Here is a 121,896-nt window from a genome sequence, read left to right as displayed (position 1 = left end):
TTTGATTAATTTCTTGCTATTTTTTGGGCCATGTGTTGTTAAATTAATCACACGAGACCTGTTTCATCCGGCCATGTGTCAAGTGATGCCATCCGTGCATGTTGCATGTGGACAGTCTGCTGCCATCCGGCTGTCCGGCATCTTAGGATTACAACGCCACCGGTTCTGTCCAACCGTGTTATCTTCTGATGCTTCCTTGCACGTTGCATGTTGACGTGAAAGGTGAATTTTGGCGTCACACTCATATGATGAAAGCACTGACAGAGCGACACTATTTGATGAGTTCAGAACGAGAACAGTTTGGTCCACCCATATTTCTCAGCTGTCCAGGGGTGTGTCATGTGGACACCTTTTGGTGTCGGGATCTTATGCCAAAAAGCACTGCAAAAGTAATGGAATCTGATGACTTCCAAATAACAATGGGCTGGGGTTAGCAGTAGGTGCACACTTCCTTCTGCACCTTGATATGGTTGGCAGCAATAAAGAAAAAGAAAGAAAAATGTTCCTGCATGAAAATTCTCTAAACAGGGACTGTGGATTATTCTGAGTAACCACGTCACGAGAGTCATCTAGTTGGAGAGAGGGCAGACATCTCCAAGGCCGATACCTCCAACTAGAGTCCTCAACAGGCCGAAAAAATTACAACTCGAACTGAATCGACCTGTGCGAGTTTAAAGCCAGACCCCGCCCATCCAACATCACGGAAAACACCGAGCCCAAGTCTGACCAAACCCGATCCCTCAAAAAGCTCTAGTTGGCTTCCAAAGATCGGGACACGCCTGCTGTGCTCTCTGCCTCGGCCAGGAGGGACCGAGAGTCCAGCACAGAGTCTGCTGCTGAAACATATCAGTCAACAACATATGTTGATAAAATATGTTTGATTTACAGTTTATATACCTGAGAATGAAAGAAAAATTAAGAGGACTATGCTCTCTTTTCATATTTATTTATATATTAACAACTAGATTTTTTTACAGCCCAAGCGCTCAGGGAAACTATCTTTATAAATGTCATAATAACATATTCAGAATATTGTAACATAATTTTTTTCCCCATTTTCTTTTATTTTTACTAATTTTAAGGTAATTGTCTTGTACTTTTATTTATTTTGTATATTTGTTTTTTAACCATTTAACCATTTCTGGGTCTTCTTTTAGTTGCTCATTGCCCTTTTTTTGCCCATGTTTAAAAAATATCAAAATATCAAGACAATTTTTTTCAGGTTTCAGAGGGTTAATCTGATGTTAAAATATATGTGGAGAGCACACTATGACTTGTTTAGGACTTAAAACTCAAAAGTTCAGGACTTGGGACTCAGGGCAAATTTGGGACTGGACTTGCAAAACAATGACTCGGTCCCACCTGTGCTTTTTTACCTGTCAATTTTTGGATATTCTTTAATTGCTCATTGCCTATTCCTCATGTTTTTTGAAAAAAATCAGGACATTTTTTCAGGTTTCAAAGTATTAAGGTTAAGAATGGATGCTGAGAAACTCTTTAAAATTAAACTTTCAACTATGTGACTGCAGAAAAGCTCCATCTAATTAATCCACGTAACCCATCATGCCATAATAAAATCATTTTTGAGCGTTTTTGTGTTGATTAAATATGATCGCAGCCTCCAGTCGCTTCTGAGTTTCTTCACAGGCCTGTGGGCTGAAGGAGCTCCTGAGTGCAGCGATGGAGGTGATGATGTGTGTGCAGAGCAAACAAATAGTAACCTTGTGTGCACTGTCAGGTATTTATTTAATATGTTAATCTCACATAAGTGGTGGAGCTGCCTTACACTTTCTCTCTCTGTGTCTTGGCTCCACCTCCTCTGGTTATAAAGAGATTTGTCCAACAGGTGAATCCTCTCATAGTGGGTTAGTCCTCAGGACCAAACATGGGGACTAAAGGACTCCATCATACGTTATGGCTCATCTACCTGACGCTGCTGGTTGGCTCACATTCCCAGTCTGGTGAGTTTTAACTTGAAAAATGCTCACAGCTTTAAACTTAATATATTACAATATAAGATGACTGTAACAGGTCATAGAGAGGAAGACTAGACGTATACAGAAGTTCATTTTTGTGTTTCTATATGTATTTTGTATTCATCTTTAAAAATATTATTAGATACTCTGAAGAAACTGTTTTGTATAACGTCCCAACTTTGACTTCTAAACTTTCAGGCAAAGCCTGGAGGCAAAGCCTGAAGCAGCTGATTAAAAGTTGTCAAACATCTGTAACCATTCTCATCCTGACAGGCTCATGTCAGGCAGCCAAATTTTGTTGAACTCACTGAAACCTAAACAACTTGGCTTTATTTCTTTCAGAAGCACGAGAAAGTGATGAGTAACTGAATAAAAAAATGCCCCAAACATTATCAAGACAATAGTAAAAAAAAGAATTGCAAGAAAAATACCTCGAAAATTATAATAATAAAAAAGAAAAGTAAAATAAATAAATAAAAGAAGACGAATGGCCTAAAAAGTGCTTTTCTTTGTGTGTAACATAATTTAAATATCTAAAATAAGAATATTATGAATATAGTTGTCTGAACTTTTTCCTCAGTTTTTTGGATATTTTCTAATATTTACCCCCAGCTAGATAATTTCCTTTCCCCTTTTACCTTTAAAAACCTGAGAAAATAGTTTTTAATTCTTCCTAAAACACAGAAATGTCCTGCAAATCGCAAGAAATGAGTGAAATGTGATAAGAAAAATGAGAAAAAGAGAAAATTAGTTTAATATTATCAAACAATGAGGAAATGTGTAAAGAGAACTACATATATATTTATTATAAGTATACATTTAAAATTATGTGACAGTAATATATTTATGTATTATCTGAGAACTTTTTCAGTTTAAATTTGTTTGTTTTTCTTTTTCTTTTGTTGCAAATTTTCAATGTCTGATTGATTTCAGGCGAGTCTTAATAACCCTTTAATGACCCGCTCAGCTGTCTAGTGGGGCAATTTTGATTCACTATATTTTAATGAAAATTTGTGTTAAATTAGATTAACCTGATTAAGCTATCTCTACTATTCTGTTTAGGTATGTTACGCTGAAAAAAACACTAGATGTTGCTGTGTTTTTCTGTAACATCATTTTAAACTCTTAAATATATAATTTAAGAGTTATTGATGTAGTTCTTCTTTTTCTTCCTGTTTTTTTGGGTAATATTGAATATCCCCCCAGCTAATTCTCAGGTCATTTTCTTGTAATGTAACATGTGTAACATTTGTAACATTTAATGTAACATGACTTGAAATTGCAATGATGTAATGTTAAGTGTGTAACATGATGTTGTGTATGCACATAACTTCAAACAACTCACCATTGACTTGGTTTCTCCTGGGTCAAAGTCCTGTGTTTTTTGACTTGACGCTAAGTACACACATAACTTAAAATATCTCAGTATTGAATTTGGTTTCACTCAGAGCACAAACAGTTGTCTCCTGGGTAAAAGTCCTGTGTTTTTTGAACCAACCCACCACCCCGACTAACTCCCTACAGAAACGTTATTGCTCTTTATACTACGTCAACTGACATCAGCATTTTCTGTCGTCATAACTACTAAGGCGACTAGACGTCACTACTACACTCAACGTAAATATGGGTTTTAATAAGCTGCTGTACAAATGACCTATCTGACATCAACTTTTCACTCTTTGTTCGTCGGCTGATTTCCTCCTTTGCTTCCGTGATAATTACCCTGACACTAGAGGTCACTGCTACACTAAACGTAAATATTAGCTGTAATAAGCTACTGCACAAATGACCTATAGTGTCACTTTTTTGGGAGAAGAGTCTTGAAAATACATTCTTGTGAGAACATTAAATAACCTGTTTTTCTTCTCTTTTTTTGCAGTAAAAATCATTCCTACACTAAAGACACTGAGCCTGAGTTCAGGTAACTTTACCTCAAATAGACTTTAACTCATGTTTTCAATTGTTGTTGTCAGTTAAAATTACATTTTGATATGTTGTTCTAGTTGACGCAAACCACATCGGCCGAGTATGTTCGACTTGGGGAAACTATCACTGGAAGACCTTTGATGGGAATTTCTTCCAGCTGCCCTCCACTTGTAACCATGCCGTGGCCTATCAGTGCGAGAGCACCTACGAAAACTTCAACATCCAGCTGAGGCGTAAAGTGGCCAACGACATCCACACCATCAGCAACATCATCATGATGCTCGATGGTTGTGTGGTGGAGCTGTCGAACAACCTGGACGAGAGGGTGAAGGTCAATGGAGAGACGTAAGTTCAGTTCAGAGCACTCAAATATCCCTGAGACACTTTATCTCATATGTTTCATGTTGAAGAGACTGAGACTGTTTTACATTCAGTGCTGCAGGAAAACTTGATTTTAACTGTTCTTCCCCCTAATACATGTTTTGTAGATTTTTTTCTATGCATTATTTTGGAATGCATTTATTTTGTTCTGTATCTTTATCATGGATCATGTGTAAAATTAGCTGGTAAATTATTATTATTGCATGAGATTCGGTACTAATTCATTTAATTTAAGATATAAGCATACATGCTATTCTTGCCATCACCACTGAAGCGTGGCAGCGCAGCAATATGTACTTTACTGGCTTTGACTCAAAGGTCAGAAAAAACAAACTAAGTTGCACTCAGTCTCAGTCTCTGTTTGTTGCCTTCGTACGAACATGTTGAAAAGACCTGTCAAAAAAATGAACTTCCCCCTAAAACGGTAGTTTGCTTTGGTGGGTTAAATAAACAAGAAAACAGAACATAAAAAAAGAAGAAATCACTAACCAAAAAAAAAACTGTTAATGAAAACAAAGTATGCAGGGAGGTATAAACAGACATCTAAAAGTAAAAAAAAAAAAAAGTTAAAAGTTTAAAAGTTATGAAAAATAATACTCAACATCACAGTCAGTGTCTGTTTATGAAAAGTAAATTATATAAATATCCAATTTATGTATTTTATGATGGTAATAATAATAATAATAATAATAATAATAATGACTATTATTATTATTATTATTATTATTATTATTATTATTATTATTACTATTATTATTATCTTTATTATGTTATGTATTATTATAGTCACTGTTTTGAAAGTCAAAAGTTTCAAGTCTTTGCACTCCAAGTTCCAAGTTAGTCCTGAGGCCCATGTCCTAAACTTTGAGTTTTAAGTCCTGAATAAGTCGTAATATGCTCTTCACTATAACACCATTAATCCTTTGAAACCTGAAAGAATTGTCTTGAATTTTTCAAAAACTTGGGAAAGGCAATGAACAATTAATGAAGATCCCAAGAGTAGCAAAACATTAGTTAAAAAAAAGAAAAGAAAATTACCTGAAAAACAAAAAAGGCAAAAAAACAACAAAAAAACGCACAAGGCAAAGAGTGTTTAAAAACTGATTTAAAAAAGAAATGTAGTAGTTATTAAAAAGTAGTTATTAAAATTAGGAATATATTTCCCCTAGCCTTTTCAATTATTTTTACCTCAGCATTTTCACTTGTTTTTTGAAAAATAATTTTCTAATTCTACTAATTTCTTGCAATTTGTGAAAAATTTCTTACCAAGTTGCCCTTTTTTATGATTTGGAAAGAAATTGAACCAATTTGCCCAGGGTTCAACGGTCTAAATATTTCTTGTGTAGCTGCAAAAGAAAAGTGATGTTGCTAAAATTATGTCACAGTATTTCAATACATTTGTAAGCACTTTTTTTCCCCTTTTCTTTGGGTTTCAAAGAGCTGTCATCCACACAAGGTGAAATTCTTAGGCATTTAAAATTTTAAAACAAAAAAAAGTTCATTCCAACCAAAATTTATCATCGCTCAGACGTCAGCGTCCAACATCTGTCTGACATCATATAACATCTTAAAAATAGACTTTAACTACTGGAGTCTTTCAGTGTTACATTTTAATGCAAAACTCTGCCTCTTCTTATCGGGGGAGAACAGGATCTCTAAATCACTGAGATGTTTAAATATTTAATCTCTTTCAAAGGATTTGGAAATGAACAATGTCTCTGCCTCCCGGTGGCAGCGTCAAAAACAAAAAATGGCAGTAAGCTGTTCGCTGCGGCCTCTTAGCTGCTCAAACAAGTTTGAAGCTGGAAGTTGATTTTCACGCTGTGTGAAAGTGAAGTGCAAACAAAGGCTGTGTGGATGTTAAGAAAGCAAAGTGACACTGTGGAGTTTGGTCAGACATTATCATGAGTAAGAAAGATCCACTGCAAACAAAGTGCACAGAATCTCTCTGCAGCTTTTTGTTGAAACTTAAGATTTAAACTGATCAGTATTGTCAATATTATACGATAATATCAAAGGGTAACATTTTCTACCTGCACCCTTTTTTTTCTCCGGTTTTTGTGTCTAAGGGACTAAAAAGAACATTTTTTAAAACTGGTCCAGAGATTTAAAGGCTCAGATTGTAACGACATTTTGGAGACAATCCCGGCAGAGATAGACACTTAGCTGATGAGTAAGACCCTCTTTGTTTAACCAAAAAAGCTTCAAAATTTGTTTCACCAAACCCACCAGACTCCTATTAAACAAGCAATACTTTTGTCATCATAAAATAGACTTCATTCAAAGACAACAGGAATAAGACAGGACTCAGAAACCATCTCGGTTCGTCTATCCACTGATCCTGGATTCACCAACTCTGGTTTGGTTGAGAATTAACCCTTAATTCACCCTGCTAAGATGTGAAAAGATGATGGCTCAATACACACTAAAATTATTGTTTATTTAAAAGAAGTTTGGTGATGGCGATTTTGGTTATTTCTGGTTAAACATAATGGATCTTACTCTATCACAGAAAAAGGGCTTGATTGCTTTGATATCTTTCAAAAACATGCAGAAAAGTAAAGAGCAACTTAACAAGAAATTTCCAAAAATTAGCAAAAAATTACTAAAAAGTTACAAGAAAATTAACTGAAATTAGCACAAAAAAGAAAAGAAAAAGAAACAAAATGTACTTACTATCTATCTATCTATCTATGTTTAATATATATATATATATATATATATATATTTATATATATATATATATATATTATCTACACTAATTTTATTTTTTTGTTTTGTTTGTTTGGTTATCTAATAATTTCCTGATGATTCTCTACTTCTATCTTTTCTTGTCACATTTACTTTTTTTTTTTTGCAGTTTGCGGGACATTTTATGCCAGGTTACTGGATGCTTTTTCCCTCCATGTTTTGAAGTAAATCAAAAGAACTTGCTTGTGTTTCAGCTGTTTGAGTGCTTGTGAAAACAAGAAAGCAAAAAGGAAACTGCTGTCGCTCCAGGTTTCACAGGGTTAAAGGGGATCGTACACCTCTGCAGTCTTAACCATCTTTTGGTTTTACATCCAGTGAATGAAACCACCATTCAAACCTTGCAGTCATTTCCAGAACATCCTGTGTGGCGACATTCAGTCACCTGGATTTCTCTTTCAAATGAGCCTCATGACTCTCTGTGACGTAATTCGCTGAACACACAGTTTCTGATTAGAATATGATTTCCTGTGCCAGCTTGTGTCTCATTCACACTGACTCTCTGCCGCAGGGTGTCTCTGCCACACTTCGCGTTCGGGGTGTCCATCACGGGGACCACGTCCAGTATCACCGTGGAGGCCAAGCTCGGGATTACGGCCGTGTGGAACCTGGAAGACTCTCTGGATGTATGTAACACCCTCTCATGTGCACACAAACCTTTCCCGTCATGTGTTCAGGTGTACAGTCACCAGGAGTTTAAACACACCGACAAAAACACACATTGTGAGGCTGTTGTAAACAACCCAACAGGATGTGTAACCGCATCAGCCTGTTCCTGCACAAGCTTGTTGCGTATGAGTACACACTTCAGCTGTTTTAATTGCTTAATGGATAAAGGCTAATGCTATCTTATCATTTTATTATCAACAATTCTCATGAAAAGACCAACAATAAACCTCCCTGACAGGTATTGTCTGTGTGCCGCGGTCTGATAGAGCCGATCCGGCGTTACCACACAGCGCCATTGTTCTCCAAAAGCCATTAAAGCCACACACAAGAGTGACGGTGCTGCACTTGGGCGATAAATATGATGTACTTCAGTGCTATCAGCTCCTCAAAATACTCAGTTTCCCACAAACCAGCTGATAAAGGTCTGCAGTAAGATTAGTGGTGAGCAGCAGTGCACAATCTTTCATACAGGAAATGCAGCCCAATGTACTTTACAAGAAACAACACAACATGCACCAGGTGCTTCACATCAAAACACACAGGAGACAAAAAGACATAATAAAAGCTGCATATAAAAATAAAACAACCCACTTGATAATACTAGTAAAGTAGTAAAACATGAGAAGAAGGCAATGAGCAAGAAATTACCTCAAAAGTTAGTAAGAGGTTAGTAAAAAGTACAAGAAAATTGCAGGAAAAAAGTAAAAAATAAATAGGAAATGACCTGTAAAATGTGCTTAAAAAATACAATAATTTGTAACATAATTTAAACATGTAATCATGATCATTAGAAAGTTTACCTAGCTTGTTGCTCTCTTGCTTTAAAAAACTAATCTAAATTTACTAATTTCTTGACACGTGTGAAAGATTTATCACCGAATTTCCCTTTTCTCATGTTTTTGAAAAAAAAAGTTTTTATAAATTAGTAAATAAATCTGTTTTTTACTCATTTTTGGGGCTTCTTGCCTTTATTAGAGATTTGACAGCGTAAGCGTAAAAGCGGGGGAGAAAGAGGGGGTGAGATGCAGCAAAGAGCTGCAGGTCGGAGTCAAACCTGGGCGCCGCTCTTCCAGGCGAGCTTCTGGGCGCCCCACGATTCAAAGGTTTAAATACTTGTGAAAGGCGCCTAAAAACAGGGCAAGAAAAGCAAAGTCGCTCAATGTTACAAAGGATGAAATACAGAGTTTGAGCTGATCTATTTAGGGTGAAGGTATCTTCTCCTCCGGCCGTGTCATGCATGCAAACATTCTCGCTCTTTTTTTTTACTACAAGCACTTAAATTACGAATACATTTGCTTTGTGTCAATAAATTCGATCTCTCTGGAGTTTGCATCAGTGTAGTATTGTAACCATTTTGAACCTGAAACAACATCAGTGCCTCTAGCTTCAGAAAGGTATTTAACCCTTTAAAACCTGAGCAAATTGGTGCAATTTCTTTCAAAAACACGGGATTAATGCAAAACAAAAGAAGAAATGACAAACAAACAGGCAAACAAAAGAAGAAATTATCCTAAAATCAGCAAGGATTTGGTAAAATAAAAATTCAGAAAATTAGAAAAGTGAGAAACCAACAAATGAGTAGAAAAATTACCTGTAAGTGCTTTAAATGATTTTTAAATTGAAATCTAAAACTTTTCATAATTCTAAATAAGTAATTATGATAATAGTTAAAAAATCCCTAGCTTTTTTTTTCCATAGATATTTTCCCGTAACTTTCTTTTTTTTAAATTAATTAAATAATTATCACTTTTAAGAAGTTCTATTTCAGGAAATTTCCTTGATTTTTTTTTAACTTTCATTCTGCTTTTTGTTTGTTTGTCATTTTTTATTGTTTTCATTTTTTTCTCTTTTTCTTTGTTTAAATTATTTATCTGGTAATTGTCTTATGCTTTTTACTAATTTCTTGCATTTTTTTAGGGTAATTTCTCTTTTAGATTCTCCTCGCCTTTGTCCCATGTTTTAAAAGAAATCAGGTTTTTCTCAGGTTTTATAGAGTTAATAAACAGACTCTGTTGTGGATTTGCTTCTTTTTTGTAGTCATTACGCATCTTTTTTGTGGTTTTGTGTTTCCTTGAGGTCATTTTGTGCCACTTTGTGGATGTTTATTTATATTTTTTTAAGGCCAATTTGAGCCTTAATGAAAAACTGTTGATTTACATAAAAAATCTTCCCAAAATAGTTGTCATTAAGTTCAAGTGGACTTCTTTTTTTGGGGCACTTTTGATTGGCTTCATTTTTCAGCTCTTGAGGTTACCGCTTGAGTCAAAGGAAGTTTCTACACGTCACAGTTTGAGAAAACATGAATGTCCTTATAAATGCCACTGGCACTGTGAAAATTAAAATCAGTTGGCCTTACATCGGATGTCATGTAGAGGTGTTTTGAAAAGAGACAAATTGCACTCCAGGAATTATCCAGGCACTGGGAAAAGCTCAAATATTGATTGAGGATTACTGCAGAGCGGCAATGAGTCACTGGGTGAGTTTTTTTTCGGGGATGTCTCCTGAAGCGATGAGCAAACAATATGCATGAGCCAAACCTGAAATTCAAAGTGTACATGTATGGTGTCAGATTTGGGCCATATCATGAGTCACAAAGCATTATTAAAACACGTTCAGGAGGAAACTATATTATTTCACATGTGCAAATATTAAGTGAAACTCACATGATATAAAAACCGATTCAACAAAGCAGCTGTGAGCAAGAAAAAAGACATAAGGAGAGGTGAAGAATGGCGCCATATGTGTAAAGAACCAAGCAGCAGGCGCACAGAGCATCAGGCACGAGAGAGAGTGGCGAGCGCTGGAAGGCATACACGCTGTCACGGGTTAACTCTGGTCTTGAACTTTAGTTCTGCTCACCTGAACTGACCTGAGTTTTAAAAATCTGGTTGAGGAAACCAAGGAGGCACTGGCCGTCTTATGATTGGTCACTTTTAATAAAGTCCCACCCCCACGCCAAGTTGCTGCTAGATAGTGCACCCGTGGATGTGGCTCCACCCCACGGCCCCTCTGTCTTATTCCTGCTTTGCTTCGGGGCCACACTTGCAAAATGAGGCCGGGGCCGATCACAGCAGCCCCATACATGTTTGAAGGATTTTAGGGACATTTCTCTGGCTTTTGGACATTTGTTGGATTTCAGGATTTTTCTAAAACATTAGATTTAGGACTTTAGGTTGTTTCTGGAAATCTGAGTAAGTTTCTTAGCCTTCGAACATTTTAATTTTTAGATGTTTATTGAATTTTGGTACGTTTCAAGGATTTTAAAAGATTTGTGGGATTTTAGGAACTTTGCCAGACTTTGTCAGGTCTTGAAATAATTAGAATTTTGGATTTGAAATCTCACAAAGATAAAATCAATCAATCAGTCAGACTTTATTCGTATAGCACTTTTCATCCAAACAGACTGTAACACAAAATGCTTCACACAGTAAAACCAACCCCAAACCCCCACCCGCCTCCCACCGCCAACCCCAACACACACACACACACACACACACACACACACACACACACACACACACACACACACACACACACACACACACACACACAAAGATTTTAGTTTATTTATTTATTGTAAAAACTAGAAATCCTGATCCACACTCCACACCAGCTTTGAGGAGTTAATGCACCAAAATGTTTGCCAAACGCCAATTAACCTCAGAGAAGAAGAAGACGCAGGAGACATAAAAACAATACGGCGGCCAGTTCAGAGCAATAACAGATGACTTGGACTTGCAGTTAAACAGAAAGATAAAACATGTTTCTGGAAACATTTTAGGCGAGGAAAGGCCAGCGTGACATTGTGAGTGAACAGCAGATTGTATAAGAAATAAAGTACAGGCCTACGCATGCAAAAATAAAGTCTAGCTGATTAAAATTAAGCTCTTTTGTTGAATCTGGTGCAGGACTTATATTGTGTCAGCGTGCTTGTGAGAGTGTTTTATCATGCTCGTGACTTATGACAAAAAATCCATTTAACCGTATCTGCTTTAAGTAAACTAGTGTTATTGCTGACTTAACAAATAACAGGTCATGCATCAGCTGGGAACGCAAAGCTCTCATGCAATAACTGTCCAAACACTGCTAACCCATGCACATACACACACACACACACACACACACACACACACACACACACACACACACACACACACACATTACAGTGAAGCTATTGTGTCGTTTATGATGCCGCTAAATAAAATGTTCTCTTCTTAATGTGACTAATGCACATCTGTCTTTTTAAAATGATGTTACTTTATCATGTATAAATAACCATTGCGTATTCCCTATGTAATGTATCGTTTATCATGGTTTTCCTATTTATTGATTCCTGAGCACCCGTAAGTGATCAATTTAAAAATGTATTTATTGTATATTTTAGATGTTGTTTACACTTTGCATTGAGTTGCATATATCTACTGTTTTATAGTGTTTATTGTATTTTATAGTGTAGTTAATGTGCCTTTATTGCAGCTTTCTTCTCATTTTTGCATGTTTGTATGAATGATTCATGTCATTGCACACTGTCCTTTGATAAATAGGGACTGGGCTGGTGGGCCGTTACTATAACAGTGTGCAAAATATTAGAGTTGATAGTCACTTAAATTAAGTGGAGAAAGAAGTGAATATAAATTGGTATCAGTTATTGGCCAAATGAGTTGTTTATATATTGGATATCAGCGTAAGAAAGAGTGCAGATACGCTGTGTTTTTAGGATAAGGATCACATTAGCAAATGGATTACAATTGCAAATGTCTGTTTTCATTTCATTTTAATATGTTGAAATAGGGATTTTGCCAATAACTTCTGTGTGTTTGTTGTGTGTTCACAGATTGAAATTGATAAACAATACCGGAACCAGACATGTGGACTCTGTGGGAATTTTGACGGCGTCCCAAATGATCTGATGAAAGATGGTAAGATCATTTTCAGTCTTCTCAGACAGACATTCAGCAGCCTCCTTTAATTTTACCAATCACGGTGGATACAGTTTGGATACTTTTACCCTGATTAACAGAATCAATATTTTTATATACAAAAAAAACCTTTTATTAATTGATTTATAAATCACATGCATACACAATCATGCATTTCAGGTCTCTATTTACTCTGTAAAAAACACCTTTTGCAGCGGCTGCAGCTCGAGGCAGTGTGCACTTATCTGTTTCAAGTGTTTGCCAATGCTGCCATCACACCCAAAGAGGCATAAAAATAACAAGCTGATGACACACACATGAATCAGCCTTTTACTTGACTTCTCAAAAGTGGCTGCACCGGTCATAATTCAGCATAAAAAAAACCCAAAACATTTTAACAATTTATTGGGATAGTCTTGATAGAGCGAATGTAAAATTTCAACACCTTTTTAGTTGACATTCAACATTTCAACTGTTTTTGTTTCGTATTTGTTAAACAGATTATCTATAGAATGTAACTGACTTTTTTTAACATAGTCTCAGGATAATTTAGTTGCACTTGAACTGACAGTTTTAGTTTAGATTATGGAAGTTATTGTTATGGTCTTTGGATGTAGTGGACCGCATGTGATGAACTATATTTTGCAGCACTGTCTGTTTTTCTGCTTGTACTGTGCATCTCTGTCTTATTTCAATAGATAGATAGATTTAAATTGACTCCACTGACACACAATTTACACTAAGGAAAATCTACTTATCACATGTATTCCATTTCTTCCAATATAAATCCTACTCACTGGATCTTAAACAGCTTGATCCTGGGCTGAATAATCCCAGTGACTGTTGCTTTGTGTGTACTGTCCTGTAGGGGCAAAGCTGAATGTGGCAGACTATGCTGAAGCCTTCAAGGAGGATGGACCAACAGAGAGCTGCGAGGAGCCTGAGATCAACAAAGAGCAGCTCTGTGGCACCAAGGTAACTCCTCACTTTATATAATACTCTTGAGCATGCAAAGGTCGAAAGAAAAGCACTTAGACAATAACTTTTGATATTAAAGATAAGGCTGGGCTTTAAAATAAAATTGAGATATTTTAAGGCTATATCGTGATACACAATTTCCTAAAGTGTTCTTTAAATTAATGTTACCTACTAAAATACAAAATTATTGAATGAACTGCAGTTACAATAACATTAAATACCTACAGTAAATACTTGCATACAATAAATCTGAATAGCCTACTGTTATAATAACATTTAAAGTACAGTTAAAATGCTTTTAAAGTGATTTTTTTTTAAGTATTGTTATAATTAAATAAACCAAAGCACGGTGCTTTTATTTTGAAAGACCCAGCTGTCTCAGGCTGGAAGTGTTGATTTTGTTGTGGACTTGAAGCTTCTGGTCAACAGTTGGACGTTAGTGTTAGCAGACAGTTAAACAGATACCGCAGAAACTTTAACTGTGAAGATTCATTCACTGTGAGCGGGAAAGAAACTAACAGTTCTCCAGTTCAAATATTAATAATATTTGCAAATTCAGTTTTGCTCCATGGTTGCAAAATGTGACTTAATAGTCACACTCTGCAAAAACCTTGCTCTGTATGTGTGTTTGTGAGAAGCAGAGAGCGGTAAGATAGAGCACCAGAATACTCTATGTTCATGATATAGTTTTTTTTTTTATAAATCGCATGTTAAGTGAAGCTATATAGCAGAGTTTCAGGAGCAGGACCACACCTCTACCGCACCTCAACCGCGCCTCTTCCGGCTAAAATATCCTCCTAACCCGATCTCCCCCTTTCGTTCTCGTTGTTCTGCACGAGCGCGTACCGACACACCACGTAGCGTTTCGCTCTCGGTCGGCTGCGGTTCGCTCACTCACCCCTATTATGGATCCTGTCTCTCTGTCCGCGTCGGATGCCGACCTGCTCGGTCGAAGCCGTGATGATGGCCCTCGTCGTCTCCACCTGGCCGTACAGGCGTCCTCAGGGTCCGACACCGACAACTTCTCTGTCGCATCCGTGCCGGAGACGCCGACTTCGGCAGTGCAACCGGCCGCCGGCCCCTCGGTTGCCTCCATGGCCCATGTTCCACCCGGCTCCTCTCTGCTCACCATCCAGATGTACGGCTCGGCCGATGGTTCCTCTGCATCTCCTGGTCCGCCACCCTCAGCGGAAAGAAGAGGACGCGGTCGCCCCCGTGCAGCCCTGCGCCGCCGCGGTTCTCCTACTCCATCGCCGCGGAGGATGGTGACGGCCTCGTTGTCTCGACTCTGCCGGCTCGGCGGCTCAATGTCGAGCGATGAGCGCTGGAGCGCCGTGTGGAGCGCGGCGTCACCACGCTCCAGCGAGGTCTCCCGATTGCCGGCCGCCTTTGCAGACCGGGGAATAACGTTTCGCAGAACTGACAACAAGCTTTTTGACATCCTGACATCTGAGCGCTGCTCTGTCAATATCGGCGCTCTTCCGGGTGACGTCACCGCGGCGGCTCCCGTCGTGCGCCATGACGTCAGCACCTCTTTTAAAGGGCCGGTTCGTCTTCAACCACTTCCGGTGGCCCGTGTTGAATAGGAAGTGGGGACATGCTGCCTTGGGCGAGTCAAGTCATGTCTAGTCAAGTAAATTTTATTCGTTGAGCCCATTATCACAAAACATGGTTCGCCTCGGTGGGCTGTACAGTTTACGACATCCCTCTGCCCTTAGACCCTCACATCACCCAAGGAAAAACTCCCGAAAAAAAAAAAAAAAGTCGCTTCACCTCGGTCCCACCGGCCGCGGAGGTCAGGTTTGCCTGAGGTGTCTGATGTGTCGTGGCGCCCTCCCACTCCCGCCAGCTCACCTGACCTGGGATTCTTGACGCTGTGTTGCCTGCACCCTTGACTGTTCTCCCTCCTCAATTTGAGCAGCCCGCTCATGTTGGACCGCCTGGCACCGGGATGCCAGCACCACTTCCTGCTCTTCCTGGCCATCCACAGCAGCTCTGTCAACTTGGGGCCCCTGGCACCGGGCTGCCGGTGCCCTCTACTGCTCAACCTCAGCAATTGCAGCATTCGTTTCTTGATGGAATTTCTGGCACCGGGGTATCGGTGCCCTCGGCCGTGTATGCTCGACAGTCGCACCACTTCGCTCTCGCTGGGGCACCCTGCACCGCAATGCCGTTGTCCCCAGTCGTACCGTACACCCACAGCTTCCTGGTCTGTTGGGTTGTCGGCGCCCCCGGCCGTGCAATCCCAGCCACTGCACCAGTTCGCTCTCGCTGGGGCATCTGGCACCGGGTTGTCAGTGCCCCTCACCGTGCCTCCGCACGACCCGCAGCAGCCGGCCTTGGTTGAGACTCCCGCCTACGCCTCCCAACCCGTCTGGGCTGGGGTCGTTGGCACCGGGCTGCCACTGAATTTTCCCTCTCATCCTGTGCACCATGTCGTTCCGTCCACGGTTCTGGTCTCCTTTCCGATTGTTTTCCGTCGCGGCGGCCTTAGCCTACTTTCACCCTGGCCACGGCCGACCCTCCCTTCCGCCCTCCTGGCGCTTTCGTCTCTTGTCCGTTTCTCTCTTCTTAACATCGACGCCTGCAGCGGTTCGCTTTTGCTGGGGAGTCTGGCATTGGGATGCCATTGCCCCCGGCCGTGCACGCTCGGCAACCAAACCACTTAGCTCTCGCTGGGGCATCTGGCAACGGGGTGCCGCTGCCCCCAGTTGTACGTCCAGTGACTTCAACAGTTCGCTCTCGTTGGGGCATCTGGCACCAAGATGTCGGGGGCCCCCAGATGTACGACATCGGCTACTGCACCGGTTCACTCTCCTTGGGGCTTTTGGCACCGGGCTGCCCTCTACTGCTTACCCTCGAAGCCTGCATCCTCATTGTTCCCCAGGGGAGGGCTTCCTTTCCGACCTAAGAGATCTCAAATCGGCTTTTTCCTCTCTCATATAATGCACGCTTTTGGGGATCTGTCGTGCCCGGGAGCCACGGCGAATTCCCACCGAAGCTTCCCCACACCGCACTCAACCATCCATTCCAATAATCCAACATCAATGTTTATACCAAATCTACATTCACGTCAATAAACTGTTAAAATTAATTCCGATTGAGGTGTGGTCCTTGCTAGTGAAACAAGCCGCGATACATCGAGTGTATTCGATATATCGCCCACCCTTGATCAAAGACTTGTATAATGTTTTTTTTCAGGAAACCTGTCAGCAGATCTTCAACAGCGCTCCATTCAGCGCCTGCCAAAACCTTCTGGATGTTGACGCCTTCACTGACATCTGCAGGTCCGATATGTGTCACAGTAAAAACAACACAGACTCCTTCCTCTGCCAAACCATCTCAGAGTTCTCCAGAGAGTGCGTCCACGCCGGGGCCAGACCCAGACAATGGAGGAATGAAACTTTTTGCAGTAAGTGTGCCAGCACCTAAAGAGAGCTCTTCAGCTGCAGTGAATGGGTGTAAAAATGTTTGATTGTCACCATTGCAGCGACACTCAGATGTGTTTGTCTCTACAGGTGTGGCGTGTCCAAACAACATGGTGTTCATGGAGTACAGCAGTCCCTGTGTGGACACCTGCTCCACCCCTCAGGCCAGTGAGACATGTGACAGCCACTTTGTCGACAGCTGCCAGTGCCCCGCCGGTACCCACACATGCTTCACACTATTCATGCAAACAACTTAATCACGTCTAATGCACGGACATAAAACAGTGATGATTGTGATGTCTCCTGTCCTCCTCAGGGACGGTCCTTGATGACATCACTAACAAGGGCTGTCTGACAGTGGATCAGTGTCCGTGTCAGCACAACAACAAAGTCTTCAGGTCGGGGGAATCGTACTCCAGCAGCTGTAGAAACTGGTAAGATCAAAACATCATGTGTCGAATACAAAGAATTATTTTGAGTTGCGTCCTGAAGTTTTTTATGTCCACATGACGTTCACTCAGTTAAGTTTTTGATCACAGAGTAAAATCAATGTTCACAAACAGGGTAATGAGTCCTTAAACCCGGAAATAAGTTAGAATTTAAACACCTGGTGTCCTGCTTTTGTTGTTGTGTAAATTTTATCATTTTATAGATTTCAAAACATCTTGCCAAAGGACTGCAGTTCAGTAATTAGCCAATTAGGCTAACACTAGACAGGTTTCCATTAACCCTCAGATTGCGCAAATTGAAACTATGAATCTAAAATACCTCAAATGGAAACATTCACATGAGGTGGTATTTTAGGCAATATTTTGCAAAACTGCAATGGAAACACTTTTTGGCCTTTTATAGGTCACATGATGCTATGGCTATGTGCTTGTCGGCAGGAAGTGGCTCCTAAAGTTATTGCATCACTTAACTCTTCAAAAGTTGACCCGATCATCCGCATGTTTTGAATCCACAATTCCTCTGTGAAATTGTAGACTTTCACAATTTGAAAATATCGCTCAAGTTTTGCACAAATCTATAATGGAAACCCACCTACTGGAATAATTACAGAAATGTTGATTCATGTGTGTCGTCTGTATAAATAAAATAAATTAATGAAGGTTAAGAGACTTTCATGTTTTGTTCTGCAACATAAAATACATCAGTAAATCCCCCACTGTGAACGCTGAGGCTGTTATGCGTCTAAAAACGTTAAATTATACTACAGACCGCCTTCATGCCGAACACAGCCTTGTTGTTATGGTGACGTTGAATAATGCGACTGTGATGCAGTTTGTTTTAGCCTAGTAGCAGCCATTTACTTCTGGTGATTGCATTTAGTCTTCAAAAATGATAAAAGTGGTGTTCATTTGTGAAGATTATCTTGCTGAAGAGAGCTTATTTTCTGCAATAATCCGAAATCTAATGGAAACGTTTGTGACGAGGGAACCAGGGCGTCAGCCTGCAGAAAACCTCAGCCCCGGAGCACTTTATAGATAAATAAGCAGAAACAAAACAAACAATTGGAAAGAAACAAACAAGCGAACAACAGCACCCTGAGGGCCAGGATCCAGTGAGTCAGTTTGAGGTTGGGGAGTTGGTCGGGTTGTGGCTACAGGTGGGAGGAAGTGATACTCCACGCCCGTTGTTGTATTTCCTGTGCTATAAGCATCTTTATTCTCTGTGTTTCTGCTCCTGTTAACTGATGCCAGTCTGTTTAGGGAGTGAGAAGACAGTCTCACTAATGTTCCTCAGCCACTAGCTTAAAAACTTGGATTGTCTGTTTGCACCCGTGTGGAAGGAGTCACACCGTAGCCATTTGGCTATTTACACTCATTCCTACAAGTGCTTACTGTGATTCGTCATGTTGATGCGTCAAAGTTAGGTGTGGGCTAGTTAAGGGTAAAGAGGTCATGGTTAGGGAAGGCACGAGCCAATCGTGGGATATTCTCCGAGATTAAAGTGGTAAATGTACAAGCACTGCCAGAAAGTCAGGTGACTTTGTATAAAGTGCTTTGACAAACAAAACAAAGCAGAAATGAGATACATGGACAGCGATACAACAATGGGGGCTAATAGCATCTGTCTTTAACATGCTTCAAACATATGTCATATTGCCCCATTGAGTACATTCTCATGGACAGCTGATACTGATCCAGATGTGGTGCTTTGATATTCTTTTTGGGACATGAATTCAAAATAATATGAGGTTCTCAGTTTATCTTTAATCCATCGTAGTCTGCCAGTTTAACCTACCTCCTTCCTGCGTTGACGTGTTCTGCCAGGAAATGATACAAATGATTTTTAATAAACAGATTTTGCACGTTTGAAAGCACTGCAGCATGATCATGGTCAGATCAATTTAGTGACGCAAATTTTACCAACTCAGGTAACAAAAAATACAGTGACACAGTGTTATGCATTACATTTTAGCAAAAAGTAACAAGAACACTGATAACGCTGCTGCTGCGGCTGCTGCAAAAAAGATTCCTGACATATGTGTGTGTGTGTGTGTGTGTGTGTGTGCTGACAGTGTGTGTGTGAGCGGCCAGTGGCAGTGCAAGGAGACGGACTGTCCAGGAATCTGCTCCGTGGAGGGAGGAGCTCACGTCAACACCTTTGACGGAAAAGTCTACACCTTTCACGGAGACTGCTCCTACATCCTGACTAAGGTAGAGCTCATCAGTATCTGCAACACCGCATCAAATGCACCAACACATAATGTAGCATGTTAAATTAGTATCAACTGACACCTGAATTTTTGATTGTCTTTATCCATATTACGTGATATTGATCAGGGAAAACCTAATCAACCCAGCTTCAGGAAACTGAAAAAATGACAATGTTTTAAATTTGGATTGAGGTTATTTTTTATGCTTTTTATTATGCATGTAAGACTGTTCAAGAAAGAATGTTTTTGGTGATTTGGGTTCACAGAGGCTTTAAAGTTTACCCGTGTGTGTGTGTGTGTGTGTGTGTGTGCTGCAGCAAAGTGGGGGCTCCTTATACACGATACTGGTGGACCTGGTGAGGTGCGGTTTGGGCGACAGTCGGACCTGCCTCAGAGCCGTAACTCTGAGTTTATATGGCAACTCTGTGGTAAGTGTGGCACTCTGTTGTCCACGTCCAACTTTAACATCATGTCATATTTTGCATTTATTCCACATTGTTTTGCTTGTGGCGTTCTTTTGTGTTTGATGGCTCACCTGATAATATCAAAGCCGTGCAACACTCACCAACATGGTGCAACATGCTGGTTAAAACTAAATGAGACCTCTTTTAGTATCTGTGGAAAAACTGTCGACCCTTCTCCATTAATTTAACTCTTTGGTGCGAACAGAAGGCTCATGTTATCCACGTAGAAGGACTCTGTCCCCCTGTCTCTGTGCCAATGAATAGGAGAGGTTGTGTGTTATCTCCATGTAGAAAAAAATCACATACACCATTAGAAGTTCGGTCAGAATATTCTGTGCTTCCTGGCAACCATTTTTTTCCATAGTTGAGGACATCACAGCTGCCAGCAGAACTGTGTGACCCATTTTTTGGAATTGCTTGATTTCATTTTTTTTAATCAAGTTATTTTGATTTAACTGTTGTTTTTTTTTTTTTTTGGCTGTAAAAGTATTGATTATCCAGTGATTGGAAAAGGGGAGGTTGGGTAGGAGCTATTTTCAGATGTGCAATATTGAAACTGCATTTGTTTTCGTTTTTTTGTGATGAATTTAAAAATAAGAAAAGACCTTGTTAAAAACAACAACAACAACAAAAAACAACTAAATAAGAGAATTATTTTCCCTGTGTGATGTAATCTAACAAACGTCTTTCCACAAACTGTCAGGTTGTTAAGATTCAGGCATCCGGGCAGGTCTACGTGAACCAGATTCTTTCTCAGCTTCCTCTGTTCACACGTGAGTTACTTCAAATGATATTACAGAAAAAACAATAAAATGTTTACAGGGTTTTGTATTTGTATAAATGTGATAAATGACACAAACTACATAAAGATCACAATATGAACACGAGGATGGATACAATCTGACATGCACTGAATTTAAGCTCAGTACTTGTACCTCAGTACTTCCTCTGGTATTTTTTCACCGTTTTTTTTCTGCCTCTTGCAGCGGAGCTGGGTGTCTTCAAGCCATCATCTTACTACATCCTCGTGAACATCAAGATGGGCCTTCAAGTGATGGTCCAGCTGGTCCCCATGATGCAGGTCTTTGTCACAGCTCAACCCTCACACAGAGGAACCACTGCTGGTAGGCCTCCACGTCGTAGTTTCAGTGTCTGCAAAACAACGCCAGTATTTATGAGTTGTGAATTAATGAATTAGATCACGCTAAAGGGCAACAACTACTGTATATCCCGTCCTTCTGCTTCCGTTGCATTTTTACAAAGAAACAAACAACCGCCTCCCCCTCTTGAGCAAAAAGTAAAAGCCAAAGCCCTTTTCCTCTTTTTTTTCTCTGGTCATGTAGCACTAATTTCAAAAGTATTTGTGTCTTTATACCCCAGTTTTATGAAAGGACCATAGTTCTAGTAGTGAAATAGTTTTTAAATTTCCAAATTTTCAAATTGGTTTAATTTCTTTCAAAAATATAGGAAGTAATCAATGAGCATTGGAGGAAGAAATAACCCAATAACCTGCAAGAAATTATTTTTTAAATAAAGCACAAGACAATTAACTGAAAAATAGATACATAAAGGAAAAAACCTGGAGTGCTTAAAAATTATAATAATTCTGTAAAACAACTTTATATACAGAATTATGATCATAGATCATAGATCACAGAAATCTGTTTTTTGCCTTGCTGATTTCTTCTTCTCTCAGATATTTTTCCCTAGCTTTCTAAAAAATAATTTACATAACAACAGAACATCTTTTACCAAGTTGCAAATTGCCTTTTTTCACATAAAAAAAAGTCAAACAATTGGGTCACAGTTCAAAAGTTTAATTATTTGTCTGACAGCAGCACAATAAAAGTGATGTTGCACTGGCTTTCAATGGGTTAATGTGTGTCAACTTTCCCAACAGGTTTGTGTGGAAACTTCAACAACATAATGAGTGATGACTTCAAGGTGATAAGTGGACTGGTGGAGGGCACCGCCTCAGCGTTCGCCAACTCATGGAAAATGAGAGCCAACTGCCCCGACATTGCACCGCGCCCGCTCGGACACCCCTGTCGCCAGAGCATCAGCAAAGGTACAGCGAGGCTCTCCTCCAACGTCAGTCATAGTTTATCATATGAATATTGGCGGCATGTCTAAGGTCAAATTACTTTTTTGTATAATCTGCAGCCCAATAATAGGTAATATAGCCGTTAATAGCAGTGTTTATGCCATGGTAAAGGTTGTTGCTAAATCCTAAATAAAAGAGATAAGCTGCAATTAAGAAACTGATATTGTAAGCATGTATTTTGTAGGAAAATGTCCCTGAAATATCCTGATAACACCCCAACTTTGAATTGATGATTTATGATTTGGATCTAAATTCAAAATTTATTTTGTAACCTATAAATCATCATTTTAAGGCGATGTTTTGTAATCAGCATGAGGGATTTCCTCTCCTGATCATCAACAGCATCATCTACTGGGCAGAATCTGCTACAGTCGGGGAGACCAGTCAATTATTGATGACTGAATTCACATGAATAAAAACTAAAAGAAAACAAAACAGTCAAATATGTCCACAGCTTCATGCATCATGTTTAACGTAAAAAACATGAATTCGTTGGTCCAAAGTAGATGTAAGAATCTATGTTGGATGTGACATCTAAATAAAACAGATTTTGATTGGCTGATAGTATTTCTGAGTTACAGGTATAGTTATAGTTACAGTTACTTTTAGAGTTATAATAATAGTTATTTTTACGGTTATAGTTATCATTACAGTTACAGCTATAGTTATTGATAAGGTTATGGTTATAGTTAATGTTACAGTTATCGTTATAGTTGTAATTTCTGATGTGGATGGTCATTAACCATGCCATTTTAAGGGTCATATGATGTTTGTAAATCATTTCCTTTCTGTTTCTGTGTCTCAGAGAGTTACGCTCAGTTCTGGTGCTCCAAAATATCGGATCCTGCTGGAGAGTTTGCCTCCTGCCACTATCTCATCAGTCCTGACGCATACAGAGATGTACGTCTGCACACACAAAGCTGCAGTGGCAAGTAAACTGATCTACTGTACCCTTGTAAACGTGTCCACGCCTGCTGTTTCTCCTCACAGAACTGCATGTATGACAGCTGCAACTGCGAGAAAAGTGAGAACTGCATGTGTGCTTCGATGTCCTCATACGTCTTTGCCTGCTCAGCGGCAGGAGTCCACATCACCGGCTGGAGGGACAATATCTGTAGTGAGTAAAACAACAGTTTTGCTTCAGTGTGGTTAGACCAAATCACAATGTTCATCTCAAATATTTTAGGGGTAGAAAACCTTTGTGACACAAACATACATCAAAGCAATGCTGAGAAAATGCTGCCTCAATTGGTTATTTTTAGCCACTTAGAAAAAGGTCCACATAAAAAAATAATATCAGTTTAAATGTATGTTATACGCAGACAGAGTTTCAACTGATCCCTAAGAAGTCTTAAAAGGCATTGAGACAAAAGTCTAAAAAATGCTCAGACATGGGAAGTTAGACTTCTGTTAGAGGTTTTTTGGCATGTCCACCTTGTAGGTGGCTCCAGGGTAGACACAGAATATGCTGCAGGGATTATATATTTCATCTGTCCTGGGAGGGCTTCATGAGCCCCCAGGAGGAGCTGGAAAGTATTCCTGGGAAGGGGGATGTCAGGAGTACTTTGCTCCGCCTGATGGCTCCGCGACCCGGCTCTGCAAAAGGGGATGAACATGGATGGATAAAATTGATTGTCTAGCCAAAAGTGATAGTTGTTGGTAGCGTGATGCCACAGGAATTCAGTCTATAGAGAAAAGCTGTGTTTGTAACTGACAGCCGGTAGCATCAACAAATCAAGAGCTGCATATTTGATAAGGTTAAAGGACCAGGCATCATTTTCTTTCTATTGCAACAACAAACAGTTCTCCTTCATGAATAATCTGGATTGTTGGGCTCATTACTCAAATCTTCTCCCCCTCATCAGCCAAATTCAGCAAATCATGTCCAGCTGGAACAGTGTACGGCTACGACATGACCACCTGCGGTCGCACCTGCCGCTCCCTCAGCCAGCCCGACTACTCCTGCCAGACCAAATTCACCCAGGTGGACGGCTGCGGCTGCGCAGAGGGAACCTACATGAACGAGGAAGGGAAGTGCGTGTCCCGTGGAAGCTGTCCCTGCTACGATAAAGACACCATTATACCAGCTGGACAGGCTGCCGTGAAAGACGGCGTCACATGGTAAATACAGAGCATAATGACAGCAGGAGATGGGCATTATTGGGTCAGGAAATATGAAAAAAAATGTCTCCTGTGTTCACAGTTTCTGTAGGCAAGGAGCTCTCAGCTGCGCAGGATCGAACCTGGGTAGGTTTCCACTTATGATCAAATCTTTATGATTCTAAAAACAAAGTGTTCTGAAAGCTATTGTACTTTATTTCATTTGCACATCAAATGATCTATCAAAGCAAAAGTGTTTTCATTGCAGACTTTTCTAATTACCTGAAATACCACCTCATGAGTGTTAAAACTTTTTTGTTATAAACTTTTTTTTTTTAAATTGATGTGTTTCCATTAGGCATATTTTGTATTTGCAATTTCAGTTTGTGCAATTTGAGGATTAATGTAAACCTGCCTAGTTATGGTGGCGTCATGGACAAAGCACCAGATGGAGATGATGACACCTGTAAGCCAGCAGTGCAAGATCAAGACATCAGATGTGCAAAACAAAACAAAACATATAATGTTGCTTGCAAGTAAAGTTTATGAATCAAGTCAATGAATTGTGTGGTGATATGTAGCCTAACGTATAACTAAAGTGGGCTGGTCTGAGCTGTGAAACTCCCGGGCTGAAAGTCAAACTCCGGCCCTGATTTAGAGGCGAAAAAAAAAAAATCAAGAATCATGCACATGACAATCTGGAATCGACTCTGTCATCAATTCATCCCTCAGGAAAAATATGCCCCTCCCCCATGGTTTACTTTGACTGCGCCAATGCCGACCCTGGGAGCACTGGGACCGAGTGTCAGAAGAGCTGCAGCACTCTGGACATGGCTTGTGTAAGTACAGCACACACACACTCACAGAGCTCAAACACACATGCACAGGCCCTGTTTGGCTCTCACCGCCTTTTCTCCCTCCACAGGTCAGCACGGACTGCATGTCAGGCTGCATGTGCCCCGAAGGCCTGGTGTCAGATGGAGCGGGAGGCTGCGTGAAAGCCGACAACTGTCCGTGCATGCACAATGGAAAGGCCTATCAGGCTGGACAGACTCTGACTGTGAACTGCAACACCTGGTTTGTACACTGCTTTACATTTACACCAGTATAGTACATACCGGGGTACATACAGGGGTTCTTTTTGGGGAGTTTTTCCTTGGGTGATGTGAGGGTCTAAGGGCAGAGGGATGTCATACACTGTAAAGCCCTCTGAGGCAAACCATGTTTTGTGATAATGGGCTATATAAATAAAACTGACTTGACTTGACTTGACCTGCACGAAAATACACACACTAAACCTACGTCTCACAGAGGTTGCTACACAATGATTTCAGATTTCATTTTCATTAGTTCATTTCCTTCATTCATATTTGGTTTATTTGCTCACTTCAGTATGTGGCCTATACATGCCAGTTTAAAGATGGCCTTTTATGAAAACCCAAATATCTACATAAGAAAGAAAAGACACTAGTCAGGACATATGCAGTATATTGTTTCCATAATGACATAAACAAATAACACAACCATTATTTATGAAAAAAAAGTTTGGTGATGCCAAAAATCCAGAGCACATAAGAAATAGAGATTATAGGTCTTAAATTGGTTTACAAGATTAAAAGTTTGTGTCTGGTGTGTGTCTCTTCAGCTACTGCAGTAAAAGGAAGTTCACATGTACCGAAAATGTGTGTGATGGAGTTTGTGGGATCTATGGCGACGGTCACTACACCACCTTTGATGACAAGAGGTTTGACTTCAATGGAGAGTGCGAGTACACACTCCTGCAGGTAAAGAGAAGCTTATTGCCCCAAACCACTTTACACAGCTGAAAACCAATGAATATGTATATGGTTATTTAATAGTGTTGGGGATGGATGACAGTGCTTTTTTTAAAGCCTGATAATCAATAACGTTTGAGGTAATCGATACTGCTATAGATTACCATGGGTCCAATATCATAACTTTATATTACAAGTCACTTCATTTAAATCCAATCACTGCTCTGCACACATCGATTGTCCAATTAAGTTTTTGAATACAACTGAATTGCAAGCTAACAGCTATTAAACCAAGCGAAGAAGAAATCTGGTGGTCAGACATTTTGGCGCACAATGTTTCAATTCTACATATTGCATTATAATAATGCAAAGCTACTGCCCTTTGTTGGTTTCATCACCAACCAGCAAAACTAATCTAGAGAGGTATTTACTGAATGTAAATACTTTGAATGCAGAAAATGCCGACAAGTGACGGATAATGCGGTTGGATTATAATTGCATGCTGTGTCTGCGCTTCACTCAGGACAAATGTGGCGGCATCAGTGGAGACGGCAGCTTTAGGATCGTCACTGAGAACGTTCCCTGTGGATCCACAGGAACCACCTGCTCCAAGAGCATCAAGATCTTCATGGGGGTAAACACAACAAACACACACTGTGCACTGAAGCACTAGACCAGAATATCAAACTAATATTAGTGTTAGGTCCGAGCACGTCAGCAGCCCTCCACAGTCATAATCACGAGTGGGAAATTGGTAAATTTTGATGATACCAATTTGAATATCAATTTGTGTCTGTTTCTTTCAATACTATTCAATACTATTTTTTCAGTCTTAAATATAAAACAGGTAGCAGGTAAAAACCAGAGATAATAGAAATGATTTGTTGATTTCCTATCCCACCTCCTTTGCAAAACTGGCTAAATTTCTTTCAATTACAAGTAAAGGAGGCAATGAGTAACTTAACAAGAAATTAGCCAAAATTATTTAGGAAAAATGTCTTTAAAAATGGTAAAAATGTAGATGTAACTAACTGTAAATGTATATTTTATATAATTAGTTTCCTGAACATTTTTTTTAATGTTCTTCCTCTCGATTTTCTTTTCTTATATAATAATTTTCGTATTTTTTTTAATTTGCAAGGATATTTCTTGCCAAAATTCTTGCCGCATTTAAAGCCGTGTTTTAAAAAGCGGTAAAATAAATTTGCTCAGCTTTCAAAGGTTTAAATGCATGTGAAAATGTGCATGCATGTGTCTCAGAGTAGCACAGGAAAACTGGTGTCCATCCACATTTCAGTGATTAACTAGAGCAGTAAAAAAATGCGTGTGTGTTTGATTTTGATGCCCACAGGATAGTGAGTACCAGCTGAAAGAAGACGCCTTCCAGATTGTGAAAGGCAGCGGCCAGGTGTTACCTGCTCAGCTAAAAAAAATGGGGATTTACCAGGTGGTGACACTCATGCAGGGGCTTGTGCTCATGTGGGACCAGAGGACGAGTCTTTTCATTAAACTCAGCCCAAAGTTCCAGGTAAACAGTCAAGTATACTTATATTTTGTTGCACAATAATATATATATATTAACTGATATTAGTTCTGTTCTGGTAGTAAATTCTGTCACTGGCTTTGTTCCTCTCAGGGTAAAGTCTGTGGTCTGTGTGGAAACTACGACGGCAACATTAGGAATGACTTCACCACACGCTCTGGGGAGACAGTGGCTGAAGTTACAGACTTTGGTAACAGCTGGAAGCTCTCTTCCACCTGCCCAAATGCCCAACTGATCACTGATCCCTGTTCCTCCAACCGCTACAGAGCAGCCTGGTCCCAGAAACAGTGCAGCATCATCACCAGTGCCACCTTCCAGAGCTGTCATTCACAGGTAAGTACTAGGGCACGATTGATATGGATTTTTTGAGGGCCAGTGCCGATACTGATAGTGATAGGAGTTAAAAACTGTTGTAACCGAAATATCGGCCAATTACATGTTCAAGTTTTAAAACAAGAAAAGAGAAAAGAAAAACTTGCCTCTGTAACCAGAGGTTCTTTTTAATGAAAATGTTTTTTTTTATTGTTTTTTGCACACAGTATATTTCTAGTGGTGTTTGTGGCACCAAATCTGTTTTGTTATTTTTTTTCCTAACCAAAAGCAAGTGGTTTTTGATTCTTACCACACATTCATCACAGTGTTGTTGAGAAATGAAAAGTTTCAACATATTTGAATTTGCATTTTTTTCTGGCGACTGGGTTGTTTGAACTGCACGGGAAATATGTTATATTTTTATTGCCGCTTTATATACAAAGCTCTACGATATGAACAATTGTCCCATTTTTATATACAACCTAATACAACCATCCAAGCTTTGTATACAACCTATTACAATATAAGCAATATAAACTGTGTGTATTGTGTGTTCAAGGTTGACCCTGGTCCTTACTACGATTCTTGCGTGAGAGACTCTTGTGCCTGTGACACCGGTGGGGACTGCGAGTGTCTCTGTACTGCTGTGGCCGCCTACGCAAAGGCTTGTAATGAAGCCGGGGCCTGCATTAGATGGAGAACTCCAAAGCTGTGTCGTAAGTTTTGGCACCGTCACACCAGGAACATCGAAGCTACAGGATTTAGGGATTTGTCGGGCATTGAAGCCAAAAGATTCAAATATGTCTGTCATGTTAACACACTGACATTTGTAACATTATTTTGTCACTTGCAGCTATTTTCTGTGACTATTATAACGCCCCTGATGGCTGTGAGTGGCACTACAAGCCATGTGGAGCTGACTGCATGAAGACATGTAGGAATCCATCAGGAAACTGCTCAAACCTCATCACTGCCCTGGAAGGTACATTGAAAAGATCTTTCGGCATGACTAGCAGAATCTGTGTGTTAAGGTCAGGCTTAACTGGTGGTCCTTTCATTTTTTTGGCTGTTTTTAGTTTTTGATGGACATATTTTTGTGATTCAAACCAATGGCTAAGGGCTTATAGGCTTTATTTTCTTAAATTTTAATTTCTTTTTATTTGTTTTGCGTCTTCAAAGTACTCATTTCCAGGTCGTCAAACATGACCCGCTTTGGTCAGTGGTTCGGTCTGACTACCAACCCAAAGTGTCGGTATTTGACAACCTGGGAATGAAACTCAGCAATCAACGCTCTTTCTTCAGAGTTACATACTTTTATTAATCTGTCTTAAAGCTCTTTTGGCCACTGACCAAAACAAATAAATGATAAATAATAATAAACAAAAAATAGTAGAAGATGGATCAGCAAAGAGAAAAAATCTCATTCAAACTTGCTTTGCTGTTGCTGTGCTGCAATAATGATATTAAAACCCAGTATCCCCATTCCTCAACCGCAGATCTGCACATTTAAAGCCTGAGGTCGTATCTGAAAATGTTCTTACTTAGCAAAAGAAATTCTAGGAAAATTCTAGCAGACTTTTTCCTGAGTGAGGAGGTGTGGTCGGCCCTGTTGGTAGGTGTCATGCATTCTTTTGACAGATGTGATTGGTTGTCACAGACACAGCCTTTTGTTAGCCTGCAAGATGTTGACACCCAGTGGTGAATGAAATGAACTGCATCACAATATGAGACTGTGAAGCTGAAAGTAATGAATAAACTGTTGAAATAACTAGCTAAAAGTAAATGGCAAATGGGTCAAATAGCATTAGTTAAGGATTGATAAGTGTTGAAATAGTTTGCTTAAAGTAACTGGTGAATTGTTGAAATAGCATTAGTTAGCTAAAAGTAATGAATAAACTTTTTTAGCTAAAATGAACTGACATAGTTAAAATGGCATTAGCTAGCAAATGGTAAAAAAAGAGATTAGCATTAGTTAGCTAAAAGCAATGACTAAAACAGCTAAAAGTAATCAAATTGTTGAAATAGCATTAAAAAAGCTAAAAGTAATGAATAAACAGTAAAATATTTCACTAAAAGTAACTGACGAATGGTTCAAATAGTATTATTTAGCTTGAAGTAATGATTTTGAGTTTGATAATAGTGACAGATCAACAGTGGAGGCATCGGACAACTTTTACACAGTTGTGATTTTTCTAAAATGCTTGTTACAACAATCACATTACATATTCATTTACATCCATGTCTTTCTCTGAGGCAGCTGTGGCTCAGAGAGTAGAGGAATGGGTGAAGGAGAGGCAAACTGTACGCTCTTTGGATAAAAGTGTTATTTATTTGTTTACTTGTGTTTCTACTGAGGTTAATCTCACTGTTATAATGGCGTTGCAGGCTGCTATCCACAGTGTCCGCCATCTGAGCCCTACTTTAATGAAGACATCATGAAGTGCGTCCCCTGGAGCCAATGTGGTTGCTATGACGCCCAAGGCAACCATTACAACCCTGGAGATAAGGTTCCATCCGAAAACTGTTACACTTGGTATGTCTCATGCAGAGGACTCATCTTTACACTAAAGGTTTAGCGAGCCCAGTTGCTAGAAACACCCTCACAGGTTGGACAAACCAGAACGTCACATTTGTAAGTTTTATATCATTGGGAGATGGAAGGGATGGTAGATAGTGTGTCACCACTGTTTGAGACAAACAAACAACTAAACCGGTTGTGATTTAGCGCGTTATTACTGTTTTTCAAATGGCTTTTTATGCACAAAAAGTATAGCCAAGTGGTTTGTGCCTTGGCCTAACCATGTTAATGTTAGCATGCTGACACATATCAGCCGCATAACAAATGTATTGCGTCCCTGGTTTTTAGAAATGCACAATGCCAACAGTCTTTGTTTACAGGAGTTGTCCAGCCTGTGGGGATGTTTAGGTACTTTTTTTTCTATTCTGTCTTAAGCCATTGTTTTTTTCTGATTGGCACAAGAATAAAGATTTGACTGCGGTATACACAGCCGTAAAGTTTTACAATATTGTGTCCTGCTTGGGAGCTGGACTCCTCTCTTTTACTAAGCTATTTTTTTCTTATATAATAACCTCAAATGTGTGTATATGCACACATTTTGAGGCAAATGCTCACATATGCACATGTACTGAGGGATTTACTATGTTTGACTTTAAGTACGTTTTGAGTTCATGTGTAAATTGTTTTTTACATGTCACCATGTAATCCCAGGTATGCTCTACTACAGCCACGTCAAAGCAGTATTTCTGTGACGCTTGAAAGATAATGAAAACCAAACATTTTCTGCTTGCAGTTAACATCCTAAGATTTACTTTACATCATGAGATTGAATTGCCGTTGCTCATAACACATAAAATCCCAAACTTTAATGACATGTCTACAATTTCCATTTACTTAAAGCTCCTGTAAAGTCTCTGGAATCGACTGCAGCTACGATGTGAACTGTAAGTACATATTAACAATGACTTTTAATATTTATTTATGTAAATACCAGTACTGTGCAAGTTGCTAAAATTTGACTAATTAGCAAGAGTTACATCTTTCAAAAGTAATTGAATTACTTTTACCATTTGCCGCATATGAAAGTAATTAGGTAATAGAGAAAGTCAATTTTACGTTCTTTTTTAAATGTCTGCTTTATTTTTTAAAAAAGATAAACTGTGCAGGATTTGTCACTTACTAGTTGTAAAAACAAAATTCAAACTTGGGCCCTCTTCTTTGGCACACCGAGACTGAGTAACAATTGAGAGGGATTACTTTTGTGTAAGCCTGTTTATTTTTTTATTTATTTTAATTTAAGAAAAATCCTGAATATTATGCCTTTACAGCACACATAGCCATATTATGTTAGTGTTGCTGTGGAAATTGTGGGGCAAGACAAATGTTAAATTTAATCCATGATTGTACCCATTATCACTATGATAAAAGGTAAGTAGTTAAACCATTAATACACAAACTTTTGATAGGTCTATTTAATATAGCCTCAAGAGGCCTTTAAGTCAAGCAACATAAGACAACTTTTTTAGCAGCATAAAATTAATTACCTGACTCTCAGACATTTGACAGTAATTTCTTGTCAGGATAGGTCTGATGAAATAAAAGTTGTAAATGTTACTTACAAAAAGATAAACACACTCCTTTGTAACCTCAACACTAATTCAAATACTGACCATAGGCTGCAACTTACATTACCTTACTAAACTTGATACTGTTGTACTTGAACTTGTTACTACTGATGCACTGATCAACAAGCATATATATATGTGTGTGTGTGTTTAGAGAGAGAGATAGAGAGAGAGAGAGAGAGAGAGAGACAGAGAAAGTTGACAACAACATACTCTTTATGTGCAGCTTGTAAATGCTACGTTCATGGAAAAACCTATGAATATGGTGAAACAATCTACGACACCACGGATGGGCATGGGAATTGCATCACAGCTGAGTGTGGAACCAACGGAACTATAACGAGAACAATACACCCCTGTGCAACTACCACCACCCCTGGCCCTACAACTACCCCTTTTACATTCAGCACATCTGGACAAACAACTATAGGTAACAAGGGATCCCAGTTTAATTTTACAAATGGTTGTGAAGAAATGCTTGAAAATGCTTATACAAAAGAAAAATATTTTTAAAAGAATTACTTGATGATAAAATCATTGTGAAATTCTAAAAAGATGTACTAATTGTACACTGTGCACACAATGTCTGATTTTTTCAAAAGGTGTTACTACATTACTGCCATCAACAACAATGGGAACCACAACTGGACCCGTAGAAACAACCACATTACATTCAACAACAAGCCCTGAAACAACAGTTGTAACATCAAAACCTTCTGTTGTTACCACAACAACTAAAGTGCCAACAGAAACAACCGTTGGAACCACAGCCAAACCTGGAGAGACTACCACAGCAGAAAAGACAACTACAAAGGCTGAGACAACAGCACCACCAAAAGTCACAACTACCCCAGTTACAGCCTCCACTACAGCTGTTGTTGAAACTACAACCTCTGTGCCAGTTGTCACAACAACAGGCCCTGAAACAACGGTTGTAACATCGAAGCCCTCTGTTGCTACAACAACTAAAGGGCCAACAGAAACAACCGTGGGAACCACAACCAAACCTGCAGAGACAACCGCACCAGAAAAGACAACTATAAAAGTTACAACAACAAAACCACCTAAAGTAGTCACAACAACCCCAGTTACAGCCTCAACTACAGCTGTTGTGGAAACTACAACCTCTGTGCCAGTTGTCACAACAACAGGCCCTGAAACAACAGTTGTAACATCAAAACCTTCTGTTGTTACCACAACAACTAAAGTGCCAACAGAAACAACCGCTGGAACCACAGCCAAACCTGGAGAGACTACCACAGCAGAAAAGACAACTACAAAGGTTGGGACAACAGCACCACCGAAAGTCACAACTACCCCAGTTACAGCCTCCACTACAGCTGTTGTTGAAACTACAACCTCTGTGCCAGTTGTCACAACAACAGGCCCTGAAACAACGGTTGTAACATCGAAGCCCTCTGTTGTTACAACAACAACTAAAGGGCCAACAGAAACAACCGTGGGAACCACAACCAAACCTACAGAGACAACCACACCAGAAAAGACAACTATAAAAGTTACAACAACAAAACCACCTAAAGTAGTCACAACAACCCCAGTTACAGCCTCAACTACAGCTGTTGTGGAAACTACAACCTCTGTGCCAGTTGTCACAACAACAGGCCCTGAAACAACAGTTGTAACATCAAAACCTTCTGTTGTTACCACAACAACTAAAGTGCCAACAGAAACAACCGTTGGAACCACAGCCAAACCTGGAGAGACTACCACAGCAGAAAAGACAACTACAAAGGCTGAGACAACAGCACCACCGAAAGTCACAACTACCCCAGTTACAGCCTCCACTACAGCTGTTGTTGAAACTACAACCTCTGTGCCAGTTGTCACAACAACAGGCCCTGAAACAACGGTTGTAACATCGAAGCCCTCTGTTGCTACAACAACAACTAAAGGGCCAACAGAAACAACCGTGGGAACCACAACCAAACCTGCAGAGACAACCGCACCAGAAAAGACAACTATAAAAGTTACAACAACAAAACCACCTAAAGTAGTCACAACAACCCCAGTTACAGCCTCAACTACAGCTGTTGTGGAAACTACAACCTCTGTGCCAGTTGTCACAACAACAGGCCCTGAAACAACAGTTGTAACATCAAAACCTTCTGTTGTTACCACAACAACTAAAGTGCCAACAGAAACAACCGTTGGAACCACAGCCAAACCTGGAGAGACTACCACAGCAGAAAAGACAACTACAAAGGCTGAGACAACAGCACCACCGAAAGTCACAACTACCCCAGTTACAGCCTCCACTACAGCTGTTGTTGAAACTACAACCTCTGTGCCAGTTGTCACAACAACAGGCCCTGAAACAACGGTTGTAACATCGAAGCCCTCTGTTGCTACAACAACAACTAAAGGGCCAACAGAAACAACCGTGGGAACCACAACCAAACCTGCAGAGACAACCGCACCAGAAAAGACAACTATAAAAGTTACAACAACAAAACCACCTAAAGTAGTCACAACAACCCCAGTTACAGCCTCAACTACAGCTGTTGTGGAAACTACAACCTCTGTGCCAGTTGTCACAACAACAGGCCCTGAAACAACAGTTGTAACATCAAAACCTTCTGTTGTTACCACAACAACTAAAGTGCCAACAGAAACAACCGTTGGAACCACAGCCAAACCTGGAGAGACTACCACAGCAGAAAAGACAACTACAAAGGCTGAGACAACAGCACCACCAAAAGTCACAACTACCCCAGTTACAGCCTCCACTACAGCTGTTGTTGAAACTACAACCTCTGTGCCAGTTGTCACAACAACAGGCCCTGAAACAACGGTTGTAACATCGAAGCCCTCTGTTGCTACAACAACAACTAAAGGGCCAACAGAAACAACCGTGGGAACCACAACCAAACCTGCAGAGACAACCGCACCAGAAAAGACAACTATAAAAGTTACAACAACAAAACCACCTAAAGTAGTCACAACAACCCCAGTTACAGCCTCAACTACAGCTGTTGTGGAAACTACAACCTCTGTGCCAGTTGTCACAACAACAGGCCCTGAAACAACAGTTGTAACATCAAAACCTTCTGTTGTTACCACAACAACTAAAGTGCCAACAGAAACAACCGTTGGAACCACAGCCAAACCTGGAGAGACTACCACAGCAGAAAAGACAACTACAAAGGTTGAGACAACAGCACCACCGAAAGTCACAACTACCCCAGTTACAGCCTCCACTACAGCTGTTGTTGAAACTACAACCTCTGTGCCAGTTGTCACAACAACAGGCCCTGAAACAACGGTTGTAACATCGAAGCCCTCTGTTGCTACAACAACAACTAAAGGGCCAACAGAAACAACCGTGGGAACCACAACCAAACCTGCAGAGACAACCGCACCAGAAAAGACAACTATAAAAGTTACAACAACAAAACCACCTAAAGTAGTCACAACAACCCCAGTTACAGCCTCAACTACAGCTGTTGTGGAAACTACAACCTCTGTGCCAGTTGTCACAACAACAGGCCCTGAAACAACAGTTGTAACATCAAAGCCTTCTGTTGTTACCACAACAACTAAAGTGCCAACAGAAACAACCGCTGGAACCACAGCCAAACCTGGAGAGACTACCACAGCAGAAAAGACAACTACAAAGGCTGAGACAACAGCACCACCGAAAGTCACAACTACCCCAGTTACAGCCTCCACTACAGCTGTTGTTGAAACTACAACCTCTGTGCCAGTTGTCACAACAACAGGCCCTGAAACAACGGTTGTAACATCGAAGCCCTCTGTTGCTACAACAACAACTAAAGGGCCAACAGAAACAACCGTGGGAACCACAACCAAACCTGCAGAGACAACCGCACCAGAAAAGACAACTATAAAAGTTACAACAACAAAACCACCTAAAGTAGTCACAACAACCCCAGTTACAGCCTCAACTACAGCTGTTGTGGAAACTACAACCTCTGTGCCAGTTGTCACAACAACAGGCCCTGAAACAACAGTTGTAACATCAAAACCTTCTGTTGTTACCACAACAACTAAAGTGCCAACAGAAACAACCGTTGGAACCACAGCCAAACCTGGAGAGACTACCACAGCAGAAAAGACAACTACAAAGGTTGAGACAACAGCACCACCGAAAGTCACAACTACCCCAGTTACAGCCTCCACTACAGCTGTTGTTGAAACTACAACCTCTGTGCCAGTTGTCACAACAACAGGCCCTGAAACAACGGTTGTAACATCGAAGCCCTCTGTTGCTACAACAACAACTAAAGGGCCAACAGAAACAACCGTGGGAACCACAACCAAACCTGCAGAGACAACCGCACCAGAAAAGACAACTATAAAAGTTACAACAACAAAACCACCTAAAGTAGTCACAACAACCCCAGTTACAGCCTCAACTACAGCTGTTGTGGAAACTACAACCTCTGTGCCAGTTGTCACAACAACAGGCCCTGAAACAACAGTTGTAACATCAAAGCCTTCTGTTGTTACCACAACAACTAAAGTGCCAACAGAAACAACCGCTGGAACCACAGCCAAACCTGGAGAGACTACCACAGCAGAAAAGACAACTACAAAGGCTGAGACAACAGCACCACCGAAAGTCACAACTACCCCAGTTACAGCCTCCACTACAGCTGTTGTTGAAACTACAACCTCTGTGCCAGTTGTCACAACAACAGGCCCTGAAACAACGGTTGTAACATCGAAGCCCTCTGTTGCTACAACAACAACTAAAGGGCCAACAGAAACAACCGTGGGAACCACAACCAAACCTGCAGAGACAACCGCACCAGAAAAGACAACTATAAAAGTTACAACAACAAAACCACCTAAAGTAGTCACAACAACCCCAGTTACAGCCTCAACTACAGCTGTTGTGGAAACTACAACCTCTGTGCCAGTTGTCACAACAACAGGCCCTGAAACAACAGTTGTAACATCAAAACCTTCTGTTGTTACCACAACAACTAAAGTGCCAACAGAAACAACCGTTGGAACCACAGCCAAACCTGGAGAGACTACCACAGCAGAAAAGACAACTACAAAGGCTGAGACAACAGCACCACCGAAAGTCACAACTACCCCAGTTACAGCCTCCACTACAGCTGTTGTTGAAACTACAACCTCTGTGCCAGTTGTCACAACAACAGGCCCTGAAACAACGGTTGTAACATCGAAGCCCTCTGTTGCTACAACAACAACTAAAGGGCCAACAGAAACAACCGTGGGAACCACAACCAAACCTGCAGAGACAACCGCACCAGAAAAGACAACTATAAAAGTTACAACAACAAAACCACCTAAAGTAGTCACAACAACCCCAGTTACAGCCTCAACTACAGCTGTTGTGGAAACTACAACCTCTGTGCCAGTTGTCACAACAACAGGCCCTGAAACAACAGTTGTAACATCAAAACCTTCTGTTGTTACCACAACAACTAAAGTGCCAACAGAAACAACCGTTGGAACCACAGCCAAACCTGGAGAGACTACCACAGCAGAAAAGACAACTACAAAGGCTGAGACAACAGCACCACCGAAAGTCACAACTACCCCAGTTACAGCCTCCACTACAGCTGTTGTTGAAACTACAACCTCTGTGCCAGTTGTCACAACAACAGGCCCTGAAACAACGGTTGTAACATCGAAGCCCTCTGTTGCTACAACAACAACTAAAGGGCCAACAGAAACAACCGTGGGAACCACAACCAAACCTGCAGAGACAACCGCACCAGAAAAGACAACTATAAAAGTTACAACAACAAAACCACCTAAAGTAGTCACAACAACCCCAGTTACAGCCTCAACTACAGCTGTTGTGGAAACTACAACCTCTGTGCCAGTTGTCACAACAACAGGCCCTGAAACAACAGTTGTAACATCAAAACCTTCTGTTGTTACCACAACAACTAAAGTGCCAACAGAAACAACCGTTGGAACCACAGCCAAACCTGGAGAGACTACCACAGCAGAAAAGACAACTACAAAGGCTGGGACAACAGCACCACCGAAAGTCACAACTACCCCAGTTACAGCCTCCACGACAGCTGTTGTTGAAACTACAACCTCTGTGCCAGTTGTCACAACAACAGGCCCTGAAACAACGGTTGTAACATCGAAGCCCTCTGTTGCTACAACAACAACTAAAGGGCCAACAGAAACAACCGTGGGAACCACAACCAAACCTGCAGAGACAACCGCACCAGAAAAGACAACTATAAAAGTTACAACAACAAAACCACCTAAAGTAGTCACAACAACCCCAGTTACAGCCTCAACTACAGCTGTTGTGGAAACTACAACCTCTGTGCCAGTTGTCACAACAACAGGCCCTGAAACAACAGTTGTAACATCAAAACCTTCTGTTGTTACCACAACAACTAAAGTGCCAACAGAAACAACCGTTGGAACCACAGCCAAACCTGGAGAGACTACCACAGCAGAAAAGACAACTACAAAGGCTGAGACAACAGCACCACCGAAAGTCACAACTACCCCAGTTACAGCCTCCACTACAGCTGTTGTTGAAACTACAACCTCTGTGCCAGTTGTCACAACAACAGGCCCTGAAACAACGGTTGTAACATCGAAGCCCTCTGTTGCTACAACAACAACTAAAGGGCCAACAGAAACAACCGTGGGAACCACAACCAAACCTGCAGAGACAACCGCACCAGAAAAGACAACTATAAAAGTTACAACAACAAAACCACCTAAAGTAGTCACAACAACCCCAGTTACAGCCTCAACTACAGCTGTTGTGGAAACTACAACCTCTGTGCCAGTTGTCACAACAACAGGCCCTGAAACAACAGTTGTAACATCAAAACCTTCTGTTGTTACCACAACAACTAAAGTGCCAACAGAAACAACCGCTGGAACCACAGCCAAACCTGGAGAGACTACCACAGCAGAAAAGACAACTACAAAGGCTGAGACAACAGCACCACCGAAAGTCACAACTACCCCAGTTACAGCCTCCACTACAGCTGTTGTTGAAACTACAACCTCTGTGCCAGTTGTCACAACAACAGGCCCTGAAACAACGGTTGTAACATCGAAGCCCTCTGTTGCTACAACAACAACTAAAGGGCCAACAGAAACAACCGTGGGAACCACAACCAAACCTGCAGAGACAACCGCACCAGAAAAGACAACTATAAAAGTTACAACAACAAAACCACCTAAAGTAGTCACAACAACCCCAGTTACAGCCTCAACTACAGCTGTTGTGGAAACTACAACCTCTGTGCCAGTTGTCACAACAACAGGCCCTGAAACAACAGTTGTAACATCAAAACCTTCTGTTGTTACCACAACAACTAAAGTGCCAACAGAAACAACCGTTGGAACCACAGCCAAACCTGGAGAGACTACCACAGCAGAAAAGACAACTACAAAGGCTGAGACAACAGCACCACCGAAAGTCACAACTACCCCAGTTACAGCCTCCACTACAGCTGTTGTTGAAACTACAACCTCTGTGCCAGTTGTCACAACAACAGGCCCTGAAACAACGGTTGTAACATCGAAGCCCTCTGTTGCTACAACAACAACTAAAGGGCCAACAGAAACAACCGTGGGAACCACAACCAAACCTGCAGAGACAACCGCACCAGAAAAGACAACTATAAAAGTTACAACAACAAAACCACCTAAAGTAGTCACAACAACCCCAGTTACAGCCTCAACTACAGCTGTTGTGGAAACTACAACCTCTGTGCCAGTTGTCACAACAACAGGCCCTGAAACAACAGTTGTAACATCAAAACCTTCTGTTGTTACCACAACAACTAAAGTGCCAACAGAAACAACCGTTGGAACCACAGCCAAACCTGGAGAGACTACCACAGCAGAAAAGACAACTACAAAGGTTGGGACAACAGCACCACCGAAAGTCACAACTACCCCAGTTACAGCCTCCACTACAGCTGTTGTTGAAACTACAACCTCTGTGCCAGTTGTCACAACAACAGGCCCTGAAACAACAGTTGTAACATCAAAACCTTCTGTTGTTACCACAACAACTAAAGTGCCAACAGAAACAACCGTTGGAACCACAACCAAACCTGCAGAGACAACCGCACCAGAAAAGACAACTGCAAAGGTTGGGACAACAGCACCACCGAAAGTCACAACTACCCCAGTTACAGCCTCCACTACAGCTGTTGTTGAAACTACAACCTCTGTGCCAGTTGTCACAACAACAGGCCCTGAAACAACGGTTGTAACATCGAAGCCCTCTGTTGCTACAACAACTAAAGGGCCAGCAGAAACAACCGTGGGAACCACAACCAAACCTGGAGAGACTACCACAGCAGAAAAGACAACTACAAAGGCTGAGACAACAGCACCACCAAAAGTCACAACTACCCCAGTTACAGCCTCCACTACAGCTGTTGTTGAAACTACAACCTCTGTGCCAGTTGTCACAACAACAGGCCCTGAAACAACGGTTGTAACATCGAAGCCCTCTGTTGCTACAACAACAACTAAAGGGCCAACAGAAACAACCGTGGGAACCACAACCAAACCTGTAGAGACAACCGCACCAGAAAAGACAACTATAAAAGTTACAACAACAAAACCACCTAAAGTAGTCACAACAACCCCAGTTACAGCCTCAACTACAGCTGTTGTGGAAACTACAACCTCTGTGCCAGTTGTCACAACAACAGGCCCTGAAACAACAGTTGTAACATCAAAACCTTCTGTTGTTACCACAACAACTAAAGTGCCAACAGAAACAACCGTTGGAACCACAGCCAAACCTGGAGAGACTACCACAGCAGAAAAGACAACTACAAAGGTTGGGACAACAGCACCACCGAAAGTCACAACTACCCCAGTTACAGCCTCCACTACAGCTGTTGTTGAAACTACAACCTCTGTGCCACTTGTCACAACAACAGGCCCTGAAACAACGGTTGTAACATCGAAGCCCTCTGTTGCTACAACAACAACTAAAGGACCAACAGAAACAACTGTGGGAACCACAACCAAACCTACAGAGACAACCGCACCAGAAAAGACAACTATAAAAGTTACAACAACAAAACCACCTAAAGTAGTCACAACAACCCCAGTTACAGCCTCAACTACAGCTGTTGTGGAAACTACAACCTCTGTGCCAGTTGTCACAACAACAGGCCCTGAAACAACAGTTGTAACATCAAAACCTTCTGTTGTTACCACAACAACTAAAGTGCCAACAGAAACAACCGTTGGAACCACAGCCAAACCTGGAGAGACTACCACAGCAGAAAAGACAACTACAAAGGCTGAGACAACAGCACCACCGAAAGTCACAACTACCCCAGTTACAGCCTCCACTACAGCTGTTGTTGAAACTACAACCTCTGTGCCAGTTGTCACAACAACAGGCCCTGAAACAACGGTTGTAACATCGAAGCCCTCTGTTGCTACAACAACAACTAAAGGGCCAACAGAAACAACTGTGGGAACCACAACCAAACCTGCAGAGACAACCGCACCAGAAAAGACAACTATAAAAGTTACAACAACAAAACCACCTAAAGTAGTCACAACAACCCCAGTTACAGCCTCAACTACAGCTGTTGTGGAAACTACAACCTCTGTGCCAGTTGTCACAACAACAGGCCCTGAAACAACAGTTGTAACATCAAAACCTTCTGTTGTTACCACAACAACTAAAGTGCCAACAGAAACAACCGCTGGAACCACAGCCAAACCTGGAGAGACTACCACAGCAGAAAAGACAACTACAAAGGCTGAGACAACAGCACCACCGAAAGTCACAACTACCCCAGTTACAGCCTCCACTACAGCTGTTGTTGAAACTACAACCTCTGTGCCAGTTGTCACAACAACAGGCCCTGAAACAACGGTTGTAACATCGAAGCCCTCTGTTGCTACAACAACAACTAAAGGGCCAACAGAAACAACCGTGGGAACCACAACCAAACCTGCAGAGACAACCGCACCAGAAAAGACAACTATAAAAGTTACAACAACAAAACCACCTAAAGTAGTCACAACAACCCCAGTTACAGCCTCAACTACAGCTGTTGTGGAAACTACAACCTCTGTGCCAGTTGTCACAACAACAGGCCCTGAAACAACAGTTGTAACATCAAAACCTTCTGTTGTTACCACAACAACTAAAGTGCCAACAGAAACAACCGTTGGAACCACAGCCAAACCTGGAGAGACTACCACAGCAGAAAAGACAACTACAAAGGTTGAGACAACAGCACCACCGAAAGTCACAACTACCCCAGTTACAGCCTCCACGACAGCTGTTGTTGAAACTACAACCTCTGTGCCAGTTGTCACAACAACAGGCCCTGAAACAACGGTTGTAACATCGAAGCCCTCTGTTGCTACAACAACAACTAAAGGGCCAACAGAAACAACCGTGGGAACCACAACCAAACCTGCAGAGACAACTGCACCAGAAAAGACAACTATAAAAGTTACAACAACAAAACCACCTAAAGTAGTCACAACAACCCCAGTTACAGCCTCAACTACAGCTGTTGTGGAAACTACAACCTCTGTGCCAGTTGTCACAACAACAGGCCCTGAAACAACAGTTGTAACATCAAAACCTTCTGTTGTTACCACAACAACTAAAGTGCCAACAGAAACAACCGTTGGAACCACAGCCAAACCTGGAGAGACTACCACAGCAGAAAAGACAACTACAAAGGTTGAGACAACAGCACCACCGAAAGTCACAACTACCCCAGTTACAGTCTCAACTACAGCTGCTGTTGAAACTACAACCCCTCTGGAAATTCGCACAGAAACGCCAGTGATTACAACTGTTGTCACAAAAGCTTCTGTTTTAAATACAACTACTGCATCTACAACTGTAACCACTCGAGGATTTGTAACAACTGCCATCAAGCCAATTACACAGACACTTCCATTCAGCACAAATGTTTACACCACCATGCCAACCACTACCACAGTTATTTCCACAACAACGCTGTCTGCCATGACTACAATATGCGTCTGCACCTCCAATGGGACTACATATCATCCTGGTAGGTCATTCTCTCTTTTCCATTAATACATTTATCTTTTTTCTTCTCTCATAGTGTCTCCTCTCAGAAAGAGCAAAAATATGATTATGATGAGATTCGCTGACTCAATTTTGTCATTTTGAAGTTTTTGAAAAACATATTTTTGACATCTCATTAACTATGAATCCGATCAATACTAAATTTTTCCTGGGTCATTACTGGATCAAGCTGATCTAAAGTTAATAACAGCCTGTAAATATATCCTTACTCTTTGAAGATACTGGCCAATAAACTTTAAGCAGGGCATGACTCAGCACATAAATAGATCTAACTTCACATCCGTTGTGATAGTCATCATGAAACTAGCAGATCAGAACCATTGACATTTTGCCTAAAACATCACAATACTATATTTTTAATTCAGTCACTGAAAATATCTCCTCAGAATTTAATCTTATTCCCAAATGCTTTTGAAAGTTACCGTGAGATAGTTTGTTGTAGACACATTAAATTTTCCACCAATTATTGGAAGCAGTATGCAAATAATGCTCCGTACATATTACCCCAATTGGACAGATAGGGGTGCTGTAATCAAAGCCCAAATATATCTAACATAAATACCCCACTGAGGGGTGGGTTTTTAAACTATTTTTCTTGTGGGTTCTTGTGAAAAAACATTAAAAACCAAAGGCTTTAATGTTTATGTATGTCTTTGAGTGCTGTTCCTCCTCCAGTCAAAGCTTTTTAGACACAGCCATACAACCAAGTTTACACATTTTTCTTACATTAGCATGTAGCTATATTTAACAGTGTGCTGGTAGCTGTGGAGTGATAGCGCCATTTCCTCCCATGAAAAATCAACAAATAAAGCTTATAGACACAATTAAACATGTACCAGCAGGAATATGGTCCAGAATTGGTGAGAAATTAACATAATTGGCAATAACGATTACATGTTTCCCTGATGCTAGTATGCCAGTATGCTGATGATGCAATTGGCTGTGAGGAGATCATGTGAGAAGTGATGCGTAAACACAGATGTAGGAGTCAGGAGTTTAGTTAAAATGAGATGTCTATACTAAGTCAAGTGCTTATTGTAAGTATCACAATGGTCAAATTATCATACATTATTGCAATTTTATATGGCAAAATTATCGTACAAATACGATAATTATCGTACATCTGGCCACACAGAGAATTTTCAAAACAGATTTTTCCTGACCCCTTTTTTGGTGTTGTTTTGAGTCTGAACACCCACTGTCTCTCTCTTTCTTCTTTGATACACTTGTTTATGAATCTGTAAGCCAATTATTTGGTGTCCTAAACTTTTATTTTGACTCTGATTTTCACAGGGGACATGGTATACAATGCCACCGATGGCTTAGGTTGGTGTTACACAGCATTTTGCAATGCAAGTTGTAAAATTGAGATGCACAGCAGTCCATGTGGCACAACTCTACCGCCTAGCACAACCGCACATACGACCACTGAGGCGTCGACGACGGTCACAGTTGTTCCCACCACAACTGTTCCTGCCACTCCGTCAACACCGCCATCTACGACCACCATGGACTGCAATGATGTGTCTCCACCAAGAAAGGTGAGATTTAAAATGTGTTTTAAATGTCTTTGTGGCAAGGAACATATCTGTGGGGACTTTTCAGTTAAACTTTATGGGCCTACTTTTGGTGTTGACACATGGCATAGGACACAGCAGGGGTGCAGTGCGATTATTTCCTTGACTGCGCTGGTTTGTATTGTGGTGACTTTCTTTGCGCCTCAATACAAGAAGAGGCATGGTTAGAGGGTGAGGCAATGCCGAACTAGCAGCACACTTAAATCCTGCTGCAAAGAATCAGTATGGTACACATTTCAGAGCAAGGAACCTCTTTAAGTGAATGAGAATTGGCTTTTTTGGCCCCTTTTTGTGTGGTACAGCAAAAAGGGGGGTGAAATTCTGTTGTTATGAAAATGGATTTGCGAATTTGCCTGTCAAGTAATTGAGGGATGATAGTGGCTCAGTGGATAGAGTGGGTGTTTCGTGTACAAAGGCTGTGTCATCGCTGCAGCAACCATGGGTTCGATTTCGGCCTGGGCCTTTGCTGCATCTCATCCCCTCGCTCTCTTCCCCTTTCACACTTGTGCTGTCCTATCAACTAAAGGCAAAAACGCCCCCAAAAATAATATTTTTATTAAAAAAGTAATTTAAAGATTTGGGCAGCAAATCTGGACGGTAAGTATATATGTAAAACAATACGTTTCCAGTGAAGAACGGGATTCCCAAATTGTCAAGTGAAAATAAATGTGATTGTCCACAAAATTCTGGCCTCAAAATGACTAAAAGTGCATTTTGTATACCCCCGAGTCGCAAAAAATCTTATTGATTACATAACTTTTTTACACGCCTGTGGTATGACTTACTGCTTCTCAATACCCGTCCAGAATGGAGAAACCTGGAAGGTTGACAACTGCACAACAGCTACCTGCATCCACGGCAACATCACAGAGACAACTGCTCCCTGCGCCACGCAATCTAAACCTGTCTGTGCTAACGGACGCCAAGCTGTCAAGGTCTATGATGATGACGGGTGCTGCTTCCAATACGAATGTGAATGTAAGTTGAAAATGTAAATTTTTCTTTTTCAGTTTACAATTTTGATTTTGTATGCAGCAGAGGATCTTAGTTTGTAAAATGATGATTGACATCTCTTCTGCAAATTAATAGCAGTTGCACTAAAAGTAGAAAGCACTGAGGGCCAGATTTACTAATAAAATGATTTAGTGTAAAAGTGCTCAGCAGTTTTTATTGAATTTGCAATCAGCTTGTATTCAGCATCAGATTTACTAAGGCAGCAGCCCATTACACCGTTAGCTAAAAAAACAAAGTAGTGGTCTTCATTACAAACATCTACTCTGGCAGCAATTTACCTGCACCTGAGAAAAACATTTTGACTATTACTCATAATTATATTACCCCATGTCTAATTATTTATGAGCAATGAACACTCTCCTGTGATTTCACATTTAATTGAGGGTTGAGTTCAAGTTAAAGTTTGATTAACACAAACCAAAAGTTGTTTGCATGACAGTAATCCGTAACTGAATGTTGTTTTGAAATGTTAAATTGTACCAAAGTTTGATACAGTCACTTGAGGAAAATGTTTGCCCTGTTTTTTTCTGAATTGATGAGATTGTGTTATTAATTGAACAAAAAGTTTTATTTTATTTCTTTTTCAGAATTCTGAGATAAAAAATCATATTCATTCAATTAAAAAGTTTCTTCTTTGAAAAAAGTCAAAAAAACAATCTTGTTGACTTTGAAAAACAGGGCAATTTATTTCCCTCAAATGAATGCATTACTCTTCTGTAAATGTTAGATTGGACCTTCATTAAAATCCACATAGGGATACCTGAAATGCCATGCCATCATCCCTTCATGATTTAATAGCCATTTTTGTCAAAAAGGCCACACAATGAAAAAGAAAAACAACTACAGTGATGTGGCATATCACAAAACAAAAAAATGTTTTCAATAAGGATGTTATCTAGAACATATTCAGAAAAATGTAACTGTAACTGACCCAGATACAAAATTGCTTCAGTAATTTAAGCTCCTAAAAGAACTTTGTGATTCTGTGGTAGATATAAACTGCTAATTAAAAAAGCACGCCTTTCTTGTCAGAGTTAACAATGTTTTCTGCTCGTAGCAGTTGTTGATTAAATATCCATTCGTGGTTCTTTTTCTCCTGCAGGCGTGTGCAGTGTCTGGTCTGGATCCCACTACAAGACATTTGATGGAAGATCATACGATTTCAATGAGAACTGCTCCTACTACCTGGTCAAAGAGATTACAACTAAATATGACCTGACTATAATACTGAATAACCAGGACTGTGACCCTTCAGACGGCACATTCTGCCCCCAGTCTCTCACTGTCAAGTACAAGACCAACACGGTAGTTTTGACACAGATGAAGATTGCAGGAACAGTAACTAACGTGGTAAGTACTACCTGTCTTCAGCAGGTATTTAGTATTACTAAATTAATGTTCTAAGTGGTTTGATGCATGGTACAGTTAGAAATTCTGCTGTGCAGCCTCTGTCAAAAGCACTTTTATCTGTAACCACACGAGAAAAACTAAATATAAAATACTCTACAGATCCCACATAAACCTTTTATTCTTAATCAAATGAACAACTAGATATCTCCACTTTGTGTAAAATATAAGAGAAACACACAGGCATACATTCACAATTTTTTAGGAATGCCCTAAGATCTCAAAATTCTGGAGTAATATTGCACAGGAATTGAGCAAAAAAAAGAAGACACTAAAATAACCAAAGATGCAGGCCTCTTCATACTGAGCTTTTCATCTAAAACACTTTCCCTGAGTCAATATGGATTCAAACTAGTGACAAAGCCTTGTCAGCTGCAGTTGCACCCTAAAATTTGTAACCTCTAACCCTGAGAAAGACTAAGGGGGGCGAGTGAAGGGGGATGATGGTCTATTGGAGAGAACTTTGTCACCTTTCTTAATGTATCTGCCTTTTTTGGTATAGAAAGTGTTTTTTTTCCCTTTATTTACTCTTTATTTATTCTTTTTTTTATTTAATCTTTAATTATTCTCAATTTATTATTTTATTTATTTTGAAAAAACAAAACCAAAAAAAACTGAAATTCTGCTCAGTTCAAATTCTTCTCTAATGGGTCTTTTGTTCCTTTGTCCCACAGGTGTATGTGAATCAGAAACGAATCTATCCCGCCTACCAAAATGCTGCCCTGCGCCTCACCAGCACAGATATGGTGATCACATTGGAGATACATGATATCAAGACAACAGTGATCTATCGGGGCTCCTCATTCAGCATCGACGTTCCTTATTCCCTCTTTGGTGGCAACACTGAGGGACAGTGTGGTGAGTCAGCAGAGCATTTGATCTTTAACCCACTCAGTGATACCTAGTTGGCCAAATCCAGGAGGACACGTGAGAGAGCTTTCTGACGCTGCGCCATGTAGCTGCAAAAAATGTAACTTGTATGAAATTCACCTCGGAGCACCACCTTTCGAAAAGGGAAGATGATAACCAGTCAATAGTTTCAGCTCATCAGCCTCATAAAATGTACTAAACCCTTCGTCTGGAGCTCAGTTTAATAATTACCTCTCAGAGACTGTTCATGCATGTGGCATACATTTTGGCAAGATGTGTGTATTTTTGTTAAATCTCTGAGTTTCCAGCTCAGTTGCTATAATAAGTCAAAGATGATGCTGTACATCCAGACTGTGCGTAAAAATGCACCATTGAAACCCATTAAAACTGCAATTATTGATCCAGAGCCATCAAAGCATAAAAACATGCACTGTATTATTTATGGGTGTACTTCAGGCCTTTTGCCTTGGAATTTGTAATTTTTACTATTTTCCACCTGGTGACATCATTTTTTCTTATATTTAGCTTATGGGGAAAATACATGCTATTTCCACTAGGAGCGCTGTTGCAATTAATGTTACTGCTAATCAAAATCTACTTTGCACATGCATCACGGCAAAAACCTATCACTTAAGGGGTTAAAATTCTGAAAATGAATGAGTATTTGATATTTATGATTAGGACTGATGTTGGTTAGAAAATAACATTTAGGTGTAATATCCTTTAAAGCTTGATTTTTAAAAGTGCATTTTGTGTAATATTTAATTGGGCCCTAAGGGTTAAAATACAAACCATTATTATCCCTTTTCTCTTACCTCTCTTACCTCTTAGAAAAATGTTAAATGTCACAAATGTACTCTTTAATCCCTCATAAGTGCTATCTGAGAACAGCGTTTTTTATGTGGGTGATTCTGGCTTCATCCTCCTGCCTCTTCTTTTCCAGGAACCTGCGACAACTCACAGAACAACGACTGCCGCTCTCCAAACGGCCAGGTGGAAAGCTGCATCGACTCTGCAGGCCAGTGGCACGTCCCAGGTACCCCCTGTGTCACCCCCACAGCCCCATCAATTACTACCACAGTGGCCGGGACCACCACAAAACCAGTATACACAACTACAAAGCCTATTTGCAAACCAGCCATTTGTGATGTCATAACCAGCAGGTGAGGGGAAGCACAGAATATCAAAAAAACTATTTATTCTTTTCAGATCTATGCATCTCTTTAATGTAGCACACACTCGTAAATGCCTTTGTATTTTGCTTATTATGCATCTATCCTGTTAGCTTGAAAATCCAACAATATCTGGAATATCATGTATTGAATGTTAAAAGGGTCTGTGCTACAATCAAAAGAAAACACAGTTTTGGGTCGTTTTCAGCAGAAAAAGACACACAGTCCTCTACCATTATGTAAGCTGTTGTAAATTATGACAAATTTTAGAGGAGAAACTGAACTTTTTAGCCATCTTCTCTTTTTTTTAAATGACAGAACCTGCATTTTCTAATTTTTGTACTGCTTTTTGTGATGGTTGTCAAGAATTTTTCTTTTTACAATGTCCTAAAATGTTGGTGGGTTATGACATTTTTTCTGCAATAAAATTTGCAGTTTTTTTATGTGAAACAGCTCAATTTGATGGCAGAAGGAGACTTAGTAGATCTGCACATGCAGCTCAACCTGTGGATGCCCAGTGTGGCTTGATGTGGGCAAGTGTAACTAAAACAACCCAGTCGCGAGAAAAAATATTTGCAGCGTATGTATCTGTTAGGACTGGAACCAAATATTTGGCTATTCAAGCATTCGTTAATCGGGTTGGTTTTTCGGTTTTCAGTTTAGGCCTTCAGTTTTTTTTTAATTATTTAAAAATATTTTGCAGAGAACAAATGCAATTTCAGTATTTGTGATAGTGCTGCTGCGTCTGTGTACCACAATTTATTTGAAACAGTGAATGGTGGAGACTGTGTTGACAGATAATGAAAATAGTATAAATTAAATCACACCAAAAACAAACTGAAAATGTTGGGTGAAAAAACTCAATTCTGGACCGGCCTGAAAGAGAAACTTCATTAACTCTTTAGAGTATGCTCTGTAGTGTTCAGCATTATGATTCCCATTTTATAATGTTATTTTTATCAGTTCATTACAAATAAGGAAATCATGTGTAAAGTTAGAGAATGAGGAGTTTATAGTTTGGGAACTTCATAATAATTTATACCTTTTATGGGAGTTAATGTTTATTACAGGAATATTTTATCGCTTTCCATTTCATCAGAGATGGCGTTTAATTTTCGGGTTCACTACACACTGTCCGTTCTTGTGTGCTCCCTGCAGTGTTTTTGAGGACTGCCACTCAGTCATACCGCCAGGAACTTATGTGACATCCTGTGTGACTGACAACTGCAACAAGGACAACAAAACCTGCTCCAGCCTGGAGGCCTATGCTGCTGAGTGCGCCAATGCAGGAGTCTGCATCGACTGGAGGAACGCTACCAATGGGCTCTGTGGTAAGATTTACAGGCAGTAGTGTGTATTAAAGCTGTTGCGTGGAGTGCTGGAAAATATGCATGTAAACATGTTTCCATCTTACAGAACGCAAGTGTCCAAGTAACAAAGTATATAAAGCCTGTGGCCCCAATGTGGAGCATACATGCAATGACAGGTAAGCAATATGTCAATGATATATATATATATATATGCTGTAAACCCCAGAGTTAGAGACATATTAGTTTAACACGGTAACAAAAAGGCAGTAGACACAGAATACTGACTAATAGCAATTACAATAATAAGCAGGATCACGGTGGAATTTTTAAGTAAAAAGATAAATTAGAGATTATATAAAACAACAAAACAGTATTTAAGTAAATAAATACAATTAAAAGATGAGTTAAAAGACACATTTAAAAGAAAAAGAATTAAAAGAAGACATTACATAAAGGCAAGTCTATAAAAATGGGTTTTAGGAAGTGATTTAATAGAAGTGAGTGATTCTACCATATATATATATATATATATATATATATATATATATATATATATATATATATATATATATATATATATAGAGAGAGAGAGAGAGATAGAGAGATAGATATATATACAGACATAGATATGTAGTGAAGTCTTCAAACCATTGTTTTACTTACTACTTGTAATTCCACTTCTGTCATCAGATACAACTTGAAGTTCCAGGTAAATAGCAACATTAACAACACTAAGGAGGGTTGCTTCTGTCCTGCCGGCACCATGTTGTTCAACACTGTCTACGACACCTGTGTGACCTCCTGCGGTAAGAAAAAATCGCATAGAAAACTTGATTTGGCTGTGTCATAGAATATTTTTTTTCTCAAAAACAAAAAACTCTACAAACACTTGTTCCTGTTTGAATTTCAGATTGTGTTGGACCTGATGGAAAACCCAAACAGGTGAGAGCTCTGCATGTCACATATATTCATGTACACTAGTAAAGCGTGAGCTGCGTGTGTCTAAACTGGTTCCCATCTCTTAAACAGCCTGGTGACAAGTGGACAAGTGACTGCAACAACTGCATGTGCGACCCTGATACCATGAGCATCCACTGTGAGCCTGTCAAGTGCCCATCAGAACCGATCCCTGACTGCAGCAAACCTGGTCAGCAGCTGGTCAACGAGACCGACGGATGCTGCTCAAAACACCATTGCGGTCAGTTGTAGAGTCACACAACAAGATACAAACAGCTGATGGCAGTAAAATCTGCATCTGATAAAGGTCAACCCACAGGCTCTCAAAAAATCAACGATCAGCAATGGGATTCGTAACTTCCACCACAAGTGTTTTTCCCAAAATGCTGAACTATTTCTTTAAAGGAGCAGTGTGTAGGTTTCAGAATTTAGTGGCTGTGAAGATTGCAGATTCAGCTGAAACATCTCCCCTGTGCCGTCAGGTTTTTATCGGGAGACAAATTATCCTCTGAGGTCTGTTCCTCTCCAAAACAAATGGGCCAGATGATTTAAAACGATTAAAACACTCAATAATTTCAAATTACATACCTGTGTTTCTCCGATGCTTTTTAGCTCGACAGTGATAACTTAAGATCCAGATGTTTGGGAGCCAAATTATCCACTCTTGCTTTCTAAAACAAATAGACCCGGTAAAAAAACAAACAAAAAAAAAAAAAACGTTGTTATAATAAACTTTAAGAAAATACCGTTATGATGTTAAATAAAGGAAATTATAAAGTTCAATAAAGTACTGTTATAGTATACATAGCGCCATTAAATGTGATGATTAATTCTCTGTAAGCTGGAAACAAACTAACAGCTGATCACAAAATGTGACTTAATAGTCACAGTCTGGAGCTCTGCAACAAAACTGCTTTGTGTGTGTGTGTGTGTGTGTGTGTGTGTGTGTGTGTGTGTGTGTGTGTGTGTGTGTGTGTGTCTGTGAGAAGCAGAGAGCCGAAGAACCCAGAGGGAAAAACGAAATGCCGAAGCGAGTCTCATGCCTGTGGCTAAAAAAAAAAAGAGACAATTTGTACTCGATGTTCACGATAATGTCATTTTATACATTGCACGTGGAACGAGCCGCGATACATCGAGTATATTCGATATATATTGTCGCACCCCTAATCAGACACCTTTCTTTCCCGACAGAATGCAATGAAAACCTGTGTCCCGGCGCTCCCACCTGCAAGCTGGGCTTCCAACTTAACACCACTGAACCCGACGACGGCTCCTGCTGCAAAGCCTACGAGTGTGGTATGTACTCTAGTCTGTCACCGCAGCATAATCTGCAGATGTACAACATGTAAGGCACAACTGTAAGAGGTTTGTTATTAAAGAATTTTAGCAGCTGAAAAATATCACAGAGAGAAATTAACATCTGGCATCAGTGTAGTCGTAAATGCCAAAATGTAAAATAAAGCTGCAAATTACTTCACATTGGAAGAGGTTTAACTACAGGGATAAAGGGATCTTTTTTGGAATAAGAGCAAGAAAACGATGTCAGTGTTGACCTAACTTATGTTTTATTTGTTTTTGCAGTTCCTAAAGGTGTATGCGTCTATGACATGAAAGAGTACGAGGTAAGGACACATGACAATGTTACCGGTCTGTCACTAGGCAGGTTTCCATTACAGATTCACGCAAAACTTAAGAGGTATTTGGGAAATTTCGATAAAAACACAATTGTGAGATGACTGCGTTTCTACAACTTCTCCTCTGGTGATAACATTTCAGTAACCATGGCGATGGATTTTCAAAACATTAGCAGGTTTATTTCTTTAGCAGCCACCGCACTAGCCGTCATTATTTCCAATCCAAGGACATGCAAGCGTGTTATGTGAGCAACAAGTGAGCCGCTCCCACGAATGAGGGATTTCTGGGAGCTGATAGTCCACGATTCACAGAGGAACTGACTCTTGCTGATGATCTGCTCAACTTTCTCAGAGTTATGTGATGCAATAACAGCTCCTGTAGCTCCTGCTGCATCATGAGGGAGCCAGTTCCTACTGACAAACACATAGACACAGCATCATGTGACCTAGAAAAGACTAAAAAGTGTTTCCACTGCAGGTTTGCAAAATATGTCTTTTTCGAATCCCCTGAAATACCAACTCATGCAAGCGTAAAAACTTTTCTGCATTAAATGGAAGAGTTTTCCAAATTAACGACTGCTTTCATTAGGCTCATTTAATATTCACAGTTTCAGTTTGCACAGTTTTAACAGAAACCTGCCTATGACATCAGTTTTGCTCCTCTTGGTTTGTCTGTAATACGTTAACGTAAACTTTAACTAAAATGCAATATTGGATCTTTTTTGTTGGTCCGGAACAAATGACCTTGAGTACGATTGTGAAGCGTTCTTACAACACTAAATTCATGTTTCTATTTTATAGCCTGGTGAGAAGATACCAACCTCAGAAAAGACAGAACCACCACTGGAAGAACCATCAGTGACAGAAAAACCAACAACAACAAGAGGGCCATCAGGACCTGGACAACAGGGAACAACAGCAGGACCATCAGGACCTGGACAGCAGGGAACAACAGCAGGACCATCAGGACCTGGGCAACAGGGAACAACAAGAGGACCATCAGGACCTGGACAACAGGGAACAACAGCAGGACCATCAGGACCTGGGCAACAGGGAACAACAAGAGGACCATCAGGACCTGGACAACAGGGAACAACAGCAGGACCATCAGGACCTGGTCAGCAGGGAACAACAGCAGGACCATCAGGACCTGGACAACAGGGAACAACAGCAGGACCATCAGGACCTGGACAACAGGGAACAACAAGAGGACCATCAGGACCTGGACAGCAGGGAACAACAGCAGGACCATCAGGACCTGGACAGCAGGGAACAACAGCAGGACCATCAGGACCTGGACAACAGGGAACAACAAGAGGACCATCAGGACCTGGACAACAGGGAACAACAGTAGGACCATCAGGACCTGGTCAGCAGGGAACAACAGCAGGACCATCAGGACCTGGACAACAGGGAACAACAGCAGGACCATCAGGACCTGGACAACAGGGAACAACAGCAGGACCATCAGGACCTGGTCAACAGGGAACAACAGCAGGACCATCAGGACCTGGTCAGCAGGGAACAACAGCAGGACCATCAGGACCTGGACAACAGGGAACAACAGCAGGACCATCAGGACCTGGTCAGCAGGGAACAACAGCAGGACCATCAGGACCTGGACAACAGGGAACAACAGCAGGACCATCAGGACCTGGTCAGCAGGGAACAACAGCAGGACCATCAGGACCTGGTCAACAGGGAACAACAGCAGGACCATCAGGACCTGGTCAACAGGGAACAACAGCAGGACCATCAGGACCTGGTCAGCAGGGAACAACAGCAGGACCATCAGGACCTGGACAGCAGGGAACAACAGCAGGACCATCAGGACCTGGTCAGCAGGGAACAACAGCAGGACCATCAGGACCTGGACAGCAGGGAACAACAGCAGGACCATCAGGACCTGGACAACAGGGAACAACAGCAGGACCATCAGGACCTGGACAGCAGGGAACAACAGCAGGACCATCAGGACCTGGTCAACAGGGAACAACAGCAGGACCATCAGGACCATCAGGACCTGGTCAGCAGGGAACAACAGCAGGACCATCAGGACCTGGACAACAGGGAACAACAGCAGGACCATCAGGACCATCAGGACCGGGTCAGCAGGGAACAACAGCAGGACCATCAGGACCTGGTCAGCAGGGAACAACAAGAGGACCATCAGGACCTGGTCAGCAGGGAACAACAGCAGGACCATCAGGACCTGGTCAGCAGGGAACAACAGCAGGACCATCAGGACCTGGACAACAGGGAACAACAGCAGGACCATCAGGACCTGGTCAGCAGGGAACAACAGCAGGACCATCAGGACCTGGTCAGCAGGGAACAACAGCAGGACCATCAGGACCATCAGGACCGGGTCAGCAGGGAACAACAGCAGGACCATCAGGACCTGGTCAGCAGGGAACAACAGCAGGACCATCAGGACCTGGTCAACAGGGAACAACAGCAGGACCATCAGGACCTGGTCAGCAGGGAACAACAAGAGGACCATCAGGACCTGGTCAGCAGGGAACAACAGCAGGACCATCAGAGGGCCAAACAACAACGGAACCTACAGGGGAGATGGTTTTCAGACCTGGGCCCTGCCAGGAGTGTTACTGTGGCCCCAAAATGGATCCCATCACCAAGCTCAACATCATTACCTGCACACCTGTTGTCTGTGACAAAACCTGCTCTCCAGTAAGCTCACCAACACACGAGCGCACACACACACACTCACACACACACTCACTGCAGGGGCACTTTCACACTCAGAGTGTGTTTACTTTGGTACAACTTTACCAAAAAACAGATAGGTCAAATTTAAACAATGAGACATGATATTATAATCGTTTAATAACGTCTAATTTCTTGAATCAGCATCAAGAATTAGACGTTCACCGTATCCACCTCATTCCTGAGGGCGCTGCTGTAGAAATGATTGAGTGTTTACCCTGTTTAATTTCAGATATCTTGTCTCTGAAATATTTCAACTGAATATAGGTCAAAAAGGATTCGGAAACTTGTTGCTATCCATTTTTAATTTACAGTGTCTCAACTTTTTTTGGAATTGGGGTTGAAGAATGCTCTATTTATTCAAATGCCATCCCCCAAAATTAACTAAACATGGAGGACACTCCAGTGCACAACCACAAATCACAGTGTTTTTTTTTTCACAAAGCCAAATGATGTTTGTTTTTTTCCTCACTCTCTCCAGGGTTATGAATATCATGAAGATCCAGAAAAATGCTGTGGAAAGTGTGTCCAGAAGAGCTGCATTTTCAACGCACCTGACAACACAACGCAGATCATTGAGGTCAGTGCTGCAGCTGTGTGTGTTTCTTACATTTTTAAAAGCCAAGAATGTGAAAAAATGATGTTATCTGTAACAAGAGAGGTCTTTAAGCAATTCACATTTTTTTTTTAAATTATTATTAATTGCTATTTTTATTAGTATTTGTTCTTCAAAGCTTAAATTTATGCTAATAATGGACTAACTTATAGAATGTAAGTTAAGATAGTCGACGCATGTGCACTTACTCCCACTGTACAAAAACAAAGCCAAAATATCCCGGATAAAGCCGTGCTATCTGGTGCTGGTGATATAATCTGGAGCCGGAGTCTGTGCAGTAGTGATCATAACTTCATGCTTTCACTGATTAGCTCGCAATCATCATATCAAAGTGACAGAAACCAGCTTTGTGAGAAATTTATTTGGCGTGTTCTTTGAGGTTTTAGTTTGGCCCATGTCCCATTTACTAACATGAAGGGGCGGGCTTTATGACCTGTACTGCAGCCAGCCACCAGGGGGAGATCCAGATATTGGATCTTCGCTTTTTGGGAGCTGTCATGTTTCCATCTTTTTATACAGTCTATGGTGTGACTCCAGATTTAAAAAAAGAATATTGTTGCTGTGGCTTCTTATGTTTTGGTTACCTAAAACGTCTCGCTCAGAGTCTGGTTGAACTAAAAGAAAACCTCTAAAGTCAGATATTCAGTTTCCCCAGTAAGTACATTTTGTTTTAATGGTTTTTATCCGGTATTTCGCAAGCACATATTACCATTATCACAGTTTTCCATAGCTGTAAATGCGTTAGAATTAGCATGACCAACTTGTCCAAATATGGTCACTTTTGGTTCCAAAAATCCAACATGCCGACGGCCAAAACGCCAAGTTGGAGACTTAAAAAGGGGAGTCCATAAAACCAGTTGGTGACCTCACGATTTTTAAACGTTTTTTATTTTATTTTATTTTATTCATGTTCAATGTCCCTAAATCTTAAATAAATGCAAAATGATCTGACTAAGAGTCTGCACTTCCTGTTGGTGCAGGTCGGCGGCACTTATGTTCCACCTGATAACAAGTGTGTGAAATACACCTGTGAGGAGATCAACGGACAGTTTGTTACCAAGGAAACCCAGAAAACGTGTCCACCCTACAACCCCGATGACTGCGAGCCTGTGAGTTTATCCACCAATACACACACACACACACACACACACACATACGCACACACACACAAACTGTCTAACTTACAACGTGACATGTCTTTGTCCTCCAGGACACTGAGACAATTGAGGCTGACGGCTGCTGCAAGAGCTGTAAGTTTTTGGTGTCAACATGTTTTAGTTCAGAACTTGTAAATCCAAAACCATGAGCTGATTTTAGGAACAGGAAGTTGAGAAAGCGTTGTGTGTATGTGTCATTGTTGGAGCCTGACAGCTGTTGTGTGTTCCAGGCAAGATAAAGAGCGTCTGTGAGGTCAAGAGTGAGAACACGGTCATCGAGGTGAACGAGTGTAAGACCCTGACGCCGGTCAACATGACGTACTGCGCTGGACACTGTGGAAGCACCTCCATGTGAGTCCATTCAGCACCAAATTAGTCTCACTTGGCCTGCTTCAGTCGACAGATCATGGTCGGGGGGTCGGGGTGGGGTTTCGGGGTGAGGGCCGAATTGGCGAGGGGGAAAACAAGTCATTCCCTCAGCCTAAAAATGCCGGGAAAGTGTTTTTTCAAACTTAAAAGAGACAATCAGAATGTCAACAGGATGTTAGACAAAGTCAAATTATTATGCTAGTCTGACTAAAGCTTTTTTTAAACACGTCCGAATATTCAGCTGAAGTCAAACTAAGTTGAGGCGGACGAACATATACAACTTGAAAAAGTAGTATTTCATATTTATTTGAAATATAAATGTCACACTACAGCCACCTCCCAACTCTGATAAATACAGTACAGTCCCCCAGCTCAGGCACGGAAGCTAAGCGATGTCCTGCCGTGGACGGTCGCATCAAAACGTACTGAAGCCACCTAAAAAAACAATATCAGTTTCATTGTTCATTATCTTTGAACATTTGCTCCTCTTTAGCCTCCACAGCAGCTGATGGAGGCAGCAGTAGAGCAGCGATACTTTTTTGTAAATAATGTTGTAAATATGTTTTAAAAAGCTAAAGAAAAATGTCAAGAAAACAATTATTATTTTATTTTTGTGTTGATGTTATATAATTAAAATCATGTTACAGAATAATTATTACTTTTAAGCATTTTCCTCCTTTTTTTACTTTCTATTTATTCTTTTTTTGTTGCTTATTTTCAGGTAGTTTTCTTTTCTTTTTCACTAATTTCTTGCAAATTTTTGGGAACTTATTTACAGTGTTTCTTTGCTTTCTGCCAAGGTTTTTAAAAGAAATCAAGTAAATTTACTCAGGTTTTACAGGGTTAACATGGATACTGTGCTTCCATACGAATGCACATTTTACCATCTTGCCCTGATTTAAAAGTTGCACCACTTTTTGCTGGATTGAAACTTTAAATTAGCATGAGCACAACAAAACGGGCCACAGGACAAGATATTAATGCAGAGCTCTTTGTTTTTTGTGCAGGTATTCAGCAGCAGCTAACTCGATGATGCACAAGTGTGAGTGTTGCCAGGAGGCCAAAACCAGTAAGAGGCAGGTGGAGCTGACCTGCACCAACGGCTCCAAGGTCCAGCACACCTACACCTTCGTGGAAACATGCAGCTGCACAAAAACAGAGTGTGTGCCAGGAACATCGCGCCGCAGGAGACGTTGATCGGTTACTGACCGCTCTTCACTGGACTGAAAACACACAAACATGAAGCGAGACTTTAACTCTTTATTCTGGTCAGGTTGTATTATTTATGGACCAACATGTGCTGTTTATGGGTGTCACAACATATTAATGTGATGTAAACTTTCTTTATCTAGGGATTTCTAAGAGGAATATTATTAAAATTATATTTGTGCAACACAAACACTGGCATCTATGTTGTTATTTTTTAATCTGGGGAATTATTAATATGAAATTTCTTGGCGCCAACATGTGCCACACTCTGAAGTGGGAGACCAACAACCATTAACCCTAAAATTAACTCTTTAAAACCTGAGCAAGTTGGCTTGATTTCTTAAAAAAAAAACGTGTTGAAGGCAATGAGCAGCTTCAGAAGAAATGATCACCCCCAAAAAAACATACCAAAAAGGTACAAGAAAATCTAAAGAAATGAAAGAAGTTAAGATTTTTAAGAAGTACAAGAAAATTAGCTGGGAAAAAAATAAAAAACAAAACAAAATAAATGTTTTTAAAAACCTGGTAGCAAGCAAATGACGAAATGACTTGGAAAGAAAAAGACTCAAAATGCACTATATATACAATAAACACACTAGTAATAAAAAATGAAAAGGTAATAAAACTAAACAAAGTGTTTGTTATTCAGGAGAGACTTGCTGTTGTTCTAAAAACACGTTCGGTCACTCTCAGTATGATCTTGTTACTGTGAGTTCATGACTTTGTTCCAGTTTTTCTTGTAATGTCTACAAGAAACCACAGGAGGTCACCAGCACGCTCTGATGCTGCTGCGTCTTCGCCAAAAACCTGGTTTGGTTTTCTGTCACTAAAGTTTTCACTAAAGAGAGTCCTGCCTCAAGGAAACTCCAAAAGAATAAAAGGTCAGAGATCAGTGACGGAGTTTTAATACCAGACTTTGGTGTCAGTTCTGTTTGAGTCAAAAGAGCGGGAACAGCAAATTATGTCATAGATAGATAGATAGATAGATAGATAGATGGATAACCACACACAACATAAGAAAAACATCTGTAATTTTTGGGAGTCACTCAGTCATTCAGAAAAAAAAAGTATCTATAAATTTTTTTAGACTCTGCTCCTGGACATGAAAGTTACGTTTTGCATCCCAGTTGCTCAGAATAGTTGCGTTAGACTGTATTACAGGTAATACAAATACTAAAGTTTATTTTTATAGCACTTATCAAAACCAGCATTAGGTACAAAGGGCTTTACACATAGAACCACAATAAAACACACACAGAAAAAAAGTCTTAAAAAATCATTTCAAATCAAACAAAATATAATAATAATAAGAAGATTATTAATAATAATAATAATCCTCAAAAGAAAAATTATAGAAATGTTTTTCTAAAAAAAAAAAAATCTTCAAAAGTGATTTAAAAGAAGACAGTAACAAGCCGCCGTTCTGCAGGCTGACAGTTCAACAAGGTGTATCTAATGAAGTGGACACTGTGACAGCTGGACACTATTAATACGCTGTGGATAATAAGCTCATCAATAATAAAATGTTTGACCCGGACCTGCTTGAGCCTGCTTTGGTAAAGCGGAGTTTATCAGTCACTGTTTGCTTATCGCTGAGCATTCACACAGATTAGTTTCTGCTCTCTAACTCAGCAGCTGCTGCTTTTATGGAGGAAGTTTTGCATCCTGGCTTCAGAGGATAATCAAGTTATTGAAACTGTAAAACTGTGAAGCAGTATTATTTATATGTCGGCTGTAAAGACCTATGGCATTATCATGCCAGCTGGTAAAAAAAAAAAAAAAAAAAAAGTTTGTGATGTTTTTTGTTGTTGTTGTTGTCATAAATAGACCAACAGAAATAATTTAGACATTTTTAAAAAATATTTTTTGAGGGATACACACTTGCATATGTCACCTTAACCCTTTGAAACCTGGACTGACATCAGTTTTCTTGTGGTGCGTTCAGATGCTTTTTACAAGCTATTTGACCCTTTGAAACCTGAGAAAATTGGTATGATTATTTTAAAAACTGTTTAGCGAAATATGTCTCACGAATTGCAAAGAAGTAAAATGTTTGACAAAATTTACCTAGAAATATTTTTTTAAAGGGAGTGGAGAATTATTAAAAAAAATAAAATAAAAAAAATAGGGAAAATGGCCTGACGAGATCTTGAGAAAATGATCCTGTTATCTTCAGAAAAATGAGTGAGAAAAAAAAAGGAATGAATGTATGGCCACTTTGGGCTTCCATATAAAGGCATTATTTGAATTTAAACAATTTTGTACTACATAGGGCCCACCCCCCCATTCAGTTATGTAACAAAAAGGGGAAGAAAAAAAGGACAAAAAAATCCTGCAGGACAAACTATATACAACTGTTTAATAATAATAATACAATAATAATACATTTTATTTATAAAGCGCTTTAAAAGGAACTCAAAGACACTGTACAAGAGTATAAAAACAACATGAACTTAGTTATATATCACACAAATTCACAGCAAACAAATCGACAACATACAAAAATAAAAAATAAATATTTAGCGACACATATACATATATCATATAATACTTTATTTTTACCTGATGACACACGTCACCTGGCGTCACCCTGCATATTTCCCATCGTTCACACTGAACACAAACGTAACACGGTCCCGTCTCCTCCTGGCGTCTGACGTCAGCGGCGCCAGGTGAGAAGGCACACCTTCACCTGTACACAGAGACACGCGCGCACACACAGGGCAGCTGTGACCTGTCGATATGCGGAAGTGAAGTTATTGATGAGATCAGTGTGGAAATGTTTGTCGGTGATTGGTGGACTTTAATGATGGAGGAATGTTAATGAGGCACGAGGGAACATGTACCGGTGTGTACCTGTCGGGAGGACTTCTCTGTGACCGAACTGCAACACCGGACCGACTCCAACATGTTCTTCAAGAAGCCCGAGGTAAACACTGAGCTCTCTGATCAATGATCGATATCTGCTGCTGTTTTCACTCCGACAGGCAGGAGATGAGGAGCTTTCACTGGCAGCAGGGCGAACAGCAGCTCATAAACACTTTACAGGTGTGCTTTATACTCCGCAGCAGGTACAGTCACGCGTTTCTGTGTTTTACAGACTCAACAAAACAATACTGCAATACTACAATACTGTTACTGAACCTACAGCAGAGTGGAACAAGTATTCAGATTATTTGTTGAAGTAAAATCAATAAAAACGACACTGTAGAAAGACTCGGTTACAAGTAGAAGTCCCGCATAAAGAATATTACTGAGGTGAAAGTGAAGTGAAGACAGAAACACGAACTTAATCCTTTCAAACAAATTTGCTTGATTTCTTAAAAAAAAAACCAAAAAAACATGGAGGCAGGCAATAAGCAACCCAAGAGAACAGCACAAAATTAGAGCGATATTAGATTTTTTTTTTAAATACCTGAAAACAAACAAAAACAAAAACAAGTAAGAAAATGACCTGAAAATATGCTAAAACTTAAATCAAATTATAACATATTTTCAGTAACAAATTGAATTTAGATAATTCAATTTAATGTAAATAAATTTTAATTTAAAATTATGAATATAGTTTTCTCAACACTTTCCCTTTTTCTAATAGCAATTTCTCAGGTAATTTTCTCAATAGGACATTCATGACAAGTTGCTCATTGCATTTCTCCCAAAATCAACCCAACTTGCTTAAGTTGCTTAAGGTTTAAATGCACGTGAAAGGTGTCTGAATGCAATTTACAACTTAAGTTAGAAAGATATTTGTAAAAAGTTTAAAAATAAAAATTACCTAAAAGCAAGCAAAAAAAAAAAAAGAAAAAGAAAAATGGGAAAAAACAAACAAGTCTATGACCTGAAAAATTATGCTAAAAATGAAATCTAAGTGTAAGGTATACTTTTTTCCCTATAAGATATTACATTTAAATATAAAAAATAGGAATATATTTTCTCAGCACTTTTCCCTTTTGTGAAAGCAAAATTTTAGGTAATTTTCAAATTTGACTAATTTCTTGCAATTTGTAGGACATTCTGCAAATCTTAATTTAAAACTTGAAAAAATCAACTGAGAGATCAATGGGCAAACTTAAAATAAGTAAATTAACCTTTTGAAGACTGAGAAAATTGGCTTGATTTCTTTAAAAACATGGGAAGGCAGCTATGAGCAATGGAATTAGAAATTAGCCAAGAATTAGCAAGAAATTAGTAAAAAAAAAAAAAAGTGTAAAAATAATTTTATAAACGTAATTATGATATTTGTAAATAATGATTTTTTACTTTTTCCCCTAGCTTTAAAAAAAAACATTTTTAATCTACTAATTTCTTAACAAGTTACTCATTGCCTTTTCCCCTTTTTTTTCCAAAATAAATCAAACGAAATTCCTTTGGGTTCAAAGGCTGAATACTTGTGAGAAGCGTCTGAACGCAGCACATGAAAAGTGACGTCACTCCAGGTTTCAAAGGGTTAAATAAACAGTGCAAATCAGTTAAAATAGAAATAAATCATACAAAACAACAGACAGTAATACCTTAACAGCTAAAAGTTACAGAAAATGATATTAAACATGCTACAGAGTAGATAAAGCAGTTACAATCCAAACAGTTACTGTCATAATCACTTGATCTGCTGATTAATTTCATTGATAAAATGTCATAAAATTGTGAAAAGTAAAAAACACAACCTCTCAAGACCCGAGGTGAGAATTTCAGTCTCGTTTTGTCCAAAATGATTCAGTTTATCGAAGATTAAAAATGACAGATTATCAGCCGGGCCAGTTATTGGGGTTGATAATTGGCACTGTGCCAATTATCTGTATCTATGTTTTATTTTAATGATTGCTGAGAAAATTAATAAGTTAAAAAGTGCAAAGACAGTGTTCGCAAGGGAGGAACTTTTAATTTCTAAAAAAAACATATTTAAAATTTTACTTGCCTTTATTAAAAGCAATTTGCTGGGAACTTGCTGCATATGATGTTGAATTTTTCGGTTGTAATTGAACATTTGCTAAAGGCATTTAAACAAAGTTTTGTGTTGGAGTTTGTTATATTCCAAATTCTAAATATTGACAGAAAAAAAAATCTTGCAAATGCATATGGGTTCCAAATATCAGTTATCGATCCCATCAACTACTAATTATCGGTATCGCTATCGGCTCTGAAAAACCAATGACCCCAACTAAAAACATGGGAAAAGTTAACACTTCAAAAACGAGAAAATGTCTCTTAATATAATTTAAACAATGAATCAGTAGTAATTTTCCTTTGCCTGACTGATTAGTCAACTATTAGCTCTGAAGCAGATGCCAAGTGTGACGACTGAGGGTGAAAATCAGGTTGTGTGTGTGTGTGTGTGTGTGTGTGTGTGTGTGTGTGTGTGTGTGTGTGTGTGTGTGTGTGTGTGTGTGTGTGTGGGCTCAGTGGGTCAGAAGTGAAACCTGTTTATCAGCAGTCGGGGTCACGCCCATGCTGAAGTTCACCACCGTTTCATATATCGACGCGGTATCTGGCTGCTCTCCTGGAACAGAAACTAAATCTTATCGCTGAGTTTGTCTGCGCTGCAGAGGGTGTGAGGGCAGTGAACAGGTGTAAATGGCGTGGAGCAGAGCAAAGCGATGAGCGTGGAAAACGACCGAAGATGACTGACATGAGACACTGAGCGTGTCGGGCAGGTCCGGACCTGCAGGCTGGTCTGGCAGAGACAGAGACAAAGATTCTGCTCCAGCAGCTGCTCATCCTTAAATCTGAGCTGTGAGAACATGTATTTACGAATCACAACCAGCAGGTTATTTGATATTATACAACAAAATGTTTCTCCGCTCATCACACGCAGCTCACCACCACCAGAGTTTATATGGTCCTCAAACTAAGAATACAACAGTCCTCATAAATCCTCCACGCTGAAGTTTATAAAGCTCTGTCTGTTTCTGATTATTTTGGAGGAAGTACTTTGTGCTGCTGTTGAACTGCATTGTTTTACTGATATGTGCTTCTGTTATTTCACCTACAATCATTAACCTTTAGGGTCTGTTTGGCACATTTAATGGGCTTTTCATTCTTTTTTTTATATATATAATTTTGGCTATGTTCATGCTTATGGCATACGCTTTGGCCAGATTGTGTATTTTTGTTAAATCAGTGAATTTGCAGCTCAGCTCCTACAATAAGTCTAAAATACACTGTGGAAACTAAATAGTTACATTCAGACTGTTAAGGTCCAAAAATGCTCCATTGAAACCCATTCAAACTGACATTTTTGATCCCACAGCCATCAAAGCAGAAAAAGACACATTGTATTATTCCTGGGCGTCATTCTGGGCTTTTGACTTGGAATCTGTCATTTTTACTATTTTCCACCTGATGACGTCATTTTTTTAACCATATTTATTTCTACAAGGTGAACTGTCACAATCAATGTCAATGCTAATCACTAACTTATCCCAGAATGTCATCATCAAAACAATCAACCAAAATCTATTTAGCATGTACTTTATTGAAAATAATTCATTTTTTGTGTGTGTGTGTGTGGGGGGGGGGGGTTCCATCTAAAAATGTGGCATCATGGCAAAAACCTGCCATTTAAAGGATTAAAATTCAGAAAATTAATGAATATTTGATATTTATGATTAGGACTGATCTTGGTTAGAAAAATTTATTCAATAAAAGTAGAAAATCCCATTAATGTAGAATACTTTTTATGCTTTTGTGTGCAGAGTGATACGAGTGTGAGTGTTTGACACTGCACAATGATGTATAATAATCCATGTTGCTGCAAATCCTAAACATTTCCCAGGCTGTGATAATAAAAAAATCTACTTAGCATGTAGTATATTGAAAATAATTCTCTTTTTTGTGTTTTTCATCTGAAAACAGATATTTGATATTTATGATTAGGACTGATGCTGGTTAAAAATTAACTCAATAAAAGTATAAAATAATATTAATGTATAATATTTTTTTAAGCTTGATTTTGAAAGTGTGCGTGATATTAAAGCAGCGTCCTGACCGGTTTAATGTTGAAAACACGTCAGGAGCAAAATGAGTCTGGATGTAAATGCATTTATCTGTAATTTGACACTATCAGGTCAGTATGTTACACACCTTATCTTTCTGTGTGTGTGTGTGTGTGTGTGTGTGTGTGTGTGTGTGTTGCAGGAAAGCTTTGAGCTGTGGGACAGACAGAAGGACGGTTACAGCACTGAGCCTTTACTTCCTCCTATGGTGAGAACTCTTTTTTCCTTTGTGCTCATCTGAATTTTCCTACATGAACAAGATAACTGACCTCATCACCAGGAACATGCAAACAAACAGAATTTATCTGCTCTGTATGAAAGGATGCTTTGACTCTGTGCTAAACCTGCGAGCCGTCAGACATGAGCAGACAGTGTTTTTTCTTAAAGGTCCTTCTGTCACTGTGAACGTGTTCAGCTTCTCATTTGCACCTGGAGTCTGTTTGAATGTTTCTGTCAGGTGTTCTCGCTGCTGTAACATGAGCTGAGTTTTTACTTTGCTGATGCTGATCTGGAACGAGGAGCTACATCGACCGTAACAGCACCTGGACTGAAATGCAAAACAGTCTAACGTGATGTGGCTCAGTGTAATGGAGTGGAACCAGAATCAGGTTTATTGCCAAATAGGTTTTCACTTGCAAGGAACGTGTCTTGGTGTTTGGTGCATACAGTAAACATATTAGTTGTGTTTATATGCACACTTTTTCTCCATGTGATGGAATTCAATCTGATTGAAGATTTCGGGTCAGCTGTTTATATGGGATGTCGTCTCAGACAAATGAACTGCATCACAATATGAGACTGTGAAAGCAGTTTTTGTGTGATCACACTGCTGCACTTTGACAGTCTGGATTTGGTGTTTCCATGATGTAAACACCAGTCTCATATTGTGATGCATCATTTCATTTCCACTTGGTGTCCACACCTTGCAGGTTCACAAAAGGATGTGTCTGTGACAACCAATCACATCTGTTTAAAAATGCATCACACATAGCAACAGGGGCAACCAACCACACTTCCTTACTGAGATAAAGGTTTCTGTCTTTTCCTTGCTTAGAGTTGCTCTGAGACTTTTCCTAAATCATTCTTAAGCTAGGACTCCTTGCTAAAAGTTTTAGGAGCTCTTGAAGAGTACTCTCAGATTGTCTTGAGAACAGTGCTGTGGGATCATTATTACGTCATCGTTGTGTCGGGAACCGTTCTGAAGGCTGGAAACTGGCCTGCTGCGGCACAGAGTCCAGCGTCTATCCACAGATCCACGTCTCGGTGAAGCATAAAACATCAGATAATTCCACAGGTGAAGAGAGAAAATTAAAAAATAAATCTGCTGGAGTTGTTTGTTAGTTCATCTCTGGTAAATGAGCTCCAGGTCGACAGCAGAAAACTGAATTTAACAAAACAATGCACTCCAACAGGCCCAGGCAGCATCATCTGCAGCGCGACCCTGATTTATGTCTGTACTGTTTGTTTTTTTTTGGTTGTGAACAAAACTGAGTCTAATACTTCTTTTGAGCTACTTTACAATGTTAACCCTTTGACACCTTGTTTAGAAAACTTGACAAAGACGTTGATGAGCAAGAAATGGCCCAAAAAACAGCCAGAAATTAGTCAAAAGTTACAAGAAATTACCTGAAAATAAGCAAAAAAGAAAAAAGACATGTAAAAAAAAAAACAAGAAAATGACGTCCAGCAGGGGGTTAAAAAGTTTTCCATGACATAATATTAAATGTATAATTATTTTCTCCGGTTTCAGAGGCTAAAATGCTTAGGAAAGGCTTCTTAATGCAGCATTAGACAGCTGATCCAAGCATTAAAGGGTTAATGTGTCTCCTGGTGTGTTTTGTTTTTGAACAGTCCAACCCGAGGACGTATGACTACGTTCTGGTGGCCCACAAGGTGGAAGATGAATCGGATCTGAAGGCTCAGAGACAGAGAGCGTTTATCCAGGAACTGGAAAAGAAAAATATCACCATCACCGTGAGTCTGCTTCCTTCACCGTCTCACATTTCCTCACAGCAGCCGACACGTGATGCGACGTCAGGAGACGATTAAAATGAATCAAAGAAAATCAAGTTATCTTGAATGTGTTGTTTCTGTGTGTTAGAAAATCATCCATGAGGACAAAGTGTTCTTCGGCCTCCGCGCTCCCAGTGAGATTTTTACAGACTACCAGTACCTGCTCAAAGTGTCCGACTCCTGCAACTGGTGTGGAGATGTGAGGGGCTCTGTCACCCAGGCAACCAGGTAACACACACACACACACACACACGCACAGACATACATACATAACTGTGGTTAACTTCCCTCCATCTAACCAGTGTGTAGATGTACAGAGATGATCGGATTCTTACAGCTCGCCTGCACTGAGCCGAGAAATGAGAACTTGTCATGGACTGAGAACACAACGATAAAATTAACAACAATGAAAAAAATAAATAATTATAATGATAATTATGAAAAGAGATAATTAACTAAAATAACAGTCAGAACTAGACATCTAAGCACACTAAGAGGCAGTTACACGCCAGCGGTTTTTGCATTGAAAGTTAAACTTTTGCTGCAGTTTGGTCTTTTTTCGCACGACGATGGCATTTTTGGGGCCCAAAGATGCAAACTCTTGAACACCACCCCACCCACCCACCAACCAAAAAACAACAACAACAACAACAACAACAACAACAACAACAACAACAACAAAAAACATTGCATTTTTTTTTTGCATTTAGTATATTGGAAATTTTTTCCATCACAAAAAACAAAGTGGCATCATGAAAAAAAAACTGGCATTTTAAAGGATTAAAATTCTGAAAATTAATGAATATTAAGTATTTATGATTAGGACTAATGTTAGTTTAAAAAACAAAAACCAATGAAATACTAATAAAGAATATTTTTTATAGCATGATTTTGAAAAGCGCATTTTGTGTGCAGAGATGTATGAGTGTGAGTATTTGACACCACACAAAAAATAAAAATCAGTTTCTGCTAATCAATAATATATCCCAGGCTGTAATAATCAAAAAAAGAAAAAAAAATCTACTTATTATGTAGTTTATTTAGTTGTGGACAGGGATGTGTTTCGACCTACCACTTGTTTTGGGATAACTGAAACGCATGTTGATACCAGGTGTAAATAGCGAAAGTCATGAATACCAAAATAAATAAATAAGTCCAGAACTGAACTTCAAACTAACCATAAAAAAAATAAGTGGGAGGGTCCAGCCGAAAACGAAAACGCCAATTAATCAGCCGAAGTGATAAAACGTTCAGCTTTTAATATAAAGATACACAAACACACAAACTGTCGTTCACATACCACAGTGACGGAGGATGGTGGAACCTGTACAGGTAGTTCCAGGGAACTGCTGTGTCAGTTTTGTAGTGTTAAAGGAGACGACATCAGTTATGCAATTGTGTTTCATGTCATGACTCTGATCATCAGACTCAGACGTTTTGTTCTTCCAGACGGAAATCTTCAGCATCATCGAACAACAGCAGAACTTTATGTTGTATTTAAAAAGCTTCCTTATAAAAATGTGTTTTTTTCCCGAAAGAGACGGCTGTGATTTTTTGATTTGGGGTTTGCGCTTATTTGTAGTCTGAAGCAGAAAGTGTAGTCTGACACAAGAGCTAAGCAGGAAAGTGTGTTTTGCCACATATTTATTCACATTTATGTGTATAGGTACAAGTATATAGCATAAAACTGATGCCGTATATCACAACATTTATAGCTAATTTGCAGTGCCTGTCCCTAGATGGGCCTTTAAAAAAAAAAAACCCTCAATATCAGTTTAAATGTGTGCTAATGCGCAAATTGTGCAAATTGCTGTAAAAATATAACCAAGTTCTAATAATAATCTACATGGGTTTTTTTTTCAATTTACAGTGTTTTACTGTAAATCTTGATGCTTTTTGGAGCTAACATTACACTGTAAACCTGTGATGAATTTAACAGTAATATACTGTTGAAGTATTTCATGGTATTGACACTAGAAAATAACGGCAGGATGCTGGTAACTACATGTAATTCAGCAGATATCTACACTGAAACAAATTTCTGTGAAAATACGGCCAGATTCTAACAGTAATATACATAATGTAATGTGTGTGTATTTGTGTGTGTGTGTGTGTGTGTGTGTGTGTGTGTGTGTGTGTGTGTGTGTGAGTTTCTTCACTTTACCCAAACTTTTTTTATTGTTTCTCCAGGATCCGAATCGTCAATTTCATCCTCCACCAGACCTTCATCGGCACAGGAGGTCAGTGTTTTTATAGCATTTAATATATGTAACTTTGCAGACCTTTAGCAAACACACAACGACGACAACGACAACAACGACAACAACGACGTATCATCCATCCAGAGTTTTCACTGCATCGATCGTGTTGTGATATGGGACGAACAGCAGCCTCACATGAAGTTCTGATTTTTATTTTGTTCTTATTTTATCAGAGAACCTGAAGGAGCTGCTGATGAAGGATGTGTTTGAGACCATGTTCTGCCTCCATGAGGTGAGTCGACCTCTGGCTGATCTCAATATATTTAATTTTTTTTTAATTTAAACAAGCGGGTGGTACAGAGAGCAAAAAGAAAACAGACCTTTTTATTTAATTTTTATTTTTTAACAGAGTTACCCAAACTTACCCCTAACCATAAACCTTTCATAGAGAGCAGGTGGTCAGTTAAAGAAAACAAGAAAATAAACCATCATAAAATATAATAATCAGAATATTGGTAAAGGTGGTGCCTAAAAATAAAAATATGCAGAAATAATGAGAAAAAAGGGTTTTGGGTCGGACTATTAAACACCTAAAGGAAAAGACTACAACCACAGATGCACAGACACACACATCTTAAAATATATTTAGACTACAGGGATCTTACACAGGGGCTACTCAGTATTAATTTCGGCAGCTTAGTTTAGATTTAGTCTTGAGACAAAAATGTTTATGAGCTTTTAGTCACATTTTAGTAATTTTTAATCTTCATAGTTTTAGTTAAGAAAAATTCACGTTAGTCGAGGAAAATTCATGACATTTTCATCCATTTTTAGTCATTACTTTTAGTCAAGGTTTTTTTTTTCTATTTAAACCCCAAAAATGATAATGAAGGTGACATATTTAAAATTGTCAGTTAAATAAAGGAGGATTTACACGCAGCACTCACTGATCATCATTTGAAAAGCTTAAAATCTTTCTGTTAACTCTGGTATCTCTTAAAAACACACTACAGTTCTGATGCCGTTTATGTTTGTTTCCTTTGTGTAACAAAAGCACGCGGTTACGTTTAGGAAACAAACAGCATTTTCACCTGACACCTTCTGGCGGCGTATCAGACTCTCGACTCTCTCGAAAGGTTCCTTTGTGCTTTGATGTCTGAGCTGAAAACTCATCCTCCTGGTGATGAGATCAAGTTTTCGGATCACTTAAATGACAAAACTGCACACTCAACAACACCATGACCATAAGATTGAATAAAGGATGAATTCATCCTGAAATAAATGTGTGCGCTCCGTATATAAAAGATTTGATCAGATGTAAAAAGAAATTTTTTTTTAAAAAATTCACTTGATCTTATAAAAAATTTTAAAAAGTTGTATTTAAAAAAGATTTTACGTTGGAGTTTGTTATATTCCAAAATATCTAAATATTGACAAAAGATTTGCATTGTTATTGTAAATGCATATCGGTTCCAAATTTCGGTTATGGGTCTGATTAACTACTAATAATATCAGTATTCATGTAGTGGAGCCTGAAATACATTTTTACCTACATGTTATTATGTATGACGCATAAACAGCTGATGTCTGTATATTTTATTTTCTCATGATTTTTTTCAGAGAAGGAAGCAAAAGCAGCTGAAGAGGAAGTGGGCTCGATGGTCGGGTCTGTTTAGGGGACAACCAGTCAACGACGTCAAGTCAGTCTCTAAAAAGCTCATTCATCCGTTTTTCTGAAAAGCCGCTGTGACTAAAAGTAGTCCCTGGTGTGTTGATGTACGTGTGTGCGACCTCGTGTCCGCAGGTGTTACTTTGGAGAGAAGGTGGCTCTGTATTACCTGTGGCTCGGCTGGTACACCAAGCTGCTGGTCCCCGCCGCAGCTCTGGGAGTCGTGGTGTTCCTGTACGGACTCGCCTTCTTCAACACAAACCCTCTCATGTGAGTCTCACTGTGGAACTTATATTAATATGTTTGGATATTAACCCTGAGGGCCCGCTTTAATATTACACACACTCACAAAACGATGCTTTTCAAAATCAAGATTTAAAAAAAAATATACATTAATATTATTTTCATCTTTCATTGAGTATTTTTTCAACCAACATCAGTCGCAACCATAAATATAAACTATTCATTGATTTTCTGAATTTTTATCCTTTTAAATAGCAGGTTTTTGTCATGTTGCCACCTTGTTTTTAGGTTAAAAAACTTGAAAAAATTGAACTATTTTCAGTAGACTACATGCCAAGTAGATTTCTCATTTTATTATCAAAGTCTGGGATATATCAATGATAAGCAGCAACATTAATTTTTATACATTATTGTTATCTGTGCAGTGTCAAATACTCACACTCGTATCGCTCTGCACACAAAATGACGCTTTTCAAAATCAGGCTATGTAAATATTATACATTAATACGATTTTCTACTTTCATTGAGTTTATTTCTTGACTAACATTGGTCCCAATCATAAATATAAACTATTCATTCATTTTTAGAATTTTAATCCCTAAATGCCAGATTTTTGTCATGTTGCCATTGTGTTTTTTTATGAAAAAACAGAAAAATGTAATTATTTTCAGTAAACTACATGCCAAGTAGATTTTTTATTATCACAGTCTGGGATATAACAATGATTAGCTGCGACATTAATTAGCAGATGGTTTAGTGTGTCTGCGGTGGCAACATTCAGGAAACGTTTTTCACAGGTTGCTGCTGCTGGCTGCATGCATCGTGGCATAACAGCTCATTAAAAGTGGAGGCTGCTGGTAGTTGATAGACAGTGGAGTTTGTTTTTCTTTTATGCACAGAGCATTTAAATGTCAATTTCACAGCCTTTGATTTTCATTTAATGATTGGATGACAAAGTTGTAATCATGATTAATGTTCGGTTAGATGTAGCTCAAACAATGAAACCTTAAATTCATGAAAGAAACTCTTTTTTTCTCACATGCCTCCACAGTGAACAGAGAATCCAAAAAAATGAACATTCTTGATGAATTAAAGTAAACGAGGAATTTCACAACAGCAAAACATCCGTTTACTGACTCTCACATTACAGGTCACAGAAACAAATCCTCCCACACACAGAAGTGATCAGTGGGGGATTCAGAAGAACCACGAGGAGCCGGCTCTTCTGTTTACTTTGTGCAGCAGCTGACACACAGACATGACTGACTTTATATTTCCATTAACCCTTTAGCCTTTGTCTCTGTGTGTCCTCAGTAAGGAAGTGTGTCAGTCAGACATCATCATGTGTCCTCGCTGTGATAAGAGGTGTACAGTGTGGCAGCTGTCAGACACCTGCACCTACGCCAAGGTGAGCTCAGCTCGAGTCTGTCACTGTGTTCATTTGGTGACCAGTTAAAAGCCAGATTTCAAATCAAACCACTTCTTCTTAACCCCATCCATACTGCGCCCTTCTCCAGACACAGCGCTCACAGTGTGTGATTGCATCTTTTTTGTGTGTGATTTTATATCCTGAATTCATGCAACTAAATACCACCGCTCGATTGCACATTCCTCCACTTCATAACTACTCAAGTTCTTTTTGTGTTTTGATTATGGCGCTCTGTCTTTATATATATATATATATATATATATATATATATACATATATTATTTGGCATTTTCTCAACTTTCCTTTAAGATATCTCTTTGTGACTTCTGTCTGCACACTGCCTTTCAGTCTCATGCCGGCAGGTGTTTACTTATGCTTATTGGCATCAACTGGCACACGCTTTCAATTTATGAGGAGACTGGCATCAATCTGAGAACACAGGTGCGAATAATTCTGACGGTTAAGAAAACACGTTCATGAATCTGTCGCACAGTTTTCTTAAGAACTTATTTACTTAAGAACTTAAGAACTTACTTAAGAACAGTTTAAGAAGGAATTTAAGAAATTACTTAGGATGATATTGGTAAATGAGGCCCACCTTTTGATGATAAAAACTAACCAATAACCAATGAGCTTGCTCAAAGTAGCTCTGTGTCAAGTTATTAGTTTGGCCGAGGTCGCTGAGAAAAGGCCTGCAGTGCAAACAGCTGCTAAAACACTGAATGTTGGAACTGGATTTATCACAAAAGAGCTGACAGAAGAGGAATGCTGTAAATATTTCTCACCAACCGAATAACAAGTGTCAGGAATTTAGACACAAAGACATTAAAAGTTTTATGAAAAGCTGGTTCTGATGTTTATCTGTATGTGGAAACATCGATGATCGTCCGTCTTAACGTGTTTTTATCTGCGCAGGTCAGCCACCTGTTTGACAACGAGGGCACGGTGGCGTTTGCTATGTTCATGGCCATCTGGGGTGAGTGTCTGACTTCATCTAATTTTATTTATTCAAGTGCCTAAATCTCATGTGTAGCGATGTGGAGCCTCTCTTTAACCCTTTGAAACCTGGTCCGACATCAGTTTTCTTGTTTTGCGTTCAGACGCCTTTCACAAGCTATTTGAATAGTTCTAACCTGAGCAAACAGTAAAACATCGTGGGGAAAAAGCAATGACCAGAGATTGCAAAACATTAGTAAAAGGTAACAAGAAGATTAGCAAAAAGTTAGTTTTAAAAAAGTGGGGAAGGAATAATAGAAAATTATCAAAAAAAAAACAAAATAGGGAAAAACGACCAGAAGACTATATTTATAGATATGATATTTTTATATTTAAATGTATGTGGCAGAAAAAATAAAATCTATATTTTCTGCAAATTTGTGTCTGACTTTGGTTTTTGCTTATTTTTTTAACATAAAAAAATAATATATTAACTAATCTTTTGCTTATTTTTGGGCCATGTCTTGATAAGTTGCCATCTTCCCACATTTTTGATGGAAATTAAAACCAATTTGCTCAGTTTTCAAAGGGTTAACTGTTGTCTCTGTGTGTTTTCAGCCACTCTGTTCCTGGAGCTGTGGAAGAGACACAGAGCCCGACACGTCAGTCAGTGGAAGGTCTACGACTGGTGTGAGGAGGAGGTACTGAGGACAAATCTGAGTCTGTGTCCTGTTTGTTGTCCCTAATGGCGTCCCTACAATTTTGGCGCTGTAGTTAGTTTTATTCTTCCACACCGAGGCTGGACGTATTATGTGTTCAAGTTACACCTACGTCTCGTGAACACAATGTCTCATGAAGGCTATGAGGGAGTTTCCTCAAATTTGACACAAACGTCCACTTGGACTTATCAATGAACTGAAGGTAGATTTATTAGAAATTACATTTGTCTTTGATCCTGCTTCATCCTTGTTGAAGTTAAGTTAAGAAGGATAAGTTGATTAAAATCACCAGCAACTATGGCAATTCTGTCCGGTTGCTCGGGCATGTTGCTGCTGATGGCATCATACAATTACTGCTGTGCAGTTCTAAAATTTGTCTCAGTCTTGTGTCCTTTCGGCTCTGAGCGAGGTCTGCCCATCCAGTGCAACAGGTTGATCCAGGATGTAAGGGGTTAACCATGTCTCTGTGAAGATGTTTGCAGAGCCTCAGAACAGGTCACTGTGACCTCGCATCAGTCTCATTCTCGTGAACGGGATTTGGCACAAACGTCAGACTCAGCAATGAACTGATTAGATTTTGATGGCTAAGGGTCAAGGTCACCATGACCTCTTCCGTGTCATTCTCTTGAAAGGGATATCTCAAGAACATTTTGAGTCTCGTTTTTTTAAAATTTGGCACAAACGTCCACTGACACTTAATGATGAACTGATTAGATTGTCCTGGTCAAAGGTTAAAGACGCTGCGGTCTTGTGCCCATCTCATTTTTGTGAACGAAATGTCTCAAGAAGGCTGTGAGGGAGTTTCCTCTAATTTGGCACAAACATCCACTTGGTCTTAAGGATAATGCAAGAATTCATACACTAGCTATGAATTTTTACAAGTTTCTCACAACAAGTTTGGACATTGGATTTCTAACAGGTCAAAGGTCAACTGTGACATCATAAAAAGCACTTTTCTGTCCATTACTCAGCGTCATATCTTCGGAACAGAAGAGGACATTTGGTCAGATACTGAATTGGTGACACTAATCTGTAAACTGTGCTGATTGTACAGATCTTCAGAGCGTAAAGTGTGAAACGTTTTTACAGACATGGATGTAAACTGAAGCGCAACTTGACTAATTCGCGGAGGCGTACAACCGTGAGGCAGTAATTCTAGTTTTTTTGGGTTCAAGCTTCTCTTTGCTCTTCTGTAAACAAAGGCGTGTTTACAGTGACATTAGAGCCCGCAGAAGACGAACATGTTATTACAAGCTGTATGGGAGTCTTTATGTTGGTGATCGCAGTGTAAAGACAAAGTGCAGCGTGCATGTTTCACTACATCTCCAATAAATTATCAGTCATCTGAGCTGGACAATACTAGAAAAAATTAAATCAATTCAAGTTTAATGGATTTAGTGTTTTAGGTCGATAAGCGATAAATTACCACAACATATCTGCAGCTTTGGTTGCATATTTTAGGTTTTGTGTGTTTAAATTCAGTATAGTTCTTTCTGCATTAAGCCTTTGAAACCTGCTCTCAAATGCCTTTACAAGTATTTAAAACTCTGAACCTTTGCAAATTAATTTGATTAAAAAAAACCCACAGGAAAAGGCAAGGAGCAACTTGGAAATAAATGTTCCGCAAATTGTGAGAAATTAGTGGTTATGGAAAATTGTTTTTTTTAAAAGCTAGGGGAAAATGTCTACAGTACTATATCTAAAATTATCATACTTACATATTTGAAATTATTTTACAGAATTATTTAAATTTTTAACCAAGTGTTTTCAGGTCCTTTTCTTTTTTTTGTTTTCTTTTTTTAAACTTTTTTTTTACGTGTTTCTACATTTGTTTACATTTTCAGGTCATTTTCTTGTATTTTTTATTAATTTCGTGCTAATGTTTTAGTCATTTCTTAAGTTGCTTTTTGCTTTCCACCCATTTTAATTTTTTTTTTTAAGTAAACCTAATTGGCCCAGGTTTCAAAGGGTTAATAATTTAGACTGTTTTTATTTATTTGTGATTTGTGTTTTTTACACTCCATTTAGGTCAGATTGAGGGAATTATTCTTACCTTGAAAAAAAAAAAACACAAACTCAGTTGACTCTGCATACAGTGACTTTTCTTCTGCAGCTTTTACCTGCATCTCATAGTCTCCATTTTGGAGTTTGCTGAGTTCTTGCAGTTATGGCTCAGTTGTCTTCACATGTCAGAACTTGTTGAAAACTTGTGTATCTCTAATGACACAGCCACATGAATGCATCCCCTGAAGCTCTGCTGTGTCGTCACTTCCTGAAACATCCGTAATGCTGGCTGATCTGGGTTCAGGGGAGTGGCTTTGGTTTATTTGTCATTTAACTTCCTGCATTCTGGTGATTTTTATGCACCAGTGTGTGTCTTTTCTGCATCAAAAGATGTCTTTAAAGTAGTACAGTGTTTCTGACTTTAATATCAGCCCGTGCTGGATGTGTCAGACGTATGGAAACAGCTGATGTCAGATTATGTTAACTGACTGCTTCAAAGAAGTTCAATTCAAGTTTTGTTTACGATCATACCAAATGAAAACAAATTACTTTTTTGAAGAGAGTCCTGTCTGTGGGTTACAGCTGTTGTTAACCCTTTCAAAACGGACACCCTGTGGATGGACGTTGTATATATATCGATCTAAAAGAAAAAACAATAATAGCAGAGAGCTAAGGCTTCTTTCTCATCCGTCATCATGTTGTACGCTCGTAACGACGTTATTGTGCTGAGGTGCTTGTTGTGCAAAACTGCGCAAAAAAAAACGCTCCATGACACCGGAATAATAAATAATGAATCCATCACAACACTTTTACACTCTGCTCACAAAAATAAGCATAATTCAAAAACTAAAGAGTGTACATAGTTCAAATAAGTTTTTGGAGTGTTAAGAAATGTTTAGTTTATGTTTCTACATTTAAACATTTTTTGGATCAAAGTTATTTTTTATCTTTGTTGTAAAATCTGACTAAAACCAAACCCAATGTTTTAATGATGCAATTTCAATTCTTGCATCAATTATTATGTTTTATGACTAACATGACCTTTTAGCCTAGGGCTGTATTGATTTTAGGGATATGAAGCAATTGAAGATACTCCAAGAAATGTCATTATAATAAGCAATAAGCAAAAACACCAAAGTAGGCGCTGGATTCCAGCACACAAAAGTCTTTGTAATATACCTTTAATGTGTGAGTTCAGTCTCAACCTGTGTGTGTGTGTGTGTGTGTGTGTGTGTGTGTGTGTGTGTGTGTGTGTGTGTGTGTGTGTGTGTGTGTGTGTGTGTGTGTGTGTGTGTTACAGGAGGAACTGATTATGGAGATAGTGAATGATCCAAACTGTAAACCCAAACAGTTCAGACACTCGTACCTACGCAGCACTCTGGTCCTCATTCTGGTAACGCTCATGGTAAGACACTCTCACACACACACACACACACACACACACACACAATAACTGCTTCCTTAATAATTTAAACCTATGCTCTAATTAATTAAACATATACATGCAAACAGCCACATACAAAAAATCTAATTTCTACAATTTTACATTATTATATACAGAAAAAAAGAGGAGATAAACTTGGAAAAAATAGATACTAAGTAACCAAATAAAAAAAAACGGTAATCCCTGTGAACACCTGGGGATTGTCATCCCTTTATTTTGGGAAAATTGTGTGTTTCTTCCTGAAAAGAGGTTTGCACTGATCACTAACTGCTCCAAAAGCTCTCTGTAACATTATATTACTGTTAGTCAAACAATCTTAACTATCGCCTGCTGATTTGGGAACATGGGGGCACTTTATCAGAGAATTAAAATAAACAATAAAAACCACATCAGATTGTAGCTTTACAGAACGGAGAAAGATGTCAGATGAGAGCAGCAGAGGATCAGATAAAAGTTTGCGCTCACTGCAGCAGAGGTTGGATGCAGTAACGTGTTGGTGTGTTTGTGTTCCAGCTGATGCTTATCATCGGTCTGGCTCACGCCCTGGTGGTGTTTCGGGTGGTGGCCGCTCCCCTGATGTCTGAGGGCAGCTGGGAGTTTATCAGAGATCACGCCAACACGGTGGCGGTGATGCTGGGAGCCGTGCTGCACTACGTCACCATTCAGATCATGACGCGGGTACGTACACCTGCATCCCGATCCTCACGAACCTCCACAAAATGTTAGAGGAATAAAAAAGAAAAGAATCACTCATTCTGAGCTCTTTCAAGGTGCTTTGCTGTTTGTGCTTTTGTATTTGTAGCAGTTTGTTATTAACCCTTAGCGACTGTTTGACGCATTCTACGCGCTTTTCATTCTTCATTTCTTTGATCATTTTGGCTGTGTTCATGCATGTAGCATAAATTTTGGCAAGATTGTGTATTTTTGTTTAATCTGGGAATTTGCAGCTCAGCTCCTACAATAAGTCTAAAATACACTGTGGAAACTAAATAGTTACATTCAGACTGTTAAGGTCAAAAATGCTCCATTGAAACCCATTCAAACTGACATTTTTGATCCCACAGCCATCAGAGCAGAAAAACAGGACTTGTGTTATTTCCGGGTGTCATTCTGGGCTTTTGACTTGGAATTTTTACTTGGAGTTTTTTCCCACCTGATGACGTCATTTTTACAATATTTGGCAGAAACCCTGATGTACAGCCCACTTCAAGTGAAACCATAGGCAACGACTGCATGACAAAAAATGCTCTGCATGATTTAACCCTCTGGTATCACTTTCATTTACAACAAGGACAAAAATGTCCACTTCCAAAACCTTTCATAAAAATGCTATATATAAATATGTTTTTCACAAACGTTTTGGCCTAAATCTTTTAATCAACTTCAGTCCGAATCAAAACTATCAAATGATTAAACATTGTTAACCCTTTGAATGCTAGTTTAAATACGCGATGTCAATGTTGTTTTTGATAATAAAAAATAAAAAAAATGAATAATTTTCAATATAATAAATTATCCTTAGATTAGCAATAACATTGATTTTGATGCATTTATAGTTTTTGCACAGAGTCAGATTTATAATTTAGGACCGTTAAAGCAGGAGTGGGCAAGTAAGTTTGGTCTCTGGCCAATTTTTTGTCATGATCTTTCTATTTTATCCTGAATCTCACCTTGAAGATTGTTTAAAGGTACATGTGCTGAATTAGTGGTATGGGTGCTATTAATAGCCTGTCATTGCACGCGACCATCGAGCACGCGCGCGAGACAGTTTGTAAAACTGAGTGAGCGGCTGCGAGAATGCGCGCTCTCCGCCGCGGTGTTGGAATTTCGGAGCATGCGCGCCCTCCGCCGCTGTTTCAGAGTTTCGGAAAGTGTGTCATTCTCATCAATTAACAGCGCTCACATTTAAACAAATGTGTCATATTGCTGCACAATGCAGAATAAAATACAATGTTGTTACTAATCTTTGACATATCCAAGACAGCGTTTTAAAAATGAGCGACTCTGCAGCTCTCTAGACTTTCTCCAAACTGACAGTCAGACCGCTGAGGAATCAGGAAGAAGTTTCCACTGGAAGCTTTTGAAAAGCAGCTGATATGAGAACAAACAGATCTGTCAGCAGATGGCTTACTGCTCTTACAAAGCTGAACCTGCCAACAATAACATAACGATCAAATCTCTCCTGTGTGTGTCTGTCACCTGCAGGTGAACAGATGGGTGTCGCTCAAGCTGTGTGACCTCGGTGAGGACATACCTTTACTCAGCGTGTAGCGAGCAGAAATGTAGAAATGCACCAATATTCAAAGACATTTTGTCAAGTATCTCACATTACATGTATGCGATTCCATATCCTTTCTGTGTGTGTGTGTGTGTGTGTGTGTGTGTGTGTGTGTGTGTGTGTGTGTGTGTGTGTGCTTCAGAGAAGACAAACTCATTCGCTGCCAGAGAGAGAAACTTCACAGTGAAGATGTTCACCTTCCAGTTCTTCACTCTCTTCTCCTCACTCTTCTATGTGGCCTTCTTCCTGGGCAGGTACCCTCTAACTGTCTGTCTGTCTGTGTGTCTGTCTGTCTGTCTGTCTGTGTGTCTGTCTGTGTGTCTGTCTGTCTGTCTGTCTGTCTGTCTGTCTGTGTGTCTGTCTGTCTGTCTGTCTGTGTGTCTGTCTGTCTGTGTGTCTGTCTGTCTGTCTGTCTGTGTGTCTGTCTGTCAGTCTGTCTGTGTGTGTGTGTGTGTGTCTGTCTGTGTGTTTGCTTGTGTGTGTGTGTCTGTGTGTGTGTGTGTGTCTGTCTGTGTGTTTGCTTGTGTGTGTGTGTCTGTGTGTCTGTGTGTCTGTGTGTGTGTGTGTGTGTGTGTGTGTGTATGTGTGTGTATGTGTGTGTTTGTACTGGTATAAACTGGAGGAGCTGTCTGACTATGAACATTTGTATGATGTGTATTAGCCTTCAGTTCAGGTCCGAGCGTTAAAATGCTGATTGTTGATGTTTTCTTGTTGCAGGATAAACGGCCATCCAGGAAACTATGTGCGCATCGCTGGATGGAGACTGGAGGAGGTGAGCAGATACACTTTCTGTCGTTCACACAGCACGTCTCCTCCACGGTACTAACCCTTACATGTGTTGTGTGTTGTGTATTGTGTGTTGTGTGTTGTGTGTTGTGTGTATTGTGTGCTGTAGTGCCATCCCAGCGGCTGTTTGACAGACCTCTTCATCCAGATGGCCGTCATCATGCTTCTCAAACAGACCCTCAACAACATCTTCGAGTTCACTGTGCCGTGAGTGTGTTCGCTGTGTTTTCATTCAACGTCGCCTGGTGACGAATACGTGTCCCTGTCCGACTGAGCTCCCAGACCTCTTCACAAACCAAAATGTTGTGTCTTCCAGCTGGCTGAAGAGCTGCTTGAGTAAAAGCACCGCGAAGAGGCTACAGAGGAAGTGCGGTCACTGTTACAGGAAGACCTGCCGTAACGAAGACGGACAGGTCGAACCGTGTGACATCTGCAAACTTCGGGACTGGCTGAATAATTATCACCTGGCCAACACGGACGCCTTCAGTCTGTTCAATGAGTTCCTGGAGATGGGTACGTCCACAGTCTGACCTGACCCTCACATGATATGTAGGACTTTTATTGTGAAAAGGAAGAATGGGCCTCTGCCAAGATGAACCCTTTGAACCTCAGCAAATCGGATTTCTTTGAAAAATGTAACAAATGCAATAAGCAGCAAAAGAAGAAATGACTTAAAAGTTATTAAAAAAATAGTACCTGAAAATAATTTTAAAAATAAAGAAAAAAAGGGAAAAAACAAAAGACCTGGAAAAGTGCTTATAAATCATGATTATTTTGTAACATCATTTTAAATTAGGATAATAATAAATATAGTTTTTCCCTGGCTTTTTTCTTTTTTTCACACATTTTTCCCATTTTTTAAGAGTACCCTAACTTACCCTACCCCACCTGAAAATGCATAAAATAATCAAATTTCCATGTCTCTAACTTCCTGTCCGTCCCCTCCAGTGGTCCAGTTCAGTTTCACCACCATATTTGTGGCAGCGTTCCCTCTCGCCCCGCTGCTGGCTCTCATCAACAACGTCTTTGAGATCCGCCTGGACGCCATCAAGATGGTCCGCCTGGAGCGGCGGCTGGTTCCCCGGAAGACCAACGACATTGGTGAGCAGCGTGTCTGTTAACCCTTTAAAACCAAAGCAAATTGGCTTGATTTCTTTCAAAAACATGGGAGGAGGGTAAGGTGCAAGGTAACAAGAATGGCCCAAAATTTGTTACAAAAAATTACAAGAAAATTACTCAAAAATAAGCCAAAGTAAATTGAAAACAAAAAAACAATAAAACAATTTTTTAAAATTTTAAAATATATTATTTTATTGTTTTTTTTAACCAAAAATGGAGATTTTCCCGTGCGATCAACAATCCCATCCATCTAATTTTCAGATTATTTCCTTGTCACAGAGTAATTATATATAAAAAAAGGAAAAACAAACGAGAAAATGACCTCAAAAAAGTGCTAAAAAATTAAATCTATTTTAAAAATAGTTTTCTGTGATCATTTTATTGTCACCCTTTACTTTTTTTCTTTTTCTTGCCAATCTGCTCTTAATGTTTTTTCCCACGTTTTTTTGTGTCTGCAGGTATATGGACGAAGGTGTTGGAGGCCATCGGTGTGTTGGCAGTAATCGCTAACGGTCTGGTCATCGGGGTCTCATCAGACTTTATTCCACGCCTCGTCTACCGTTACCGTTACGGCCCGTGTGCTAACGGAACCACAAACTCACAGTCAGTACTGTTTCAGCCTACAGAAACACCTGATAATATGTCATCAGATGCATCCTGTCTCATCATCATCATCATCATCATCATCATCATCATGTTTTATGTTGCTGTCGTTGCAGCTGCATGCAGGGCTACATCAATGACACTCTGTCCACGGCGTTTATGACGCACCCGGCAGTTGTAAATGACTTTCTCAAAGAACAGATGATCACAGAGAGAGGCCTCAACGTCACGCAGTGCAGGTGAGCAGCTCGGTCCAAACATGACAGAAGATAAAGTCACAGATCTGATACACAGGGACAAACTGTGTGTGTGTGTGTGCGCGTGTGCGTGTGTGTGTGTGTGTATGTGTGTGTGTTTACAGCTACAGAGACTACAGGAGCAATGAGGACTACAGTCTGACCTCTCAGTTCTGGTGCGTCTTGGCCGTACGCTTTGCCTTCGTCATCTTGTTTGAGGTTTGTGCTCCAGATTTGGGTTCGACAGTGTTTTCGATTTGACCTGCAGACAGAGGTTCAGTAATTTCTGTGTGTGTGTGTGTGTGTGTGCGTGTGCGTGTGCGTGTGTGTGTGTTTCTGCAGCATGTTGTGGTGGTGTGTAAGTTTATAGCGGCCTGGTTTGTCCCCAACAATCCCATTCGGGTGAAGAACGATCGGCTGCACGACAAACTGGAGCGGCTGAAGGAGGAGCTGCGGTAAGTCAGCAGCAGCAGAGAGCAAAGGGTCAAAGGTGAAACTCTGACAACAGATAATTTTGCTCTGAGACACTGACACAATGATACTCAACGTACTCAACCTCAATAGGGTGCGCGGTGGCTCCAAAACTATTTTCTAATTCACGATAAAAATAAGGTGATTCACAATGTGAGTTGTTTTTGTACTTTTAGTACACATTAGGTGCCAGAGTGAATAAAACAGCATCAAAATAAAGCTAAAAAAGTGCCAGTGGAGGATTCCCCTCACCCCCTGACAGAGGTCCTAGCTCAGACCCTAATGTCCCAAAATCCTTGAAATGTCCTTATATCCTAAAAATGTCTTGAAATACTAAAAACATCCTCATATCCTAGAAAAGTCTTATAACCCAAGCACTGCCTGTAAACCTAGTAACATGCTAAAATCCTCAAAATGTCTTAAAATCCTATAAATGTCCTAAAATTCTTGAAACATCCTAAAATCCTCAAAAATGTCCTAGAATTCTAGGAACTGTTATTTTGCAAAAGTGCCCCGAAGGAAAGAAAATTAAGCATCCCTGCTCTACCATCTCTGCTTTTTTCTACAATGTGTGTTTTTGTTCTTCTTTCAGTGATATGAAACGCAGCAAATCGACAGACGTGTGACGTCTCCAGCAGCAGATCTGCCTCCCGCGTCACAGGAAAGATGCTGTCTTCTTTTTTAAAAAAATGAATATTCACGAGACTGGACTGTGACGGTAACGTTGTGTGAGGTTTGTGTGTCGGGGTGTTATTGGACTTTATTACCCCCCCGCTGACAACAACCGCCACACTACGTGTTTTTTTTATTAATATGTAATTAATAATTTGTAGACTGTGAGTAAGAATGTCTTTTATTTTGTTAAGTTTGTTGCTGTTTCAGAGAGTCGCTGAGTCAACTAAAGGAGCAGTTCAACAGTTTCTGCACAGTTTACATGACGTCAGTAAACTTTAAATTTGTTCAAATAGTCAACACACACTTACACTCTTGAGCACTTAACTGTGTGTTCGTGCACAGTCAGGAAGTACACGAGAAGACAGGAAAATTCAAAATAAGAGCTCGTCTTTGTCTAGCCTAACTGTGCCGACTGACATGTACTGTATGTAATATACCTCAAAAAACCCCACTTCAAAAAAATTACGTCCTTCATCAGCAGTTAAGAGGAAAAAGTCAAACCATCCAAAACATTCACACCATTAAAATAATACCAGTTGCATCTCTTCCTGTGGGCTCGTGTGCTTCTAGATAATTAAATGTCTTAATGGTATTTCTCCTCTCAGCTCCTCCACATGCATTTCTTTTCACTGTCATCTGATTGTAAGAGCACTATTGTAAAGTAGATTTTAGATTTTATTTGTTCCACAACCAAGTCACCAGTTAAAATGTTTTGTTTTTAAACCCTTTAAAGCCTGAGAAAAGTTTGATTTCCTTCATAAACGTGGAGGACAATGAGCAACAAAAACAAGAAATGACCCAAAAATGAGCAATAAGTGAGAAGTTCAAGAAAATTTCCTTAAAATTAAGCAAAACAAAAAAGAAGACAAGGAAAACAAGACTTTAAATATGTTCTTAGAATTTTATTTAGATCAAATCTTTAACATAATTTTAAATGTCCCACTAATTGCAAAAATTACCTAAAATTAGTTTATTTAGAAATTGTCCAAAAAAGGGCAAAATGTCCAGACAACTGTATTAATAATTATAATCATTCTATATTTAAAATTTTGCACAGAAAAAAATATAACACAATATATTATATAAATACCTATTTTTTCAGTACTTTTTCAGGCAATTGTTTTTGTTTTTGTTTTTTACTTTTTCCTGGTAATTTTCTTGTAACTTTTTAAAAACTAATTTCTTGCTAATTTTTGGGCCATGTCTGTTAGTTTGTTTTGTCGATGTTGGTAATGAGTGGGTTAAAGAAGCCTGAGGCAAGTTCAAACTGAAAACTGTTCACTGTTTGCTTCAGTTTCCAGACTGAACGACATGTTTCACTGAGATGTTGTGAAATGGTGAGCATTAGGCTTTGAGGTACGTTTTCTCCCGTTTGATAAGCATGTCAGAGCTGTTAGCCGATCAGCAGTGACGTGAAGATAAACCAAATTCTGTAAGATCTTAACTTATTGTACATACAATTTTTGTTTTTTTATTTCCCACGATGTAGACGTCATTTTTCTGAGGACAATAAAAACCCTTTGAATTAAAATAAAAGGCAGTGCGCCTGTGTGACACAGGGGTGTTTGAACACACCACTGTTTCTATTCAAATAAATGTTTGCTACGTTTTGTAAGTTAATATTCGACAGCTTTTGACTGCAAGGGTGAACATAAAGAAACTTTATCAGATTTAGGGGGATTTGGTGGCGTCTGGCAGAGAGGATCGCCGATTGCAACCAGCTGAAACTTCTTCTCTCCAAACAAACAGATCAGGTGATTCAAACAAGGAAAAACCCTGAAAAAAGCAGCAGGCGGCAGTAAAAGAAGCACAGAAATGCATCAACGAAGACAGAGAAGAAGTGTGTTTTTATGAGAACTTTATGAGGAAGGAAAGAAATTCAGCAAACTTGTAAGACCTCAATGATACACACACATTAATCTGCTGAGTAACACTGAATAAAAAAGACTTCAAACCCACAGGACACCTTTAAGATGAAAGTGATGAATATATTTTCCATTTTGCACAAAAATATCACCCGCGAGATTCAAACAAAAACAAAACGGAGGATTTACAGTTTACAATGACGACAGCAGATTTACCGTCAGGGTTTGTGCTGTCACGAAAACCTGGAAAAGCTACTAAATTTAAAAATAGTAATTTCCAGGCCTGGAAAAGTTTTAGAGAACGCAGTATACCCTGAAAGCTTCAGAGAAGTCGTGGAATTTTGTTTCACAAACCTGTATAATAACACGAGGTGTGAAATTTGAAAATACAACGATCATTTCCGTTTTTACAGTTTGTGGCTGAGATCAGTGGTGTTATTCTGGTGATTTCTGAAAGGAAAAAAAGACAAATATTTTGTTAAAGAAAGCATGCCTTCCTAACCTGTAGGCCCAAAAATACACGTTTAAAAAAATATCCAAGTTCTTCCTTTAAAAATCACCAATTTTGTTTTTAAAGGAAAAAATATATGAAAGTAGAGTCAAATTTTTCCTTTGAAAATCATCAAAAAACATTAAAGGGAAAAGAGAAAAAAATCGCCAAAAATCACCTGTGTTTGGAAGCCATGGATTTACTTATGTTTTTTATTTTTTATAGTATATTTAATGATATATTTTGGAGTTTGATTTTTTAAAATTTGCCTCAAACTCATGGAAATGTATTGGTAAAAATGTGTAGGAACCCTTTAACTTTGAGCTTCAGTCTTTTTCACAGTGAAGTCCACACGTTTGGACAGCAGCGGCGTTCTTTTATTTTGATGTTATTTAACAGAAGAAGAACTCTGCTGCTGTTCGTGTTATTCAGAGGAAACGAAAAGGTGTCAGAGAGCTGCGTCGCGGTCAGTTGTCGTCTTGCTCTGAGCTCCTCCTGTAGTTCTTCCGTTTGGTCTTCCTGAAGGAGGTGAAGGAGGTGTTTGTGTCCTCCATCCTCTCACCTTTGTCCTCCTTCACCTCTGTCTTCTCCTCTGGTTGACCCACAGCTCCCCTCACGTCTTTGTCCTCATCTCTCTTTCTGTCCTTTTCTACACTCTGCTCTCTACTCCTTCCTCCCTCCCTGCCCTCCTCCTGCTCGTCCTCCTCGTCCAGGTGACTGAGGCGCGTCTCCTTCTCTTTGCCTCTGACCGCCGTCAGATGATCGGCAGGTTGCTCCTTCTGCAGCCCGCTCGGTCTGGAGAAGATCATCTTCTGCAGGACGTCACAGGAGGACTCGCTCCGGCTCTCCTGCTGCGTCTCCTTCCTCTGCTGCAGACCGGACAGGAAGTTGAGAGCCGCCCTGCTGTTGCCCTGATCGCTGGTCTCTGCCACGTCCTCCAGACTGTAGTGCGTCCAGCGTTCTGGGTGCACCAGGTAGTCCGGGACGCCTCTCTTCTTCGCTGGTGATGGGCCGTCGGACGGAGGCTGGCTCGTCTTCCTGCTGGGACGTGGAGGCAGAGGACGAGCAAACACTCCATCCATGTCACTCTCCTGGTTCAGAGAGGAGGACGGGGACAGCCGGGGGACACTGTCCAGGCTGTCAAAGATGCTGTGGCTGCGGTTTGAGAAAGCTGAGCTCCCTCCTCTCAGGCTGAACGGACTCTGAGCTCCGCGTCCTGCGGCCGGAGCAGCGACCTCCCCGCCGTCTTCGTCGTCGTCACAGTCCAGCTCCGGGTCAAAGGGGGCGCTGCTGAGTCCTCCTTCAGGCTCCGAGTCATCACTGGCTGACAGCTCGTCCACGTCGTCGCTGTTTAACGCCTCGTCGTGGTCATTTTTCTGATCGCTCATCTTAACGGGACGCAGCAGCTCTAAATCGATGACCTGCTGAGAGACGAAGACGGTAACAACTCCAGCAACAGCTGCAGTGTGAGTACGAACCCCCGAAAACAGACATTTGTTTCTTTTTTTTCCCCACATTCAAAGTCTGTAACACACAACCAGGCTTACACAGGTTTTATACGTCAGCCAGGCTGATAATCTTTTGGCCTTTATTCAGATATGTAATCATGATAATTAGCTTTAAATACCATTTTTTCTAGCTTTTTCAAAAATAATGTTCCTAATTCCATGCAATTTGTGAAATTTGTTACTAAGTTGATTATTGCCTTATTTCATCAGTTTTTGAAAGAAACTGCACCGGTTTGCTTCAGAGGTTTAAATTTTTGTGAAAGGCATCTGAATGCAGCAAAACAGAAGTGATGTTGCCCCAGGTTTTAAAGGGTTAGAGGAAACATCAGACATTTTTAAATGACTGGAATCATTCTTGTTTGGCCATCATTCAGCCAGTTAGAAATTCGGTTATTTAGAGATGGGTACCGCTCAGGCCAGGTAAACTGTGGATGTGCGCTCACCATGTTTGTGCTCCTGCTGTAGCGTTCATGTTGTCTCTGCTGGTCTGCAGACTCACTGGCTCTTCAAGAAACTGAGCAAATGCCCCAAACACTGCCACTCTGCTGCTGATCGATCTGAGATTAAAGGCAAGGGCATGAAATAAAATCAACAGACCAGGAACTGAGGAGACCTGATGACACGTTGTGAAAGACTAGTAAAAGACATGATGAATGTGGAGAACGTAGAGAAGTTCTGTTCAAGTTTTTATGCCTCCGTGAAACCTGAGACAATTTGATTTCTCTCAAAAACATGGTAAACACCTGAGAAACTTAAAAAGAAATTAAGAAATGTCCACACAAATTGCAAAAAAAAAGAAAAGGAAAAGGAAAAGATGTGAAAATTATTTGGGGGTTTATAAGATAGATATGATCAAAACCTAGAGAAAATGTCCAGGAAACTGTATTATTAATTCTCTTAATTATATATAGAATTTTTTTGTGATCATTTTTTTCTTTTATTGACATTGACTGTACAGAATATATCAATGAATGAACAGGTCATTTTAAAAAAGGGTGATAACACAGACATACAATCAATATCCAAAAGACAAAACTGGTGAAATATAAATATTTAAATATATTTTAAATAATTTTATATTTAATTTTTCTATATTTATATTTACATTTTAGCACTTTCTTGGGGTCATTTTCTATCGCTTTTTCCTTGCATATTTTCAGGTAATTTTCTGGTAACTTTTTTATTTTTTTTTACTAATTTCTTGCTGAGTTTTTTTTTTTGTTTTTTTTTTTTTAGGCCATTTCTTGTTAAGTTGCTTGTCGCCCTCTTCCCGTGTTTCTGAGAGAAATCCAGCCAGTTTGCTCAGGTTTCAAAGGGTTAAATGTGGTTTATCTGGCACATTGTTGGAGTTATCGAAACTACAGTCTCACTGAGTCCACTCTTACCGTATGTTGGTGATACTGTGCATCTATACATCTATATAAATATATGTTCATTAATTTATATTTTATGATCCATTCTGTTCACCTGTTCTTGGCATTACAGATTACACTATTTGTTTGGGTTTGTTTTTAAAGATATTTAAATGTTCTTTGTATATTAAATCTGGTGGTAGCTCACGGGACGAGGTTTACAGTAGCAGTGTAATCATACGCGCGGTTTTAGATGCATATTTTATGTAAAATGCGGGTGTAATAATTATGAATGAATTAGTCTGTGAGGCGGACGCGAGTCTTTAGCATGCTAATGCTAACCTGACGGCTGTTAAAACAGCCGAGCGTCGCTTCGGTGAAACTACATTTCTTGAGAGACAAGCTACACCTTTATTTTACATATTTAACCTTTAAATGAATGTAAATGTACTTTAATTCGCCACAGTTTACCTTAATGTTGTTTCCACGACCCGCTAACGTTTCACAAACCAAACACTTTCTTCTTCGACTTCTTTTTTTGTAGCGTCACTGCGTCACGTTTCTCCAAAAGTGCCACTGCCGCCCAGCGGCCATAAGATGTAACTGCAGCAGGGAACTGCACTTAAATCACCGGAGTAACGAAGAAATGATGCTGCATTACAGTACTAAAGTATTTTTTGATGAGTATCTGTACTTTACTTGAGTTTTTGTATGTCTTTAAATTTTCACTTTTACTCCAGTATATCCTGAATAAAATGAAGGCCTATACTTCATCCCCAATACATTTCTCTTAAGCAGACTTATTGTTGTTGTTTACTACAAAATAGAGAAGAAGAAAAGACAGAGAAACTGAATTTTGTTTTTTAAACCCTTTGAGTTTAAAAAAACCCCTTGAGTTGTGGAAACAATAAAGGGAGACCTTGTTTTTCTTCAAGCTTAATGTACTCGCTATTTTTTAGGTGGTGTGCAGCATCAAAATAGAGCTTCTTTATCCAAAAAAAGTGCCAGCAGATGATTCCAAGCACCCCCCGACAGAGGTCCTGGCTAAGACCCCAATGTCAATCTTCTAAAGCAGTGCTACTCAACTTACTCAGTGTTACCTACCCCTCATAGGGTGCCAGGTGGCCTCCCAATCATTTTCTAAATCACAATAAAAATAAAGTGATTCACACCGGGAATTGTTTTTGTATTTTTAGTATACATAAGATGCATGAGTGCATAAAACTGCATCAAAATAGAGCTTGTTGATTAACAAAAAGAGTAGGATCCCTCACAAACCCTATTGTCCAAAAATCCTGAAAATGTCCTGAATTCTTAGAAATATCTAGAAATCCTAGAAACGTCCTAAACTCCTAGAAATGTTTGAAAAACATCCTAAATCTGTAGAAATGTGCTAAAATACTTGAAATGTCCTTAAATCCTACAAACATCCTCATATCCCAGAATCATCCTAAAATCCTAGAAGTGTCCTAAAGTCCAAGAAATGCCTTAAAATCCAAGAAACATGTATGGGGCTGCTGCAACTGTCATTTTGCAAAAATCCCCTTATTAATTTTCTAATTAATTACTTAATAACAATACCAATAACAATAACAACAATAATAATAATAATAATAATAATAATAATAATAATAATAATAATAATAATAATAATAATAATAATAATAATAATAATAATAATAATAATAATAATAAAACACTCCAGTCCACAAGGTGGCGCATGCAATCTATAGATTTTATCACAACCGCCTTCAAAACTCAAAGAAGAAGAAGAAGCAGAAGAAGCTGACGGTTCCCTCTTCTCATTGGCTCACAGGCGTAAAGGGCGGGTCATCCTGTGGTTGTGCCGCTGCTGATTGGCTGCGGCTCTTCAGACCGGGAATATTTTGAAAGTCTCTGGGTGGGCGCAGTTAGTTTGTCAAACTTGTGCAGCGCCTCTGACTGTTAAGCGCATAAAACAGATTTATTTTCCCGAAAACGCATTTATCGGTTCTTTTTAAAACTCTATGGAGCGAGAATCGGCGGAAAACCCGTCCGTTGGGTCGAGTGAAAGCGGGATGTCGGACATCGTGGTGGCTGATTACGGCTCCTTCGTTAACGTCGAGCTGGACAAAAACACCGAGACCTCCGAGGACAGACAGACTGTGTCCGATAACGTTATAAATCAAGGTTCGTGCCAGTATTTTATATTATACAGTGTTAAAAACACTTCAACAGTCGCTAATGTCGGCCTGTTTGTTAGCTTCATTAGCTGTCGAGCTAATATTGTTGCACGTAACTTGGTTGTGGTTCGGTTTTCCGTCCAAACACAACTCATTTACACAATATTCATCTCTGTTAAAGTGGCAAAACAGTCACTTTTTGTACATTTTTGTGTCTTTTCTGTCCCAAACCAGTGAAATCAAACGCTGTTCAGTGACACAGAGCTTAACGTGACTGTTGTTGCCAAGTAACGTCGCTAACTTTTGAGACAACACGTATTTTTCATGTTTTATTTATTTATTTTGATACAAATATTTGATAGGGACTTTTACACAAGAGAAATAATAATTAAAAAATACCAAGAAAACGAAATAATTGTAATAATAATAATAATAATAATAAATGAATAAAAGGTCGTATTTTCATTTTCTGTAGCTGGACTGTATTGACCACTGAATGTACTGTATTTAAAAACTGTCAATGAAAAGTAGAAAAAGTTAAAGTTTTTAACATCTATCTCATGTTATAACACCGAAAGACAAAAAATATGCTCCCCAGTGTTAGATCTGCTCATGAAACATGATAAACATCTGTCTGTTAATGCATCCTGGAAAAGAAATGTTAATGAAAATGACTGATTAACCAGCATTTCAGTGTCACAGGTAAAGATACTACCTCCTTTGTTGTTGTTGTTGTTCTAGTACCACCCTCCCCAGTGCTAGGTTAACCCTTTGACATCTTGTGTGACATCACTGTTTTCAGTCACCTTTTACACGTATTTAACCCTTTGAAACCTGAGCAAATTGGGGTTGGGTTACTGATTGTTTACACTCAATTAACTATTATTTTCTCAAACAACTGATTAGTAGTTTGATTTATGAGATGTTAGAAAACAGCAAAAGCTGATTTCAAAATTTATTTATTTTATTTTATCTGATAGAGTCGATGCAATTTAACGTAGACAGAAACAGACACATTGTTGTGCATTTCACCATGACGCCGAAGATAGAAACTGTCCAGTACTCAGTCACAGAAGTAGTGTCTTTCTCTGATACTGGTTGTACTGGTTTCACCTGTCTGCTGAATGCCTGTGGAAATCTGTTTCACTGCTGAAAAAAATCTGGGCTGTCTCTGCAGAAGAAAGATGCTCGCAGAATCAGTGACTTCTTTTAAATTTTGCAGACTTGCTTTTATGTGATCTCTCCTTAAGTTAGTTATTTATTAATATTGCTGCTCTTGCTCTTTTTATCTGTTCCTTCTCCTTCTGATGTCCTCTTTTTACCATCTTTTCATGTTGTAAATATATTCCCTTGTTCATCTAACTCATATTTATCTTTTTTCTACCTCTTTGTTTAAAATGCACTGACGTGATGTCATCGTCTTATATTATTTCTTATATTATTTTGTTTTTATCATCTTTTACTGAATTTATTCTTATATTTTCTAAAAATGTATTAATTTAGTAATTTAACTGCCCTTTACATCTGCCTGTTTCATCACTTTTGTTCTCTTTATTTGCTTTATTCTTGTTAAACATTGGTATACACATTTTGACTTTTCACTTTTATAGACCTTTCTCTGTTTAGCATGTTTGTTGATGTTTGTTTTATAATTCCCTGAGTTCTCGCTTTTGCTTAGTCTATCAAGCACTTTGTAATTAAATGTTTTTAAAAGGTGCCATATTAATATAATAAAAGACAAAAGAAATATGCAAATACTTTCAAAATTGGTGCCACATAAACAGAGGAAACAGAAAAAAGGGTCATGGACATTCACTTTTGCTTGAAAAGTGATAATAATAACAATAATAATGAAGTTTGTTTATATAGCACTAATGTTATAAAGAGCTGTACACTTAAAAACACAAAAACAGGAAAAAAAAAAATTAAACGGCACAAAAGAAAAATGTAAAATCAACACACAGGAAAAAGAAAAAAATACAATACAGAAGAAAAAATAAAATCAGGGGTAGAAATTAAATTCAAGACAGGGCAATTAAAAAGAGATCATAGAAATGGTTTTCGATAAAATAAGCTTTTAAAAGTGGTTTAAAAGTAGAGGACCTGCTGGTGGGTGACGTAATCTGGGTATAAAAATTAGTCTCTGAGGTGCAGCCAGTTTTACTGTAGTGAAGCATAAAACTCCACTTAGTAAATAATCTGCAGCTCCTAATGCACGTTTTTCTCCAAACAGCTCTGTTTCAGAATGAAGAGGAGGCTGAAGATGAGAGTGATGAAGATGAGAGTGATGATGACGACAGCGGCACGGACCATTTAATCTCTGAGAAGGCGGGGACGCAGCTGCAGCGGTGTGAGCCCCGCGGAGGAGTCAACTCAAGTCTTCCTGACATCTTTCAGACGAGCCACCTGCTCTTCTACGAGAGGTTCAAGGCGTACCAGGACTACGTGCTCGGTAACGACACACAAACCGAAAAAGTTAATAATAAAAGCCTAGTCCAAATTAGACATCCAGTCCCTTTTACGAGCCCGGTGTGGAGACACAGTTTGACTAATAAAAGCCTGTCTCTATTAGAGGCTCCGTCTGGTTGCCATGTTGTTAATTTTTATAGAATTTCATTTGATGTATAAAACCGGGTTGTTGGCGACCTGCTGGAGGTAACGTTAGTAAGCTGCTGAGATCACACTTACTTTGTCCAAAAAGGTATAATAAATAATAAGATTCTATTTCCATCTTTGCTTAGAAACAGTTTTGTGTGAAATGAATTAAAAATCTGTCCCATAAAGACGACTGTCCCAAATTTAATCCTGTTAAGTTCAATGATTTAAGCAAATAACAGCTATTAATTGAATTTTTACGTTATTCAGCCTCAAATACAGTATTTGATAATTGCGAGTCATTGTATTTATTTGTATGTTTATTTGTTGTTTGTGTGTGCAGGAGACTGTAAGCCGTCCGAGGTGAAGGCCTTCACAGCGGACTACCTGGAGAAGGTGGTGGAGCCGTGTGATTGGTTGGCTCTGTGGTCCACTGACGTCTTTGACGTCCTGGTGGAGGTGAGACCAACTTTCAGACGTGTTTCTGTTCAAATTTGTTTGTGTTATCCTATATTGAAATTATGCATCCTGTATCTTGCATTATTTTTCCTCTTGTTTTAATTTTATCCTAACTCTGCCCTCGTTTTGTATGTCAAAGCACTTTGTAACCTCTGTTTTTAAAGGTGTTATATAAATAAATGTATTATCTTTATTATTTGGATCACAGACTGGCCAAAATATTGCTGAGTAAGGCTGATTAATTGGGGAAAATAATTAGATTTAAATAAAACTTGTGAAGATGGTTATAAAAAATAATTTACAACAGCTTGTTAATTTGACACATAAATTTAGAAGCACAGAAAACGTTTGGTTGAACTTCGGTTTGTGACGTTCGTGAGTTTCATGCTGAAGAGCTGCTCGTGATTTCAGGTGTGTGACGTGGACTGGAAGGACCTGAAGGCGTGTGTGAGGCTGGTGCTGCCGCTGCAGTGTGACACCAGAGGATGTGAGCTCAGCGAGGACGCCATGAAGTCTCTGCTGGAGGCCACTCAGCACAAAGTCCCTCTGCAGGAGCTGCTGGTGGTCTACGAGCAGTCCGGGGACTTCGATCAGACCGCCATCGCTCTCGAGCACCTCAGGTGGGAGTCCGGACATGATTCTGGAGTGTGCTTGTTATTTTTAAAGAGTCTGATAACAGGGTTCCCGCAGATCCTAAAACGTCTTAAAAGCCTTTGAATTCATCAATCTAAGAAAAGGCCTAATTGGTGTGAAAATGAACTTAAATTGATTTTTCAAAACTCTTAAAAATGCTCAGACATGAGAAGTCAGATTTTCAGGATCTTTTTTTCTGACGTTGCATTTTAAAATCTCAAAATAATTGTCAGCATTTATTTTTTTGTTAAATAATTTAAAAAATCAATTTTTTTAACTCGTCATGATGGGAATTGAAATAATGAAATCTCACATGCAGACTGAGAAGCACAAAAATCACCCAGAAAACCGTCCACGAATAACAGATATTTCCCACTTCTGTTGGTAAATTAGATTAAATAAATTTCATAGATCGTCTCCCTTTTTCTTTTCAAAAGTCATGTTTTAATGCTACAATAAATATTTCTTTCCTATAAATATTCTTCAGTTTTTGGTTATTAGAAAAACGGTCTTAAACACAATCCCAAGTGGCATTAAAACAGTCTTAAAAAGTCTGAAAAAAGTTCATTTCCCAGCTGTGACGTCCTGTCCTCTTCTGTCCTCCTCTGTCTGCAGGTTTTTCTATAAACACATCTGGAGGCAGTGGGACGAGGAAGATGAAGACGATGACTTTGACTACTTTGTCCGCTGCGTGGAGCCTCGTCTCAGGCTGTGAGTGCGCCGCGTTTATGGATGATCATGAACTGTATTCATTCAGGTGTAGGGATGCGGATTAAAACCTGGTCCTATTGAGGACCCGGTTCTGCCTTTTTTCAAATGCTGAATCAATAACTTTTGAGCAATAATGCAACATAACATCTTGAGTCAAAAATATATTATATTATGTACTTTCTTTATTGTGGAAAAAAATGTTTTTCATGTAATGCTGCTGAAATATTTTTGGTCCGTTACATCAGCAAGGTTTATTCAAGGCTAGAAATCGTTTTGTTCTGTTCAGAAAAAGCGAAACCAGTTCTGTTAAAAACGTATTGTCGCCTCATCTATCCACAAATTAACAGAAAAGTATCGATAGAGGTTTCGATAAAGACTCGGATCGTTAATAGTCTGGATAATTGTATCAATAACGAATGATCCCATCCCTATTCTAGTGTTTCATTCCCATGAATCCCTTTAAAACTGTGTCTCCTCTCAGCTACTACGACATCTTAGAGGACAGAGTCCCAGCGGGCCTGGTGGCAGAGTACCAGTCCTTACTGGAAAACTGCTCCCAGTGCTTCCAGCAGTTCTCGGTTCTGCGCAGCGGCCTCAGCACCGACTCGGACTCGGAGCTGGACAACGTTTCGATGGTGGAGGGCCTGAAGCTCTACGACCAGCTGGAGACGTTCAAACGCAAACTTCACATCATCGAGAACCCCCTGCTGAGGTAAGAGAGGTGTGAGGTTCTTCATCCAGGGTTTCTGCAGATCCTTAAAAAACCTTAAAAAGCACTGAATTCATTAACTAAAAAAACACACTAAAACAGGCCTTTATTGGTGTTAACATGTCTTCAACAAATCTTTCAAAAGTCCTAAAAATGTTCAGACGTGTGAAATGGGATTTTTCTGAATCTTTTTTTCTAACATTGTATTGTAAAATTTTCAAACTGGTAACCTTATTTTTTTATGATTGTTTTTTTTTAAATACATAACATTTGCCAAATTCCTCACGTATGAATGTCACCAACAAAAGTCATGTTTTATGTTAAAATGAATATTTGAAATAATTTATAATATATATTAATTGATGCAGGTTCAGGTCATCTGTCTTTACTTTTTTTTGTTTGTTTTTCAGTTTTGGTTATTATAAAATTGGTCTTGAATTGAATTCTGAGTGGCATTAAAAAGTCTTTAAAAGTCTTATATCCAACTTGTCTTGAGCTGTAGGAGCTCATCGAATGCCTTTCTCCCTCGCCATGACCTCTTCTTTGGCCATCTTATGCAATCTTTCCTCAATATCCTCACCGTGCTCACCTCCAGCTCCTCCTCTGCAGGTACGTGCTGGGCTACAAAGGTAACGCCCGGCAGCAGTGTGCGCAGAGTCGAGGGCTCAGAGAGTCGGGTGTGAAGGTGGTCCACGTGGTCACGGCCTCCTGCAGCACCGTCCAACTGCAGTCCCTCCTCACTGACCGACTGCTGCCTCTGTGTGCTTCCTCTGAGGACACCGAGATTCAGGTCAGTCCTACACACACACACACACACACACACACACACACACACACACACACACTCACACACTCACACACTGATAACTAGAATAGATAGAATATCTTTACTTTATTTTATTTATTTATTTTTTTAAAATTTATTTTATATACATAAAATCTTTCAAATTCCACTTGCATAAACATCACCAAAAAAATCAATGTTTTATGTTACAATAAAAAATTTGTGTTAAATTGTCCCTTAGCAATTGATGTCCATTTGTTTGTTGTAAAATTGGTCTTAAATTTCAGTCCACGTGGCATTAATAAAGTCTTAAAAAGTCTTAAATCTAACTTGCCTAAAGCTTTAGGAACCCTGATAAACACTGGAGGAGCTCTCCTAAGCTGTGTGTCTTATTTTCTCTCTCTCTCTGTGTGTGTGTGTGTGTGTGTGTGTGTGTGTGTGTGTGTGTGTGTGTGTGTGTGTGTGTAGTTTCATAAAGAGCCCGTGTCAGCGGTGGAAGCGTGCCATCAGGGCGACGTGGTCATCGTTCTCCCGGGGATCTACAGTGTCAGCAGCTCCATCTTCCTGCCAGACTCCATCACGATCGAAGGTAAACGGCTCTTATCTTGTTTCGACATCAGATGGATGTGATGTGTTTGGAGGTTGTAGCTGTAAATCAGTCGTTACGTCCACCGGCTCACTGCAGAGTTTTGTCCTTTCTCTTTTATCTTTTGTTACCTCATGATGAATACCGTTTGACACCTTTTGACGTTATACGTCTTTGTGTTGGTGGAAGTTATTGTCTATTATCTTTTCGTATAATCATAATTTGTATAATTTGTATTTATAGACAGTTTTTAGGTGTGGAAGTGAATTGTTTATGGGAATTAATGTATGTTATTTGGTTTGACTCGTATTACCCCTTAAGTGAAGAGTTGACAGATTTTCAGCCTGGTCGATTGTCGGAGCCGATATTTGGCATATTGCTGATTATCTGTATCAGCATTTATTTTAATGATCTCCAAGAAAATTAATTAATTAAAAAGTGCAAAGAAAGTGTCAGCATGGGAGGAACCTTTACTTTGTAAAACCTCAGGGGGCAAATTTTATTTATTCATTTTTATTTTTATTTTTACTTGATTTTATAATGAATGTGAACATTTCAGTTTTGATCAAACATTTGCTAAATGCATTTACATAAAGTTTTGTGTCAGAGTTTATTATATTCCAAATTCAAAATGTCGACAGAAAGATTTTCATTTTTATTGTAATTGCATTTCGGTGCCAAACAGTGGTTATCGGTCTCATCAACTGCTAATAATTGGTAAAACCAAAATAGGTCCACCCCCCCTTTAATGGACAAATAAATTATTTTTTAATAAAGTATTTTCTTTCCCATTAATCTTCTGTTCTCTGCTATATCGTGTAGACACTCTTATTGTACGTCATTGATCCTGTGCCTGCTTGATCTTATTTCTTAATATTGTAGGATTCTTTATTTGCTTTTGTAAATTATTTTGAGGTGAGATTCTCTTATAACCCTCTAGGAGTTTTCTGTATCTCACCTGCACAATCTACTTCTATTTTGTTGATAAGCTGCTGTTTTGTTTTTACTTCACAAATATTTATTTGTGACACCAAAAATATACTACAAATACTATTTAGAGATAAGCTCCAGTGTACTTGGATGTGTTTGTTAAACCTCTGTGACTTTTCTCTGGGTTTAAACCTGAAAAGTGAGCAATGCAGTCTAACAAACACTCATCTTTACCGTAATGACGGTTCACTGACGGCGTTCTTGTGCTGTCCGTGCGCCAGGCTTCGGGCTCCCTGATGAGGTGGTGATTGAGAAGAAAAACAAAGGCGACTCGTTTGTGGAGTCCACAGGAGCTGACGTCAGACTGTCCAACATCAAGTTCATCCAGCACGATGCTATCGAAGGCATTCTGTGTGAGTATGCTGTAAATATATGACTCCAGGTCGCAGGTGGAAGGAGGAATTAAAGAAGACAAATAAAAGTAAGAGTATAGCATGAGTCAGTAAAAACATAGTAAGTAAAAGCAAGATAGAAACAGAAATTTGCCATCTGTAAAAATAAGACTTAAAAGTGCAAAGATCAATGAATAATACTGAATTTTGCTCCTACATAATATAATAATAATAATAATTCACTTTATTTGTATAGCAGTCCAACCTGCTCTACGAGAAAGAAATTAAATGCAGCAAGTGCTTCACATCAAAACACATAAAAGACAAAAAGACATAATAAAACCTGCATGTAAAAATAAAATAAAATCAGAATAGAAAACATAGAATGCATCTTCAAATGGATAAAATCCTCTTGATAATACTAGTAAAAGTAAGATAAAATGGGGATAAAAATTTAGTGTACAAAATACATAACATAAAGTGGAAAATAAGCTAAACCCACTGACATAATTAATAAGATCAGCATGAAAATAGAGTATGTAAAATGCATAAAATCAAGGTAAATAAGACATCTTAAAGATGTGCAGCTACATAAGTGCAAAGCAGCTGAATCAGAGCTGGTTAAAGGCTAAAGTGAAGAGAGACGTTGCTGCTGTTAAGCCGTCTATTAACACGCCGACTCTCTCCTGTTGTGTTTTCCCGTGCGGTTCGTGTCAGGTGTGCGTCAGGGGACTCTGAACATGGAGAACTGCGTTTTGCAGTGTGAGACGACGGGAGTGATCGTCCGAACATCCGCCCATCTCACCATGAACATGTGTGACCTCTACGGCTCCAAGGTGAGCGCCGTATGACGCCGATCACAGGAGGAAACCTCTCTGAGGCTTCACCTCTCAGTCAGCTGTCAGGAGTGTTTGTTGTTGGTTATTTTGGGTCTTTTTATCAGGTTACAGTCTGTTTGCTGCAGGTGCATCTTTGGTAAACATTTATTTATTAACAGTCAGTGCAGCAGATCCAATCAGAGGTGAGTCTTTTGTCTTTGAGAGATAAACGTGTATGTGGTCAGTCATGTTGCTGCATGTTGTCTGCAGGGTGCCGGTGTGGAGATTTACCCCGGCAGTGTTTGCAGTCTGGTTGGTAACGGCATCCATCACTGTAAAGACGGGATCCTCATCAAGGTGAGAAAAGATGAGACAACTACAAACATTCATCGTGTTGAAAACAAATCGTTTTTCACATTCTTACTGAAAAACTCATCAAGAAACCCAGCTGATGTTTTGGTCTGAGTTCGTCTTAAAAAACAGTGTTATTTAGATTATCAACCAACATGCTCAATCTACGGCTGGGTGACATGGTTTTAATTATAAAATCTAAAAAAATACAGTTATAAATAAGTTAAATGAAATACTGTTATGATGAAATTTTAGAAAACATTTTTATAATTAAATAAATCAAAGCGGCACCCATGGTGCTTTTATTTTGAAGGACCTGGCTCATCTCATGCCAGAAGCTTCTGGCCAACACTTTACAAAACCAGAAATATCCCCTTTAATTGGAATCCCCCAGATTATTTGGCAAAAATGACATGAAATGTGAAATTTTGGGTTGTGTGTTCAGGACTTTGCTGATGAGCTGGATGGGATGCCATCAATCACCATGGAGAACAATGTGATCCACAACAATGAAGGCTACGGAGTGATTCTGGTGAAACCCAACAACGGGGAAACACACGAAGTTCCTCAGGACAGAAGTGGAGGTAAGCAAAGCTCTCACAATCAACAAAAGAACAATAAACAGATATACAGACTGTGTACGGTCATGAAAAACCCGCAAAAGCAATGAAATGTGCAAATAGCAATTTTCAGCCTAGGAAATGGTTTTGGAAAACTAAATGCATCTTGAAAAAAAATTAATTTTTACAGTTTCTGGCTGTGAGAAATGGTATCATTTGGCAAAATTTCTTCAAAATATCACCAAAAACTTTTAAAGAGGCCCTTCTAGTCCCAATTTTTGGGATCATATTTGAATTTTCGGGTCTACTAGAATTGGTTTCCATGCTTTAATGTTCAAAAAACACGTGTGTGTCATAGTGTCCTCTGCTGCAGCAGCTCTGTCTGTCTGAGCTTATGTCCCGCCTCCAAAGAAGCCCAATCTCCTCTGATTGGTCAGCTGGCTCTCTCTATGCATATTCTGTTCGTTACATTGTGATGTCACTAAGTTACGGAAGTAAACACTGAAACTCAGATGAGATTTATGAGCACAGCAATGTCATACAAAACAATAAAGGGAAGGGAAAAACCCAAAGAGCATAAATAGGTCCCCTTTAAAGAAAAACAAGTTGCTTTCTTCTAAATTGCCCACAAAAAAATTTCTTCAAAAATCACCAATTAAAAAAAAAAAAAAAAAAATGTTTTCATTAAAAATCGTCAGTAAAATAAATACAGAATACAGCCATTAAAAAGTCCCTCCCCAGTGCTTAAAAAATGATATGACATATCTTCACCTTCATAAATAACAAACCGTAAATTATATTTAAATATTCAGCTCTAATCCTGTACTAAATTCATTATTTTGTAAAATAATATATGTTTAAAAAAACTGTCGTATAATACTTAAAAAGAACCAGTTAGGTGTATCTGTGGTCATTTCAGAGAATGTGTGGTCTTGAAAATCTGACTCAAAGTCCTGGAAAAGTCCTGGAAATGTATTGGTAAAAAATGTGTATGAACCTTGAATATAGAGGAGGAGACGGAGGCAGGTAAGAAGCTCTCCGCAGCACAGAATCAATACTGAACAGACTTTCTGTTCCCAGACGACCCCGCTGGACCGACAGCTGAGGACAAACCGCAGGGAGGAGTTGCGGATCCTGCCGTCACCTCCACAACGTCAATAACGAGCAGCGGCGGCTCAGCTGACGTTCAGCCTGAACCAGCAGAGAACAACAGCAGCACAGACGGCGACGCGGCCTCCACCTCAGGCAGGAAGTGGCAGTTTACTCGTCAGCTGAGCAGAAACAAGGAAACGTCCTGCAGCCGAGCCGTCCAGGACCTGATGGACCACCAGATCTTTGTCTCCATTCAAGGTAACCAGTTCAGACGCAACGGCATGGGCGACTTCGGCACCTTTTTTTACTGATAAACTAAAGACTGGACGTTTAAACACGTCAGCACACTTGGAACTAACACAGCGCTTTAAAGACTTTTTGTGATGATGGCTTCATGTTTTAGATTTTTTTTTTGTCAAAAATATTGCGGACACACAGCCAACAACTGAGGTGTCCTGCAGAGACGACGATCATGTTCCTGCGAGGGAAGAGTGCCATGACCCGTGTGTGTTTCGGAAAGCACTCTGGCTTTGACCGGCTTCTCAGAGTGAATTTACAGTAAATCGATTCCCACGTTTGCTTTTATTGTATTTATTTCTTTGGGCTACTGACGTGAAATGTTTTTAATTTTTTTTTTAAATGCATTATTTGAAATTCACTCGTCACTTTGCAGTTTTGGTGGTTCCACTTTAGATCTAATAAATGTTACCTGTGTCTCATGGTGATTATGTTGTTACCTTTTTCTTAAGCAGTGCACGGCTGATACTGAGCTCACACAAGCATCTGTTGTTTCCTTTGTTCACGAGAAAGAGTTCACGTGGTGCCTGTTTTTAAAGGTTTTGGGTGTATTTAATGGTTGAGGGAAGTCGTTGGGTTGACAGACTGACTGTAGAGGCCCAGTGAAAATAGACTGAAGTTTTATATTTAGGCTGACTGCTGATACAAATGAGTCTTTGGTTTAAATGCTATTTGTGGAAATTTCCTGCAGATTAAAAAGTGTCTGTTGAAACCTTCACATGTGGTGGTGCAGTCTGATGATCTTTCTATAAGCTGTTCCATCCTCACTGTCCTCAGTGCTGTGGATCACATTATGTGCAGTGCTAAGATCAGCAACATCAGTGTTAATCATAAATCTCTTGACCAGTTTCTTTTCTGAGAAAGAGACTCACATACTTCAAGCATCAAGGACCGTTGGATTTTACCTTGAGTAAGCCAAGAGGATTCTTGCTACCGAGCTAGAGCTCTGCTTTGAAGCTAGTTGCTTTGCTGCTAAATAAGGTAAGTGTTCAGTTCATTATTATTAACTGTTTGGATCGTGTTTTTGTTTTTTTTGTGCAGTGTGCATGAAGTGGAATAAATGTTATTGCAGCTGCAATGCGCGTATCTATAAATTAAATTAATTTGTTATTTTGAAACAAGTGAAATTAAAACACTAGAGGAGTGTAGGCTACTGTGAAGAGAGATTTGTGTGTAAGAAAGCTTTGTTTGCAATACGTAAAGCTATAAATTAAGTTAATATGCACAAAAACAACAAATTAGATCTATAAATACAGTCTATTGTCATATAACTCACCTTTTGTTTTTCACTTATAGGCCCTGTGAAGATGTGGGACTGAGGAGTACAGGAGTCCCGCTCCCCAACTTTCATCTTTGCTGACTGGCAATTATTTGGTGTGAAATCAAGGTAAGATATTTAATTTAACAATTACAACAATTTTAAACCAACTGTTAATCAACTCTTTCATGTGTTTTTGTTTAACTCCTCAATTAGGCCAGGAAAATATCTGTAAAAAAAGGTGTCTCAGCATGTATTGGACAACGGTCCTTGTGATTTATGTTCGATTTAAATAGCTCTTTTTTTTATGTGAAGATGTAAATGTCTTTATTTTGCCAGGCACAGGAAAACAAATGTATAGTATTATAATATAAAACATGAAGGAAATGTTGTATGATTTTTGTTATATTACATACATGATAATCAAGTGCTGTATATTCCAAGTGTATGAAAACTTCCAAACTAAAACCATCTTTAACAGGAATACACACTGGGAGAAAAAATTAAACCTATACTGACATAAACAAGTCCTACATCACCAAGATCGTTTATTTAATTAATTTATTAACATTTAATTGGATTTATTCAATTTTTAAGTGAATTCATAATGACTTCAACAGACTAGAGCTTAGCATTCTGCATTTTTTGAAACATGATAGCGAGACAGGTGTTATTCGGATATAGTTTTATGCAAAAGTAAATGTTATGTAAACATCAGATGAATTTAAACCTTGGATACAGCTGTGAAAGGCTAAAATCTGCCAAAAAGTGGATTTAAAAACAAACATCATGTTAATAAATTAACATATTTTGTTGTAATTTGAATTTCTCAATTATTGAGCATGTATGAATGAATTTGCTTTGCTAATTTCCTTTTTACATGACTATTTTCTTGTACCGTAGATGCCGAAGAAGAAGGGTTTCCGAACGCGGCGCACACCAAAGATCATCAAAAGTAAGAGCAATGTTGATGCTAATGCTTGTGGTGTGTTCAGAAAGATTGGCGTCATCTGTAGCTGCTGGTGCTGATGCTGCTGAAGCAGTGTTTGCTGACAGGAATGAATCAGCTGTGGCAGTTATCAAACACAAGACTGTTCCTGTGTGCACTCTGCAAGAAGCTGAGGTTGATGCTGTGCTGCTGCAAGAAGGCAGACTGGTGATGCTAAACCAGATTTATTGAACTAAAATTGAGCAGTACAATGACTGCTTTGTGCTGATAGACTGTGGAAGTTATGGATATGGGCATTAAGAAAATGTCAAATTTACTCCAGTATGCACTGAAGTTGCAGAACAACTATGTAGAGAGTGCAAAGAAGAATTTGAGAAACAGGATGTTGCAGTGCATACTGTTTACGGCTCATTGGGTGCTGTGTGTGACTGTAAAGCTGTGCACTCTGAAAGAAACGGCAACATTTCTCCACATTTAGCTCTAAAACATAATTAAAAAGAGGCGTGACACTTTTTTAATCATATTTAGAGTAATATTTGTGATTTATTCTTTCATGAAAAAAATGTTCAAAGTAATGTCACTGTTAAACAAAAATGTTTCAAATTAAATCTAAATGTTATATATTAAATCTAAATGTTAAATATTAAACCTAAATCTTAAATCTAAGTGTTGAATAATAAATCTAAATGTTGAATATCAAATATGAATGCAAATTCACACTGCAGCTTGGCAGAAGTACCAAAATAAGAGCTCAATGTGTTGATTTTCCGTGTACATGGCGACTGACATAATTTTGTTTTGAAATGAGAAAATCGCGAACGGCTTTTTACTCCGTGGTTCAACTCCGCCTCCCTCCTGGCTCCTGTCCTACACCAAATAATACAGATTTTTCTTACTTCATTAATACTTCAATTACTGCTAACGGTACCATTATGCATTACAAAGCAAAAACCATTCAGCTAATATCTTTCATTCAACTTACACAACCACAAACACACCCCTGCTATCATCAATACCTTTTTGTGGTTTCCTCAATAATATTGATGTCTCACAGAAACAAATACACAAAAACGATATAATATCATCCATGATATACGAATAAGTCCGAATGAGTTGAAGAATCCATTAAACTACTTGCTAAAGTATTTGCTAGTCTAAAAGCTCACAGCTGTCACAGCTTACATGCTTTGTTGTCATCTCACTTGACAGGTTTCTTTTTCCTGCATTACAACAGCATTTATAACTGCAAAAGTAGAGCAACAAATTCACTTTTACGAAGCAGAACTCCAATTTGCACTGCCTACGTACATGTTCATCCTTTAGGGGACAACTGTACAATTTTATGCAATGATATATGACGAACTTATGCTGTTGCTAATGCAGGTTTTGCTTTACCATCCATGTGGCGTAAAAAAGCAAAAGACACTGGTAATGGTACTCCTGGTTCACCAGGATGGGGTTCGATTCCCTGCAGCGTCATGCTAATTGTTATGCCTACATGAAGGCCAAAATTATTTTCCCTTATTGACCAACATTTGTGACCGATGCTATGACATCAAACTTGCTAAATGACAGCAGATTAAAGAGTAAAAAGACTTATTTAAACATTTTGATCTAATAATACCTTCACTTCACCATCACTTCAACCCACCCTCCTGTGCACAATTGTATTTCTGCTCCACTCCATTATGTTCCACTAAAAGTGGTTGCAATGGATTTATCTGTCTCCAACCGTCTTTCAACATGCTATAGTATGATGTGTCTCTATGAGACATAATAAGATGTTTTCAAACATTTTTGGACATGTCAAAATCTGAGATTTTTTGCCATACTAGACTATGGGGATTTTGGACATTTTTTCAGCATGACTTATTATGACTTTTTGCCATTTTTTGGCTCTTTTTTGTTTAAACACGCTATACTATGGCACTTCACTATGAGCTATAATAAGCGGTTTTCAGCCATTTTTTGGACATGTCAAAATTTGAGATTTTTCGCCATGCTATACTAGATGGTTTTTGGCGATTTTTTCGTCATGCTAATTTATCATATTTTGGCCATTTTTGGACTTTTTTCAACACGCTATACTATGGCGCATCTCTATAAGCTATAATAAGCAGTTTTCAGCCATTTTTTGGACATGTCAAAATTTGAGATTTTTTGTCATACTATACTATGCGTTTTTTGGCGATTTTTTCAGCATGCTAAATCATCACATTTAGGCGATTTCTGGACCTTTTGTTCAACATGCTATACTATAGCGCGTCTCTATGAATCATAAGAAGCAGGTTTCAGCCATTTTTTGGACATGTCAGAACTTGAGATTTTTCGACACTATACCATGTGATTTTTGGTGATTTTTTCATCATGCCAAATTATCACTTTTTGGCTGTTGTTGGACCTTTTTTTCAACACGTTATACTATGGCGCATCTCTATGACCTATAATATGCGGTTTTCAGCCATTTTTTGGACATGTCAAAATTTGAGATTTTTCGCCATACTATACTATACGTTTTTTGGCAGTTTTTTAGTCATGCTAAATTATCACTTTTAGGCTGTTTTTGGACCTTTTGTTCAACATGCTATACTATAGTGCGTCTCTATGAGCTATAATAAGTGGTTTTCAGCCATTTTTTGGACATGTCAAAATTTGACATTTTTTGTCATACTATACTAGGCAGGTTTTGGCGTTTTTTTTCAGTAAGCTAATTTATCATATTTTGGCCGTTTTGGGACTTTTTCTTTAACACGATGTACTATGGTACGTCTCTATGAGCTATAATAAGCCGTTTATAGGCATTTTTTGGACATGTCAAAATTTGAGATTTTTCGCCATACTATACTAGGCCGTTTTTGGCAATGTTTTTTTCGGCATGCTAAATCATCACTTTTAGGAGGTTTTTGGACCTTTTTTTTCAACATGCTATACAACGGCGCATCTCTATGAGCTATAATAAAGGGTTTTCAGCCATTTTTTGGACATGTCAAAATTTGAGATTTTTCGCCATGCTATACTAGGCGGATTTGGGCAATTTTTGCCATATGCTAATTTATCATATTTTGGCCATTTTTGGACGTTTTTTTTCAACAAGCTATACTATGGTGTTTCTCTATGAGCTATAATAAGCGGTTTCCAGCCATTTTTTGGACATGTCAATATTACTATACTACTTTTTTGGCGATTTTTGCTGTATGCTAAATTCTAACTTTTTGGGCCATTTTTGGACCTTTTTTTCAACACACTGTACTATGGCGCATGTCTATGAGCTATAATAGGCAGTTTTTAGCCATTTTTTGGACATGTCAAAATTCGAGATTTTTCGCCATACTAGACTATTGGCGATTTTTTTGGTATGCTAAATTATAACTTTTTTGGCCATTTTTGGACCTTTTTTCAATAAGCTATACTATGTAGTGTCTCTATGACCTATAATATGCAGTTTTCAGCCATTTTTTGGACATGTCAAAATTTTAGATTTTTCACCATACTATACAACGCTTTTTTGGCAATTTTTTAGTCATGCTAAATTATCACTTTTTGGCCGTTTTTGGACCTTTTGTTCAACATGCTATGCTATAGTGCGTCTCTATGAGCTATAATAAGCGGTTTCCAGACAATTTTTGGAAATGTCAAAATTTGAGATTTTTTCGCCATAGTATACTATGCATTTTTTGGCGATTTTTTCAGTATGCTAATGTATCATATTTTGGCTGTTTTTGGACCTTTTTTTCAACACTTTATACGATGCTGCATTTCTGTGAGCTATGATAAGTGTGTTTTAGCCATTTTTTGGACGTCAAAATTTGAGATTTTTCGCCATACTATACTAGGCGGCTTTTGGCAATGTTTTTCGGCGTGCTAAATCATCACTTTTTGGACATTTTTGGACCTTTTTTTTCAACACGCTATACTATGGCGCATCTCTATGAGCTACAATAAGTGGTTTTCAGCCATTTTTTGGACGTCAAAATTTGAGATTTTTTCGCCATGCTACACTAGGCGGTTTTTGGCAATGTTTTTTTGGCATGCTAAATCATCACTTTTGGGAGGTTTTTGGACCTTTTTTTCAACACGCTATTCAACGGCGCATCTCTATGAGCTATAATAAGTGGTTTTCAGCCATTTTTTGGACATGTCAAAATTTAAGCAGAGGGATGTTGTATGCTGTGAAGGCCATCTGAGCCAAACCATGTTTTCTGATAATGGGCTCTACAAATTAAAATTGACTTGACTTGACATGCTATATTATGATGGCTCTTTGCATGTTTTATTGCTATGGCGTGTCTCAGCACACTATGTTACGTGGTTTAAAATCATTTTTAGCTGATTTTGGGACGTCATTTTTCAATATTTTTGCCATACTATAGCCTTGCTTTTTAGATCATTTTTTCGACATGCTACATTATAGTGTTTTGGGCTGTTTTTGCAAGTTTTATTATTATGGTGTGTCTCAGCACACTATGTTATGTGGTTTAAAATAGTTTTTAGCTGTTTTTGGGACAGGTCATTTTTTGACATTTTTGCCATACTATAGCCTTGCTTTTTAGGTCATTTTTTTCGACATGCTATATTATGGTGTTTTGGGCTGTTTTTGCAATTTGTATTGCTATGGCCTGTCTCAGCACACTATTTTATGCTGTTTTGAGGTGTTTTCAGCTGTTTTTGGGATATGTCATTTTTCAACATTTTTGCCATACTATAGCCTTGCTTTTTAGGTCATTTTTTCTGATATGCTACATTATGGTATTTTTGGCTGTTTTTGCAAGTTTTATTGCTGTGGTGTGTCTCAGCACACTATGTTATGTGGTTTAAAATCATTTTTAGCTGATTTTGGGACATGTCGTTTTTTGACATTTTTGCCATACTATAGCCTTGTTTTTTTGGTCATTTTTTCGACATGCTATATTATGTTGTTTTTGGCCATATTTGCAAGTTGAAATGCTATTGCGTGTCTCAGCACACTATTTCATACTGTTTTGAGGTGTTTTCAGCTGTTTTCGGGACATGTAATTTTTCAACATTTTTGCCATACTATAGCCTTGCTTTTTAGATCATTTTTTTTTTTACATGCTATATTATGGTGTTTTGGGCTGTTTTTGCATGTTTTATTGCTATGGTGTGTCTCAGCACACTATGTAATGTGGTTTAAAATCATTTTTAGCTGTTTTTGGGACATGTCATTTTTCGACATTTTTGCCATACTATAGCCTTGCTTTTTAGGTCATTTTCTGCGACATGCTATAATATGGTTTTTTTGGCTGTTTTTGCATGTTTATTTGTTATGGCATGTCTCAGCACACTGTGTTACGTGGTTTAAAATCATTTTTAGCTGTTTTTGGGTCATGTCATTTTTTGACATTTTTGCCATACTATAGCCTTGCTTTTTAGATCATTTTTTCGACATGCTACATTATGTTGTTTTGGGCTGTTTTTGCAAGTTTTATTTTTATGGTGTGTCTCAGCACATTATGTAATGTGGTTTAAAATAGTTTTTAGCTGATTTTGGGACAGGTCATTTTTTGACATTTTTGCCATACTATAGCCTTGCTTTTTAGGTCATTTTTTCTGATATGCTACATTATGGTATTTTTGGCTGTTTTTGCAAGTTTTATTGCTATGGTGTGTCTCAGCACACTATGTTATGTGGTTTAAAATCATTTTTAGCTGATTTTGGGACATGTCGTTTTTTGACATTTTTGCCATACTATAGCCTTGCTTTTTTGGTCATTTTTTCAACATGCTATATTATGTTGTTTTTGGCCATATTTGCAGGTTAAATGCTGTGGCATGTCTCAGCGAACCATTTATGCTGTTTTGAGGTGTTTTCAGCTGTTTTCGGGACATGTAATTTTTCAACATTTTTGCCATACTATAGCCTTGCTTTTTTGGTCATTTTTTTTGACATGCTATATTATGGTGTTTTGGGCTGTTTTTGCATGTTTTATTGCTATGGCGTGTCTCAGCACACTATGTCATGTGGTTTAAAATAGTTTTTAGCTGTTTTTGGGACATGTCATTTTTTGACATTTTTGCCATACTATAGCCTTGCTTTTTTGGTCATTTTTTTCGACATGCTATATTATGGTGTTTTTGGCTGTTTTTGCATGTTTATTTGCTATGGCGTGTCTCAGCACACTATTTTATGCTGTTTGGGGTGTTTTCAGCTTTTTTTGGGACATGTCACTTTTTCACATTTTTGCCATACTATAGCCTTGCTTTTTAGGTCATTTTTTTGACATGCTATATTTTGTTGTTTTGGCTATTTTTGCATGTTTAATTTCTATGGCGTGTCTCAGCACACTATGTTACGTGGTTGAAAATTGTTTTTAGCTGTTTTTAGCACAGGTCATTTTTTGACATTTTTGCCATACTATAGTCTTGCTTTTTTGGTCATTTTTTCGACATTGTATTGGCTTGTATCTTTGACAGCCTTTTCTCAGCTTAGCTTAGCCTCAGTAGTTTAGCTTGTTTAGCCTTGTATCTGTGATAGCCATGTGGTACTGTCAGTATCTGGGGCTCACGATTACAGAGCCTGGGTCTGTTGAACTGCATTACACTAATCCCGTTGCCTCTCCAGAGCATTCCTGCTCCCTTGTTTCCTAGTTTTCCCGGTTCCTGGACGTAACCTTGGATGTGCCTGATCGTGGTGAACCTGTGCTGGAGCTGTGACCCTGCCTTTGGTTGTGCCTGTGCTGTGGCTGCACTTATACTGTACCCCGTGCTCGCCCTGATCTTCGTCTTGGTCCTGGTTGTGCCGATGCCGTGATCATGCCTTTGGACACCTCCCTATCATTGCCACAATTGTATTTCATTTGTCATTTATGACATTGATTGTGCATCTGTTCATCCTGGAAGAGGGACCCCTCATCGTCCTCTGCCGCTCTTCCGGAGGTTTCTTCCTTTTTTAATCCCATTTCAGGGGTTCTTTTTCGGGATTTTGTCCTTGTGTGATGTGACGGTCTAAGGGCAGAGGGATGTTGTATGCTGTGACGGCCATCTGAGGCAAACCATGTTTTCTGATAATGGGCTCTAAAAATAAAATTGACTTGACTTCACTTGACATGCTATATTATGGTGGCTCTTTGCATGTTTTATTGCTATGGTGTGTCTCAGCACACTATGTTACGTGGTTTAAAATCGTTTTTAGCTGTTTTTGGGACATGTCATTTTTCAACATTTTTGCCATACTATAGCCTTGCTTTTTAGGTCATTTTTTTGACATGCTATATTATGGTGTTTTTGGCTGTTTTTGCAAGTTTAAATGCTATTGCATGTCTCAGCACACTGTGTTACGTGGTTTAAAATCATTTTTAGCTGTTTTTGGGACATGTCATTTTTCAACATTTTTGCCATACTATAGCCTTGCTTTTTAGGTCATTTTTTTGACATGCTATATTATGGTGTTTTTGGCTGTTTTTGCAAGTTTAAATGCTATTGCATGTCTCAGCACACTGTGTTACGTGGTTTAAAATCATTTTTAGCTGCTTTTGGGACATGTCATTTTTCGACATTTTTGCCATACTATAGCCTTGCTTTTTTGGTCATTTTTTTCGACATGCTATATTATGGTGTTTTGGGCTGTTTTTGCATGTTTTATTGCTATGGCGTGTCTCAGCACACTATGTTACGTGGTTTAAAATCATTTTTAGCTGATTTTGGGACATGTCATTTTTCAACATTTTTGCCATACTATAGCCTTGCTTTTTTGGTCATTTTTTTTGACATGCTATATTATGTTTTTTTTGGCCATATTTGCAAGTTTAAATGCAATAGCGTGTCTCAGCACACTATGTTACGTGGTTTAAAATCATTTTTAGCTGTTTTTGGGACATGTCATTTTTTGACATTTTTGCCATACTATAGCCTTGCTTTTTAGGTCATTTTTTTCGACATACTATATTATGTTTTTTTCGGCCATATTTGCAGTTTTAAATGCTATTGCATGTCTCAGCACACTATTTTATGCTGTTTTGAGGTGTTTTCAGCTGTTTTTGGGACATGTCATTTTTCAACATTTTTGCCATACTATAGCCTTGCTTTTTTGGTCATTTTTTTCGACATGCTACATTATGATGTTTTGGGCTGTTTTTGCATGTTTTATTGCTATGGCGTGTCTCAGCACACTATGTTACATGGTTTAAAATCATTTTTAGCTGATTTTGGGACATGTCATTTTTTGACATTTTTGCCATACTATAGCCTTGCTTTTTTGGTCATTTTTTTCGACATGCTATATTATGGTGTTTTTGGCTGTTTTTGCAAGTTTAAATGCAATAGCGTGTCTCAGCACACTATGTTACGTGGTTTAAAATCATTTTTAGCTGTTTTTGGGACATGTCATTTTTCAACATTTTTGCCATACTATAGCCTTGCTTTTTTGGTCATTTTTTTCGACATGCTATATTATGGTGTTTTTGGCTGTTTTTGCAAGTTTAAATGCAATAGCGTGTCTCAGCACACTATGTTACGTGGTTTAAAATAGTTTTTAGCTTTTTTTGGGACATGTCATTTTTTGACATTTTTGCCATACTATAGCCTTGCTTTTTTGGTCATTTTTTTCGACATGCTATATTATGGTGTTTTTGGCCATATTTGCAAGTTGAAATGCTATTGCATGTCTCAGCACACTATTTTATGCTGTTTTGAGGTGTTTTCAGCTGTTTTTGGGACATGTCATTTTTCAACATTTTTGCCATACTATAGCCTTGCTTTTTTGGTCATTTTTTTCGACATGCTACATTATGGTGTTTTGGGCTGTTTTTGCATGTTTTAATGCTATGGCGTGTCTCAGCACACTATGTTATGTGGTTTAAAATAGTTTTTAGCTGATTTTGGGACATGTCATTTTTTGACATTTTTGCCATACTATAGCCTTGCTTTTTTGGTCATTTTTTTTTTTACATGCTATATTATGGTGTTTTGGGCTGTTTTTTCATGTTTTAATGCTATGGCGTGTCTCACCACACTATGTTATGTGGTTTAAAATCATTTTTAGCTGATTTTGGGACATGTCATTTTTCGACATTTTTGCCATACTATAGCCTTGCTTTTTTGGTCATTTTTTTTGACATGCTATATTATGTTTTTCTTGGCCATATTTGCAAGTTTAAATGCAATAGCGTGTCTCAGCACACTATGTTACGTGGTTTAAAATCATTTTTAGCTGTTTTTGGGACATGTCATTTTTTGACATTTTTGCCATACTATAGCCTTGCTTTTTTGGTCATTTTTTTCGACATGCTACATTATGGTGTTTTGGGCTGTTTTTGCATGTTTTATTGCTATGGCGTGTCTCAGCACACTATGTTACGTGGTTTAAAATCATTTTTAGCTGATTTTGGGACATGTCATTTTTCAACATTTTTGCCATACTATAGCCTTGCTTTTTTGGTCATTTTTTTCGACATGCTATATTATGTTGTTTTTGGCCATATTTGCAAGTTGAAATGCTATTGCGTGTCTCAGCACACTATTTTATACTGTTTTGAGGTGTTTTCAGCTGTTTTTGGGACATGTCATTTTTCAACATTTTTGCCATACTATAGCCTTGCTTTTTAGGTCATTTTTTTGACATGCTATATTATGGTGTTTTTGGCTGTTTTTGCAAGTTTAAATGCAATAGCGTGTCTCAGCACACTATGTTACGTGGTTTAAAATAGTTTTTAGCTGTTTTTGGGACATGTCATTTTTTGACATTTTTGCCATACTATAGCCTTGCTTTTTAGGTCTTTTTTTCGACATGCTATATTATGGTGTTTTTGGCCATATTTGCAAGTTGAAATGCTATTGCATGTCTCAGCACACTATTTTATGCTGTTTTGAGGTGTTTTCAGCTGTTTTTGGGACATGTCATTTTTTGACATTTTTGCCATACTATAGCCTTGCTTTTTTGGTCATTTTTTTCGACATGCTATATTATGGTGTTTTTCTGCCATATTTGCAAGTTTTAATGCTATGGCGTGTCTCAGCACACTATGTAATGTGATTTAAAATAGTTTTTAGCTGATTTTGGGACATGTCATTTTTTGACATTTTTGCCATACTATAGCCTTGCTTTTTTGGTCATTTTTTTCGACATGCTATATTATGGTGTTTTTGGCCATATTTGCAAGTTGAAATGCTATTGCATGTCTCAGCACACTATTTTATGCTGTTTTGAGGTGTTTTCAGCTGTTTTTGGGACATGTCATTTTTTGACATTTTTGCCATACTATAGCCTTGCTTTTTTGGTCATTTTTTTCGACATGCTACATTATGGTGTTTTGGGCTGTTTTTGCATGTTTTATTGCTATGGCGTGTCTCACCACATTATGTTACGTGGTTTAAAATCATTTTTAGCTGTTTTTGGGACATGTCATTTTTCAACATTTTTGCCATACTATAGCCTTGCTTTTTAGGTCATTTTTTTGACATGCTATATTATGGTGTTTTTGGCTGTTTTTGCAAGTTTAAATGCAATAGCGTGTCTCAGCACACTATGTTACGTGGTTTAAAATAGTTTTTAGCTTTTTTTGGGACATGTCATTTTTTGACATTTTTGCCATACTATAGCCTTGCTTTTTTGGTCATTTTTTTCGACATGCTATATTATGGTGTTTTTGGCCATATTTGCAAGTTGAAATGCTATTGCATGCCTCAGGACACTATTTTATGCTGTTTTGAGGTGTTTTCAGCTGTTTTTGGGACATGTCATTTTTCGACATTTTTGCCATACTATAGCCTTGCTTTTTTGGTCATTTTTTTCGACATGCTATATTATGGTGTTTTTGGCCATATTTGCAAGTTGAAATGCTATTGCATGCCTCAGGACACTATTTTATGCTGTTTTGAGGTGTTTTCAGCTGTTTTTGGGACATGTCATTTTTTGACATTTTTGCCATACTATAGCCTTGCTTTTTTGGTCATTTTTTTCGACATGCTATATTATGGTGTTTTTCTGCCATATTTGCAAGTTTTAATGCTATGGCGTGTCTCAGCACACTATGTAATGTGATTTAAAATAGTTTTTAGCTGATTTTGGGACATGTCATTTTTTGACATTTTTGCCATACTATAGCCTTGCTTTTTTGGTCATTTTTTTCGACATGCTACATTATGGTGTTTTGGGCTGTTTTTGCATGTTTTATTGCTATGGCGTGTCTCAGCACACTATGTTATGTGGTTTAAAATCATTTTTAGCTGATTTTGGGACATGTCATTTTTTGACATTTTTGCCATACTATAGCCTTGCTTTTTTGGTCATTTTTTTTTTTTCATTCTATATTATGGTGTTTTGGGCTGTTTTTTCATGTTTTAATGCTATGGCGTGTCTCAGCACACTATGTAATGTGGTTTAAAATAGTTTTTAGCTTTTTTTGGGACATGTCATTTTTCGACATTTTTGCCATACTATAGCCTGGCTTTTTTGGTCATTTTTTTTGACATGCTATATTATGTTTTTTTTGGCCATATTTGCAAGTTTAAATGCAATAGCGTGTCTCAGCACACTGTGTTACGTGGTTTAAAATCATTTTTAGCTGTTTTTGGGACATGTCATTTTTTGACATTTTTGCTATACTATAGCCTTGCTTTTTTGGTCATTTTTTTCGACATGCTACATTATTGTGTTTTGGGCTGTTTTTGCATGTTTTATTGCTATGGCGTGTCTCAGCACACTATGTTACGTGGTTTAAAATCATTTTTAGCTGATTTTGGGACATGTCATTTTTCAACATTTTTGCCATACTATAGCCTTGCTTTTTTGGTCATTTTTTTCGACATGCTATATTATGTTGTTTTTGGCCATATTTGCAAGTTGAAATGCTATTGCATGTCTCAGCACACTATTTTATGCTGTTTTGAGGTGTTTTCAGCTGATTTTGGGACATGTCATTTTTCGACATTTTTGCCATACTATAGCCTTGCTTTTTGGTCATTTTCTGCGACATGCTACATTATGGTGTTTTGGGCTGTTTTTGCAAGTTTAAATGCAATAGCGTGTCTCAGCACACTATGTTACGTGGTTTAAAATAGTTTTTAGCTGATTTTGGGACATGTCATTTTTCAACATTTTTGCCATACTATAGCCTTGCTTTTTAGGTCATTTTTTCGACATGCTATATTATGGTGTTTTTGGCTGTTTTTGCAAGTTTAAATGCAATAGCGTGTCTCAGCACACTATGTTACGTGGTTTAAAATAGTTTTTAGCTTTTTTTGGGACATGTCATTTTTTGACATTTTTGCCATACTATAGCCTTGCTTTTTTGGTCATTTTTTTCGACATGCTATATTATGTTGTTTTTTGCCATATTTGCAAGTTGAAATGCTATTGCATGTCTCAGCACACGATTTTATGCTGTTTTGAGGTGTTTTCAGCTGTTTTTGGGACATGTCATTTTTTGACATTTTTGCCATACTATAGCCTTGCTTTTTTGGTCATTTTTTTCGACATGCTATATTATGGTGTTTTTGGCCATATTTGCAAGTTGAAATGCTATGGCGTGTCTCAGCACACTATGTAATGTGATTTAAAATAGTTTTTAGCTGATTTTGGGACATGTCATTTTTTGACATTTTTGCCATACTATAGCCTTGCTTTTTTGGTCATTTTTTTCGACATGCTATATTATGGTGTTTTTGGCCATATTTGCAAGTTGAAATGCTATGGCGTGTCTCAGCACACTATGTAATGTGATTTAAAATAGTTTTTAGCTGATTTTGGGACATGTCATTTTTTGACATTTTTGCCATACTATAGCCTTGCTTTTTTGGTCATTTTTTTCGACATGCTATATTATGGTGTTTTTGGCCATATTTGCAAGTTGAAATGCTATTGCATGTCTCAGCACACTATTTTATGCTGTTTTGAGGTGTTTTCAGCTGTTTTTGGGACATGTCATTTTTTGACATTTTTGCCATACTATAGCCTTGCTTTTTTGGTCATTTTTTTCGACATGCTACATTATGGTGTTTTGGGCTGTTTTTGCATGTTTTATTGCTATGGCGTGTCTCAGCACACTATGTTATGTGGTTTAAAATAGTTTTTAGCTGATTTTGGGACATGTCATTTTTCAACATTTTTGCCATACTATAGCCTTGCTTTTTTGGTCATTTTTTTCGACATGCTATATTATGGTGTTTTTGGCCATATTTGCAAGTTGAAATGCTATGGCGTGTCTCAGCACACTATGTAATGTGATTTAAAATAGTTTTTAGCTGATTTTGGGACATGTCATTTTTTGACATTTTTGCCATACTATAGCCTTGCTTTTTTGGTCATTTTTTTCGACATGCTATATTATGGTGTTTTTGGCCATATTTGCAAGTTGAAATGCTATTGCATGTCTCAGCACACTATTTTATGCTGTTTTGAGGTGTTTTCAGCTGTTTTTGGGACATGTCATTTTTTGACATTTTTGCCATACTATAGCCTTGCTTTTTAGGTCATTTTTTTGACATGCTATATTATGGTTTTTTGGCTGTTTTTGCAAGTTTAAATGCAATAGCGTGTCTCAGCACACTATGTTACGTGGTTTAAAATAGTTTTTAGCTTTTTTTGGGACATGTCATTTTTTGACATTTTTGCCATACTATAGCCTTGCTTTTTTGGTCATTTATTTCGACATGCTATATTATGTTGTTTTTTGCCATATTTGCAAGTTGAAATGCTATTGCGTGTCTCAGCACACGATTTTATGCTGTTTTGAGGTGTTTTCAGCTGTTTTTGGGACATGTCATTTTTTGACATTTTTGCCATACTATAGCCTTGCTTTTTTGGTCATTTTTTTCGACATGCTATATTATGGTGTTTTTGGCCATATTTGCAAGTTGAAATGCTATTGCATGCCTCAGGACACTATTTTATGCTGTTTTGAGGTGTTTTCAGCTGTTTTTGGGACATGTCATTTTTTGACATTTTTGCCATACTATAGCCTTGCTTTTTTGGTCATTTTTTTCGACATGCTATATTATGGTGTTTTTCTGCCATATTTGCAAGTTTTAATGCTATGGCGTGTCTCAGCACACTATGTAATGTGATTTAAAATAGTTTTTAGCTGATTTTGGGACATGTCATTTTTTGACATTTTTGCCATACTATAGCCTTGCTTTTTTGGTCATTTTTTTCGACATGCTATATTATGGTGTTTTTGGCCATATTTGCAAGTTGAAATGCTATTGCATGTCTCAGCACACTATTTTATGCTGTTTTGAGGTGTTTTCAGCTGTTTTTGGGACATGTCATTTTTTGACATTTTTGCCTTGCTTTTTTGGTCATTTTTTTCGACATGCTACATTATGGTGTTTTGGGCTGTTTTTGCATGTTTTATTGCTATGGCGTGTCTCAGCACACTATGTTATGTGGTTTAAAATAGTTTTTAGCTGATTTTGGGACATGTCATTTTTTGACATTTTTGCCATACTATAGCCTTGCTTTTTTGGTCATTTTTTTCGACATACTATATTATGTTTTTTTCGGCCATATTTGCAAGTTTAAATGCAATAGCGTGTCTCAGCACACTATGTTACGTGGTTTAAAATCATTTTTAGCTGTTTTTGGGACATGTCATTTTTCAACATTTTTGCCATACTATAGCCTTGCTTTTTAGGTCATTTTTTTCGACATGCTATATTATGGTGTTTTGGGCTGTTTTTTCATGTTTTAATGCTATGGCATGTCTATGTAATGTGATTTAAAATAGTTTTTAGCTGATTTTGGGTCATGTCATTTTTTGACATTTTTGCCATACTATAGCCTTGCTTTTGTCATTTTCTGCGACATGCTACATTATGGTGTTTTGGGCTGTTTTTGCAAGTTTAAATGCAATAGCGTGTCTCAGCACACTATGTTACGTGGTTTAAAATCATTTTTAGCTGTTTTTGGGACATGTCATTTTTCAACATTTTTGCCATACTATAGCCTTGCTTTTTTGGTCATTTTTTTTCGACATGCTACATTATGGTGTTTTGGGCTGTTTTGCATGTTTTATTGTTATGGCGTGTCTCAGCACACTATGTTACGTGGTTTAAAATCATTATTAGCTGATTTTGGGTCATGTCATTTTTTGATATTTTTGCCATACTATAGCCTTGCTTTTTTGGTCATTTTCTGCGACATGCTATATTATGGTGTTTTTGGCTGTTTTTGCATGTTTATTTGCTATGGCGTGTCTCAGCACACTATGTAATGTGGTTTAAAATTGTTTTCAGCTGTTTTTGGGACATGTCATTTTTCGACATTTTTGCCATACTATAGCCTTGCTTTTTTGGTCATTTTTTTCGACATGCTATATTATGGTGTTTTTGGCCATATTTGCAAGTTGAAATGCTATTGCATGTCTCAGCACACTATTTTATGCTGTTTTGAGGTGTTTTCAGCTGTTTTTGGGACATGTCATTTTTCAACATTTTTGCCATACTATAGCCTTGCTTTTTTGGTCATTTTTTTCGACATGCTATATTATGGTGTTTTTCTGCCATATTTGCAAGTTTTAATGCTATGGCGTGTCTCAGCACACTATGTAATGTGATTTAAAATAGTTTTTAGCTGATTTTGGGACATGTCATTTTTTGACATTTTTGCCATACTATAGCCTTGCTTTTTTGGTCATTTTTTTCGACATGCTATTATATGTTGTTTTTGGCCATATTTGGAAGTTTAAATGCTATTTCATGTCTCAGCACACTATTTTATGCTGTTTTGAGGTGTTTTCAGCTGATTTTGGGACATGTCATTTTTCGACATTTTTGCCATACTATAGCCTTGCTTTTTTGGTCATTTTTTTCGACATGCTACATTATGGTGTTTTGGGCTGTTTTTGCATGTTTTATTGCTATGGCGTGTCTCAGCACACTATGTTATGTGGTTTAAAATAGTTTTTAGCTGATTTTGGGACATGTCATTTTTTGACATTTTTGCCATACTATAGCCTTGCTTTTTTGGTCATTTTTTTCGACATACTATATTATGTTTTTTTCGGCCATATTTGCAAGTTTAAATGCAATAGCGTGTCACAGCACACTATGTTACGTGGTTTAAAATCATTTTTAGCTGTTTTTGGGACATGTCATTTTTCAACATTTTTGCCATACTATAGCCTTGCTTTTTAGGTCATTTTTTCGACATGCTATATTATGGTGTTTTGGGTTGTTTTTTCATGTTTTAATGCTATGGCGTGTCTCAGCACACTATGTAATGTGATTTAAAATCATTTTTAGCTGTTTTTGGGACATGTCATTTTTCGACATTTTTGCCATACTATAGCCTTGCTTTTTGGTCATTTTCTGCGACATGCTACATTATGGTGTTTTTGGCCATATTTGCAAGTTTAAATGCAATGGTGTGTCTCAGCACACTATGTTACGTGGTTTAAAATCATT

At 38.8% G+C, this 121,896-nt stretch overlaps 4 protein-coding genes across 5 annotated transcripts; 3 read left to right on the top strand and 1 right to left on the bottom strand.

Annotated features, from left to right (window-relative positions):
- Positions 1 to 1,875: 1,875 nt before the first annotated feature.
- LOC121943637 (uncharacterized) lies at positions 1,876 to 59,408 on the top strand. Its single transcript, XM_088082629.1, has 49 exons — positions 1,876 to 1,961; positions 3,856 to 3,897; positions 3,980 to 4,247; positions 7,543 to 7,657; positions 12,535 to 12,619; positions 13,488 to 13,594; positions 16,799 to 17,009; positions 17,116 to 17,241; positions 17,342 to 17,459; positions 19,547 to 19,685; positions 20,002 to 20,112; positions 20,852 to 20,921; positions 21,135 to 21,272; positions 22,049 to 22,216; positions 23,058 to 23,152; positions 23,243 to 23,369; positions 24,118 to 24,373; positions 24,456 to 24,499; positions 25,085 to 25,191; positions 25,278 to 25,429; positions 25,998 to 26,136; positions 26,651 to 26,761; positions 27,479 to 27,655; positions 27,764 to 28,003; positions 28,542 to 28,698; positions 28,836 to 28,964; positions 30,368 to 30,515; positions 31,401 to 31,444; positions 32,352 to 32,558; positions 36,448 to 40,001; positions 40,467 to 43,161; positions 44,493 to 44,740; positions 45,583 to 45,754; positions 46,893 to 47,140; positions 47,872 to 48,055; positions 49,011 to 49,230; positions 50,398 to 50,570; positions 50,656 to 50,725; positions 51,240 to 51,355; positions 51,460 to 51,491; positions 51,579 to 51,747; positions 52,698 to 52,802; positions 53,088 to 53,128; positions 53,942 to 55,831; positions 56,349 to 56,447; positions 57,464 to 57,592; positions 57,694 to 57,733; positions 57,871 to 57,991; positions 59,017 to 59,408. The coding sequence occupies exons 1-49, from the start codon at positions 1,886 to 1,888 to the stop codon at positions 59,204 to 59,206; spliced, it is 14,403 nt and encodes a 4,800-aa protein (XP_087938755.1). The 5' UTR covers positions 1,876 to 1,885; the 3' UTR covers positions 59,207 to 59,408.
- Positions 59,409 to 61,894: 2,486 nt separating this feature from the next.
- ano9b (anoctamin 9b) lies at positions 61,895 to 86,632 on the top strand. Its single transcript, XM_042490244.2, has 24 exons — positions 61,895 to 62,147; positions 66,353 to 66,418; positions 68,062 to 68,184; positions 68,312 to 68,451; positions 70,414 to 70,463; positions 70,658 to 70,716; positions 72,045 to 72,124; positions 72,229 to 72,363; positions 73,651 to 73,744; positions 74,681 to 74,741; positions 75,320 to 75,402; positions 78,725 to 78,829; positions 79,382 to 79,546; positions 81,074 to 81,110; positions 81,289 to 81,400; positions 81,864 to 81,918; positions 82,042 to 82,139; positions 82,249 to 82,445; positions 82,881 to 83,033; positions 83,510 to 83,654; positions 83,771 to 83,893; positions 84,016 to 84,109; positions 84,233 to 84,345; positions 84,954 to 86,632. Exons 1-24 carry the CDS (start codon positions 62,127 to 62,129, stop codon positions 84,985 to 84,987), a joined length of 2,343 nt encoding a protein of 780 aa, XP_042346178.2. The 5' UTR covers positions 61,895 to 62,126; the 3' UTR covers positions 84,988 to 86,632.
- A 245-nt stretch (positions 86,633 to 86,877) lies between these two features.
- On the bottom strand, positions 86,878 to 90,838 carry tssc4 (tumor suppressing subtransferable candidate 4). Of its 2 annotated transcripts, none has more exons than XM_088082430.1 (3): positions 90,723 to 90,838; positions 89,343 to 89,456; positions 86,878 to 88,815 (listed from the first exon to the last, which is right to left on the bottom strand). In XM_088082430.1, the coding sequence occupies exons 2-3, from the start codon at positions 89,343 to 89,345 to the stop codon at positions 87,859 to 87,861; spliced, it is 960 nt and encodes a 319-aa protein (XP_087938556.1). In that variant the 5' UTR covers positions 89,346 to 89,456; positions 90,723 to 90,838; the 3' UTR covers positions 86,878 to 87,858. The 2 variants fall into 2 exon arrangements, with proteins under 2 accessions (XP_087938556.1, XP_087938602.1); XM_088082476.1 differs by having other exon boundaries at positions 86,878 to 88,812.
- Positions 90,839 to 92,115: 1,277 nt separating this feature from the next.
- On the top strand, positions 92,116 to 104,048 carry shcbp1 (SHC SH2-domain binding protein 1). The gene is made up of 13 exons (XM_088082309.1): positions 92,116 to 92,420; positions 94,647 to 94,865; positions 95,352 to 95,467; positions 95,879 to 96,087; positions 96,716 to 96,811; positions 97,293 to 97,523; positions 98,130 to 98,310; positions 98,773 to 98,893; positions 100,102 to 100,233; positions 100,930 to 101,048; positions 101,301 to 101,387; positions 101,827 to 101,965; positions 103,022 to 104,048. Exons 1-13 carry the CDS (start codon positions 92,258 to 92,260, stop codon positions 103,342 to 103,344), a joined length of 2,136 nt encoding a protein of 711 aa, XP_087938435.1. The 5' UTR covers positions 92,116 to 92,257; the 3' UTR covers positions 103,345 to 104,048.
- Positions 104,049 to 121,896: the final 17,848 nt, after the last annotated feature.

The sequence above is a fragment of the Plectropomus leopardus genome, chromosome 1, assembly GCF_026936395.1.
Source record: "Plectropomus leopardus strain MGB_pleo_1.0 chromosome 1, ASM2693639v1, whole genome shotgun sequence".
NCBI lineage: Eukaryota > Metazoa > Chordata > Actinopteri > Perciformes > Serranidae > Plectropomus > Plectropomus leopardus.
This window is presented reverse-complemented; position numbering and strand designations above follow the sequence as displayed.

Excerpts from the sequence above, each read along its gene's own strand:
- ano9b (XM_042490244.2), top strand. The coding sequence starts at position 62,127 with ATGTTCTTCAAGAAGCCCGAG. Across the intron at positions 72,125-72,228 it reads CAACCAGTCAACGACGTCAA|GTGTTACTTTGGAGAGAAGG; the intron begins GTCAGTCTCTAA and ends TCGTGTCCGCAG. Across the intron at positions 82,140-82,248 it reads ATCTTCGAGTTCACTGTGCC|CTGGCTGAAGAGCTGCTTGA; the intron begins GTGAGTGTGTTC and ends TGTGTCTTCCAG.
- shcbp1 (XM_088082309.1), top strand. The coding sequence starts at position 92,258 with ATGGAGCGAGAATCGGCGGAAAACCCGTCCGTTGGGTCGAGTGAAAGC. Across the intron at positions 97,524-98,129 it reads ATCGAGAACCCCCTGCTGAG|GTACGTGCTGGGCTACAAAG; the intron begins GTAAGAGAGGTG and ends CCTCCTCTGCAG. Across the intron at positions 101,966-103,021 it reads TCCTCAGGACAGAAGTGGAG|ACGACCCCGCTGGACCGACA; the intron begins GTAAGCAAAGCT and ends TTCTGTTCCCAG.
- LOC121943637 (XM_088082629.1), top strand. The coding sequence starts at position 1,886 with ATGGGGACTAAAGGACTCCATCATACGTTATGGCTCATCTACCTGACG. Across the intron at positions 23,370-24,117 it reads CTGGAGGGACAATATCTGTA|CCAAATTCAGCAAATCATGT; the intron begins GTGAGTAAAACA and ends CCCCCTCATCAG. Across the intron at positions 32,559-36,447 it reads TGGACAAACAACTATAGGTA|CAGAAAAGACAACTATAAAA; the intron begins ACAAGGGATCCC and ends AGACAACCGCAC.